General features: G+C 38.3%; 3 protein-coding genes across 6 annotated transcripts; 1 reads left to right on the forward strand and 2 right to left on the reverse strand.

Annotated features, from left to right (window-relative positions):
- Positions 1 to 9573: 9573 nt before the first annotated feature.
- On the reverse strand, positions 9574 to 60370 carry KLHDC3 (kelch domain containing 3). The gene is given in 12 exon segments (XM_032215734.1): positions 9574 to 10839; positions 12523 to 12601; positions 12765 to 12838; positions 30791 to 30803; positions 30806 to 30898; positions 35317 to 35403; positions 35667 to 35880; positions 36065 to 36136; positions 37302 to 37417; positions 46364 to 46540; positions 47433 to 47687; positions 60126 to 60370. Coding segments are annotated over 11 exon segments (1146 nt in total). The 5' UTR covers positions 47587 to 47687; positions 60126 to 60370; the 3' UTR covers positions 9574 to 10772.
- Positions 60371 to 61713: 1343 nt separating this feature from the next.
- On the forward strand, positions 61714 to 69687 carry MEA1 (male-enhanced antigen 1). 4 transcript variants are annotated; one of them, XM_032215668.1, is made up of 4 exons: positions 61714 to 61798; positions 63319 to 63633; positions 63744 to 63846; positions 69066 to 69687. In XM_032215668.1, the coding sequence occupies exons 2-4, from the start codon at positions 63361 to 63363 to the stop codon at positions 69227 to 69229; spliced, it is 540 nt and encodes a 179-aa protein (XP_032071559.1). In that variant the 5' UTR covers positions 61714 to 61798; positions 63319 to 63360; the 3' UTR covers positions 69230 to 69687. The 4 variants fall into 4 exon arrangements, with proteins under 4 accessions (XP_032071559.1, XP_032071560.1, XP_032071563.1 ...); XM_032215669.1 differs by having other exon boundaries at positions 63351 to 63633; XM_032215672.1 differs by having other exon boundaries at positions 61776 to 61859; positions 63351 to 63633.
- Positions 69599 to 120324, reverse strand: PPP2R5D (protein phosphatase 2 regulatory subunit B'delta). Its single transcript, XM_032215667.1, has 16 exons — positions 120189 to 120324; positions 116414 to 116500; positions 101466 to 101673; positions 99797 to 99996; positions 98463 to 98573; positions 96461 to 96553; positions 95322 to 95452; positions 94450 to 94509; positions 94006 to 94114; positions 90584 to 90637; positions 87102 to 87272; positions 86556 to 86683; positions 85936 to 86037; positions 77624 to 77696; positions 75166 to 75282; positions 69599 to 72670 (listed from the first exon to the last, which is right to left on the reverse strand). The coding sequence occupies exons 1-16, from the start codon at positions 120213 to 120215 to the stop codon at positions 72533 to 72535; spliced, it is 1809 nt and encodes a 602-aa protein (XP_032071558.1). The 5' UTR covers positions 120216 to 120324; the 3' UTR covers positions 69599 to 72532.
- Between the last annotated feature and the right edge of the window lie 4817 nt (positions 120325 to 125141).

Below are 125141 nucleotides of genomic sequence, written 5' to 3' on the forward strand. Positions count from 1 at the left end.
CAAACATGACTGCCTGTGCAGCTTCATTTTGAATCAGTTGTGGCTTCTGGATACTCTTCCAGGGCAATCCCGTGTAGAGCAAACTACAGAAATCCAGATGAGAGGTGACTAGAGCATGGGTAACAGTGAACATAACTCTCAATTTAGGAAAGGGCGTAACTGGTGCATATAAAGCTGGGCAAAGGACCTCCTAACCTCAATGGCCACTTGCTCTTTTAGCAGAAGTCCTAAGTTCAGAAAGACCCCTAGATTGCAAACAGGGTCTGTCTGGGCCAGTGCCATCCTATCCAGCATCAAAGGTGACAAGTACTAGAACCAGAAGGCCCCAAAACCCAGAGTCACTCAGTCTTGCTAGGGTTGAACTGAAGCCTGTTGTTCCCCATCCAGACCCTCACAGCCTCCAGACATGAGATAAGGTATTCATAACATTACTTAATTCACCAGGGCAGACATATTGTAACGGCTGATGGAGATGCAATTGTGTATTAACAGCCCACTGATACTTCATCCCACAGCAATGGATCAGCTCACCTAGCAGCCTCCTTTCAATGTTAAATAGGAAGAGGAAGAATATCAAACTCTACAACACACCACATAGCAGAGATTGAATAAAGAATCTCGCCTCACCAATCACCACCACTTGAAATTGTCCTGAAAAAAAGGAAGCAAACTAGCACAGCACCATGCCACTCAAATCCTGACTGAAAGGGAGCCCAATAATCTGCTTTAGCCAAGACCCTCTGAAGCTGCTGTGCAGTAATCTTCTCAAACATCTTTCCCAAAAAAGGGAGATTAGATGTTGGACAAAAATTGTTCAGTATAGTGGGATCTAGCAATGGCTTCTTAAAGAGGAAGTGAGCCATAAGAAGTGAAGGAACAATCCCCTCACTCACTGAAGTACCATCAATTGCTATAAGCCACTCACATGACACACACTCCATGCCACTTTCACCAGAGAGGTGGGGGTGTGGATCTAAAGATCAGGTGGCCAGGCTCACAGCCCTAAGAACCCTGACCACTTTCTCTGATCCTAGAGGTTCAAACTATTCCTAGATAGCAGGGCTAGAGTCTTCCCTAGGCAACTTCACCATATCTGCAACAAAGCCAGCATTAAACTGAGAACAAATGTGATTTTATTTGATGGATGCTGGGAAAATTCCTCCACACAGCCCTGCAAAAGGTTCTCCAAGCCATCCTTATCTAGGGAGGCTCCTGTCACCCAAACATGGCCACTGAGCAGCTTTTTATGATAAGAGTGGAGGAGTAATGATGCTTCACACTCATCCCTCATTGCCACCAGGTAGGTTTTAATAGCAGGTTTAATTCACATTCTGTCTTGTTTAACTCTCATCAAGTGCCAGTGACATTCTAGATGTCTCTTCTCTCATTTCTATCAGCTCTTCTCTCTCTTAGGTCTTCTTTCTACCACGAACAGTGCAGGGTTCTCAGTGCAGGGTTCTCAGAAGAGAAAGGTTGTATCGGCATGATCCAATCTAAAGACTCAGTTTATTCCAAATGGCCACCAAGACTTTTGATGACCTTACAGAACAATAAGAACAACCCCCAGGTCCTACTGGAACCCATCAAAGTGGTCCCCGAGAGAGGACAATCGAATGGGTCTAGTCTAGTGGATCATAGCACTAGAGATTTATGCTAAGTCTAGATTGTTTATAACTAATAAAAGATTTGAATTTGCTGCTTTACAGCTTAGAGGCTCTTGGATACTATTCAATACTGCTTCATTCAAAAGGTGGCTTTGGAACTGATGAAGCAAATGCCCATTCATTTCCATATTCAGGCAGCATTTCAGAATGATCATAACGAAAGGTTAATATCTTTGAGGAAAAGTGCACAAACTGACAGTGTGCAATTTCCTTTTTCATTTGTGATAAGCTTGTGTCATCAGTTAGACATAGTATTTACAACCTGATCATCTGCTTATATAGCAGAATAACATCCAACTTCTTGCAGTGACACGGGTACAGTATTAAAGTTTAGGTTCCAGTAAATTCTGTAGAATAAATGCCACCTTGCTTTGCTTTTGATTCCACACGATTTTGATATCCAACAACATTCAAATGCACATACATACAAACATACTTTAGGATCATGTATTAACAATATTCTGTTCCACTAAGTGTCAAATTCCATATAAAAAAGGCTCATATCTTCAAACTGTAAATAATTCCGCGGTTTTTTTTCTACTGTTTGTTACTGATATTTTGTGTTCTGAATCTTCAGCTTCGAATTTAGGTTCAATACAGAATATATAAATTGATTTATTTATAGGCTGAGGGTGGTTTTTTTTTTACTGTCCCTAACATACATTCAACCAAAGTTTCTTTTGCAGCTGAGACAGTAGGAAAGGATAAGAGAACAATAGTTGATTCATTGACTCAATAAAAATGAGAATCTGATAAAGGAAGTTTAAAATTTATTTCCTCCTGCTGAGTCCTTGCCACCTGACAGCCAACGAAAAGCAGTCATCACAGAAGAGGCAAATAGGTCCACTGCATAGACTGAGTTACCCATCACATTGTTTTGTAATGTGGCTTGTATGATTTATGTTTTATGTTAGCATTTGCAAATTGAACTATCATCATTATCCACATCTGACATAATATTCTATATAAATCAGGCATAAAGTGCAAATCCAATTAAACTTGTGATTTAAAAAATATTGCAGCTATTGAGAACCAAGTTCAGCGATCTAGGTTAAGATTAGTATACTGGCAATTCTTTTTTTTACAAAGGAAAGCTCCATCCAGATAACAACAAATAAGATGACAATTTTATTGATTGGTTCTGTGTTATTTCCTAGTGCTTGTGTCAGAAGCTTCATTTCCTTCCTTTTTATTCAGATAGCAATATTGCTGAAGTTAAATTTCACCATATATAGCAGTCATTATCAATGGTACCTTATCTACAATGTTTGCACCTCTCATGTCCCAATTCCCCTGCTCTGGTGACAAATTCTCTTTAGATTATCAGGGAAGTTTACTCTTTCCTTTACTACTTTGAGCTCTTTTGAATAAATGTGCAATGTTTGAACTTGTATTATTCAACTCCTCTCAGGAAAGTATCTGGCACCTTGATGATATAGGACAGAAATCAGTAACCTGCAGCCCAGGAGCTTAAATACTTTCAGAAGTTCATGTCTCTGATAAGTTATCTTTACCTTTCAGATAGCTTGCTTCTTCAAAGAGAAAAATCAGGAAAATATCTGATCTCTACATATTTTATGCTTTACTATTTCTAGTTTTGGAATGTATTTCCACCACTTTATCTCCAAGGGAATTCAACTGCCAGATTTTTTTTAATTGCCCCATTTTTAAGGAACACTTATACAAAACATCCAGCATTAAACTGATTTTATCATAAAATATCATTTTCAAGGCATATCTGGGAAATGCAGTTCTATAAAAGAGTATACTGTACCTTAAACTAGCAAAAGTATAATTCCCTAAGTTTTTTTGTTTTCTTTTTATTTAAAATAGTAAAACATTTGCCTCTTACCCATCTAAAACTGAGATATGAATTCCTGATGTATTTTGAATATTGTACTTAAAAATCCCTCCCTAAGTACTTCTGCTTTCTGGAAACTTTTTGTGACTCTGAATTTCCAAAACACACACACACTGCAGCCTGGAATTCTATTGTTATTTGGAGTCAAAATAAACATGGGTGAATTTCTCAGAAGACCCTTCTGAGGCATTCCATGGGGGATGCCATTGAAGACTATTTGAAAGTGTAGTAGGTGCAAAAACTGCTGCTTGCATTTTGATTAGTCAGTGGAGATTCTGCCAACAATTTTGCTGGATATCAGTATGTTTTATATACAGTGTAAGACCTCTTTTTAAATGGGAAAGGCCTAAATTTTCAAATATTTTTGGGAGTAAAAGGTAAAGGTTCCCCTTGCACATGTGCTAATTGTTCCAAACTCTAGAGGCAGAGATGGGTTCCTACCAGTTTGCACCAGTTCGGTAGAACCGGTTCGTCAAATCTACTGAACCGGTTAGAAGAGTTTCCACCAGTGGACCCAGAAAGCAGGCCACACCTACAGAAGAGGTTCCAAAATTTTTTGAAAGCCACCACTGTCTAGAGGGTGGTGCTCATCTCTGTTTCAAAGCTGAAGAGCCAGCGCTGTCCGAATACATCTTCGTGGTCATGTGGCCGGCATGACTAAACGCCGACGGTGCATGGAACGCTGTTACCTTCCCACCAAAGATGGTTCCTATTTTTCTACTTACATTTTTACATGCTTTTGAACTGCTAGATTGGCAGAAGCTGGGGTAAGTAACAGTAGCTCACCGCGTTACCTGGCACTAGGGATTCGAACCACCAAACTGCCAACCTTTCTGATTGACAAGCTCAGCGTCTTAGCCACTGAGACCAATGCGTCCCATTTTTGGGAGTACAGTTCCTCAAAGGAGTAATATGTTTTATGCTCAGATATTGGCACATTTTAACCAAGAATTTATCTTTTGATTTCCAAAGCTGAAGGTTAGCCTGGGAAGTTGAAAAACATCCTGGAAACCAGCACCGGGAACCATTTCTGTATGTTTCATAGAAAACAGCAAGGACATCTTCATGAAGTTACTAAGAACTGAGTTTGATTCAATGGAAACTCTTCCCCCTGCTGTTGAGCTATGTTTGAATCCATTAAGTTTATGGGTTTTAATGAACCATGCTGTTTTTAATGTAGTGAATGGCTTTGAAAAGTAGATAATAGTAAATTAAACACCCTAGGGAAGGGACATCTCCAAAAACAACATAAAACTATAGCAAATGCATCTCGGAATCAAGGCCTTTATCTGCAGCGTTAGTAGCATAGATAAAGATGTACTTCTTCAAAAGGTGCAGACTCAAGCAATTTAAGTGCAGACAAGATGAGCAGTAGGAAATAAATAGTGACCAGCATTTTTCTGTACACATTTGTTTTTCGTTTGGTGAGGGAAGCCTGCCCAATCTAGGCACCTTTCAGATACGTTGGGTCTAAATTTTCTAGACTTTTCATCATGTTGGGCCTGGACATTCTGCTAGAGGAGAATCATATACATGATAACCTGTCTTTTAATTCATTTAGAAGACACCTGGGTAGTGAATGATAGGATAATGCCTGTCAGTGTGTGTATGTGGGTATTAAATAATTTGCAGCTTAGTAATTTCCCCTGTGAACAAGCTGACATTGTAAAAATAAAAAATAAAAAGAAAGTGAAGTAAATGAATCAACAAAATGGTAGCATAATTGCTGTTGTGAAGGTGGTTAGCTCACCTGGAAGGTACAGTATTAGAGACAAAATATTATTTGATAATAGGTTGCCTGCTTGGTGATGCTGTTTAGGAAAAAGGAGCAATATCAAATAACATGACTGATAACATAGCTGTCAAGGAAGAAAATCAAATAACAATTGCCCCAAACAATAATGTTACACTGAATTGCAGCATGGTCTTAACAGGTCTCAGAAGTTTACTGCATTTGTCATGTTTTCTTCTGGAGCTGTTAGCAACAAGACTTTATTTCACAGCTTTAAAAATGAATCAACACTGCATGATCACATAAATGGTTATTATGTTGATCTGAAAGATGTTTCTTAGACTCTATTATGAAAAATCAGCGTAGAAAAAGCTTCACCAGCTGCTTATCCTCCAAATTTGCAGATAAGACTAAAGACGTAATTACCTGAGCTTCTCTGCTATTTACACACTGCTGGAGTTATCCTGGACCTGCTGCACTCATTTAATCTGCAAAAGCCTCCCCTTCTCTTTTAAATCCCAAGCAAGTGTTTGTCATTTGTTAAATATGTAATACCCTACAATAATGATTTTCAGGTTGCCTTCATCAGTTGTAGTTACCTAAATACTGCATGGTGCCTTAATATCTATCTATCTATCTATCTATCTATCTATCTATCTATCTATCTATCTATCTATCTATCATCTATCTATCTATCTATCTATCTATCTATCTATCTATCAAGAATTTGAAATGAATTCAGAGATGGGCATAGAATATGAAAAACAGGCCTTTTAAGGAGAGGCTGGAGGATCTTAGACTTGACTACTTCGGATGGCAAACCCAAATCTAGTGGGCTTAATTGATAACTTTTGAGTGAATATTTAGATAAGATTCTTCACAGTGAGATAAATTGACAAATGTTCCAAAGGTTGAGGCGAGAGAAAGTCTATCCAATTTTCTGATGGGAGAAATTTATGTATGGTTCAGGATTTCCTTCATAAAATGTGGGCGCAGGTTTAATGCCATTTTCACCCTATGGTTTATAAAAAAAATTATCTTAATAGAATGCCACTTAAAACAAGAATTACTACTGTAGATACAGATATGGATAATATTCATATCCGCCAACAGACATTTCCCTAATGTTCTAATTTTCAAAAACTCAATGATGCTTTGCTTAGTTAGAATGTGATCTAAGGGGAAAAGAAAGTAATGGAGGTGTAAGAAATTAATATTGAGGCAGCAAGGTGAAAGTGCAAGCTTTCTCCCCCTTTTTGTGTCAGAATTTTAGTACTTGAAGTTGGTACTTGCAGTAAGCTCAGTCAAAACAATTTTTCTTCCAAAGGAATACAGTGTTGTTTTTTTAAAATTCTGCAATGTATTTAAAAATTCTCATATTGTCTTTTTTCTTGATCTTCCGATTGCATTCCCCTCACCCCTGGTCATTTGTTCTTCTCTCAAGTATCCATGGCTCATTCTGTTTATTCCTCAAAGATTATGAGATTTCCTCTCTTTTAGGCTTCCCTCTCTAAAGATGTCTATTACGACATAAAACTTGACCTTCTGTAGGCACCCTCTGGCAGAACATGGAATATAAATCAAATGAACAACTGTGGGATTTCCTGTGCTTGTTGCTATCTCCTTATATATGAAGGTGTTTAGGCTCCCAGGAAGTTCCATGCCTGGATAAGTTTGCTATTTGTGTCAGAGCAATGGACTGGATACCCTGATAGAGCATTTCTTCATTCAATGGGCTATTCTAAGTGGTGCTTCTATAGGAATAAAAGTTCAGCTCTTTCTCATAATCTTTCCATTAACTCTATACTCAAGCTGACACTGAAATGTGGGTTGGGTGCCAGTTTTCACCAGCAATTGTATTTATTATTTAGAATTATAATTTGTGATAAATCTCATATGGCCTGAATCTCAATGCTATGGGTTCTGTATCTTGACCAGACAATATTCTAGTCAAGCCTCCTCCATCCTGATTGAGTTATCTACTTAAAAAAATGTGTTTTAGGTTGGGATGTTTTAATCAGAGAACTCTGAGGAGCATATATTGAAAATGTCAATTTTAGAAATGTGATCTTTAAAATTGCATGGATTGGAAGGACCGCTAATTAAAATGTGCACAAACCTTCCTGATTATTAGGAGTATGTTGAGTAGCTTCCTCTTAAACTTTCCCAAGAAGGATGAAGGGTTCAGACTTCTCCAGTATTACCTATTTTTAAAAATGTATTTTTTTTGTGAGAAAAGGGAAGGAACAAAATGTCTGCCCACTTACAAAAGCAACTAAATTGGCAAATGATTTTGTTTCACTATTGATATATCATTGTTCTGCACTGCACAAAGCTGAGGCAGGTTATGATGCATGCATCTTTGTGCAAGAATGTGCAGTGGGCCAGGACTCAGGAAAAATGCCCTTAACTTGAAGCATTGGTCTCATGGAAGAAGCATTCTGATGCTCATTCCATTTTCATCTCTGGCAAGCAAGTTTTGTAAGTTTTTATTTCTTTTCTTTTTTCAATAAATACATGATACATTTGTTTTAGCAGAGCCAACAATTGTAACTGTCTCCCCCAAGCCATTTTCATAAGTCTCCAAAGTTGTTCTATTTTTAAAGTTGTGAAAACTTTATTCCAGAACACGTTATGAGTGTGTGCACTGTTTCCCAAACTCCACTGATAATTTTCCTTATGACTTTTCCCACTTTTCAATAAATACTGGTTGTATTTTATTTTGCATTGGTTTTCAAATGAGTTTGGCCTTTTTCTTTTTCTGGTAAGAACTTCATTTTCAACATAAATATTATGTGATCTGAAGTAGAAGTGCATACTACACAGAGCCCCTCCTTCTTTTTGAAGCAAAAGTTGAAATTTGTAGTTTGATAATGCAATTAAACATTCTAGTCTTCTCTAATCTCACACTTTCCAGATGTATTGATACTACAAGGATTCCCAGAAAACATGTTCTATTATGCTATTTTGGAATTTGGGAAGTTATAATCCCAAATACATTTGCAGAGTATCAAGTGGACTAAAAAATAAACAGGAATTTGTCCACTACCATAAATTCAGGTAATCAATATTAAATTCATCTGAAACTAATATTCCTTGCATGAATTGGAGGCATAGTTACTTGAGCCACAGTTGTAACTGTGTTGGCACAGAGCCAAATAATCTGTTTAGTGAAGCTAGCCAGGGTTTCTAAACAAGCATTTCACTCGGTTATATTCTAATTTCAATTTAAAATCGCTCCAATGAAAAGATCTATGTTTTTAAATTGACAACCGAAAGTAAAAACAAAACTGAAAAACTGATGGCTGACAAAAGCATAGTATGTGCATAACTGGAGATAAAAATACTGAAAATAAATAAAAGGCACCCAGTTTATTTACTATAATAAAAATATTCTTAACCTAACTCAACTGTCCGCTGTTGGGCAAATACAGGGGGGAAAAAAACCTCTTCTTGGTTTGGAAAAAACTGTAAAGAGCATCTCCAGAGGTTGCCTTGCAGACCAGGTTTGTGAGTCTCCATATACTAAATCATACTTTTTTTCCTACTAAATAAATCTGAAACAATTGATAATACTTTTTAAGAATTGTGTGAGACACCGAATGATTAATCCAGGGCGGTGGTGGAATCAGCCTACAAATATTCTGCTTTCATTTAACCAAAGTTCATTCAAGAATGAAAGATATATGATAAAAGAAAACTGAAAAAAAACAGACAGGGTACCTGGATCAGTCCTTCTTTATCATGATGTAAGAAACATTGCCTAGTTCTGACATAAATTCAGGGGTAGTTGGGCAAATGAAGTGCATTATGTTTTAAACTATAAACATTATCCTGAGGTGCCTAGCTCTATGACAGCTTATTCTTTTACCAAGTGATAAACTTGTATACTTTTTAAGGAAGTAAAAACTGAGGAACAAGCTGCATGTGCACCAGAAAGCCTCTATCATATGGTTTTGTGTTGGCCTCATTCATATCCATGTTTAATGTAATATACATGCATTTGTAAGAAATCTAATCTATGCATACATGTATATAAGTTTACTGCACTGGCTATATTAACTTTTATTTTTCTTATACTGCTGTTTATAAGGCCATCTTTTTCATGCATCACAACACAAATGTTAATTTGTGAATGGATGAAATTAATCTTGCAGTAAATAACTCCCCCCCCTCAAAGATTAACATAAATGCTGTGCTGTTTTGATACTAGGTTAAATAATCTCATGGAGCAATTGAATTAGGGAATTTTAAGGCACTTGGATTACCCTGACTGGTTAAAAACCTTGTTTAATAAGAGTAATGAAGAAACCCAATTTTAATAAATATGCAGCATTTATATAGCACTTTTGAATATTCAAAACATTTCACTTATTGTATATTGTAATTGTTACAATATTCCCATATGGCAAGAAAGTGTTACTCCTATATTTCTGATGTGAGGCTGAAACCAAGTGTGGCTTGCCCGGCAGTGTTTAGCAAGTCCATGGCCCCACCAAGATTTGAACTGATAACACTCCAGCTCACCTCCTTTAGCCACTAATGTATGCATTTGTTTTCAATTAAGAGTCTTAATTTGTGGATTACAGACCCTAAATCCTCATACCCTCTGCATTAGTCCATCACTTGTCCTCTAGCCATATAGTTTGTCTAACCCCACCCTGGTATTTATAAATTCAGAGCTTTTGCTTGTACATATTAAACTGGGTGATAGCATTTCAGATCTTGTGATGAATACTCCCATAACACGCAGGAAAAAAAATTGATTCAGTCTTACAGAATGTTGGATGCCACTCCTTTCTTGGCCAGATAGTACTCATCCTATCTTCTTCCACTGAAGACTCTGATCTGTACCACTGTAAAGGTGGCAAGTGCTTAAGTATTTTATGGAGATCGTCCGGGTGCCTATTGCAGAAAACAAGTTGGTCAACCCCCAAAATGTGTAAGACTAGGCAATTTTTTTTCTGTGCTCAGAGAAGCAAAGAAAATGGCTTAAGATAGTTCAGTTCAGTTTAGTTCAGTCCTTACATTAATACTGAGAGCTAGGCACTCAAAATTGCTGAGACATAGAGAAGCTGAATTCTGATGAGTCCTTGCTTTGTTCACCTTTGATTCTGTAGCGCATATGAAACATATGCTGGTCTTGTAACAGTCCTGAGATTTATATTTCTTTGACTCTATTACATGAAAAGATATTATACCAGTAGATGGCTGTCAGATGTAACCTTCAACTATGAGAGCAAAAACACATCTGGCGTCCTTTTTTGTAGTATGCATTATCTGATTCTGCGTGCATGCTACCTTTAAATCAAGGTTTTGGCAAAGTTATAGCTGCAACTAGTGTGTCGGTGGGATAGGCAAAAAGAACCTTCCCATTATTGGTCAGTAAAGAGATCTTTGTATTGAAATAGTGCTCCTTTTTTTGAATAAGCTGAACGTTCATGCACAGGGAGGAAGACAGAAGGTGACATTTGCAAGGCAAGGAGTTGAAGGCAGCTAGGAGCACGACACCAAATTATCCATGGGAAGAGAGAATTGGGCGGCTGATGTTGCTATTAGTTGTCATTGCTGAAAGCTCCCATCTGAAAAGACAACAGAACAGATCTATTTTATTTCATTTATATAAGATTTATAGAGCCCTCCCCGCCCTGTCTTCTGTAGCATTTTTCTTGGTGCTCAGGTGCAATAGGAAAGCAATAAAAATCAAATAAAAAAGTCACTCCTGATGTCTTCAAGCATAACACATTCTCATATACTGTATTCAGAAAAAAAAAAGCTAGGCACTTAGTGACCTCCAATCTCATACTACCCAAAGGCTGGTGGGAAAAGCCAGAACTTGATGGCTTTTTTGAAGATCAAAATGCCTGATTTCAGATGAAAGGGTATTCCAAAAGGCAGGGCCATTACTCATCACACTACGTAGGTTCTACTCGATGGCAACATTTAAGGGAAGGGATTTGAGGGTCTATCAAACCTAGTGGAATAGACAGATACCCTCAGGAAGAAGTGGTCCCTCAATGAACCTGATCCTGTACCATTCAGAATTTTAAAGGTGATTATACACCTATGTCCAATTGAATTATCTTTTTAGAGATAATTCCTTACTCAGATTCTTCAATGTCTTCAACAATGTCTTCTTCAATGTCTTCAACAGTAACAGAGCTTCTAGAATCCTGCCTTCACTGGGAGAATAGCTCACGTTGAACTGTATAGAACAGTCAAACATCAGCATAGGAAATGTTTTATGACATTTTATGTTTATATCATAAAATGTTTTATAAAGTTTATCAAATTTCAATTCCCTAGGAGTTATAGGTCTTGCATTTTGCACATATTTTGTAAGCTAGCCCATGTAAGGTACCTTGGTTCAAAAATATTTTGCATTGTTTCACCAAGTTAAAGATTACAAGAATCAGATTTTGAGAAGCATATAGATCAGAAGTGTCAACTTGCAGTCTGTGGGCCGGATGTGTCACACGCAGACCACTCTGACCTTGGCTCCACAAAGGCAAAATATGTTGCAATACATCACGGTATGTCACATGACGCAATCAACTTTGACACCTGTGCTATAGACGATCAGTACCTTGAATTGTACCTGGGGAAAAACTGGAAGCCAGCACAGCTCCTACAGCACCGTTACATGGGCAAACCATGGAGTACTCAAAACTGGACCAGCTATAATTTGTGGATGGTCTTTAAGGGTAGTCCATTATAGAGCATGTTGCAACTCATTAGCTAGGATTACAGGGTGAATGCCATGAGCAAGTATTCCCAATCCAGGAATAGACGCAATTCGCTCACACACTGAATCTGTGCAAAGCTTCCCCTAGTCATGGCTACCGACAAGGAACTATGACTTGGGCACAAGCATAGTAACAGTAGAGCAACAGACAAGATTGTCCAACAATCTCTGAATAATGGAGAAATGATAACACTAAAAACATCCATGCTCACTGCACAGAGATCTGCTATAAACCACGATGGCAAAAAAGTGATGAAATGTGTCAAGATGGAAGTAAGTGTATAAGCTATGGAATTTTTGTCATAATGTCACAATGAAAGCAAGTTGCTCCTCTCTTTCATAAATATCTGCAGGCAGAGAGCATAAGTTGCAGAGTATGTGCCTTATATGTGAAGTCTCAAATTGGATCTGTCAGAACATCTGTAGTGAGCACACAATATTATGCTAGGACAGCTACTTACACTGTTAAGGCTCTGTGATCAAAGATACTGAAATATCTCCATAAGGACAAATATTTTACCTTATATCATGAGGGAGACAAGACTGGTCCAGATTGTACTGGATCACTGCCAGTTTACACAGCGTTTTTAAGCTGGGACCTGAAAAAAGAGTAATATATAATACATGATATCCAATAAAGGAAAAACTAAAACATCTACAAGAGATAGATTTTTCAATGAGCCAGCTCTACCTCAGACATGTTTTTAAAGCAAGAGGTTTTAACAAGGTAAAGTAATTAAAGAGGAGAAAATATTCACATACTGAAGTCTAAGATGTACAAGTCTGAGTGATCCATTAGGTCAAATTCATCTCCCATGCCTTCTTCTGGAGATGGGCTGTAGAAATAAAAAAGAACCTTGTTAATCATTGAAAAAGTTTTGTTAATGGGGATATAAAAAGCTAGTGCTTTTATTAAGACAACCAAAGTCTTTAAATAATTGCAAGATTCTGAATTCCCAAGGAGTCTTTGCCAGAACTGTTAAAAATCCAAAGAAAAAACAAAGGTGGAATAAGAAATTGTACTGATCAAGCCATAGTATCAAATGTGGTATTGAAGAATTTCCAAACATAGAAAAGCAATTTTGGAAAGAATTTACCTGAGCTTTATATCCTATCTGTATCTCTTCCTTCAAAAAAAAATTTGTAACACTTCTTTGGTGTAATTATAGCATGCAGACACTTGGGAGTTCTATATGTTTATAGTAACAGAATATTAAGTGTTTGATAATATTTATTTATGGAAGTCTGAAATCAACTAAATCTGATTGAAATCAAATTATTTTACAAAATTGGCTTGTAAAATTAATTAGAGAATAGAAAATTCCCCAAGAGAAGAATGGGAGAAGTTGCACCAATTTCTGTTCTCCCAAGGGATCAATATAGGCAAGAATAAATACAGGAGGGGATTAAGGATTTAATTTTCAGCACATTTAGACAATGGGCTAAAAAATTTCTAAATGTGAAACAACTACTGGATCTTCACTGCTTTGCTTTTAGTTACCCACATAACATTGCCTTCCCCACACCTCCTGCTTCTTCTGCAAGCCTGGCATTTGTGTCGCATGTTTTTTCTTAAATACAGTGGATATTGAGGCTGCACAGCTGCAGAATCCTGGGGGGGAAGGGAATTGCTTCATAATATTGCAGACAGATGATATGTTGTCCTCCTGCACACTCTGAAGTACCTTTTAAAGACTGAATCTGAAGCACTGCATAACCCAAGTAGATATTGCACTTTACTCTCTGCCATGTGCCTACCGCCTGCTATTTCCCACCAGCATTTTGGAAAGCTATCAGCAATATGTGTTTCCTCATATACAGATTGATCTTTCCCTAAAAAACCTTTGTTCGCACTATTTATATGTGAACTTCCCATTGATATCTATTCTAGTCTAACTTTAGAGATATATTTGAATGATTCTGTTCTTTGTTAATATTACTAGACTTAATTGTAATATTAAGATGAAAGGTTTATCTTAATTATCCAATTTAAAAATGATTATTATATAATACGTTTTCATAAGTTTCTAAATGGACACAAAAGAATGCCCAGAATAAGTAAGGGCAGAGGATCCAGCAACCATAGCTTAAGAGAGAAGAAGCATAAACAATGTCAGAAAAAGGAAATATATTGCTTGATCTGTTTATAGAATCACTTACACTGTTACTTTGATTTCTCTAGCCTTTCTGGTACCCTAGCAAACAAACAAAACTTTCGTCACTGCCCCCACAACAGGCAGGACCGGATGTTCTGGCACCATCTGGAGATTTCATTATCACAGAAGGTCGTAGAGACTCCTAGCAGGCTCCCCACTTGGGGGTGTGGGGTGTGTGTGGAATCATATTAGATTACTCCCAGGCATCAGGAACATCTACTTTCTTCTCTGAAGTTGAAATAATTCATTCATGTATAAGAATATTGTTTCTTTAAAAAAATCAAATAAGATCTAAAGCAAGAGACTTTAATATGTAAGGCACACTTTTTAAAATATATGTATTTTAAAGAGTTAAGTAATTAAGAAAACAGGATTGCAGGCAAAGCAAGCAGCAGATTTTTTTCTTGTTGCTTTGTACTACGTTCAAGGTAGAGGAACAGCCAGACTGAATTAAATTACAGTTAATCAACTTTTAAGGCTTTTAGGAAAAATACACATTTGATATTCTCTGGATCCAGTTGAGTTTAGTAAATATCACTTCAACCTTCTCTAAAATGTTGCTGACAATCTGGTAGGGATTCAGCCACAAAATACCCTATGAAATAGATCATCTAGATAATGTTCAGTCTAGTTTCAGGCCTGGGCATAGACCCAAGACTGAGTTGCTCTACTTGGTAATCTTTGCTAGGGATAGAATACTCCTCCTAGTTATCATTGGTCATGGTATCTTTCTACATCGCCTGCAGGAAGTTTACAGATCCAAAGCAAAAGCTCCTTCCTCAATATATGGTTCCAGCTGGGAGATGCTATTTTATGGGATGCCAAAGAGATTGGTGTCATCCATAAGCTGATACTCAGTTATACATTATCACTCCTGGCCTGATGTAGAGAGTAATGAAGATGAACTTGAAGAGATATGTATATGCAAGCCCCACTGCCAAAGTGATAAGGGGTAAAGAAACTTCCCTAATTCACTGAACTATAAGAGGACAAAGTACAGCATAATAAGACTTATGGAATTCTGTTTATTTGTTTATTTATATCCCACCTTTATTTTATTTTTTTTACTAATAACTCAAGGCAGCTAACATATCTGATGCATTTTATTCCTTCTCCCCCCCCCCCCAACCACCCTGTGAGGTGGGTTGGTGGGCTGAGACAGTGTGACTAGTCCAAAGTCACCCAGTTAGCTTTCATGACTAAGGCAGGACTTGAACCTAAGATCTCCAGCTTTCTAGCCTGGTGCCTTAACCTCTGGATCAAACTGGCTCTGTCTCAATAAAAATAGTTTTAATGTTCCTGTGGAGTTGATTGCTTAGACTGGTTACCTAGAGGAGCTGACACATGGCTAGATTGTGCTGTGAGTCTGGATAAATGAACATTATAAGAAGACTTTTATAACCTTCAGAGTAACAGCAGCAATTACCTAGTGTATAACGTTATTTGCTTACTAGACAATCCATTACCCTTTGGGTCATCCTTTCAGAGATGTTCCTTCTTTACCAGTTTCCTCAAAGCTTTCAACAATAATAGAAGTCCTAATGTACTGCCTTCACTGGAAAAGATGTATCTACCTATGTAGCAGAGTCAAACATCAATGCAGGAAATATTTTATGACATTTTGAATTGAGTCCTGGATCCTGAATGTTGGAGACATTTTATAAATTAGCCCATTTGAGGTACATAGATACAAAAGGGTTTACTCTGTACTGCACTGTTTCACGCAGTTAAAGATTACAGGAATCAAGAGTTTTAGTAGTATATAGATACCTTCTAGAGTTTCTGATTAAGAAGTGCAACTACAGTAGCAATGACTAGATTTGGCTCCTAAACAATTTTATTTTGTATCTGGCATACAACATTTTAATCAAGGCACAGTGAAAAGTTTTCCTTGCTTTCATCAAAAAAATGCTTTCAAGCTGTGTATAATGCTGCATAAAATTGAACAAATTTACACTTTCATCTTACATCTTGGAAGTATAAGAAAATGAAAACAATTGATAAGATGGATGGATGGGATCAAAAGTATCACTGGAATGCAGTAACTGTGGGTTGTTGCCCAGGTCGGTTGAAATTGAAAATAATGGTCCACACAGGAATTGAATCAGTCTGACTCAATAGCATCTAACATCCTCATTAAGCCAATGCAAACATACTCTGATTTATTAAAATTATTATTATTAAATTTTATTGGCTGCCCAACTTCAATGTACTTGTTTAAAATTTAAAAACAGATCATTAAAAATACAATTAGTTTAGTTTAGTTTTATTAAACTTGTACGCCGCCCTATTCCCCGAGGGGACTCAGGGCGGCTAACAAACTAAATAGGGAAAGGGGAAGTACAAAAAACAAGAAGACAAGACAAATACAAAAAACAAATTAAAAACTCGTCAACAGCCACAACAATTCGAGTGGGGCTGGGAACTCATCAGCCCCAGGCCTGCCGGAACAGCCAGGTCTTACGGCTTTGCGGAAAGCCTGAAGGGTGGCGAGGGTCCGAATCTCCACGGGGAGATCGTTCCAGAGGGCCGGAGCAGCCACAGAGAAGGCCCTCCCCCCGGGGGGTCGACAGTCAACACTGGCTAGTTGATGGAATCCGGAGGAGGCCTAATCTGTGAGATCTAATTGGTCGTAGGGAGGTAATTGAAGGCAGAAGGCGGTCTCTCAAGTACCCAGGTCCGATACCATGTAGGGCTTTAAAAGTAACGACTAGCACCTTGAAGCGTGTCCGGAGTCCAATAGGCAGCCAGTGCAGCTCGCGGAGGATAGGTGTAACGTGGGTGTACCGAGGTGCACCCACAATCGCTCGCGCGGCTGCATTCTGGACAAGATGAAGTCTCCGAATGCTCTTCAAGGGCTGCCCCATGTAGAGGCCATTACAGTAGTCCAGTCTTGAGGTCACAAGGGCGTGAGTGACTGTTCTGAGTGCCTCCCGGTTCAGGTAGGGACGCAATTGGTGCACCAGGCGAACCTGGGCAAATGTCCCCCTGGTCATAGCTGACAAATGATGCTCTAAAGTCAGCTGTGGATCCAGGAGGATTCCCAAATTGCGAACCCTGTCTGAGGGGCGTATAATTTCACCCCCCAGCCTGAGAGTTGGAATACAAGGCCAATTATTGGGAGGGAAAAACACAAGCCAGTCAGTCAATTGACAATATAAAATGGCACTTTCTGAAAATTTGTGCACATATGAAATTTTGAAAGTGGTGTAGGAACAGGTCACTAAATAGTGGCTTTGTGGAAAGTGGCATATTTCAAAATAGCTTCTAAGTAAAAAATAAAATGAAAGCACAAGATTTCGTCTATCCGCACAAAAAAGACGGAGACCTCTTAATCCAGTACTACTGGATTGAAAGAAACTTAACACAACACTACACCTCACACAGAGTAAGAAAGAGGGATCACTTTATCTATTGCCATTTGTTTGGTAGCAAACAATTATTTTGTTTGTTTGGTCTTACCTAGAGCCATGCTCTGTTGCATAGCTGTTCAGTTTCTGTTTTTCCTCCTCCCATGCTCTTGCTCTCCTTCCATCTCAATGTAACCTTATATTTCATAAGCTAGTATCTTGAAGTGAAAATTTCCTTTACTTTATATCCAGTAAAAAGGGATTGATGGTATTTGTAAAAGGCCACAGGAAGAATATCTCCTCTGAAGAACAGAGAATGGGGGTAACAACCTTCCATAACAATTTTTTAAATTAATTAGCTCATACTCTTTTACAAGGACACCAAATAAAGTGTTGGTAGTATATGTATGCTTATAGGCATTGCGTTTAGGAACTTGAAACAACTCTGGAGAACACTGATCTAAACTATGGTAACTTTATTGCACCTTCTGACTTCTTTCTAGGACATTGAATTCTGCTGTTAAGTATACCATTGTTCCAGATAACAATGTTGAATAAAATGTCTTTAGAGAATATGAATTTATTGTACCTATTGTTTTCAGATAATTACACTATGTATCTAATAGGATCTAATAGTGTACACAGTATTTAACATGTCACTAGTAACCTCTAACATCAAACAGTGTACTACACATTTTTACTCATTAGTTCCTATTTTTAACAACTTTTAAATACAAAACAGCAATGTGATACCAGATAAATTATAATGTTAGCTTGTTCAGCAAACAGCAACTCCTTTAGACTTCTTAATGAATATTTTCACATAAATCCAGTAACATTAGAAAAATATTCACATTTTCAGTTCTCTAGAGGCCCTTGGAACCACTCTCAGAAGAAATAGATCCTGCTACCATTCAATCACCAACTCTTAATTAAATCAAGACAGGATTCAAGGCAGAAAAAAGAAAGACCATTGATGCATGAGCAACACAGGCCCATGCTAGAGGATGAATGGAAAAGAAAGCAACGAGGTTAATCATAGGAGAAGCTTAATAATTAGCAAAGTAGGGGGAGTAAGAGAAAAGTAAGACAGTAAAAAGTAAACACTTTTACTCAAAATCTTCCAACAACTATTGAACAACATGACTTGAATTAAATTAGTGTGATTAAACAAGAATTTGAAGAAAAGGGGCCACAGAACTAAATTAATTGTAGAAATAGTCTGCCTGCACTGATCTTAGCATAGCTTAGCAAATGATGCTTTGGATCACAAATTATATTATAGATTGTTTAACCAATTTAGAAACTGCACTGCAGGACTGAACGTTAAATTTAAATTTAAGGTAGATAAAGGTTTACTTTAATAGCAGGACTACTCAGTTTTAGGTCTTGGTAAGAGAGATGCATCAGTGAAAATTTCATTATTTCATCAGAAAATGAAAGCACAGAGAAGCTTTAAATCATTCCTAGTATGAGAAGCAAAAACACAGTACTGTAATAATACCAACATATTTCCATTTTCCTTATAGCTTCAGCTTTGACAAAATTGATACTTCTTGCAAAGGTCTGTCATATACTTGTGCATTTAAAAAAACCTTTGCAAAGACTACCACAATTTTGAAGCTTTCTAGGCAGAATAATCTAATCTTATTTTGTAACCACAAATCAGGAAACCATGAGTTTCCTATCTTTGTTGGGGGGAAAAGGGCAATTTGTAACATAGAGGTAATCCCCACGTTATGACCACAATTGAGACCAATATTTTGGTTGCCAAACATAGCAGTTGTTAAATAAGTCATGCCCAATTTTATGACCTTTTTTGCTATAGTTATTAAGCGAATCATTGCAGTTAAGAGAATCATGGGGGTATTAAGTAAATCTGGCTTCCCTTGTTGATTTTGTTTGCTGGAAAAGAGTTAGGAAGGTCTCAAATGACGATCAGGTGACTCCAGGATGCTGCAACCATTGTAAATATATGCTGGTTGCCAAGTCCCCAAATTTTAAACACCTGATTGTGGGAATGCTGGGACACTCATACGTGTGAGGAATGGTTGTAAGTCACATTTTTGAGTGCCATTGTAACTCATTGAATGATCGCTAAACAAATGACTGTAAGACAACCTCTATTTTACAGACATGTTTTCAGGGCTAGGAGATATTAGGGTTTAAGACCAAATTGACTACTGAAGAGCAAGACCAGGCTTCCTGGGTGAGTGGCCCTCAATAAGGAATATCTTAGGGTAGCAGCCTCCAAACTTTCCAACTACAGCATGGAAGGGGGGGGAACGTGTGAGTGACAGGAGCACACATATATGCACAGCTCCACTTGTGCGAGCGGCATGTGTGCGCCCTTCACTCACATGAATGGAGTGTTGTGCACAAGCACCCTCTGATCACACAACTGCAGCTTCACGTACACAGGTGTGCCCATTTCTCCACGGCCTGGTTTTGAACAGGCCACAGCTGGGGAATTGGGGGTGGGAGGCTGTATTAGGGTACCTATTTTTATCAGCCATACACTAAGGCAAGCTTCACACTGCTTGTTCTGAGTGAGTTTGTAAGACTGTCAGCAAGAGAAACAGCAAAATATTTTACAGACAGTAAATTCAAGAATGAAACATTAATTGGAATCCAGCTTTGTTTTTTGTTCAGTATTATTAACTACAATTCTTTTTTTCCGCAATTAACTTATAGCATTCTATAATGGAAAGATTTTGGCCACTTTCTGAACTCAATCATACTCAGAATTTACCATGTACGTCAAATGTTTTTGCTGTTTAATATTCCATATGTTGTAAAACTGATATCCTGAAAATGAAATTCCCACTATCTCTATGGAAACTTATTTTCTGTTTAAGAAGTGAATGCACAATCCATTTCATAGGGATACTGTAAACCTTTACAGTGATATTGAGTTTTTCTTTCACTGGCAAATGGAAAGATGAGAGATAGCGATGATTAACTTTTCTAATTTTTTTCCAGCTAGAAATTCAACCATGGCAAGGTTTCAATAAAAGTTTCTACACAAATATAAACGTATTTTTCAAGACTCATGGAAGTTACATTATACATACAACTCATTTCTAATAGTTTTTTACTCTTTGGATAATATGATATGCATATCAGTTTGAAGCAGACTTTGAAATTATGAGTTCTATTTTCTTTTTGTTTTGTTTTTCATTAGAACCATGGGTATATTAATCAGAACAAAGTATAGAAAAGGGAGCTGTGAAATAATTTATTGCACTAAAGGGGTCTATACAGCACATATATTGTATCTATATCAGCAATCATTCTAGATCTGACAAAACTTTCAAAGTTACTACCAAAGCTACAAAGAGATTCAATAAAAGTATTCAATTAATTAATATTAATGATCAGTGTTGATCGCTGATTTTAACAATGAAAGCCAAAACATTTTCTTTAAATCAATTTACTTGCTATGATTAAAATATTTTGACTAGGAGATATACAATACTGGAAGATTCTACTATACTTTGGATCTGTCTGTCCCTGTGGTAATCCAATAAAAACACTGCAAAGCATTTCCCCCACCCTGAGATGAAGATGATAAATTCCTAAAACCATTTACCATTTTTATTCCACTATTATTTCTTATAAACAGATTTTTAATGTTTTTATTCTGCTTTAAAATCCCCACGTTTTATTTGATTTACTCTAGCTGAACAAAAGAAATGTGTGGGCATATAGGGCTGTAAACTATATCTGAAATGCAGGTGAAGAGAAATAAGGATTTCTTTAAATCTGAATAAAACTGAGAGAGGTCCCTCCCTATGTCCATGCTATTGTTCCATTTTATAAGGGAACCAAATATTAATTGGATGTAACTTTTCCATCAGTATTTTAATCCTTACACCATGCTGAGGTTTTATCTACAGCTTTGCTCTTGTCCTCACTTCCTGGTGACCTGTCACTTTCAGGACAATACAATACACAGGAACCTCTTCTTTTACAACAACTTCCTGGAAAACATCTTATCAGTCTAGCCAGCTCCACTTGATAGCTATTCAGAGGAAGTGAGTCCAGCTCCCCTACCCCCTTCTTCTAAGCCACTTATCCGACACTGCATGATAAACAGTCCTATCAAATCAACAAATGATATGGAAAATTGCAGCATGCAATGAAAAATAGTAAGAGACATTTCATATGCATTAATATTCTGAGAAACAAAAGTGGTAATCAAAATAAACTCTTCAAATTAGTATTCTAATATTCCATCTGTTTGATATAGTATTTTATCTGTTCACTTTTTCTAGTTATCTTATTTCCCATTTCTTTGTTTTTTAAAATCAATATTATAATTATTATTAATAACTATCATTATTTTGTTAGGAAGCTGAAATACAGATACAAGAAGTCTTTTCTTTTTTATAACAATAATATACAAACCTTAATTATCTAGTTCATTAAGTGATTGTTTATGAATAATCATATGAAGAAATATATACTTTAAAGAAAAATATATTTACTATAACTGTACTTCATATTTGATTAGCCTTTACAACAATGAAGGTACTTCTCAAGACTATACATGTAAATTAATATAAGTGATACAATTAATATTGTACTTATTACATAGATCTACTTCTCAGAAACATTTTTCCTTTGTGAGAAACTTTTTCAAGGTCTACAAATTTGCAGCAGCTCTTCTCTAATTTAATATACTATTAATAATTAATAATACACTAGTATTAATTACAGTAACCCATATACATAAATGTGAATTAGTGTGCATCAGCAAGGCATATTAAGAGCTAATCCAGTCATATGTAGAAAACTGTGCTTCAGGAATAGATATTTGACTAGATAACTTTCCTGTTCTTTTTGATCTTATGATTTAACAAGGTCTAAATAACATGAACAATCAATTTTAAAAGAATCATTACCAATGGATCATTTCATCAAATCAGATATTGCTTCCAACCCTGGATAGTAGAGTATGGTCACGGAAGAAGGAAACAGCTGAGAGAAGTTAAGAATAAATTAAGATAATAAAATTAGTTGACTAATTTTAAGTTTCTGGCAATCTGTTTTTATGAACATCTTGAACCTAATAATAATAAACATTGTACTAGAGGTGGGATTCAATTTTCTTTACTACTGGTTCTGTCGGTGTGGCTTGGTGGGCATGGTGTGGCTTGGTGGGCATGGCAGGGGAAGGATACTGTAAAATCTCCATTCCCTTCCCACTCCAGGGGAAGGTTACTGCAAAATCCCCATTTCCTCCTGATCAGCTGGGACTCAGGAGGCAGGGAATATATGGGGGTGGGGCCAGTCAGAGGTGGTATTTACCGGTTCTCCAAACTACTCAAAATTTCTGCTACTGGTTCTCCAGAACTGGTCAGAATCTGCTGAATGCCACCTCTGATTTGTACTAATAACATTGATGTTTGTATCTGAGCTCTATGATTCCTGTTAGAATACTTGGTAGTGTGTCATAGCAACATACTTCTACTTAACACCCCCTTCCCCAGCTTTCTTACATACTTTCGATATACATTCTCTTGTAGAAGGGTTTTCAGGCAGTACTATATCAAAAGAATTGTCCAAATCTACTTGCTTAGTGCCAGAAATCCTGCATCTCAGATGATCCCAAAGAGAGGTGGGTTGCTGCCGGATCGGCCAAACCGGTAGTGGAATTTAGGCCTGGGTCACAGAACTGGCAGTGACCCAAGTCTGTCATGCCCCAAAACTGGTTCCCTTGCCACTGCTGGGAGCCGCCATTTTGTTTTTTAGTGACTGTTCATGCGCAATTCACTGTAAATTGTTCTGCGCATATGCAAAAAACAATTTACACTGAACAGCGCACATAGTGCGCGGGATGCAAATTGGTAGTAAGACCGGCAGCAACCTACACCTGGTCCCAAACTATTTGCTTGTATCTATCTGTTTGGAAAAGTAATCAGGGATATTATTGTGTTAAGTGTTATTTAGTCAAATCTTCTATATAAATAAAAATGTAAATGTTCGTTTGTTCAAAATCTTAAATCTCCATAAGTTCTTCACTGATTGCTTTGAAATTTTGACACAACGTTGCATTCAAATACGTGTGTTTATATATACCTATATTATATAGATGTCACACCTGTGACAGGTAAAAACATGCTTTTTAAAAACCAGCACCATCTGTTGGAAGTAAAAGCAACACACGCTATACTAAATATTTCACGATTCTATTTCAATGTTTCCAATTGCATTGTTATATTTTCATAGACTTGATTTATTTTCATTTTGATTTAATTATTTCGTGTGACATTGTGCTGGAATTGAGCTGTGTCATTACCATAGCGTTCATTTCATGAGTATAGTATATTCGGAACAGTCGGCCTCTCTCCAGCTTCATCCCGACGGTCCCTTTATATGTGTGGCTGGGCTGCGGCCACACCCTTTCCCTTTCCGCTCCTCCTCCAACGAGCTTCGGCCATTTCCGCCAAGGGGAGCCAAAGTCCTTCGGCCTTCCCCTCTCCTCTCTCCCCTTTCCGCCTGCCGGGCATTTGCTATCTGCGGCGGGGCGGCGCCTGCGCCATCCCTCAGCCACCTTCCCCCACTCTTAAGCCAGCCTCTCCCACCCAGCCCAGCGGAGTTCCAGAGAAGGCGGAGGCAGAGCGTCTCCTCAGCCTGGCTGGCTGCGCACGCTCTCACCCCCCTCACAGCGAGCTAGCTACGGCCTCGCCAAGGCGGCTCCGATAGGGTGGCGGCGGTGGGCAGTGTCAGCCTGAGGCGCAGCGAGCTGGGGTGGCCGCTGAGTGCCCCCGTGAGGCAGTGGCTGCAGCGGGCGGCAGCGTCTCTGGATGGGGCCGTGGCTGGTGGAGGCTGCCTTGCGGTCGCGTCACCAGAGGCGGCTTTTTTCCTCCTCCTGGTCCAACGTCTTTCCAGCATGGACAATTATATGTTGCTTGTTCTAGCGTCGGCAAACCAGACAATCTCTATATATTCACAGACAATGGAACACACAAAAATATTGTATACCCACAAGCATTGTGAAATTAAACATATTAGAAACTTGCGCTTTCTCTTTCTTTCTTTTTCCTTTTAACCAGACAGGGCCACAGCAACGCGTGGTCGGATACAGCTAGTGATATAATATAGTAAGAATGAAAGACATCATGCTGATGTTAGAGTTTCATAAATCAGTCTAAAAAGCTTGAAATATTAACCAAACTGAGGGGTCTATAGTTTGTAATGAATTAGTGGACATATTTTGGTTTCAATTTCTAAAATTTTATTAAATTTAGCATTCATATGCTAACTGTTAGGCAACAAATGTTTTATTAATTTAATTGCTTAAAATATTTTTAAAGTTTCAGGTAACAGATTATTTTAGAAAACTTAATTTCTAATGAATACATCTGTTACATTCGTCTCTTAGAATATAGGTTAAATGCACTGGTCAGTAACTTATGCAAGAAAGGTATTGTTGCATTCACAAATTTTCCAGTTGAAGCAGCTGATAACTATCTTGACCACTTCAGCTGACTTATATCTTGCTGAAGTCACCACTAATAATCTTCTAATTCTACATTTTATCAAGTTAGATGCTTGAAAAAAAAATTGTTCTAAAAATTTGGTTCTAAAGACAAAAGTAATTCTGTCTTTCAGGTACATTCTGTTTTTATAGTTGCAGATTACAATTATTGTTATACAGCCTAAAGTGTTTCTTTATTGTGCCTTTCTAAATTGTTTATAATATAGTAGATAGCGGTATGTATGTAATTCTAGAATCAGAAATAGTTGTCTGTTCAAAGCCTCAATATTTTGTTTTTGGAAAATATTGTTCTCCAGTGTTGCTTTATGGAACGCTATCATGACGGCAACAGGTACTTATATCCTGTGTTTCCCCGAAACGAAGACAGGGTCTTATTTTCTTTTGACTCCCGAAATGAGAACTTGGCCTTATTTTCGGGGAGGACTTATTATTTTGAGGTGCAGGAGGCGGCGAGTGGTCACCTTATGGCTTCTGCTATGTTGCAATATTTTTGGTGGAGGACTTATTTTTGTGGAGGGATTATTTTAGCACATGCGCTCAAAAGCCCAATTGGGCTTATTATTCGGGGAGGTTTTATTTTCAGGGAAACAGTATAGCAATGTAATACAGTGGTGGGTTTCAAAACATTTTTAGAACCTCTTCTGTAGGTGTGGCCTGCTTTGTGAGAGTGGCTTGCCGGCCATGTGACTGGGTGGGCATGGCCAACTTGTAAAATGTGGTGAAATTCACTTAACAACGCTCTTGCTTAGCAACCAAAATGTTGGCTCAGAAACTCTGGCATTTGAAGCACACAAGTCTTAAAGCTATCAAGTTACAAGATCCTTGCACCCCTTAACCCTTTAGAAAAAAAAACCAGGGGTGTTCAAACTTGACAGCTTTAAGACTTGTGGACTTCAGCTCCCAGAATTCCTCCTCCAGTCATGTTGGCTCAGGAACTCTGGCATTGAAGTGTGCAAGTCTTAAAGCTGTCAAGTTACAAGACCCTTGCACCCCTAAACCTTTAGAAAAAAAAACCAGGGGTGTTCAAACTTGACAGCTTTAAGACTTTAAGCTTTAGATAGGACTCTTAGAGGTGGGTGGGGCGATTGGTAAGTCAGCCAATCAGTGAGCAGAGGGCAGGGCAAGTGTGGTGTGGAGGGGCGGGGGGAGGGAGCTGGAACCGGTTCTAAACGGCACGGTAGATTTGTGGAACCTCTTCTATAGAAGAGGTTAGAACTGACAGGAACCCACCCCTGATGTAATATATGCAAAGTACTGTACAACTGTTGCTGTCTTAGCTTAGCTTCTTCTGCTTTTTGTTTTGGCATCCTTATATAAAATCGGAGGTGAGAGTAAAACTTCCCTTTGTGACCCAATGATATTTCCTAGATTAGATAATACTGCCAGATGTAAGTGTGGAAATAACTGTTCATCGTTTCTTTAGAAAAGAATAAATACATCATTCTTCTCACAAATTCTGGGAAATGAGATTAAAATTTGCAGCAATAAATAATAAATCTTGTCAGATCCTGCTATAGGTAGACTGTTAATTTGTTTCCTTAGGATTTTTAAAAAAATGTGTATACAGGTAGTCCTCAACTTACAACCACAATTGAGCCCAAAATTTATGTTGTTAAGTGAGACATGTTTTACCTAATTTTACAACTTTTCTTGCCATAGTTGTTTAAGTGAATCACTGCAATTGGTAAGTAGTAACCTGGTTGTTAAGTGAATCTGACTTCCCCATTGACTTTGCTTGTCAGAAGGTTGCAAAAATGAGATCATGTGACCTTGGGACACAGCAAGTCATAAATATGAACCAGTTGTTAAGCATCTGAAATCTGATCACATGATCATGGGGATGCTGTAAAGGTCATAACTGGGGAAAAACAGTCATAAGTTCCATTTTTCAGTTGTTATGTAATTTTGAACGGTGACTAAATGAACTGTTGTAAGTTGAGGATTACCTGTATTTGAAAAAGCAGTACCTTAAAACCACTACCACACATGCATATCATATAATAAGGGTGAATGAGACCTCATTGGTTTATTAGAGCTGGAATGAAACCTATTCCTTAAAGTATGGGAAATGTGAAGTTGTATGAAAAGCCCCAGGCAGTCAATAGCATTCACCAAAAAGAGAAAAATGTCAAAACAGGAAATAAGACAAGAATACAGATATCTACTGTTTATATTACCTATGAGTACCCTGCAGCCCACATAGCTTTTTTAGCATTTAACACCACCTTCCCTTCCCACATATCTTTATCTTCATTGCCCATTTGGACTTTGAAAATGGTCCTTTCTGTTTTCAGGAGTTAATGTTTTCTTCCTGCCAGATTAGAATGAAGTACTAAGAGGTACTCTAAAGAAAGGAGTAAAAGAAAATATATGAAGTGAGTGAAAAAAAACCTTAAACTGAATTTTGCATTTCACTTTTATGAAGTGGAATTTTCCCAATCTGTGTAGGTGTGTCTTAAGTATGATTCAGAGCATCATATTTATCTCCTAGTGGATGAGTGTTGGCAACGTTACACTGGATTGCAAGACACTTTTAGATTGAGATCCTAGATTGTATAAAATAGCATGAATGTATACGGCATAGAAGTGGATTCAAGGTATGATTATGGCATACTAGCCAAAATTTTCAAAAGTACACTGCTATTAATCTATTAATAGGAAATACTCCATGAAATATAGGTATGATTAACATTTATGAAATTAAGTCCAAGTACAAGGAGGTTGAAAAATAGCTAGTTTTGACTAGTTTGCCAACTGCAATTTCTGGCAACAGAAATTATAAGCTGCTCAGCGTTATCCTGAGGTAAGATGGGCAGCCAATAAAAATTTATAAATAAATCACCACTAGTGAAGACTACCACAATGCCCTTGACATGGAATTGCTGCTGGCATATTACTTATAAGCTGCAAATGGTGCAGAATATAGTTCCCATATGCTGACAGTAAGAACCATTATAGCCATGAGACAGATATACTGCAGTGCTGCATTGGCTAATAATTTCTGAGTGGATTCCAAATGCTTTTTTTGGCATTTAGAGCCTTTCTCCTTACTTAGATATTTGGCCAATTTTTATATTTGCCAATTACACTTGTGTGACTCTGGTGGTTTACGAAGTATACCAAATTGGCTTAGAAATGAGATAGGAATGACTCATCCTGTATATTTTCCCTGGTAAAGGATGCTGAATGTTCTCCAGATACAAAAGAAATGTAAGAAAGGAAAGAAATGTAAGAAATGAAAAAAATGAGTGGGGGATAGAGAGAGAGAAGGAGCTTCTCTTTGGTGAACTTGACCTTGTTTGAATAGCCTTCCCCTTGAACAACGGGTTGGGCGAATCCCTTTCCAAAGTTGCCAACAAACTTTCCACAGGGTGTAATCAACAATTAGTGTTGCGTGATAGCTGCAGCAATGTACAGTATTGTATTTGCTTATTCTTTAAGAATAAGCATACATTTTATGTTATTATTTATGTTTTTAATTATATTCTATTATTTAAATGGCTTAGTGTAAACCATGATGAGTTGCAAGTATTAACAATGTACAAGCACGATTAAATTTTTTTTTTTAAATGAAGATGGGAAAGAAAAACCACTGTACCAGAATAGTTCACAGTACTGGATATAACTGAAAATGGTATATCTCATTTTGCAACTAAATATTATGAAATATCTTCATGTCTAAATTTGCAAAAGCAAATTTCAGAAGCTAATAATTCAGAAAATGGCAGTATAATATTTTTAACTTTGATTGGGAGCTGCTCAGTCAGCAAACGGGCAGCTGTATATTTATTTTAAATAACATAAATAAAAAGTTACAAAAAAATAGAAAAGCAAAATGAATTTCATTTGAAAGGATCATTGTTTTTTTGAAAAACAAAGAAAAAACGGGGTAAAATAATTCTGCCCCACATCCTAGGTTCTTCCATACAGCATCATTTTCATTCCATTTCCATCTTTTAATGCACATGCACCACCAACCTGAAATTGACATTCTGTCAACTCAAAACTCTAAAATAGTATTAGAAAACTATAAGCCTATCAATTCTCTCTCTAACTGAACAAGATATGTTACAAAAAGAACCATGTCTTGCCTCTTGAAGTACATCTCTTAGAACGATACCATCCACTGAATTCCATAACATAAAAAACCAAATAAATTGCTAGCATCCATTTCAACATGTAGTGTAGGAATGTTTTCAAAAATATGAAAAGCATTACAGGAGGGAACCAATATACTAATGGTGCCATTTTTAGAACCAGGTGATTTCACAATAATTCCAGCCATACACTTATGTATATACACATGCAAACAGAAACACATATTCACTTAGGTTTCTTGGTATGAGAGACAGAATGATGAATCCAGAAACTGGACAGTTTGAGTGAAGAATTTAGAGCACGCTGCTTATATAAATTGGAAAAAATCAAGATCTTTAGTTTGTTTTTAAACAGGTATCATGCAATAACCAGAAACTCACTAAATTGGATTAAGACTGGGTTTGTCAAAGATTGCTTGATTTTTTTTTCTACTAGTCTCATTTATTCAGATGGGCAGCTATAGAAATCAAAAACACAGCTTGAAACAGTTCTAAGCAAGGATTTATCTGAATTCAGGATCTGGGATTTGTGATAAGGTAAGGAGGGGAAAAAGTAATAGAAAAACAGAGTAGTCACAAACCCCAGTTTTGCAAATAACAGTTATTTGCTTTAGTATAAATACTCTAGCACAGAACCAGAAATGCTAACCCAATTTTCAAAATCAGTCCACAATGTAGGAAAGAAGATGTTTGCTGATACAGGAGCAGCATCAAGCATGTACTCTATATGAGAGTCCCATTATCTTATTCAGAGCATGTTGAATGACTTGAATCACTTGACCTTTTCAGTAAAATTCAAGAATGAAAGACATTTAAAAGGTTAAGTTGTGAGCTCAAACACAGGAAGACCATCTTGAAGAAATTGCCTATTTGCCTAAGAAATGACTCAAGACAAGTTATGGACACTATTCACAACAGAAGATAACCAAATTATTTTAAATACATCCCTAGTGTGACATTCATATTAGTTCTGATAAGTAGGATGACTAAAATATTGCGCTCCGATGTACAGTACATTGATAAGCTGCATTTAGGGGGGAGCCCCCCCATATTGCCTCAAATAAAAGGAAGACAGTGTATGCTATAGGATCGCTGTGTAAAAAGCAAATTATGCCAAAGAATTTGATTCACAGAATGAAGCTATAGCTGAATAAATTTAAAAATGTTCAGTTTGTCTATAAATCTTGGCATTTCAGGATAGGTAGCTATTCTACCACTCAATCACAATGACATTTTAATACTGTCTGATATACTGTATCCCAGAGGTATTTGAACAATTATTATTTCACAAAGTATTAGCTACTGAAAATGACATCTAGGGGGTTCCTGAAAACAGCCTTCTTAAATGCAATGTTCTCTTGATCCTCACAACTACTGTTTCCATCCAACTCAGCTATTTCAAGATGGGAAATACAGTGTAAAATATCTGGAGGATATGAAATTAGGAACAACTGATTCATATATATGAATATATATAGGCTTAGAAGTTTGCATGCATTAGGATATCTAGGATTTAGAAACCATTGTATGATAGAGACTCCATAGATGCTTTACAATGATTAATAATGTGTATATGATTCACATACACAAATTTTACATTATTTAAGACTAGGAAACATTTTATTCAAATTTACAGATTAAACAGAACATTAATAAAGGCAATATAAATATTATTTACCTGGTGCCCCCAAGAGGATGATCTTGTCCCCTACCCTACAGCAGCACTGTCTACGGCGAGGACATGGCCCTTTCCCTTTGGGTTCAATTTTCTTCCAGGTAAAAGAGACTGGAGAAAACATAGACCATGAAATACAAATATTGCAAGGTATTTTATTATAGATAAGTCAAAGGGACAAACTCAAGTTGAAGGGAGTTTTTGTCTCATATAGAACCTAAACCAATGGCTTAAGCATCTTATCTTTCCTTCCACTGTTTCCTTACTAATTTCTTAACCAGAATAAATTATTTTAGGTTAGATAGATTCCAGATCCCTTGTTTCACAGAAAACAGAGTCTTGTAGTATTTTATGTTTGTGAGCTTTAGTTCTCTGATGATAGTTTATTGATAGATGCACAACTCAATTAGGAGTTGTGTTTCAACAATATACAAACCCTCCAATTATATAGTCTTGGTATGGGTTAAACATCTTAGAAAATGTATTCAGATTTCATACCTTCAATTTCTTAGAAGCTGGGTGTAAACTAACACTGTATTACATATCTTCAAATAAAGTACTGCAAGCTCTTATAAATTTCCTTGGGAAGTCATAGATAGCACAGTTCAAAATTCCAGATCATTTAGCCCCAAATTCATTTAGATAGATCTTTACAACATAAGGATCCTTGAAACATAAATTGCTTTGGAGGGTAAAAGAGAATTTGTAAATAAGAATCCATAAGCTTCTTCGAAAATGTTCAAAAAATAGGCTTATAATATATAGTTTCTTGAAGAATACATGTAGATACAGTGCCACCTCTTGGTAAATACATGAAGTATAGAAGCCAGAGAAGCCTGTTACTCTTCATTTGAGGGAAGAAATGTGCAAATTCAGAAGACAAAGAGTTGTATAGATGTTACTCTTGAAAAAAATCTTTTGGGATTGATTTGGGTTATAACACTGAAATAAATTGGAGGGAGGGAGGAAGGAAGAGCTGTGCAGAATACTAAACTGTTCCTATTCAATCTTCCAGGTAGCCAGCCCTATATATCAGGTGTTACGTTTCTGATCTCCCCCCCCCCCCCCCCCGCAAAAACGCAGTATTCAGTTATCATTAAGCAGTCTTCCTTGGGCTGCAGTTTATTTTGATACTTTTTCAAATGTTGGGGCCGCTCTACTGTGCTGATGTTAGTACTTTATTTTGCCTCCAATTCCCAAATGATTTCATTATCAAAAAGAAAATAACTTTTTTCTTGATTTCTTGAATATAGCATGGGAAGGAGAACAAAGTAAACAGAAAAATGTATTTGTTCCAATAATTTATTCCAAGAAACAACTGACATATGAAAGATTTTGGCTATGGGGTTTCAGGATAATGGATCAGACAGACCTTAACTAAATCCAACAAAATTATTTTATTGATTTTAATGTCTTAAAGCTAAGCGTTCGGTTCATGCAATTGTTATTACTCTACTTTAAGGACACCAAATCACCTAAGGTTATGCCTAATTAAAAAACAGATAATGAAAAAAATATTAACCCTACCATTGTTGTATTTCTTCTAATATATATAATCAAAAAGTAAATAATAACTATATTTTACATAGTCGGTCCTTCATTATAAAATTCTCAGTTCAGCAATATTTGCTTGGTGTTTACTATGTTAAATAAGCTAAAGTTTTATTTTCCTAATTTTTGGCAGTTAATTGTCCTCTTTGATGCAATTATTTAAAGTGGGTTTAATATACAGTACTGAGATTGTTATGAACTTAAAATATCTGAAAAAATAGAACATTATGATATAATTAAGTTATATATTTGAGATTTTAAATTGTGAGCTTTTTTACTGATACTAATCAGTTTTCTATATTATGTCTCCCTGGCTCAGCTGTAATTAGAAATTATTGGCTCAATCCCTAAATAGTAACATTCATTGTTTTTAGGATAATAACATTAACCTATCACGTAGAACATATTTCCTGAATAAATTTAGAATCCTCCTTCTCCCATTTTCAAACCCATGAATGGATGATATCTCTCTGCCATCACAGAACAATCACATATAATAATATAGAGCTAGAATCGAATAATTCATAGAGTTAATTTATTCATTGAAAGTACACTGCAGACAAGACTGTTGCCTTATCATGCCTAAACCTCCACAATTTTAATCCCCATTCAGAAATATCCTTGATGCAGTCACGTGATCTGCAAGTTGACATTGCTGTTACTGGAGTAGAATCTATAAAAATTTACAGCCAGTAAGTTCAATATGGCCTAGATTCCTATCAGTCATAGCAATGTATACTGACATTGCACACTTGACTTTGATTGTGATGCTGTGACTTTCATCTTACCTATTTTGTCCAACCTGTAGACAATAACCAGCAATAAGTAATCTTGTTCACTGCACAATCTGTGTGCCATTGTAATACATAATTGGGATCTGCACATTTATATTGATCCAGTTTTAACACTCCCCAAATCACAACAATTGTCATACAAATTTTCTCTTGTGTATATATATGTGTATATGTGTGTGTATGTATGTATGTATGTATGTATATATGTGGTGTGTGTATATATATATATATATATATATATATATATATATATATATATATATTCCTACATTTTCTCAAACATGAATTTTTACAAGTAATTTTGAGTTAATTACAGACTGAAGTTGTAGGAGCTGTGAATCATATTACCATCTGTGCAAATTCCATTTTAACAGATCACATCATTTAACCAAAAAAAAAACCCCACTCTAATATTTTTAAACATCCCTTCTGCACATTCAAAGAATCCTTAGGGCATGCTGCAGATGGTTATTCCCTGTGCCGTATTTCACTACAGTAGTGCAATGGGAACACTGTGGACTAAGACCCATATATACAATACAATACAACAGCAGAGTTGGAAGGGACCTTGGAGGTCTTTAGTCCAACCCCTGCCTAGACAGGAGACCCTATACCGTTCAGACAAATGGCTATCAACATCTTCTTAAAGACTTCCAGTGTTGGGGCATTCACAACTTCTGGAGGCAAGCTGTTCCACTGATTAACTGTTCTGTCAGGAAATTTCTCCTCAGTTCTAAGTTGCTTCTCTCCTTGATTAGTTTTCACCCATTGCTTCTTGTTCTACCCTAAAGTACTTTTGAGAATATTTTGACTCCCTCTTCTTTGTGGCAACCCCTGAGATATTGGAACACTGCTATCATGTCTCCCCTAGTCCTTCTTTTCGTTAAACGAAACATACCCAGTTCCTGCAACCGTTCTTCATATGTTTTAGTTTCCAGTCCCCTAATCATCTTTGTTGCTCTTCTCTGCACTCTTTCTAGAGTCTCCACATCTTTTCTACATCGTGGCGACCAAACTGAATGCAGTATTCCAAGTGTGGCCTTACCAAGGCATTATAAAGTGGTATTAACACTTCACGTCATCTTGATTCTATCCCTCTGTTTATATAGCATAGAACTGTGTTGGCCTTTTTGGCAGCTGCTGCACACTGCTGGCTCATATTTAAATGGTTGTCCACTAGGACTCCAAGATCCCTCTCACAGTTACTATCATTGAGGAAGGTACCACCTATACTGTACCTGTGCATTTCATTTTTCTTGCCTAATTGTAGAACCTTACACTTTTCACCATTGAATTTCATTTTATTAGATAGTGCCCAATGTTCAAGTTTCTGGTGTGTTGGCTATTCCTGCCAGCTTGGTGTCATCTGCAAATTTAATGAGTTCCCCATTTATTCCCTCATCCAAATCATTGATGAAGATGTTGAAGAGTACTGGGCCTAAAACAGAGACTTGGGGTACTCCACTGCATACTTCCCTCCATGAAGATGCAGTTCCATTGAGGACTATACGTTGAGTGCGGTTGGTCAGCCAGTTATGAATCCATCAGGGGGGTGATGCTGTCCAACCCACATTCTTCTTCTAGTAGGTTATGGTAGAAGAATGTGGGTAAATAAAACAAAGCTAATAATTTGAATTGGTCCCCAGATACTCATAAACAGCTGATACTGATGGAATCTCTAGCTACATTTATGTGCCCCCATTTATTTTATACAACATGTACAGGTAGTCTTTGACGTATGGCCATTTAACAATGGTTCAAAGTATTAATGGTTTTGGGCTTATCAGCTGCACTTGAACCTATGACCATGGCACCATTTTGACAGTTACAAGTTGCAATTTGTGTTTTTGGCAACCATCTTGCATTTACAACTGGCTGCAGAGGCCTGCAGTCATGTGATCACAAATTTGCAAATTTTTTTGCTGATTTCTGATTTTAAAAAAAACCATTGAGGAAATAGGAATTTTTTAATTATTTGTATGAGATTTGTTTAAGCACCATGTCATTTGCTTAATGACCACCATAAAAATTGTCATAAAAATAGGTGAGACTCAAGTTACAAGGACTTACGAAAAAAATTCTGATACCAATTGTGGTAGTAAGCCATGGACTACCTGTAATCAGCTCAGTACATCATTATAATTCTGAACATAAAATTACCAATGAAAGGAGCAAGTTTAATACCTGGATCAAATTTCCAAAGATCATGGAAATGTCTGTTCAGGCGTGCATTATAGCCACCAAATATGTATAATTCTCCATTGTAGCCAACTGTAAAATCAGAGAAAAGACAGGTCAGAATAACTCCAAAAGCCGGAATGATAGACAGAAAGATAAGCAATTGATTTTTTGTTCTTGTTCACTGTTCTTTCAACTCAGTTGAGCTTTTGGCATTTTCCTCATAACAGATGCACATGACTAATTATAGAAAGACAGAAAATATAGACAGAAAAAACACAGAACAGTATATGACCTTCTGAAGACATTTGTTTGAGCTACCATTTAGATATAGTCTATGGAGTGTTATAGCTTACATGCTGAATGACTTCGTCTGCCTTCAGGGAGAAGAGGAGTGGGAGGAGAATCCAGCCAAGAGTTTGTGTCTGTGTCAAATACTTTGATTCGGTTACAATAAATCTCATTGTTGGAATGGAATGGCCCAAAGCGATCTGCTCTTCCCCCAAACACATACATCTTTGTCCCAATTATTGTGGCTGAATGGAAATCTCTCCATCGAGCTGGTGTGCCCTGAAAAAAAAAAATCCTGTTAGAGGCACTCAAAGGAAAGTTAAATTTTGGAATAAAAGAAGTGGAAGGGTATGGAGTTTGAGTATTCATAATCCAGATGATTTTAACCCACAGCATACAGATGTTAAACTAGAAATTGGATCATTTAATGAGCAAAAGATACACTTTTTGCATATATACTGACCTTAGTGCAGATCAAACTCCATATCATGTTGCTACTGTCAAGTTTGTGGATGTCATTTGAAAAACAATCAGCCTGAAAGAAAAAAGCTGTGATTAAATTACTTGACATGTCAAAACAAAATTGCCAACTGAAACTAGGATTCCTAAAGAGATATTGGTTACCTTGTTCCCAGACAAGAAAACTCTTGAATTTAATTCTTCAAGATTTCCCTGTGGAATTAGAATATATTCAGGGAACTATAAGAAGTGGGTAAAAAGCAAGCACCTGTTCAGAGGTTAGATTATCCAAATCTCAAAATGAATACAGAATTGCAAGCTGCATGGGCTTTACCTTTGTTGTCATCATAAAACTATCTCCATTCTACAGCCATCAAAAGTAAGCAATGACTATTAAATCCATTGTCAGTAATATCCATGGCTCTGAATACTTTCTCTAAATCAACTGCCTTTTAAAATAATAAAACTGAATCTAATTTGTTCCCAGCAATGCAAGTTTAATGGAACTCACTAGGTTACCCCCACCCCCAAACCTCAAGCCAAATATTCTGACAGGAATTAGTACTAACTTTAAAAGATACCAATTTGGCTGTCCTTGTCAAGGATTTGGGAATTTAGAGTTACCATAAAAGAAGACAAAGTATTTGGGGTTATAGATTAGTATCCTAAATTACTACTTTGTTTCTGCAGTTTCCTTCAGAGGGCATCACAGCATTCTGCATGTTAATTCTGCAGATTCACTGAAAATGCTATTGCTAAACCTAGCTATAATTATGATCCACATACAGTCATCAGAAACACCAGAAAGTTCCAACAGATTATTTGATAGATATGGGCTTAATATTTGATAAGCCCCAGGACCTAATAAGTCTGACCAATAAAGACAAAATGCCTAAATGTTTCTAGACAACTCAATTATCTGTTATCCGTTATTACTGTTACTCATCTGTTTCTCAGTAGTACAATCAGCTTGCAAAAATATTAACAAACAGATTTTAGCTCAAAGCCAAGTTATTTTATTGCGAGTTGCATGTTTTGAAACAAATCTTACTATATTTAGTGAGTCTTATTTCTAACTTCAATAGCAATTTAGCATTATTTTCAGACTGGAAACATTAGGCTATCATCAGTAACTGACCAAAAAAATAATAATAATGCTGACTTTACTTTTCACAGATGTATTTAAATATTGAACGCAAGTAGATCTGCATATAAATGGTACAAACTTTAGAACAACTCACCAGTTGCTCATATCCTCCAAAAATATACATGCTCTTTCCCAAAACACATGCTGAATGTCCATCCCTTGCTCCTGGAACCATTCCAGAAACTTTTGGAGTGAACCACTTGTGTGTGCCTAAAACATAAAAATAAAAAATGGAGATACATCAACTGTATTTAGTGGACAAAAATTCATAACTCTTGCATTTAAAGGCTGTATAAGACACATCAAACAATGTATGTGCCAAAGCTATACAGTAGTTCATTAAAAATTCTCTAAACCCATTAGTTATCTGACTTTATTATGTTATCATTACAAACTATGTCACAGAGAGGCTTGAATCCTTTGGGAAAATGACTAAATGAAGAAGAGATATTTTTCACAAATGAAAAGTATCCTGTGCATATAATTCTGAGAACATCAGCAATGAAAAGTGTGTAAATTTTAAGGCAACATCTGTCCTGAAAAGTCCCATTTCCCTCCCCCCAAAAGCACAGATAATCCTTGGAGATTCCTTGAGCAAAGTTGGCAGTCAGTTTTTAGCCTTGGTCCAGGAAGCAGCAACAGACTGTCCTATAAAAACTCTATCCCACAAAGGTCTCTCATAACTTGGCTTTCAATCATAGCCATAACCAGACTAGCTAGGCTTGTCCTCCACTCCAATGAAAGTTCATAATGTGAAGCCAAATCTTGTTCTATGTGAGTATATGCAGGTAGTCTGCAACTTACAACCATACCTTTAGTGACTGTTCGAAGTTGCAACGCAGTGGAAAAAATGACTTACAACTGATTCTTGCATTTAGAAGAAACCTAACATTCTGATCAAAATTTGGTTGCTTGGCAGCCAGCATGTATTTATAAGAACTGCAGCATCTCGGATCATGTGATTTTCATTTGCAACAGTGACAGCCATTTTCTGACATCCAAAGTCAATGAGGAAAGCCAAATTTGCTTAATGACTGCATGACTGACTTAACCACTGCAATCATTTGCTTAACAATTGTGGCAAAAAGTCATAAAATTAGGAAACACTCACTTACAATCGCCTTGCTTAGTAGTAAAAATTCTGGTCCCAATTGTTGTCATAAGTTGACCATATTTAGATCTCTAAATTCAGTTGTGTATTATCCCTAAGGACCTTTACCAAGTGCAACAGATGAAATTAGAGCTGTGACATCTAATCTAGATGGCATTTGTAAGCCAGCAAAGGACAGTGCCCTGCATAATAGGTTCAGGGCTTTGTCTAGCCTGAAGTGACTCATATGGGATTTTATTTTATTTTCCCTCAAGAACATTTGCTTTCCAGGGATGATAGGAAATGGTAGGTAGAAGGCTGCCTAGGATTTTGAACTGTGACAGTTCCTATGTTGCTTTGAAATACTCCTTGTGAACATTATCTCAGGTCTAATGTGATATATAGTGAAATGATTTCTGGTACTTACAAAAAACATAGAAGTATTAGCACTCTCAATATTACTATTATTATTTATTAAATTTGTTATGGGAGCCCATTACAGTAAACTCAATACCACAGTCATTTTCAAAGAAGCTACCCACAAATTTTCTAACTGGATTCTTTTCTTTTTAATACATTGTTTATGTAGTTTCCTTAAAAAATAAAAATATGGAAGAAATTAAAAGTTAGAAAAATGAGAAAAATAAACAAAGAGGAGAAAGAATGATTTCCAATTTTCTTTAGTGCAATAGAATGCAAAAAAAAACCCCTCACCTTAACCTTTTGCTTTACATTTCACAACATTTTGAGCCATTTTTAAAATTATAAAATTACAAAGCCGTCCAGAGTCACTTCGTAGGAGAAACAAGTAGCATTAAAAATTAATAAATTAAAATAAATTAAAAATAAAAACCAACAAAATCATCTTTATCATCCACTTTTCCATAGTGGGAACTAATGTGTCTTTCCAGTTTTCTAATTGAGTTCTACTTATATTTATTTCTCCATGTTTCCCCTCTTTCACATTAGACAATGAACCCAACTGCTAAGATCAACTTGGTACACATTTTCTTGTTTGTTTCTTAAGACAATTTGCTTAGATAATTTGTTAACTTACATCTTTAGGAAGATATTTGCTATATTTGGATTTTTTCTGAACTTTTATATTATCGGTGCTTCATTTGAATCTTATTGATACAAACGAGTAGTCCAAGTGAAAAAAAATAGCCCCAAAGTTTGAAGCTTGTTTTATTTCATAAAGTCATCCAATATGTGACAGTGTGAAAAAAATGCTTCCCCTTAGATTCAGTAACTTACTGCACCACTTTTTTAGCAGCAAAAATTGCACTCAAATGTTCCTTACACTTGATTATCAGGCTCCCACTTCACCATGTAAGAATTCTGTTTCATTCCTCTATGACAAACGTCTTCAACTCAGTAACGTTTGAATTTTCAACATGAACTGCTCATTTCAGATCCTGTGATAATAATTCTGCAAATTAAATCTGGAGTTTGACCTCACCATTCCAAAATATTCATCTTATTTATCTTCATCTGTTCTGTTCTGGACTTGTTTGTATGTTTGGGATCACTGTCTTTCTGCATGACCCATTTGCACTTCAGATTCATCTGTCAGTGTTTCTCAACCTTGGTGACTGTAAGTCCTGTGGACTTCAACTCCCAGAATCCCCCAACCAGTTGGCTGGGGAATTCTGGGAGTTGAAGTCCACAGGACTTAAAGTCACCAAGGTTGAGAAACACGGATCTAAGTGATGACTAAATGTTTTCCTATAGAATTTTCTTATACCAAACATCATTCATGCTCCTGCCAATAATGAAAAATTGACTAGCTCCCGCCCGAGGCAGCCAAATACTCCAAAACCATTACATTTCTATGTCTATGCTTGCCCATTGGTATATGTTTTTATTAGGAATTCAGTGTTTGGGTTCCATCAAACAAAACAATACCTATATGCTCCCAACTTCCACTTTTGATTCATCTATACATACAACATTTTTATAGAAATCTGAAGAATCATTTACCATATTTTTCAGACTATAAAACGCACTGGAGTATAAGACGCACCAAGATTTTGAAGATGTAATTTTTTTAAAAAAGTTTTTGCACTCTGCAGGCCTCCCAAACCCTCTGCATGCCCCGTTTTTGCAAAAAAAACAGGGCATACATAGGCTTTGGGAGACATGTAAAGTGCTCCTGGGGGGACAGAAAACGGCCTGTTTTCACTTGTTTTTGCCATCCCCAGCCCCCAGGAGCATTTTGCAGACCTCCCAAACCTCTGCACATTCACTTTTGTGAAGGGTATGGGGTTTCTGGAGGCATAAAATGCTGTATTCAGTGTATAAGATGCACCCAGATTTTCACCCTCTTTTTTGGTTGAAAATACGGTAAATGCATTTTTTGCAAACTTGAGATGAACATGAATGTTCCTCTTAAGGCTATGGTTTCTACCTTCCTGTTCTCTTATGAATCCCACTTTGAACCAGTGATTTTCTAATAATGGAATCATGTCTGCAAACTCTAATCAAGTTAGCATGAGAGTAATTATGATAGGAAAGCACTCTTGGATAAATGCATTCACAACTGTTCACAATGCTTTTGTTTTCTGAACCAATGGCACTGCAGAGCTTTAGAAATGGATTTGTAATGTTTCCATATTTTTAGCATTAAGATTTATAAAAATTTTCGGAAATTTCTTCATAATCTCTGTGGTGAGAACTCTATTGTCGTGGTAGGTCAAAGTCTGTCATATTTAGAGCAGTATGTCCTAAAACAGCCCCAATTATTTAATGAAGAACTTATATAACTGTCTCTAATTAACCATTTAAGCAAGGAGATCTTTGGATCATTTTCCACAATAAATGAATGAACAAGTATAATGTTTTGACTCACTTGTTTAATTAAGTTGTCTTTATCTAGCTTTAAGATTTGGGTAGAGAACAGATCATAATTTAAGTCATATTTATGCAGATATATTTAAAATTCAAAAGGGTTCACCAACTTTTAATCACTACTGTATATTAACATATCTTATTTGCTCATTTTATCTATTCTCTTTTTGATACTAGGGTATTTACACCTTAATACAAATAATGCATTAGCTACTGCATCATGTGCATTTCCTCCACAAACTCATGCTACTCCATTTGTACCAGTGTACTTGAGGCTGTCTTCACAAAAAGCTTGTTAGGTTTCCAAAAACAGGCATTTAACATTTTGGAGGCATAGAATTCTACTGTGCCAAGGTAAAGAGACTACTATGTAGTCAATAGAAAAACACAGAGAACATTGGTTTCAAATGAGTTTAAGCACAAATAGTTTCAATCTCATTAGTTTATAATCATCATCATCATTATTACTATTAGCATCACTGTCAAAGAAGCTGATTTTAACTTGAAAGGAAAGACCGTTGGCTTACCTGAACGGTCGTTCTCGGGGCACTGCGAAGAGAGCCCAAATGCTGGGTTAACACAGCCTATCTGCCCTTGGACTGAGTGATGTTTTTTCTTGACCACGCCTCCCTTTGCCTGCACATGCTCAATTCGAAAACGAAGGAACCGTCCTGTAATCAATTACAGTCAATACAGCCACATCGTTCAAAATACAAACACCCGGGTGGGTTTGGGCTCTCTTCGCAGTGCCCCGAGAACGACCGTTCAGGTAAGCCAACGGTCTTTCTCCAGTGCACTGCTCAGAGAGCCCAAATGCTGGGACATGCCCAAGCTATTGAGCCCCAGGGTGGGGAAGCGCCGAAGCCTCTGGCATTTCAGCCACTCTTTGTAATACTCTTCTGCCAAAGGAGGCTTCGGCTGAGGCAAAGGTGTCAATCTTATAGTTTCTAATAAAGGCTGTGGGGGAAGCCCAGGTGGCCGCTCTACAAATGTCTAGGATAGAGGCCTGGGTTGCCCAGGCTGCAGACGTTGCAGCGCTCCTGGTGGAGTGAGCGGTGATTCGTCTCGGAGCCGTCTTGCCCTGGTGCTCATATGCCAGTTTGATGCAAGCACGTAGCCAACGTCCCACAGTGTGAGAGGAGACCTTGCGGCCCAGGGACGCAGGGAGGAAGGAGACAAAGAAAGCCTCTGACCGGCGGTAGTCCTTTGTTCTCTTTACATATGTGCGCACGGCCCGTCTCACGTCCAGCTTGTGCCACTCACGCTCCTTAGGGTGAGAAGGATGGGGACAGAAGTTGGGCAAAATAAGTTCTTGAGTCCTGTGAAACAGGGAGTTAATTTTCGGAGCAAATGACGGATCAAGTCTCAATATTACTCTGTCCGGGTGAACTACGCACAAATCCTCCCTGACAGAGAGCGCAGCAAGCTCGGCTACCCTGCGAGCGGATGTAATGGCCACCAGGAAAGCGGTTTTGATGGTGAGGTAGCGCAGACTGGTCTTTTTCAAAGGCTCAAATGGGGCTTTGGTCAGGGCCTTAAGCACAAATGGAAGATCCCATGACGGATACCGGTGAACAGTTGGAGGGCTGATGTTCGCTGCTCCCTTGAGAAAGCTCTTGATCTGGGGGAGCTGACTCAGCGAGCGAGAGGAGCCCTTTGCCAGGATGGTAGACAACGCTGCAACCTGGCGTCTGAGGGTGCTGACTGCAAGGCCCTTATCCAGACCCTCTTGCAAAAAGTCTAGGGTCTGGGGGATCGAGGCTGAGGAGGCCTCTATGTTCCTAGTCTTGCACCACCGTGAGAAGGCGGCCCAGGTGGCATCGTAGATTCTAGTCGTAGAGGGCTTCCTGGATGCTTGGATTGTTCGAATGACCTGGTCAGAGAATTTTTGCTTTCTCAGGAGCTCCCCTTCAAGTGCCAAACGGCTAGCTGCAGCCACTGGGGCTCCGGATGGGTGATGGCCCCCTGGCTGAGGGCAATCTTGTCCCGGGGGATTCTCCAAGGTCTTTGAACTGAGAGGCTGACCAGGTCTGCGTACCAGGGCCTTCTGGGCCAGAAGGGAGCCACCAGAATGAGGTCTGCCTTTTCGGTCAGGAGCTTGTTCACCACTTGAGGGATGAGCGGAAGTGGAGGGAAGGCATACAGAAGTCCCTGAGGCCACGCTGACCTCAGAGCATTGGTTCCCTCCGCCTGGGGCGAGTGGTAGCGACTGAAGAAGCGTGGGAGCTGTGTGTTGTTGTGTGTGGCAAACAGGTCTACCTGTGGCTTGCCGAACCTCCTCACGATCTGCTGGAACAGGTCCGGGTGCAGGCGCCACTCCGAGTGGTCGATGCGTTGGCGGCTCAGCCAGTCTGCTTCCCGGTTGCTTACGCCGGAGATGTGATCTGCACTGAGAGAAGCCAGATGACGTTCCGCCCACCTGCCCAGCGCTTCTGCCTCGAGCATGAGGGCCTTTGATCGAGTGCCCCCTTGCCGGTTTATGTGCGCTTTTGTCGCCACATTGTCTGTCATCAACAGTACATGAGCCCCTCTTACTAGAGATGCGAACTTTCTCAGCGCTAGGCGAGCTGCCCTCAGTTCCAGCCAATTGATGCTGTGGGCGGCCTCCCTCTGAGTCCATCGGCCTTGGGCTAGGTGGCCCTGACAGTGGGCGCCCCACCCCAGGAGGCTGGCATCCGTGGTGACAACTAGTCTCTCCGGCTCCTTGAACAGGCAGCCCTTCCTGACTGCCTTGGACCTCCACCATGCCAGAGACCGGATCACCTTTCGTGGGAGCCGAACCCGCCTGAGTGAGTTGCTGTTCCTGGCCCTCTGCACTGGCAGCAGAAACCACTGCAGCTCCCTGGCGTGAAGGTGAGCCCAGGGAACCACCCCCAGGCACGAGATCATTATCCCTAGGAGCTGGGACAGCTGAATGATGGGTACCGACCTGGCAAGGCTGCAGTGCTTCACTCTGCGTCTCAGGTTCGACAGCCGGTCTGGCGAAAGAAATACCTGGCAGGAGGTGGAGTTGATGACCGCACCCAGGTGCTGTATACAGGTGGATGGTCGGAACTGGCTCTTCTCCATGTTGACAGAGAAGCCATGGTACTGCAGGGTCTGCACAGTTAGAGAAACATCGCGGTGTGCCTGCTTGGTGGTGAGAGGGGTTTTCGTCTTCGGAAAGGGCGAAAATCTCCCCTTCTTCCTGCTCAGAACTTGATAACCCAGAGTGAGAGGGGCTTGAAGATGGGGAGGAGGATACAGGCTCCTTAGAGGTGGAGGCCCGAGGTTTGCGTTTCTCCTTTGGGGCCTTGCCCTTGCGAGAGCCCTTGCGCTTAATGCCTTCAGCTATCCCTTGGGAGATGGCTAAGGCAATTACCTCCCTCATTTCATCCGAGAGAGCAGGACTTTTCCCCCTTTTTTTCTTTTGCTTACTGGTCCTGCGCTGGCTAGGCCTGCCTGAGCTGGATCCACCCTTCCCAAAGGGGGAATTCTGGACAGAATCTCGTTCCTCTCCGATGGAGGAGCTAGGGGAGTCGGGGTACCCCCAAGATGCTTCAGGAGATGGATCCCTGGATGCATAGTTATCCCCAGACAAGAATTCACTGTCCCCGGGGGATTGGGCCTCACGATCAGGGGAAGCTGACTCCCTGCTGCGACGGTCTGGGCTAGGTTCTGGCTGAAGGGGCCTTGAAACCTCCCTGGGATCCACTGTGGCTCTTGGAGAAGACCTTTCAAGTGAGCCTTTGTGCCCTTTGCCTTTATTTACAGAGGGATCCAGCTTGCAGCGCTTGCTGGAGGGCCCCACCTGATCCCCTAAGGCCTCCCTGCATTCCTCAGCCATTTCAGGTCCCCACGAGGCCTGGGAGATAGCTGGAGTTGGGATGGGCACGCGCTGGCCTTTGCAGTCCAAAAGCGCTGGCAGAATCTCCAGGAGGGAAGGGCCACCTTGGGGTCGGATTTCCTTCCTCCCACCGCCCTCGGTTCCCCGAGACTTAGCTTATTTTCCGGAGGGAGAGACTAGCTGGCTTCCCAGACTAGCCCCCAGCCTCCCCGCGGCGTTCTGCAGTCGTTGAGGGCTCGCTGAGGCTCCGTTGGCTGGCTGGGCTCTTCTTGCTGCCTTGTTCCTAGCACGCTCTGAGCTCTGCCGCTCTGCCCAGTGAGTCGGAGCGATCCAAAATGGCGGGGGGTGCGCACGCAGCCGCTTCCCGCTCTTTCCAGCCCTGAAAGGCGCGCGAAGGCTCCAGCCGTCGCTGCTGTTGCCGGGCAAAATGGAGCAGGCGAGGGAATCCTAGCAATCCGGCTCACCTGCTTTAGAGCCTTCTCAGAGCCTTGCTGGACTTTTCCTCCCCCTGGGACGCCCCTGTTCCAACAGGGAACTTGGTTTATCCCACTAATTGCTCCCTTGCTAGCCAGCCCCCGCTGTGCAAGCCTTTTCAACCCCCTGCAGTGCTTGCAATTAGCAACAGCAGGGAAAACCCGGCAGCCCTTCTCTTAAAGCAACGGAAGCCTCACTGGAGGCAAATAGACAGACCTGATGTAGAAGCGTGATTTCCTCTATCTGAGAATTTAAACGTGGTCCAAATTGGGAAACTTTTTCCAGCCTTTCTGCTCTTAGACTGGAGCTCTCCCAAAACAGCCCTAACTCGGGCGGACTGAGTTTTCGAATTGAGCATGTGCAGGCAAAGGGAGGCGTGGTCAAGAAAAACATCACTCAGTCCAAGGGCAGATAGGCTGTGTTAACCCAGCATTTGGGCTCTCTGAGCAGTGCACTGGAGAAAAGTAATTTCAGTAATGATAAGATTAATGAAGCTTATTTTATAGTAAGAACAAAAATGAAATAAAATGGAGAGCAATTACATTAATAAATACTTCCTAAATGCTTAATTTAAAAATACCGGTAATAAATGTAATATTTATTATTAATGGGCAACACATTGAGATAAATTGGGTATATAATTTAGAAGTGTTTACATGTAAAAATATAAATATTTAAAATATATAATTAAAGTTAAAAAGCATAATAAATGTAGTAATTATTAACAATAATTCTTCATTTATAGTTAACACACTCGGCTTATTCAGTTTAATATCATGGCCATTGCTATTGTGCCATCACTGCTCCATCAATATCATCTCAATAAGAGATAAATGGCTTAAAGGTTTGTCTTCCCTGCCTATTCACCTTTATAAGCATGTGATAGTGAAAGTTATGGAAGCAGGACACCACTTACTGACGTCAAAGGCATATAATACATTGCAGGCTCCCTCAGTATCATTACGGCCTCCCCAGATGTAGATAGTGTCATCAATCAGCACCGCAGAATGCCCATATCTCATATAAGGAACTTCTCTCACATGGTCCCTGCTGTTCGTCCACACTGGTGGTAGTTTGGTCCAACGCAGAGAGACTATTAGAAAAAAGATCAGAAAGTTTTATCAACTGATCGATCAAAAATAAAAATCACAATTAAGATAAAAAAGATAAACATGTAGCATTCTAAAGGATGTAAGAAAAAATGGAAGTAATTCCATAATTATAGTATAATTGTACTATAATAGTATGTCAGAATATCCAGACTGGTTAATGGAAAGGAGTGATAAAAATTCCTTGTGACCATCTGGGTAGAACGAACAATACAAAATAACATGTTCCATCATTTCAGTTTAGGGTTAGGGCGGACTAAGTTACTATCCAGAGTCATTAGATATGAGATGGGCTGCAAATAAATTTCATAAAAAACTAAAATGTATATGCCGAGTACTGTCACTTCAGGATTATATAGATAATGGGAAGCTACATAGGATTCTCTTCTGAAGTTATCAAACATTTCTTACTAAATAAACAATAAGGAGAGCTTTGACTTTCTTGAGATACAATCTGATGTATTACACAATTTAAAATTGGCAAATAAACAATTAATAATATTAAAAATAAGTAAATGATTTCCTGAAATATACTAATAGCCTGGCACCTCCATTTTTTCTCCAAAACATGGTATTATTTTACATATGCTTCCCCAAATATATAATTTTACTAAAAAAGAATAATGTAATATTTTAATATGAAAAATTCCTTTCTTTATCCCCATAATTGAATATTTTTACATTTTCAGTAGCCTCATTTATGTTTGATGGCTGACATATTAATTAAAATTAATTAACATTAAATATATATATATATATATATATATATATATATATATATATATATATATATGTGTGTGTGTGTGTGTGTGTGTTTTAAAAAAATAAAGCATAATTAAGTCCCATTTCTCTAAACCTTAACATTCAACAACTTACCTGCATTAAATACATGAACATCAATCTGTCGTAGAGTTTCATAATCTTCACCAGAACAGTAACCACCAAAAGAGTAGACTTTATGTCCAACAGCCACAGCAGCGTGGTTTACTCTTCGAGGCCCACCTTCTAAATGAACTGTCCACCGTAACATTCCCTTTTGTGAGTGTTCAATCCTTGCAAGTTATTGGTGGGGGCATTAGATTTTAGTGCCAATAAGGCTAACCAATCATATTAGCTCATAACCACAGAAATCTGCAAATAAAAAAAATAAACAGAGAGTTTAAAATTCAGTCTGAATCTGAATACAGCACTTGTCACACAAGGTAAGGTTTTAAACAATTGCTTTGAATATTATGTATTTCTTTCATTAGTACTGAAGTCAGTTCAAAACAATTTACACTCCAAGGTAAGTACCAGACATTAGAATGACACCAAAATGGTAACATACATATAATACCATAATCACAAATGAATCTAAGATAACTTTTATTGTCACTTTTTTCTGTAAACATACTGGCACATGTTAAAAAATGAAATTCTGATGCCCGCTCTCAATATGTATGTATGTATGTATGTATGTATGTGTATGTATGTATGTATGTGTATATATATATGTGTGTGTGTGTGTGTGTATAGCATATGTATGTATATATATACAGGTATGGGTATGGGTATGGATATGGATGGAGATATATATATATATATATATATATATATATATATATATATATATATATATATATATATATATATAAAATCCATATCCATACCTGTATATATATACATACATATGCCATACACACACACATACACACACAAACACAACTAATTGCAATCCATTTTGAATACATAGTATCTTGAGAGTTAACAAGGTTGATACCATATGTACAAAGCTATTACAGTATCTAGCTCTTCTGTTTTGAATACTGCGAAGACTCCTCCCAGAAGGTAACAAAGAAAACCTGGTCATGGAGATGATGTGTAGTATCCCTGACAATACTGCAGACTCTGGCCAGGCATCGCTTATATGTTATGTCTTGGATACCTGTACAAGAAAGTAAACTTCCAATAAATCTTTATGCCATCCTCACCACTCTCTGCACAATCTTCCTGTCCAAAACATTACTGCTTTCAAACCACACAGTAATACAATATGACAGGATGGTTTCAATCATCCCCCTATAAAAGTAATAGGAATAGGGGAATGAAGATGTGCTCTTCTTATCTGACACAGAAAATGCAGGTGTTGTGCCTGTTTCACCAGTGTCTCACTAGTGAGCCACCAAGCCAACCTCAGCAGCTGCACACACAAAAACCCGATAGTACTAACCACCTCCACAGGTGAATTGTTAATACACAGAGATGTATGGGTATGCCTGCCTTTTCTGAAATTGGCAATGATTTATTTTGTTTTTCATACATTTAAAACCAGGCTGTTTTTATTATACTAGTTCATCAAACCCTCAACCTCCTCCTAGTAATCACCCTCATTGCCATCCGGTATAAGGAAAACCCACCACTGTTGTATCATCCACATACTTCACAATATGGTTGGTCGCAAAACTAGCACAACAGTTATGGGTCAGCAGTGTGAACAACAGCGAACTTAAAACAAAGCCCTGAGGAAAACTTGTGCTCAAGAATATGGTGTTAGAAATATTAGTTACAGCTCGTACAAAATGGGGCCTATCAGTGAGAAAATCAAAAATCCAGCACAAAGGAGTATTGAAGCCTAAAAGGCCCAGTATATCTACTAAATGCTGAGGAATGATTGTATAAAATGCTGAACTAAAGTCGACAAACAGCATTCGTACATGAGTACTTTCCTCTAAGTGTGCCAAGCTCAGATGGAGAAAAGAGGAAATAGCATTCTCTGTGGAACAATTTGGGCAATAAGCAAACTGAAGTGAGTCAAACGCTGGAGGGAGCCTGGATACAATAAAGTTCTTTATCATCCTTTCAAAACAATTCATAATGATGGTCATAAGTGTAACCGGACAATCATTAAGATCCGTAATGATATATCAAGATGCATGTGTCACCCTTTTCCTGTTCTTTCCTGACATCACGCTAGCAGGCTAATCAACATGAAGAAAATGTGGTTTTCAACTTGATGGCACATAAACAATCAAGTTGAATACAGGTAGTCCTCGACTTATGACCACAATTGAGCCCAAAATTTATGTTGCTAATTGGGACCATAGTAAACTGAATTTTGCTCAATTTTACAATCTTTCTTGCTATAGTTGTTAAGTGAATCACTGCAGTTGTTAAGTTAGTAACCCAGTTGTTAAGTGAATTGGGCTTCCCCCTTGAATTTGCTTGTCAAAAGAGCACAAAAGATGACCACACGACCTTAGGACACTGCAACTGTCATTAATATGAACCAGTTGCCAAGCATCCAAATTATGCGACCATGTGGATTTGCAATGATCATGTGAAACACAATCATAAGTCACGGTTTTCAGCGCCGTTTGTAACTTTGAACTGTTAGTAAATAAATGGTTGTAAGTCAAGGACTACCTGTAGTCAATCAGAAAATGTGCAATATATTATTATAACAGGTAATTATATAAATATTTTATCTTTTATGATTGTAAGATACCCAAAGTTACCCTGTGGTAAGGATAGTCTATCAATTTTATAAATAATTAAAATGAAACTATCAATATTTGATATGTGATATTTGCTCTCTGTTTATATACCGCAGCATGTCTTGCCAGTATTGTTGCGGGTGTTATTTTCTCCATAGTAGTTTTTTGATTAGGCTATTTTCTTGATCGTTTGTCTGATATTAATCTCTACTTGTCTGGATGTTGGCTGCTGAAGAAGATGTGTTGTGGCCTTTTTGTTTCTCTCCTAACTTTTTTATTGTCTTTTTTGAATGGTGGCTAAATAACTCTGTTGATGGCTAACATATCTAAGCCCCAAGCTTCCAGGAATTTCCTACTGTTTTTAGATTTAGCTTGGTCTAGGATGTTCAAAGTTTTCCAGTTGAAATTATGTTTGAGTCTGTCCATGTGTCTAAGCAGTTTTTATCATGTTTTCTGACTGTAATTGATGTTCATGGCTGCCCTCTGCTAGTCTTATGCTTCCTACCTAGTGGCTGTTACAGTTCTTATACTGCCGTGATGGCGCACCTATGGCACACGTGCTGGAAGTGGCATGTAGAGCCATCTCTCCGGGCAAACCAGCTATCGCCTGTTGCTCTTCTGGGTTCCGTTGGTCTTCATGCGTGCGAGTGCCGCAAACCAGCAGACAAGTTCCCCGGCGCACATGTGTGCCCCAGGAAACTGAGCTGAGCACCAGCTTGCCGGTGCACACGCACATATGTGCACCGGGAAGTTGAGCTTCCAGTTTCTGCCGTGTGCATGCACACCAACCAGCTGGTGCATCACAAACCAGAAGACTAAGTGAACGGCGCGCATGCGCATACTGGAAACCAGAAACTCAGCTTCCTGTGCACGCATGCATGCCAGAGAACTACTATTCCGGTTTCTGGCGCTCCCATGCATGTTCATCGGGGAACTGCTCTTACAGTTTCCGGCACTCCCCCACACATGTGCTCCTGTTTTGGCAGTCAGTGCCAAAAACATTCACCAACACTGTTATACTGTAACCTTGGAACACAAATATTATGCTCAATTACATGGTTAATTGAGAGACAGCCCATGCTCAATTACATGTTCAACTGAGAGAAAGTGACGTTACAAATAAATCAATTTTGGTTACATAGTAAGTTTCAAAAATTAATTTATAAATTCTATTTAGGATTAAGTATGAAAAGTTTTCAAAACTGCTTTCAGCTACGCAAATCATAATGACACACAAAAACATAATTTAGTTGTTGCAACATTTAGAAATGTTATTCAAGCCTAAAGTGCTCAGCATATTTCTCTGGTCATATAGGAACAACAATATTCTTGATGTTTTAAAAAGTATAACATAGTAGGAACTTTTTTCAATGACCTTAAAATCTAAATTTTGTATATAGGAGATATAGATAATAAAAGTTATAACCCAAAAAAAACCCCACAACCCAGTTCTAAAATAAGTCAAACCAAACAAAATGAACTTGATATTACATTTTATAATTGATTTTTCAACTCCAAGAAGATACAGAAAAAAATCAAAATAAAAGTAATGCATAGAAAAGTACAAGTGTACCCAGACTTGTAGTTTAATTTAAACAGTCTGGGATCTTCTGCATAATTTAAACAGTCTGGCTGTAAATATTCAGTCCTAGTGATTAATATTAACTCAGCTTCATTTTAGACCAGGGTTTAAACTATTTTGATATTATTAATCATTTGCAGGAGTAACAAACCTCTACTTTTCTAAAACCTTAATATCTCAAATATATTCAATAATATATATAAATTCCCTACCATGCTGTGACTTTAGTTCTTCCAGATATAAAATGCGAAAGGTTGTGGTTTTACCACATGGTTTAGAGTATTAAAAATAGATCCAGACAGGTTGAAGCAGTCTATGCTGACTGTTCTATTTTAGGCACAATCTAACACACTATTACATTCATAAGTAAAACTATCCAGTTCCTTTTTTCACGCCTGACTCCTGATTTATTCTTTTGGCTAATTATTCCAAGAGAGCAGGATAGAAGCCAGTATCTACAGAAGCCTAGGTAGTGACTATCTATGATAAGGTTCAGTACTAAAAATTCTGGACCGATAGCTAGCTAATATGAGTCACTTATAAAGTAAGGCAGAAAATTTGTAAACATCTAGAAAACTCATGAGGTTCAACAAACCAGAGCTTGCTTTTATGCTACCACTCTCATAAAATCAGAGCAGTCTTCCTGGGTTAGGCTATAGGCAGATCTAATCCTGCTTTGTGGCACACAATGGTTAAGTATCCACGTAAGGCTAGCGATTCAGGAGACATTAATAGTTTTCCACTTATTAGCTGACATTAATACTGTAGTCTGCTGAATTGCTAACAATAAATTCTAAACTTTTATTATTAGTAGAAAAAGTTATTTCTCCTCCTCTTACCTGTGGTATACCAGATGATTCTTCTCTTATTTCTTCTTCTCTTAGTATAACCAATAATGCTGAAGCTATGACACATATGTCAAAGGTGACAAGGCACAATGTTTTGGATGACAAGCATTAATCATCCCTTGACAAAAGTATACGCCATTCATGAGTCATTATTAGAGGCTGTGGAGGCCACTTGAGAATGGCGTGTGTTCTCGTGCAACCTCTAGAAGTTGCACAAGCAGGTGGTGCTCTCGCATTCCCTCCAAACCTTCTGAAAATTGTGCAAGAATGGAGCATGCTTTTGCATGATTTTTGGAAGCTGCAAAGGCTGCATTCTCTGAAACCACTTCAAGAATGAAGGCCTCATGTGACCCAGAGCTGCTTTGGTTAAGCCACAGAGGCCGGTTAAAAGAAAGGGAACACTGCCTGAAGGTAAGTGACGCAGAGCAGATCCCGGGAATTACACATGATTGGACTGTATTTAAAAAATAAATAAATAAATGGATTTATAAAAGGTTTTATTTTGTTCAGGTGGAGGGGGTTACATGCCAGCAAAATCAGGAATTTTCTGAACTTTCGACATGCTGAACCCAAAAGGTTCACCAGCACTAGCCTAAGCCACGTATGATTTTGCATCTCACGTTTTGCTATTTTCAGATAAAAGCTCCAACTACTGTAATATACCTCATAAGAAGCTACTCCAAACCATTAACAAACCCTAAAGGTTTTCTTGTTTTATTTTTATCTCCAATATCCTTTTTAGTGCAATAACCACAAATGTAGACAGCATAGGATCAACATATATTTGAATTAGAGTACCATAATAAGAGTTCTAAGAATGGGATACTTCTTTTTTATTTCCATTAAGTTTTAAGATGACTTATGAAAATCATTTGCATGTTGTGAAATATGCTACGGAACAATTATTGCAATATTTTAGCATATCCATATAGAACAAGAGCGATTTGTTCCCTTTAGCACCACATTTGTAGTTTTCTCAGAGATAGTGTTCCAAAATTCAGCAGCAAAATGACTGCATTTTTTTCTTTTTAAGAAAAATATGAGGGTAATTGTGAGTAGAAGACTTTTGAGAATTTTTTGGTATTGTTTTGGATCATTATGGAAGGAGTTAGATGATTTTCAAGTAAGAATGAAAATAGTTTGCTTTCTTGAGGTCTTCTAGTCCCATTCTCACAGTTTAAAATACAAACAACAAAATAAAGCTTCTTTCAGTGAAATCCTGGTTTGCAGAAGGCCTCTTGCAAACTTCAAAGCATTGTATGGTTGCAGTATGGTCTCTGATCCCTCAACAGTTTTTCTTTTTTAAATATACTAATTAAGCTAATTCCTTTTACAAAACATTATATTAAGTCAATTTTCTCAATTCCACATTGGAAATGCATCTGAAAGTTTGCACAACCTGACTTGTGACTGTTTGGCTATTATATCCTATTCATACTGTAAAGTGAAACCCATCACAAAACTGTCAATGTAAAGTCATCTACCCTTCACGTCCCCCAAAGTACTGCCAATTTTGCATTCAAAGTAAGATCTAAGATCAGCTCCTGTCATGTGGCATCTCTGTAACTACTGATGTTCTATCCTTGCAAATTTGCCACTGGTTGAAAACTGACAGATTTTATGGCAACAGATCACAGGTGTTTGAATCCTCTTTTCTTATTCAATGTCTCCCTTTAGTGAAATGTCATTAAAATGGCATATCACAAGAAACAGAAACTGATAAAGCCCAATAAGAATGCCAGATACAGAAAGGCAAACAAAAGGAAAGTTCCTACACTACAACTTATATAAGCTGAGTTAACAACAACAAAAAGTTTACAACAAACTAAGCCCACAGGCTGCCTTCACAAAATCAACCACTTCTTATCTCATAAGTTATTCTAGCTTCCAATGAGAAAAGACAGTTAGTTTGATGTATTAGTTAAGGTACTAGTCTAGAAACCAGATGAATTCTAAACCTCAGGCATGAAAGCTGGTTGGGTGACTTTGGGCCAGTCAGTGTCTCTGATCCTAACCAACCTCACAGGTTGTTGTTGTTGTTTTTAGGAAAACAGGCAGGGTTTTTTAGAGGTTGCCATCAAACAATCAAATATATTTTTAAAAGACAGGATAAAATATAATAGTAATAACTGCCAGTCAAATACTTATTATCTTTAAACAATACTAACATGTGCCTTGGCACTATAGGTTTTATCCCTTCTTGGTCTCTTATCTGTTTGTTATGTGGCTACTCTATCATTAGAAGTAAGTGAATGCTCTAAAATGGTTTTTTAAACTTGGTAACTTTAAGATGTGAGGAATTCAATTCCCCAACCAAACAATGGGAATTAAAATCAACCTATCTTAAATTTCCCAAGTTTGACAAATATTGCTCTAGAACTTCCTAGGAATTTTAAAAGCTATGAGAATATAAAGTTTTAATTAAAACGATCTACTGTATATCAGACTGCTCTAAAAGATTACAGAAAAACTTCAATTGGTTCTCAAATAATAATCACATAACTTATTAGAATTAGCTGCCACCAATATCCTTTTGATAAAATGAAAGTATCTTCATTGACTTTTAGATATTATTTCATTATAGTATGCTAACATATATAGGTAGCCCTCATTTAACTATTGCAATTGGTACTGGCAACTTTGTAACTCAGTAATGTAGTCATTAACTGAAATATCAAAAGACTGAAACAGAGTTTTTGACAATTCTACTGTGGTGGTTAAATGCAACATCATACGACCACAACTTACAATTGACTACTGACTTCTCTACTGATTTTGCTTGTCGAAAGCTAGCTATGAAGCTTGCAAATGGTGATCAAAGTGACTGTTGTAACTTTGAGAAACAACTGCAAAGCTACATTTTCAGTGCCATCGTAGGTTCAAATGGTCACTAAACAAAGGAGTTGTTAACCTAAACACATAGTTGTTAACTATGTGATGGAAAGTACTAAGGAGGTGGATCCCCAGGAGGGAAGGGGTGCATTCCAGAGGAGTAATAACATCAACAACTCAGCCCAGATATCATGTGAGAGAGAAAGACAGCCTCCTTGTAATAATTGACAGACTAAATTGTAGTTGCAGCAGGTAATAGAGTTTTCAGTCTGGCAAGATTTTGTCTATAGGTGCGAAACAGTAAAAAAATTCAGCTTGGAAGTACTGCCAAGTGTCATTCAATCAGAATATCAAGTTTCTATTTTAAAAACCCTCAAATTCTATTATTATTTTATATTCAGTGCTGTTTCTCCTTAAAGATCCTAGGTATCTTAAATAGATCTATATTTATATATGTATTCATTTATTGAACTCATATGTCACACATTTGCTCAATTAAAAGCAAGATATATACAAATTTTCCTCAAAATGTTTAATAAAGTTAGAAATTCTACAAACATCGCTTTTTGAACAACTGTGTAAAAAAGCAACTATTGCCTGTTTTTTTTCTGCTAAACACAGAAGCAGTTGTTTAAATTCAATTAGCCATTGCCTCACCCCATAAAATAGCTCTCAAGCTCACTTTGGTCCTACCAATATAACCATGATCTTGTTTAACCAGGCAATAGGTTGCAAAACTTTAAGAGATAGCTTTAGATTGTGCTGCCCATGTGTACATAATGTACAAATTATCTATAATTATTCCTTCTGGCATAACATTTTAAAATATAGGTTTTTTTTCAGAATACCATAATCTTTATAAAATTTAGTCAAGGACAACATACTGATGTCTCAAATTACTGACTTGATTTTTCTTCAGTAAGTATGACTGACTCTAATACTGTAGATCAAAAATCAATATTTCTGAGACCCATCCAACCTTTCATAGAAACCAGCATTAACATTCCCAATATTTCAGAGATTGCTGTATATTATTACAGGCAGTCTTTGCTTACCAATGATAGCTAAGATAGGGAATATCATCGCTAAGCCACATGGTTGGAAAAGGCAGTTCAATATTCTCAGTTGCTGTCATTAGGTGAATCCCACATGGTTGTGGCATCCTGAGGTCACCATTGGTCACCATTTGCAATGCCCTGCCAGCTTCCCCATTAAATTGACTTCTCAGAAGCTGGCAGTGAAGGTTACAAATGGTGACCATGTGACTGCAGAATGTTGGAATATTGTGATTGTAAGCCAGTTGCTAAGCACCTGAATCAAGGTCACATGACTGTGGGGACCCTGCAGTGGCCCAAACTATAAGGACCAGTTGTAAATCTCTTTTGCTCAGACTCAAAAATTCAAATGGTTGCTGAATGAATGATTATTAAATGAGAACTACTTATATATTAGACATGTACAGTCAACTGATTTATTAATTTTGAGTATGACATATTGTTCATGGACTTGCAGTATAAACATTTTATTTAGATTTTTAAAAAGCATAATAAAATATATGTTAACTGGTACTATATTTCTCTACTGAAATTTCTTAATGAAAAATTCTTGACTACTTTGTACAACAATTCTTAATGGAAGTGTGTGTGTGTGGATGTGGATATATATACACACACATATACCAATATATGGTTTCTTATTAAAGAAACATTATTTTTATTCTAAGAGTCCTTTTAGTCCCAAATTTTCATTCAAATCCAACTCAGCAAAGCATTCTGATCTGATGAATAGCTTGGCATTTCAACTATATTGCAGTTTTTCTTAACAATGTATCATATAAGCTCACAATAAGACCAAACAACAGGGAAAACCAGATACAAATAAACTATAATCAACATTTCCAGTTAGAATCAAACTAGTACACAGCATGAAATAAAAATATATTAATGTTGTTATTAGTTCCACAGCAATTATAAGAAACAAAAGAAATTTCAGGGGAAAATGGAAATTAATGAAAGTAATGTATTTTCTAGAAGAACGTCTTTCAAAAAATTCTACTTTCAGTAAAACAAACTAAGATATCCAAAATACTGTTCTTGGATTTTGATTTCCAGAGGTAATAGAAATAAATTTATGCTTTGATTTAAATAAAAAAATAGAGAAGTGCAAATATTCATATTAGATATGTTATTTGCCGTCAGCTAGAAATATAACTATAATTCACACATGCATCATTTGGTTTTTCTTAAACTGTGAACCAATTTTTATATTTGTTCAACTGCACTTGCAGTTATATGGAGATTACATATATATTGCTTTACGATTGTAGCCCATTCCCAAATTTCAGAAAAATAATAATACTTAAACATCAAGGTTTGCAGACCTGTTTTGTCTGAGATTGTACAAACATATGTACACATGTACACATAAAAGAGCAGATTTTCTCATAATTATATATCTCAGAAAGGCAAGAGAGACTAATCCATAAGTAACAAATGATGTAAGCGTACATATTTATAGGCAAAGGAACTCAAATTACTATAGATAATGCATCCATACGCATAGATAACGAATTTCTACTATAGGTAATGGAGCTCAGGTTACTTCCTGTGCCTGTCCTCTTTTGGAATCAAAGAGAGGACTAAGGTGGGGGGGGGGGATAAAACAGGGAAGAAAACATCTCCCATAAATCACGAAGCAGCGGCAGTTTGGGAATGTCAGGTGCCAAAAAGAAAACAATTTCTACTGTAAATCTATGGAATTGTTGTAATAAGATAAAAAAAAGCCCTGGTCTTATCAACTTGATTTAATTGATTCCATTCATCTAAGAACAGATTTTCCCCACAACAGGCATCTACTATTGCTGACATCACTGGCCAATAAATCGTGATTTCTTTCTTTTTTATTATCTCTTTTATTTATTAAACATGAAACTTAGTCAACTGAACATTTAAAAATGTGTCACAAATATCATTGACTGATACTGATAGCAATAGCAATAGCAGTTAGACTTATATACCGCTTCATAGGGCTTTCAGCCCTCTCTAAGCGGTTTACAGAGTTCAGCATATTGCCCCCAACAACAATCCGGGTCCTCATTTTACCCACCTCGGAAGGATGGAAGGCTGAGTCAACCCTGAGCCTGGTGGGATTTGAACAGCCGAACTGCTGAATTGCAGTCAGCTGAAGTAGCCTGCAGTGCTGCATTTAACCACTGCGCCACCTCGGCTCTGATGGTTGATATGGGTTGCTGCCAGCATCCTAGGTATCAAATCAAGTATCTTCTTAAAATATATAATATTCTGAGTAGAGCAGGTTTTTGCAGTTCCGCTGGTGTTACTGCGGGAAGCTGCAATGTCTTGATGTGTTTTATAAAATTCTTGGACATAGTACCAAGTGCCCGGATGACAATGAGTATTATTGTTACATGTTTCATCCATAGCTGTGTAGTTTCGATGCCCAGGATATGATATTTCATTTTTTTTTCAGTTCTTTTTGACTCTGACGTCTCCTGGTACCGCAATATCAATAAATTGTACGTTTCAGTTTTCGACAACTGTGATATCTGGTGTGTTGTATTCCAAATGACAATCCATCTGTATTCAAAAGTCCCACAAGAGCTTCACCTTCTCATTTTCGATAACTTTTTCCACTTTATGTTCCCATGACTTTTGGGATACAGGTAAGTCATATTTTTTTACATAACTACTAGTGGATTAATTCAGCAACTCGGTTGTCTCTAGCTTTTTAATCAGTTTGTGCAATTTTGCTGCATTCACATATTAAATGTGAAACAGTTTTGACTTTGTTGTTGCAAAGTCAGGAGTTTGGATTGTCAGTGGGTTTTTGTATCTTTGCTTTCATGGCATTAGTTTGTAGTGCTTGTTCTTGAGCAGCCAGTGTAAAACTTCAATTTCTTTCTTGATGGTTCCCATCTTAAGCCATGCCCAAGTAGTTGTCATCACATTTTCCTTCAATGTGTTTCAAGTGCTGTCCATGGAAAGCTTTGTTTTTCTATCTATTTAATCTGTCATCCAGCTGTTTTTCCTTATATTCTGTCTTTACTTCTGTTGTTTTTATAACGTTCTCTGTTTTCACAGCCTGCAGCAATTTTTCTATACTTTGGGTCACACAATCATTCAAACTTCATTTTTCTTCTACAATTTGATGGATTTGCAATAGCCCTCTGCCCCCTATTTTTCTTGGCAGGTACAACCTGTCGATGTCATAGGTTATTATTATCTCTTGTATTCATTAAACATGAAACTCAGTCAACTGAACATTTAAAAATGTGTCACAAATACCATTGACTGGTGCTAATATTATAAATATTATAAATAAATATTATTATTATTGTTGTAGTTGTTGTTATATTCGGGTATTTGTGTTTGCGTGCATGAAGTATTTCCTAGATATTCTAACTCGTAAAAGAATTCCGACGTTGGATATTTCATACCTTGATTTATGAGGGGATGTTTGTTACTCCGCCTCAGTCAGGACACGTGACCCTCGAGGACACATGCTGGGAGCTCCTGTTCGGGCTACCTGGAAGGGGCCAGGGAAAAACAAGGCCAAGATGCCTCGAACTAATTAAGACTCTAGCGAAGGATTCTCAGTGCTCACAAAAGGTGCCTGTCCTGTCACACCCCTCAGTGGTCTGATCTCCCTTTCATATCGGCATGCGCTATAATTATTCTTTTTCCCTGGAGGCGGACCTCCACCGCCATCCCAGTACCTGACGGCGAGGATTCGGCCGTCCTCACATCCTGCCGAGCGGAGCCACGATCTCTGGTTGCACCTCCAATACCCAGCGCCCCCCAACGCGCATCTTGCCCACCTGCCCCGCGGCAGAACCCTGGTGGACCCGCGTCCTTCTCGGCAGCGGCTCGGAAGGAGCTCCTTCTCGCTCATTACCTGCCCGGGAGAGAGGGAAGCGGGGCCGACCTGCGGCCCCGAAGGGTCATACCCGCTCTAACGGCCCGGCTAAGTCCAGTTTTCTCCTCAGGCGACTCAATCTCTCTCTTTCCCTCTCCCTCATCCAGGCCCAGCCTGAGTTCAGCATCGGCGCGTAAGCGCGGGGGTTGTCCCACCCACTAAGGGAGCTTGGGAAATGTAGTGTTCGCCTTTTGCGCGTCGTTTGAAGTGTAAGGTTGCGCGAGAAAAGATCTCAAGCGCGTTTGTGGGGGAGCTCTTTTCTCCTCACACATGCGCTTTGGAAAGATGGGAGGCCCACCCATTTATCGCTCTTTAACTGTCATAATTGAATGATCTTTAACCACCAATGAAACTGTTGAGTAAAAGAACAATTAAGATTAGAAAGTGTTGGACCCTTCCTCTTTCCTTGATTTTTTAAAGAGGGGGAGGCGATAGCCAACCGTTTTGTCTGAGAAGTTTTAATAGATTGCTATGTAGCAATTACTGGATTATATTACTCAGAATATCCCTTCCCATTTATATAATTGTATACATTTATAGTTTAGGCATTTGGTATGGATTAGTCACACAAAATTAGGCAGTGGATGTGTTGTACAAATATAATGGTTAAGAACTGATGAAAGAAGCTGACTTTTTAGCCCCATTTAATTTTGTTTTAAATGAGAGAAGAAACGTGAGGTGAGGGGGGGGGGGTATTTGTCCTTATTGACAAATCTATAACAATAATATGCATATGTTGTTGAACATGGGCTCAAGCCTTAACCTTTAGCAGCTTTGCATTAATTTTACTATCAACTGGACTGGATGTTATTAACTAGGATTTTTTAAATTTTATTTTTGTTTGTTGTGTCACTATTGCATCGAAGTGTTTCTACTATGTAACTATTTTGAGAGATATATAATTTTAAGGTAACTGAAAAATAAACAACTTTTACTTTTTTTTCTGTGGCAAAGAAGACAGTAATACCTAATAATAGTGTTCCAAATCAAATAAACTTTGAAAGTTATGTAGCCTATTGAAATGATTATAAGCCAACAACCATGTCTTGTGCTCTGATCTGAAGCACAACTTCTGCCCACAAAGCTCGCAGCTGAATCATAAAGCTTCCCCTCTGTTGCCTTTTAAGAGACCGGTATGATTTGCAGCACAAGGCTTACGTTTTTCATCAGGGAAAAGAAAAGCTAATAGTTGACTTTTTCAGTGTGATCTCGAGAAATAGTTTGCCATGGATTTCTAATACAGATTAACTGCGCCCCGTTCACGGGGATGTTTTCCCTGCCTTTTCTTTTCTGCAGAACTGATAACATGTAAAGCACTTATCAGAGCATTTTTGCAGGCTACAGAAAAGGGGGAAAAGGACTTAATCGTAAGAAGGGCGCAGCTAGACATGGTGAACGACGTTGTCAAGTCTCCTCAGAGTACGGCGTTGGCTCGCGTCGTCATAGTTACGAATCCTCCAGCCGCGCTTAGCTATGACGATTTTCTCAATGGCCGGATGTGCTTTGCTTCCGGGAATTGAGGCCGTGGAAGATTTCTTAGTTCGGTCTTATAGCAAGAGAGCGCAATTTGTCTTGGTGAGGATAGAAGATTTTTGTAGCGGTGGTAATGGTGATTGCTGACAGCACTTCCTAGCAGGTGCAAGGGAGTACTTATGTCGCCAGGTCCTACAGCGTGAAATGGGATGAGCAGGCGCTGTTGGAAATGGAGGTTATCATAGGGGTAATATGGGAATATAGTAGGCAATTTTCAGCATCAGAAATATCTCATGAATGACCTTGTTTTAATATCTAGAGCAACCCTGAAAGGTAGACTAGACTCTTCAATTAAGATAAAAAGAGCTAGCCAAGAGGTATAAAGCAACGTATCATAGAATCGACTCGTGGCTTCCTCTCTTTGCCCAATTAATTGGGAGTAATTAGATAAGCTAAATTCGAAGAGATTAAAAAAAAAAAGGCTACACACTATAGTTAAACTAAAGAAACCACCATAAGCTGCAATAATTGCCATCAATTTGAATGGTATTAAAACGGAATAAGAGTTGTGGGAAAGGAGACAGTCGATGGTAAAATGTTGGTCCAGCATCTTTATTCTGAGGGTGGGCAGGGTAGTTATTATTATTTTTATATGGTGCTTGTTGATGTCCATTGGCTGCCAGAAATAAACTTTGGTCTAATTCTACCCTTGTAGGCTAGATTGCTGGGTACATGTATAAGGGGAGAAGTATTAATATATTGAAAAGTTAATTATGTCTTATAGTGCGTTAAAATATTGAATGAAGCCTATTTTATAATTACATGGTACCTAGGAATTTTATTGCTTTGAATTTGCAGGATATTTAATGCAAAATTTTATATAGATGTATTTTAAAATTGTTTGGGCTTTGCTGTCTACTGCTGAGGTTCTTAAAAAAATTATACATATCTGTCTTTTATCTGGGATTTTCACCATTTTTCTATAGGATGAGTTGTACCTATTTTCTAATGTCGAATAGGAAAATAAAATATATTGAGAGGTTTTGACATAGATTCTACTCCAATTATCATAGTAAATAAGACAGGTTTTATTCTGTCCCTATTCATGTGCACTTATTTTCCCAGAGTAAAATTTGAAACATTAAGATGAATTATCTGTAATGGTTACATAACTTTATGTAACCATTACATAATTTATCATTTATTAATGTTATTAATGATAAATTAACTTTTGACTGATACTCTGATCAAGAGTTCGCTTAGAATGGTATCACAGATTTGGCAGGACTATTGATTTTATTAGAGGCTGCAATCATATGTGGTGGTTTATTTGGTTTTGCACTGGCATATTATGTGAACCTTGCCTGTTGTGATTTATTAAATAGATAATGATTAACTACTATAGTATTGCAGGTGTAAAATAGGTAACAAAGTAAAAGTTTCACCAGTGACAGAAACAAAGTTTCTGAAAATGCTAAATACCTACTGTACCATGCAGTACTTAAGCATAATTATAATTGTGTGTGCTAATTTAGAATGGAATCTGCTGGGACATTTGATATTTCTTGGTTCCCTAGACTCTTTCCTAAGTTTCTTTACATTCATTACTTTTGTGATTCCAGGTGCTGAGATCAAGTTTCTTTTTCCTGTACAGATCCAATTGCATGGCCGTAGAGACAGTAGTTACACAGAGAATGGGTCCAGAGAGGATCTGTCCAAATGAGCATGAGCAGCTGGGGCTCCAAGAACCATCTGATGCAATCCTTGATCCCGTTGGCGAATGGAGTAGTGAAGAACCAGAAGACGAGGAGGACGAGAATATTAATAATGGCTATGTATATCAGCCACTGAACCAAGAACTGGATCAGGGATCAACAACACATGAATCATCAGCAACTAGCACAGAGCCAGCTCTTGACATCAATCAGCGACTTCAGGTGGCAGTTTTGTTTCAAACACCCTATATGGGAAGTAATGCTACCAGAAGAAAAATAATGCATGTATCTTTACATTTTGATTAATTAATGGCCCTGTGTATCATATGCAGGCAATGAGACTACATCTGCCTGATCCACCTATCGAAAGTGATAACGAGGATGAAGAGAGACTGGTAGCTCAAAGCAGCCACAGTTCAATCCCCATGGATCCAGGTAATATATCAAAACTTCCAACTTTGTGTCCTGATATATTGTATAAGGATATTTATAACTTTATTTTAGACATTTGATGCAGATAGTCTGACACACTATACTATTTCATCACTATACATATAAAAAGCTGCAGTCCTTACTTCTTCAGGATCACCTAGCATTTTTTCCTCTCTAGCCAAGATTATTACTCCATTTGTCTCTACAATTCTCTGAATTAAATTTAGATTTTATCAATCTAGAACTAGTCCATGTGTAAACCTGCTTTCTTCTTTCTTAATCTTGGTATTGGTATGTTTGTGTAGATATACATTTCACGTTAAGCTATAGTGTGGTTTTAGCTTAGGATGATCTAAGAACTCTGCCATGTGCTTTGTAGGATTATATGTTAACATAGTTAATTGTAGTTGTCCAGTAATAAAAATAAACTATGTCTTAGTGAAATATGTGAAGCCACTATGCAGTGTATATTATCACATCTACTTTTGTAGTGGTTTGTCATATATTATTATTTGTTTGATTTGGAAATAAAACTACAGGCATGATGGCCTAATGGAAACCATAGCCATTAGCAGGATTCCTTTTCCTTCCTTTAGTCAGGCATAGAATAGGTTTGTCTGTCATCCTAATCCAACTGTATTGAGGTTTAACATGAGCAAATAGTCTTGTATCCTACTATTATGCCACTTCATCTCCAGTTGTTCAAATTAGTCTTTGGCAATTGCCTGATTATTTTAAATAGCAGAATGAACATTATTTATCAGAACAGCATGTAAATACTGTGTTTCCCTGAAAATAGACCAAACTGGAAATAAGCTCTAGCATGATTTTTCTGGATGCTCATAATTCCCCCCAGTTAATTTTGATCTCCTTTTATATGATCACTAGCCCTTCATACTAGTTTATTTATGTTGAATGGCAGAATATACACAATACAATACAATAGCAGAGTTGGAAGGGACCTTGGAGGTCTTCTAGTCCAACCCCCTGCCTAGGCAGGAAACCTTATACTGTTCCAGACAAATGGCTATCCAACATCTTCTTAAAGACTTCCCGTGTTGGGGCATTCACAACTTCTGGAGGCAAGCTGTTCCACTGATTAATTGTTCTAACTGTCAGGAAATTTCTCCTCAGTTCTAAGTTGTTTCTCTCCTTGATTAGTTCTACCCTCAGGTGCCCTGGAAAATAGTTTGACTCCCTCTTCTTTGTGGCAACCCCTGAGATATTGGAACACTGCTATCATATCTCCCCTAGTCCTTCTTTTCATTAAACTAGACATACCCAATTCCTGCATGTTTTACGTTCTTCATGTTTTAGTCTCCAGTCCCCTAATCAACTTTGTTGTTCTTCTCTGCACTCTTTCTAGAGTCTCCACATCTTTTCTACATCGTTGCAACCAAAACTGAATGCAGTATTCCAAGTGTGGCCTTACCAAGGCATTATAAAGTGGTATTAACACTTCATGTGATCTTGATTCTGTCCCTCTGTCTATGTAGCCTAGACGTGTGTTGGCTTTTTTGGCAGCTGCTGCACACTGCTGGTTCATATTTAAATGGTTGTCTACTAGGACTGCAAGATCCCTCTCACAGTTACTACTATTAAGGAAGATACCACCTATACCTGTGCATTTCATTTTTCTTGCCTAAATGTAGAACCTTACTCTTCACCATTGAATTTCATTTTATTAGATAGTGCCCAAGGTTCAAGTTTGTCAAGATCCTTCTGTATCTTAAGCCTGTCTTCTGGAGTGTTGGCTATTCCTGCCAGCTTGGTGTCATCTACAAATTTGATGAGTTCCCCATTTATTCCCTTATCCAAATCATTGATGAAGATGTTGAAGAGTAATGGACCTAAAACAGACCCTTGGGGTACTCCACTGCATACTTCCGTCCATGTAGATGCAGTTCCATTGAGGACTACACGTTGAGTGTGGTTGGTCAGCCAGTTACAAATCCATCTGGTGGTGATGCTGTCCAACCCACATTCTTCTACTTTATCTAGTAGTAGGTTATGGTCTACCTTATCAAATGCCTTACTGAAGTCCAAGTAAACTATATTGATGGCATTCCTCTGGTCCACTAATTTTGTCACTTTGTCAAAGAATGCGATAAGATTAGTCTAGAATGATCTGTTTTTAACAAACCCATGTTGGCTTTTGGCTATTAATTTTTTACTTCTAGGTGTTCACAAGTTCGTTGCTTGATTATCTTTTCCAGAATCTTTCCTGGTATTGAGGTCAGGCTAATAGGTTTCCTGGATCTATTTTCCCCCTTTTTTGAAGATGGGAACCACATCAGCTCTTTTCCAATCCTCTGGCAGTTCCCCGGTACTCCAGGATCTCTGAAAGATATAGTTCAGTGGTTCTGAGATCTCGTCTGCCAGTTCCTTCAGAACCCTGGGGTGTAATCCGTCTGGTCCTGGTGATTTGAACTTGTCTAAGATAGACAGGTGCTCACTTACCATTTTTCCCTATTTCAATTTCTGTTCCTAATCTTATTTTTGATAGGTTGGACTGTTTTATCCCTTTGTGTAAAGACAGATGCAAAAAGAGTTAAAATAGTTCTGCTTTCCCCCTGTTGCTTGTCACCTTCTTGCCACTTTCTCCCAGCAATGGACCAATTGCTTCCTTAACCTTTTTCTTGTTTTTAACATGTTGGAAAATGCTTTTTTTCCCTATTTTTGTGGCAAGCCTTTTTCATTGTGAGCCTTAGCTTTCCTTACTTCATCTTTACAGACTCGGGCTATTTGCTGATATTCTGCCTTAGTTATGTTCCCCCTCTTTCCACTTTTTATACTTAACTTTTTTGTCTTTCAATTTGTCAGAGAATTCTTTATGCAGCCATGCTGGTTTCTTTTGGGAGCTGTTATTTTTCTTCTTCATTGGTATTGTGCTAGACTGAGCTTTTGTAATCTCATTTTTCAAAATTTCTCAAGCTTCTTGAGTTGTTTTCCTTTTGAGGATTCTCATCCATGGAATTCTTCCCAAGCTCTAAGTTTATCGAAATTAGCTCTCTTAAAATCCAAGAGTCTAGTTTGACTTTGTTCTACTACTTGTGTTTGCATAATGTTGAATTCCAATATTGCATGGTCACTTGCCCCCAGAGTTCCAATGGCTTCAACACCTATCTTTTCCTCTCTGCTAGTGAGAATTAAGTCTAATATGGCTGAGCCCCTTGTTCCCTTCTCTACTTTTTGGGAAACAAAGTTGTCTGCTAGGTTCGTTAGGAATATGTTGGATCTTCCACTTGGTGCAGTTTGTTTCCCAATTGATGTCAGGATAGTTAAAATCCCCCATTACTATTGTGGTGTGCTTCCTACATACTTTAGTTAGCTGACTAGCAAAAAGTTCATCTACTTCCTCTGCTTGGTTGGGTGGCCTGTATTATAGACCTATGGCAATGTCGTTTCCCCCCAACCTTTAATATTGACCCAAATGCATTCAAGATAGTTCTCATCATTGTTGTGCTCTATTTCTGTAGAGATGCAGTTATTTCTTATATATAGTGCAACTCCACCTCCTCTTTTATTTGTTCTATTTCTTTTAAATAATTTAAATGCTTCTAGCTGTATGTTCCATTTGTGGGTTTCATCCCACCAAGTTTCTGTAATGGCAACAATATTGTATCTGCCCTCATTTACTTGAATTTCTAATTCACCCTGTTTATTCCTCATACTCTGTGCATTGGTGTATAGACATTTGAGTCCATTTTGATTGACCCTGTGTTTACTGTCTACATAACCTGTGGTATGCCTGATTGCCCCTATTTTCTTGCCACGAGTATGATTCATGCACATGGTATGGCACTATTAAATGCTTAGTTTTGCTTGACAGCAGGAATGATAAACTTACCCACACAAACATCTATATTACATGCGCTGATAACCCTATGAATTTTAGATTTCTGGGGACAGAAATGTTCTGTATCAATTGATTCTCTGTCCCTGCTGTTCAGTTTAAATGTTTATACAGAAAATCTGTGAATTTAATGCCATGTAACTCAGTCCCTTTCTTGGATGGGTGCAAACCATCTCTTTTGTACAGTTTTTCATTGGACCAGCTGCAGACATCATGACTAATAAAACCAAAGCCTTCCCTTTTACACCACTCCTTTAGCCACACATTAAACTCTGCTACACAGGCCCTTCCCTTTTTGTTCCTTATATACTGATAAAACCTCTGAAAAGATAAGCCTATAACCTACACTACTAAGTTCATACCCCAAGCTCTGGAAATCATTCTTCACATAAAATACATCTTTTTGGGACAGATCATTTGTGCCAAGATGTATAATAGCATCAACATCACAGTCCTCACTTGCATTCTTGACTATTTTAAGAATACGCCTCTTGTCTCTGCTGGCAGTAACACCTGGCAGACACCTGACCTCTTTTAAAACCTCCATATCCTTTCCTAAATTTGCATCCCTCACGATTGAATCACCAACCAGAAGGTGACTTCTCTTTTTACATACCTTGATCTTCTTGTGCTACTGATGTGTGATACCTGGGTCCCCATTTCGCCTTTCCAAAGAAAGTTCTTCAGTTTGGACCACGATCTCTTGCTTATTTGAGTCATTATCACAACTACCTTGAGCTGTCCCATTAAAGTCAGCAAGAGCGCTACATCTGTTATGCTGGGTTACAGCAAAAGCTGCGTGTTTATGGTTCACAGCTCTCACCGTGACAGATCCCATGGCATCTCCATAGTGTGGAATGGCCAAATTGGGCACCTAATTTCTGCTTGGAGAGCAGAGATTAGAGATTCTAGATAGGTAATCTGTCTATGTAGACTAGTAATTTGTTTACAAAGGGGACAGTATCCAAATTTGAAAAGAGTACTGCGAAAGACAGGTGCAAAACAGCTATTACATTGAACTAAGCTGGTCATTTTGAAATAAAATAAAATCACAATCTCAAGCGCACTAATTCAGAATGTATTATTGCTATTTTGGTTTATAGATATATGATTTGTGTGCCATTGGGCACGCAGGCTACTACCTAGTCCTCTTTGTCTCTCTAACTCCCCGCTTGTAGCCAGCAGCTCCAATCACCAGCGTCAGGAAAGTTCAAATGAAATGGAGTTAAAGGGCCACTACCTAGTCCTCTTTGTCTCTCTGACTCTCCCTTTGTAGCCAGCAGCTCCAATTACCAGCCTCAGGAAAGTTCAAATCATTCATATATATATATAAGTTCTCATCCTTTGCCCTTTTTTTAAATTCTAGAACATGTGGAATTAGTGAAAAGGACCATGGCTGGAGTCAAGCTCCCTACACTGAGCATTCCTGCATGGGCCAATGAGATATCGGATGAGCAGTGGCAGGATATGGTGCAACGAACACTGCAAGACAGACAAAGTCAGAATGGATTTAAGCCAGAATGGAAATGAAGAGCTTCTTGTCTACAAAGAAAACATCTAAACTGGAGTTAATCTACTTTAAACTATCTTGTTCTAAAGTGATTAGGTAGTTATCTCACTTTTATTCAGCACTGAACCTGTCAATTCATCTGGTAAAACTGCAAATAATTCACTAGTTGTCTATAGTACTTAGTTATAAATGCTTAGTGGTGGTGACTGTAAGGCTGTTTTCTTAATCCTGAAAAGAAAAAAATGTTTTGGATATGTGTTTAGTCTGTTCTTTCTCCTCTTCCCCACTACCTATTGTGACACATGGGCTAAAGAGCTAAACGTGGCCATGAGGTGCAGTCCAGTGTATCATCTTTTCAAGAGATCCATTTTATTTAGTTCTGTACATACAGGGACATCTGTACAAAATCCAACACTGTCATACTATGTAATACTCTACTGAAAATAAAGTACACCATATGTACATAATGAATTGAAAAGCAGCTTAATACTTGTGTCCAGGCAGTGAATGCATCATTTAGTTGCTTCCCCCCCCCGCCCCTCTTGGGAAGGGCTGTATAAGACACGAAAGAGGCAGCTCCATCCCTATCCATGTAAAAGTAAGGAAAGATAAAAGCTGAAATAGGGACAAACGCAAGAGTTTTAAGTAGAGCTAGATTAAGGTACAGCATAACTGGAAGTTGTGTATAGCTGAGGTGCTCATTTGGCTTGAAGTGTGATTTTTATTTTTTTACCTCTTTACATACAGCTTTTCTGATAGTTAGATATATAGGACACTCAAATGAATTGGGAGCAAACTAAAATTTAATATTAGATCCCAAACACAAGTTCCCTGATCCCAAAGAAAAATTAGACAAAGCCTATATTTACATCTAAGTGTACAGCATATGATGCTCAATTACAGCCCTGCTCCACCTATGCAAAACTGTAACAGGCATAGAAGTGGTGTGTAGCATACATGTGGATAATGAAGGATACTTTCCTATGGTCCTTCTCATTTACAGAGCCCAACCTTGAGGGGGAATATATAAGCAGACAACCACATTGGTGTTAAGGAGTTCCAAGTTTTCTTTTGTTCCTCCCACAGCTAACCACACTTTGAAAAACCAGTAGCTGAATGTGCAAGCTACTCAGTGAACCTTCATTTTGTTTGATTCTGTCACTGAACCAAGGAACATCTTGCAAATCAATTATAAGTTCCCATTTAACTTCCTTCCACATATGCTTCAACTGGAACCTTGCAAGAAGATTAAAAGACATCCATAGTATGAGGAACTATAGCCAGACAGAGCATCTTGAACAACAGATATTGAAAGTGTTTTGACAGCAGACAGTGGAGGTTAGCATCATCATATATTCTAACGTCAGTCTCAATTCTAAGTGCCTGTCCTCGTGTAGTTAAAATACTACCATGCGCAAAATATGGGTTGCCAAAGTAATAATGTTCTGGGGGAAGGAAAAAAGCTTTTCAGAACTCCAGAAATAGGCCAGTGAAGCTTGAGCATGTTTAATGATCACGGAATGCTGATGGACTATTAGTAAAGGGACAAAAATGGTGGAAAAATGAAGAATTCCACAGAGAAAAATACCAAAGAGGAATGTATCAGACTGAAATTTGTTTGGCTTGAATGATGGGTAAGCCCAGGCACTGTGATTTATTCAATAATTCATGGTTTAAAAGAGAATAGCATGATATAGGTACCCAGCCTGTGGCTTGAGTATCAGTATGGAAAATTGGCAAATGTCCACTCTTTAATTGCAGTTTTTTAAGAGTTAAAAGATATATCTGAAGAGGTAAATTCGGTGAATATTGAAATGAAATATGCTACAAATCAACTTCAGTCAAGTCATTAAAGGTACAATGGAACAGAATGGTATAAGTAAGCAGACAAGACAAAATTACAGCATATGGAGATTTAAATAACATGAAAAAAAGTCTTACAGTCCAACATTATTACTTTTCTGATATTCCACTTTTTCCCAATAAGCCCCCCTGCCTAAATGAGCAATAAATGAGTAAACCCTAAATGTGGAGGGGGGGCGGAGACAACGACTCACTAAAAACATTTTTTCTAAAGCTAGAGCATAGTATACCGTAGGCTTCCCCTTCTGTGATTACCATGATCCAAATTCAGTCAGCAGCTTTTCAACTATGAGAAGCTGTTAAATAAATGTAACTATTATATTCTGGCTACCCATACTTCAAAGAAATCTGTATACCCCAAATTATATATTCCCTAAGGTGAATTTCTGCTACTTCTTGATATTTGGTTTCCTGAACTGACGAATGGTGCTAGAACAGCTGGAATCCACATAAACACTGAAAATAAAACCATGCTAGCTGAGAGACAATGGGAGCATAAATTTAGCAACAGGGTGAGGAATTAACTGGGAAAGACTAGCTCAGTTGATAAATGGAAATTGGAGTTTCCTGCATTCTTTATTTAATTTTTCCTATGATTTTCAATATGCAAAATGCATAAAGCTATTTAAGATTTGCTGGCGCTTAAAACCCAAAAGCTGAAAGGAAAGTTGGCATTATTAGTAGAGAATGTGCTTAACAGCTACTCTCCCTCCAGTACTAACAAAGATAGACAGAAAGCAAGACTCAAGTAACACATTCATGCAGCAACTGCACAATAGCTGCCAGGCACATAGATCAACTGCAAGCCTCTATTTGGAAGGTGAAAATTCATTGAAAGCATTATCTAAATCACTGGATTTGGAATTATGCATGACTGCTAATGCAAACACAATTTCAGGGAAGGGGGGGATGTACGATATCACCCTTACTCATAACAACCAAACGCAGCTGCAATCTCCATCAGATTAGTTATTTATTCTAAGTCTTATGGGAGTTTTCTCAAGAGAAAATTGCCTATACCGACTTGTTTAGTCAATATAACATAACATTTCCATTATGCAGACCACCCAGTTGTGTGATAGGTGGAAAGAGAATGAGAATATCAGTCAAGGGCTCTGGATGACTGATAAACAGATAAATTCCCAATGCCCTGGTCCTGGGACTTTAGAATTATTATTTTTTTTGTACAAATTCGGGAATTGGGATGTTCCTTTCAATGGAATGATATTCTCACAGGTTCCTAGGCTCCCATCACACGTGCACACAAAACACAGCCTTAAAAAGATTTAAAGCAGGAGTAAGTGAAAGTGTGGTGGGATATGAGGTACAATGTAAAATCAAACTGAACCTGAAAGAATGAGAATGGAGTGGAGGACAGGCACAGGTCACCATGTTCATTCCCTAGCTATACGTTAGAACAAAGTGCATTTCTGTGTACCCTCCAGGGTCTCCCTAGCCCGTCAGAGTGCCTCCTGGCTTGAGGTGAGAAATTCTTCTGCTCTCTTGTGTGCTTCCAAAGCCTTTATGGTGTAGACATCCTGAGGAAGCTCTGATTTCCGACGCAGCAAAACCTTCTCCTTCTTTATATCTTTCAACATCTAAACACAAACACATAACAGATTAAAGATAGTTTGTAGAATCTGCAAATTTCTCCCAAGAGCTAACTTGCTCTCTTCTCTCTGGTATTATATACAGATTACTAAATCATGGCCAAATTGGGTTTAATTAGGGCCATCTCCCAAGTCCATATAATACCTAATTGCTCACTGTACCCAATCTCTGTTTTCAAATGATGACACAGATAGATGCCACTACGTCTATGATGCCACTAAATTCTAGAACTCTTACAATAAAAATCAATGTAGAAATTGCTAAGCAAGCAGGACAGGGCAGTCTGTAATTTTTCATATGATGCTGGATTTAAAACCTATCAACCTTGGCAACAGTTATCAGAGATGATGGGAAACTACGCTCTAGCAATTTTTGGAAGGTGACCAATTAAATCCCTGACTAAGATACATAACTGTTTCATTTTCCTTTAAGGCATCAGCTTTCAAGTAATAATAATCAGGCACAATGTCACACAAGCAAGAGAACAACAGAATTACTACAGTCAGAAATTAAGTATTAACAAAGTGTGCAGCAAGCGAATAATTGAAGTACCATATTTTCTGGAGTATAAGACGCACCATGATTTTGAAGAGGTAAATTAAAAAAAAAAATCCTGCACTTTGCAGGCCTCAAACCCTCTGCATATCTCGGTTTTTGAAGAAGAAAAAAAGGAGGGGGGCATGCAGAGCTTTGGGAGGCTTGTAGAGTGCTCCTGAGGGCTGGGGCAGGGCAAAAATGAGCAAAATGCCCCCCCCCCCTTTTTTTTGCACAAATGAGCCTTTTTTGCAAAAAAAAAAAAAAAAAAAGTCATGCAGAGGCTTTGGGAGGTTTGTAGAATGCTCCTGGGGGCAGGGATGAGCAAAAACAGCCTGTTTTTCTGCTCGATTTTACTCTCCCTAGCCCCCAGGAGCACTTTGCAAGCCTCCCAAACCCTCTGCACATCCATTTTTGTAAGGGGGGCGGGGTTTTGGTAGGCCAAAAATGCTGTATTCAGTGTATAAGATGCACCCAGATTTTCACCCTTTTGGGGAGGGGGAAGGTGTGTATTATATGCCAAAAAATACAGTAGGGTAAGCTGAGTCAATGATTATAGATCAATATACACATACTACAATGATAATGAAATTCAACATGAAAGAAACAATCTAGACAACACTCTAGTTTACAAATCAGCAACATAGAAACTAAGAAGCAATACCAGTCAAAGTATCTTAAAGAAATACAACCATATATTGTGTGGTTGTTTTATCTTTTACAAAATAGGACCATTTGTTTCATAAGAAACAAAGGGAACTCCGCCTCTGACTCATATTATTAGAGATTGCTCTTTTTCAACTCTACTTCGGTTTGATTTATGCAACAACAGAAGCCTGTGGGCATAGTTTCTTTTATCCCACTGTAATCTATTTTATTGCATTTTACTGTGTCTTATTTATTGTACCTTGCTGTTGTTGATGTTCATGCTTTGTTATGGTCAATTGACTAAACAATAAAATATACTATACTTAATCTGTGGGCACCCAATTTTTAAAAACTATTTCATGACAGAAAAGATATGATACAAACTCTTTCAAAGAGCTTTCAAATTTGGTGTTTCAAATTCAGATTGGAAAAAAAAATAGCTAATAGTATGCTAGCAAGAGGCAAAATTAAGAGGAAACAGAGGAAGTACAGAAGGTAGGAGCAAAGGAGTAAAAAGTTATACTCTCCTGCTGTACAAAATACAATGGATATCCCAACTGTGCCCATTCCAAAGCCAAGTCTAATTATGACATGAAGCGTATGAATACTGGAGTTGTGTCATGGACCTACATAATTCAAGGAGAATCACCACAAGGAAGGACAAATGCTTTTGTTGCAATGTTAAGAATGTAACTTAACCATCCCAAATACTATGGGATTGATTCCCTTATGCCTCCTCTTGAACTGTTGATTTTGTCCTTTCATGCAAAATGTAATTAAGTTACGAAGTAGTCAGTGTTCCAGCTACCCATAGGTATTTATTTAGTCCTAAGTGCATCCAAGTGACTGTTAGCTCATTTCACAGTTACTAGAATAATTGTATATTTGTTTCCAAAAAGCCATGTAAAGCAAACAAACTATTAAGAGGAATGAACTGGAAAGGTTCTGTGACTTGGTGTTTTGTTTTCGGAACTCAGAAACTGTGGGTTAGTTTATAAATCTGCAGTAGTCAGAAATACATCCAGTATGTTGTTTTAAAAACCACTGTCCCTCTATTTTAAGTTGTGGTAGCCGACGAATCCTTGCACACATTTCCTAAGCTATTTGAGAATTAAGGATTATTTTCCACCCATTCTGCCTTTCCACAGAGAAACCATGTGCCAATCGTTTATGACTAGCTTGCCTTTGAGCCAAGTAAGGGTCTGTCAAAATTTGCTTGCTTGCTTAAGAGAAACTAATTACCAGGAGCTACACGCTACAGATAGGCTCTGGAACAATTGGGTTTATATAATTAAGTCACCTGTACAGCCTCTGTTTCCATCGTTTTCTTCAGTAGCTGTATGTCCTCTGCAGTGGGGGTCTCCGTCTCCATGCAATAAACAGGAGGCAAAGGTGGGGGTGCGCAATACGTGGGGTACTGCAGGAACACAGCACACAGAAAAATGGGAATGCAAGCTCAGCAACTCAAGTACTAGAACGTCAAATGTTTAGACATATACACAGATCCCAAAAAGAAAAAAAAAGGATATAATGTGAATGTTTTCAATTACAATTCATCATCCCTTTGTGAAATAGGTTTGGGGATATAAAAGTTACCAAAAACTTTCATTCTTAATTCAGATATTCTCTTATAATAGCAATAGCAGTAGACTTATATACCGCTTCATAGGGCTTTCAGCCCTCTCTAAGCGGTTTACAGAGAGTCAGCATATTGCCCCCAACAATCTGGGTCCTCATTTTACCCACCTCGGAAGGATGGAAGGCTGAGTCAACCCTGAGCCGGTGAGATTTGAACCGCTGAACTGCTGATCTAGCAGTAGCCTGCAGTGCTGCATTTAACCACTGCGCCACCTTGGCTCTTGGCCAATAAAGGGGGTTGATTCATTTTTTTTGTTGCAATGGTGAAAATCCCAATTAAAATAATGAAAGTATCAAGACATAAGATCCAATCTTAACTAAAACCTAACAACACAATTGCTCCTATGCAGCTATTACCTATTCAAAACTAGAAATTTATTCAATATTCAAAAAGGTTTTGAGTTAAAGGAATCAGTGCCTGAAAAAGTCTGAATTTCTACAAGAATTAATACTGGGGGTTGCATTATATTTCACATAAAATGGTACAATGATATAGGAGTAATACTATAACATTATCCTTTAAACAATTCTATGTCTCTTAAAATTAAGTTGGATGAAAAAAAAATTAAACAGATTCATTTGAAATGTGGTACTCCATGACTATATATAAAGTTTTCCTATAAAGTTAGCTATTCTTGTCTTTCAGGTAATACCGTGTTTCCCTGAAAATAAGACCTGTCCTGAAACTAAGGCCTTGCCATATTTTTCGGCTGGGCAAAAATATACGACCCCCTGAAAATAAGCCCCCTGGACAACCCCCCCCTCCAGCCAGGCAGAGCACCACTCACCAACCTAGCAATATCCTGAAGGCGCCAAGCCGCAGGAGCTGGGGGGGGAGGGGAGCAAAGGCGCTGTCTTTGGGATACTGCTAGGTTGGTGAGTCGCGCTGAACCCAGCTGGAGTGAGGGGTTGCTGGGTGGCTGCTCTCATGAGTAGCCCCCTGGCAATCCCCCTTTCCAGCCGGGCATAACGCCACTCACCGACCCACTAATATCCCAAAGGATATGGTTGTGGGCCGGTTGCCGGAAGACTGGTGGGACAGAGAGTCTTCCGGCAGCCGACCCACAACCATAGAGTGTAGTCCCAGAGCGGCCGCTGCTGGAAGACTCGGCAGCGGATCTCCAGAATTTGGAAGCCGGTTATGCTCGGAGCTTGGGCCAGGGCATAGTGACGCTGGGAGGCACACGAGCTGGGGCAGAACAGGTGCTTGTTCAACCTCCCTTTCCAGCTGGGCAGAGCGCGAGTTGACCCATTACTGGGTCGATGAATGGCGTTCTGTCCGGCTGGAAAGGGGGGTTGCCGGGCGGCTGCTCGTGAGAGCAGTTGCCCAGCAAACCCCCACTCCAGCTGGGTACAGCGCCACTCACCAACCTAGCGGTATCCTGAAGACAGCAAGCAATGTGAGCGCCTTTGCTCCCCCTCCCCCCAGCTCCTGTGGCTTGGCGCCTTCAGGATATTGCTTGGTTGGTGAGTGGTGCTCTGCCTGGCCAGAGGTGGGAGGTTGTCCAGGGAGCTTATTTGCGGGGGTGGGCTTATATTTTTGCCCACGAAAAAAATGTGGCATGGCCTTATTACCAGGACATGTCATATTTTCGGGGAAACACGGTACTGTCCATGCTATATGTAGAAATTCAGATTTTGTCCCTAGAAACTCCAACTAAGAAATCTTACAAGCCCTGCTGTTAGCAGAAACAGTAATCAGCTGGTGGACTACAAAGGCAGTTTCTGACATTTATTCCTTTAATGTAATGACTTACCAAACTTATGAAGCACTCATCTAGTGCCAGACTAAGGCAATAAACAGAGCTATGATAGGTACTTGGGTCTCCCAGAAAAACTAGAGTAGTTTATTTTATTTTAGCAACTGCTTAGATGCATGCTTATCAGTACCAGAATACCATCAGATAAAGCATGTGACCGCATTTGGTCTTTACACTTCAATTTTATACATTGGAAACAAAAGCTGAGAGTAACATTTATTGCACCACACACTTAAGTCACAATCAATTTTAAACACAAGTTTTAGTTCAGCATTCCTAAGAGTGTTTGGCAATATTACCTAAAAATAGAAGAAAGTGAGGATATTTCAGAACCTTTCATCTGATCATAATAATAATTACCTGAGGATTCTGCCGAGCTAACTCCTCAATCTTGTGCCACACCTCTTCTCTTTCCTTCAATCTGAACCGCCCTCTGAAGATGGAGAGAAATTTATTTTTTGTATTAAAACTTCTAGTTTATCGTTTCTCTAGAGGTCAGATCATGTTACACCATTCTAAATACAAAGCCTGAAAAGCATTAAGACTATCCCATGCTACACAGATTCAAATATAAGTACTTCTTTCCCTCCCCCCCCTTTATAAATAGCTTAGAAAAATGTAAAATCCTTCCCACGTATGTCATAAAGTAATACCTTTTCTACTTTCATCCCAGGTTCTAGAGTGACCATAATCATTTCCATCCTCCCCCCAAAAAAGCAGTTCACTCATTTCACCCAATCCTATTAACTAAATTCTTCAGCAGGTAACAGACATTAACCCCCATCTGTCCATTTAGGCAGGGGTGTCAAACTGGCGGTCCATGGTCTGGATGCATCACGTGCAGGCCACCCCACCCCAGCTCCGTGAATGGGAAAAATATTGCGAAATGTCAGGTGACAGCAATGTGACGCAGCGAGTTTGATTTAGTGTGTTATGGAACTGAGCAGACCATGAAGCTACTAATCCAGAAATTTAAATGTTTACTTGGAAGTAAAAATAATTTACCCTGCAATAAATATTAAAAACTTTGAAACTGTTTTTAAAGTGCTGACTGAAGATCATTTATATTTCTTATTCTCAAGAAACATTTACAGATTTGCAGTTTATGCTTCTTAGTATGGGTAGTACTCAGAATAAGGGATGCACAGAATTGCTTGCTTTCTACCTATTGGTGACATTATAATACTGCAGTGGTGGGATTCAAATAATTTAACAACCGGTTCTCTGCCCTAATGATTTCTTCCAACAACCAGTTCACCAAATTGCTCAGAAGGTTAACAACCGATTCACCCGAAGTGGTGCAAACTGCCTGAATCCCACCACTGTAATACTGGTATACATTTCCAATATGCAAAGTGAAAAACCCATTCTTTCCCTATTCCTCTTATTTGGGTTGAGGAACTCTGCCAAAACATGCACAATATAAAGCACCAATGAAAACTGGCACATTTTATGTGTGTAAGATTTTCATGTTAGCAAAGCCACCATGGGGTACAACCTAGGTCACTCAGAAAGCAGGTAATATTCAAATTGACTTCATACAATTTCCAGCCTGTTCTTATATGGAGATCATCAAGATAATAGTACAATATGATTTATACTGACATTAGATTCCTAAAATGTAGAAGTTCAAACTAATATTTGAGATCACCTATTCCAATCTCATCTCTGGTGAATGTATTTACTACCATACCATCCCCAACAAATGGCCATCAAGTTTTTGTTCAGTACTTCCAATGAACTCTACTGCAATTTCACTGCTGAAGAGCTATTACCCTGAAGGAATTTTCCTGATGTTTAAGTGACATCAGGAAATGTTATGACACCTAGAGTCACTTTTTAGAAGAGATGGGCAGAATAGAAATGTAATAAAATAAATGTGCTTCATCACAAGTTAAGACCACTGTTTCTTAACTTGATTTCTAGACTATATTAAACAACCCCTCCCTGGTAGTTCTTCAAATATTGGAGGGCAGCTTGTTTTCTCACAATGTTTCCCCCCTGTAGCTCCTTATTATCAACTTGGCTGTTTTGCTCTTGCTACACTTCAATATATCAATGTCCTTTCCTAATATGTGGCATTCCCAACTAAATGAAATAGTCCAAATGTGGATTTTGACTAACAAAAAACAATTAGTCTTGAATCCCGATATTGTTTTCTATCTGCTGTGGCCTTAGCATTGTGTTATCCACATATTTGATCCAAGTCATTTATAAATACACTGAATCATATAAAGCCTAGAAAAAAATCCCTTCAGTTTGCCACTCAACATTTTCTTCCAGTGTGTGGAGACCCAGAGGACCTCTCACTGAGTATGATTATTCAACCATTTTTGTACCCACACAATAACAATAACAACATGGTCTTGTCCATATTTGGCTATTTTCCTCCACATGAAAGACCCTGAAGCTAAGATACACTGCGTCTGCTTCATTCTTATGGTCTACTCGTTACACTATTTAAAAAAGGAGAACAGATTGGTTTGGCATTGTTCTTAGTAGATCCATAGTGGCCACAGCAAAACAATACAGTTTTTGCCAAATACTTACAAACCTTTCTAGAATTTGCTAGGTAACAATGACAAGCTAATTGGACTCATGTTCTTTTTATTCTTCTCCAGTCCACTGGCACTGTACTCATTTTATATGATGTCTCAAACATCATAAAAAGGACTTCCAAGATAACATCCACAAGCTCTTTTAAGAGTCTCATGTGGAATTAATTGGGCTCTGGAAACAAATTCATTCATGTTAGTCAGGTGCTCCCTAACTATCTCTACTTACCTTGGGTTGCCACTCCCTTCTTGTGTCAACTGTTCTGTTTAGGTCCATTTGAATACAGTTCCCCTTTGAGAAAAAGACCAAAGCAAAGGAGGAATTGAGGAGCTCTGCCCTCTCCCCATAGTTTCTTACCATCCTGCCATCTTATCCAAGCAACGGGCCCACCCTTTCCTTTTTCTACTAACATAGCCAAAATAGTTACATTGTCACTTGCAACTTGCAAATCTAAGTTCCTTTTGAGGTTTAGCTTTTCTATAGACACCAGCTACTTGCTGGTGTGCTTTCTTGGTCCTCTGCCAGTCTTGCAAGATAGTCCAGACAGGAAGCACACCCAGAGGAACTAATTCTACTTTATTGTAAGGTTACAGAAAGAGACTCTTGCAAGTTAAATGCATTTCTTCCCTGTTGCCTTGACAGCCCAAGAAACTAGAAGGGGACCCTTCCTAAACATTTATCATGCCCATATTCCTTCTGCAAGTTGAGCTGCCTCTTATCCAACTGTCCCTCTGCTGTAGCTTTTCCAAGGCCATTCTCACATACCTTCATCCTTATATCTATATTTTATTTCCTAAACCTGTCCTTCTTAATTTTTGGTTCAATCAAAAGCTCCCTATACATCAACATGTTTTGTCTCACGTGTAATAGTGTACAGTTATATTTTAATATTTTCTTTTTGAGACATCCCAAACATTCCTTTTGCCTGCCTAATAATTGTCCAAGATTAATGAAACTGGCCAATGTTCCCTTTTTCCTCTTCATGGCATTTGGAAATTAAGATGATTCATTACTTCCACCTAAGGGCTTGGGGTACCACTGCTTTCAGCTCTTCAACCAGGTTTTCCTTTGGTTGGTTCTGAACTCAGAAGACTCACTGGAGAAGAGCCTAATGCTGGGGCAAACGAAGAAGGGCACGACAGAATGAGGTGGCTGGAAGAAGTCACTGAAGCAGTTGGCGTGAGTTTAAATGGACTCCGGGGGATGGTAGAGGACAGGAAGGCCTGGAGGAATGTTGTCCGTGGGGTCGCGATGGGTTGGATACAATTTCATGAATAACAACAACAAGGTTCTGAACTGGGAAATAATGGGATATCACAATTTTGGCTGTGTTGGTTTTTTAACTTATATGAGCAGTTTCTTATTATTAGCTCTTCCCTGAAAGTTCAGTAATATGGCTCACAAAAATATTATGCACATCATTCATCTGGTTTGGTGAACTACAGCATATTCCAACAGGTTAAATACTTTTGAGTTAGATTTATAAGACATTTTGCAAACATGTTCTTCCCAGCTCTGATGAGGCATAGCCCATCTCATAGCAGAAATCTATCCTATGATCAAAGCCATTCCTGTTGAAACCAACCATTCCTGTTGAATCCATCTGCACATCCTGCTTCTAAAATTCTTGTCTTTCTTCCAGAGCCATTTCCTTTGCTAGGAAGGAGTAAACAAAACCCCATCTGTGGGTCCAGCTCTTCCATTCTCCTGCTTGTTCACAGGATCTGACTGTGTCATTTTCCCCACAAAAGGGATCTTGGAAGTCTTTCCATACCATGCCAAATATAAACCCGGGGAGGGAGGGGAGAACATTTCTGGACAGACAACTGGACTACTGCTTTGGTTCCTCTTAGCAAGGAGTCACTAGTCCTCCTCCTCTGCCCCCCACCAAACACATCTTTAAGGTAGAGACAGGAATCCTTCCCTTTGAAGAGCCTATAAAGTTCTTTTCCTGTCTCTGAGGCTTGTGGCAGCTGCTCTTCATTCATGGTCCTGAAACTGCAACAACAGAGACTGTGGAATCTACTCTGAAATTCCAAAAGAAAAAAGATATTTCTAAATAAAGTTGGTTTCCTTGAGTTACATTCACTCATCTCTCTATCCTCTTGCAAGCACTTACTTTGTTTAATCCAATAATTTTCCTCTTTCCTGATAATTGAATGGGGTCTCTAGACTGTTCACTTTTTCTTACACGAAAGCAACACGTCTGCACGCATGTGCAACAAATAAAGCACAGTCCCTGCAGAACACAGTTATCTCCATCTCCCATATTTCTCAGATGAACAAAAGGAGAAAAAACTTTAGCTTTACAGAATTCTCTGCACAATGATCCATAAAATGGCCATATACTGTCCCTAGTTGCTAGATTACCAGAGAAAACATGGGTTTTTTTTTTTATGCTCTCACCACCAAATTCCTATTTGCCTGATCAAATAAAGTTCACTCTCTGGAAACTGGCTTTTTTGTATGTTCCCTGAAATTGCCTCAGCTAGTTTAAGCAATGAGAATAGAATAAGAACGGAATGGCATGGGGGACGGGGAATGGAATGGAACAGAACAGAATATGGGAATGGGAATAGCATAGCATAGAATAGAATAAAGAAATAGAATAGAATTTCTTTATTTCTTTATTGAATAGAATTTCTTTATTCTTTAAAGGGTGAGCAAATATCAAATGCTCTATTTAGCTCTTCCTGCTTTTTTCCTAAACTGAACTCCCACACCAAAGTCCTTAATTGTTTGTTTGTTCTCCTTGATTGCTCACTCAGATAGATTATAATCCTATAGGTCCATGATGGCAAACCTATGGCACGTGTGCCAGAGGCGGCATGCAAAGCCCTCTCTGTGGGCACCTGCACCATCACCAGCTGGTCTTTGTGGGCACCGGAAAACAGCCAAAAAATGGCCAAAAAACCAGGCCATTTTCAGGGCTGTTTTTGGCCCTAAAAGCCCCCCCCCCCCCCCCCCATGGCCTGAAATACGGCCTGAAAATGGCAAACAAACAGGCAGATGCGTGCCGGACAGCTGATCTTTGGGTTTCCGGTGCTCTGGCGCACGCACTTGCACAGACGTTTCAGTTTGGGCACTCAGTTCTGAAAAGGTTGGCCATCACTGCTATAAATTATTCTCACTGCTTTCCATACTATCCATAATGCCTTCTGTACTATCAAGCAGGCTCAGCTGAAAAAGCAGGCTTTCTGTCCTTTCAGGAGAAATAGTCATAAAAGGTAACGCTGCAAAATGTTCTATTTCCATAATCTTCTGCCTATGGCAGAGGTAATACACCTTTTTATTTAATCAAAAGCTTTACTTGAACTCTGAATTATGTGGAAGGAAATGCTCTTTCCTGCTACACAGAGGAAAAACTAAAACTAGGTTTTACTTAATTTTCAGTTACGTTTAAAATGAAATTAAATATAGTAAATATGACTGGGCTCCAGTCATACCACTTATAATTTTCACTATATATCACATTATAAAATCTTGATAATAATTTCTGAAGATTTAAAGACCTGCTTCTAGTTTTCTTTGAGCACATGTGTGGATGTGCTCTGATTCATGGGGTGTCGCAAGATTCCATTTCTCTTTTTTAAAACATTTATATGCTATTTTTGCAGCTGCAAAATTGCTATCTGATATTTGTTCAAAGGTTTCAAGGAAAACAGGTATGGAGGTTGTTTGAGACCGAGAGGTAGAACATACTGTAAATCATCCCAAAAATTCATGGTACTACCAGATAGGAAAATATCAGTTATGCCTGTTCCCGGATCAGGAGGCCGCGCTTAAGTCACTCATGCCCTAGTCATTTCCAGATTGGACTACTGTACATGGAGCTGCCCTTGAAGAGTATCTGGAAGTTTTAGCTGGTACAGAATGCAGCTGCACGGGCAATTATGTGTGCTCCTAGAGCATCACATGTAACAACTCTGCTGTACAAATTGCAATGGTTGCCAGTTTGCTTCCAGGTCCAATTCGAGATGTTGGTTTTAACTTTTAAAGCCCTTCACAGCATGGAATGGAGCTATCTGAGGGACTGCTTCTCCCCAATTACTTCAGCCTGTGCTATTAGATCTCAAAGAGAAGGCATGCTGTGGTGACCATTATCGGGAACCTATATTTGGTGGGTCCCTGCCATGGCGCCCAGCTTACGGGACATCCTTCCCCCTGAATTTAGACTAGTCCATCCCTTTGATTATTCTGAAAGACTCTAAAGACTTGATCACATGACCAGGCCTGGAGTTTCCACAGAACCAGAGACTTGCCTAGATGGCTATATTTTGCATTTTTGCATTATTTTTAATGATATTTATGATTATGGTTTTTATATCTTAATTTGCAGTTTTTTTATCTTCACTTTTTCCCATCTATTGTTGTGTACCACCCAGAGTTGCCTCAGACAAGATGGGTGACTACATAAATTGGGTAAATAAATAAATATTAATTATCTAAACTAAGATAGGAAACTATTATTACCCAAAGGGCAGGAGGTTACAAATTTATGTCCTACAAACAATGCTTTAGAAGTACAGATGGTATTGTTACAAAGTTACCTTTTACTGCCTTCAATCAGTAAGCCAACTGCAACTATATCTAGATAAACTAAATCAAACCTCCATTACTTACGCACTGCTTATCTGCAAACTAGGCCACCGTAATGTGGTTTACATGGGGTTGCTTTTGAAGAGAATTAGAAAAGTTCAACTGGGGGAAAATGCAGCTGTTCAACTTTTGAAAGGATATAGGAATGTTTCCAAGTCTACCTGAGATAGCTAATGATTATTTTTTAAAAGCCCCAGATAATTTGGGATATTATTTGAAAATGGCTTTCATCTCTATATAAATATAAATATATTGAATGTTTAATCAATCTTCCATCTACATATTTAATATTGAAGCTATGTGTGAAGGCTTGTTATAAAGATTAACTAGGATAGCAGTTATGAAAGAGAAGGCCATCTCAATCACAGTTCTGTGGAATCCCTTTCTTATTGATTTCAAAGGGATTTTCATTTTACAGGGGTTTTTTAGGGGACCAATTTTTTTTCTGGACAGCACTTTTTAAATAATATTTTCATTTAAAATAAAATGACAGCCAGTTTGGTCTAATGGATAAGGCACCACCAGGCTAGAAACTGTGAGAGCATGAGTTCTAGTTCTGCTATAGGCATGAAAGCCAGGTGGGTGACTCTGGGCCAGTCACTTCCTCTCAGCCCAATACCCTCACAGGGTTGTTGTTGTGGGGAAAATAAGAGAAGGAGTGTATTGGATATATTTGCCACCTTGCGTTAGTTGTATAAATAATAAAGGGGGAATATAAACAATCAAACATTTTGGTAGTACAAATTTGAAATTGATTTTATGTATTATTAATATGGACACCTTCAACTGGAATTACAGCCATTATAAGGAGGTACACTCTCCGGAGGTGGCTACCCGATTAAAAGAAGTCCCCACCTCTCCATATGTACATCTAACGCCCTTCCTCCCTGTCTTTAAATTATCAATTATTATTATGGTTTGTCGCACAATCAGCCAGATGTGGCTTTTTTATGTATCCATTGACTCTTTCCCAAGGACCTCTGATAGGCAAATGTTGATGTTTGATTGTACTAGAGGTATCGCCACAGGGTATAAGCTGTTATTTTAATGTTTGCAAGCTGCCCAGAATCACCTCTAGCAAGATGGTGGAATATAAGTCAAATAAATAAATAAACAAACAAATAAATAAAATTATGCTGTTGTTTAACAATATTTGGGGAGATTTTTAGTTTTACAGATAAGATCTACATTAAAAAAATTTATTGTTATTTTTTAAACTCTTTAGTAGCTTCTTTTACTTCCAAAAATCCATGTTTACACAATTTTTTACAGCTGATTAAATTTATCAGGTATTTTAATTATTGGCTTCTTGATCTGTATTTTGTTTCAGCCCATCTTTTTTCCTGTTCCATAAGAATAACTGGCCTGTCTTATTTGCAGAGAGTTTTAAGCAGATCACTACAGATTTTTCATTCATCTCAAGATAGTTGTTAATAACCAGAATGAAAAATCTGCAGGAGAATCTCAGCAATCACAGATTACTTACTATCAATCTACTTCTCAACGAAAACACTTACTTTTGCTTCTCTGCCTTGTACTGTTGCGTGCAATCATCAAATAGCTTTTGGTTCATCTCCATAAACAGCTTCAGTGCATTGTAGATCAATCCATGGATTGTCCTGCAGAAAACAGAAATTATTATATATTATATAAATGTCTCCCAAAAACTTTGGCAGAAATTAAAAACACACCCTGAAGAAAACAGGATGTTTCACGCTCTAAATTGCTAGCACACGAGAGTACACATTTATTTATTAGTCAAACAGGTGTTCCAAAAACATCTAAAAACAATAATTTACAATTCTTAGTACTGAATGAAAAAAATATTACCTCCAAAGTTAGTGTGCATGCATAAAACTTATATTCCATTAAACACACCCCACCCACCCAAAAAAAGATGAAGTTAAGCAAATAGGGCATAGGCAACATATTAATTTCTCTTTTGGGAATTTAACTTGCATATCTCTAACTACTGCTATTGATACTCTTTTCCTTTTACTCCCATGATGAAAACGTAGGAACCTAAACTAAATATAGCAATATTATCACCCTATTATCAATAATTCTTGACAGAAAAGCAAGCTGAAGATCCTTTATTTGAAATTTCACTCATCCCAAGCCACACTGATATACCTACTTGTTCCAATGACTTTTGGAATTTTTGTATAGTGCTGGAAACATGATAGGGAGTATTTTGGCTGCATTATCACTGATCAAACTCATGATATATTCATTATTCCAATAATACAATGCCCTCTCTGCCACCTGTATAAATAATGAAAATGAGACTCAGTCAAAAATAGAAAAAAGTAGGGATTCTTAAAATTCTTAATGTTGCCCATCATAAGATGGACACCTGAATTTGACAATAAATTTTAAATAGATGAAAAGCTACGGTAGTAAATGCTTATCAAAATTAAAATTCAATCTGTTTATATGAGTATTTGTTAGCTTGGTTTATAACTGAAATTCCATTCTTTTTAATAAATCAGAATAGGAAACTATGGTGAGTGGAAAACAGTTTTATTTCTCTGAAAAGAAATGCCTTTTGTAATACCAGTTAAGTATATAGCAGTCAATACGTTTTTTGTTATTTGCCAATGTCCTACGAAAAATTGAAAATGTCTACTGCCCAAGTACCGATACTAAAATCTGCTATCATCTCTCCTAGCTTTTAACTCACCTGGAAGTGTGGACTAGAGACACATTTGGCCAACTGTCTGAACAGAGGTTCCATAACTTTCACAAACTCAGAAGGCTCAATGACATCCAATATTTCTTCCAGCTCATTCAGAAACATAACTTCCTTGGGGCTGTGGGTTTTTGGCCAAAATTTTAGCAACCCCACTATCACCTGAAAGAAAAAAAGCAGGAAGATTAAATATATTATATGCAACTAATTTTGTAATCTAGAAACCTTTAATTTACAACATTTTTACATATCCCATGAAACATATTAGATACATTTATAGAACATTTCTAACTCTTGTATATCTCTTTCTGTATGTAACAGAACAGGATTTTTAACCTCTTTGTTTCCCATGTTATTTTAAAAGCTATTAATATTAATTGCCATTCAGAACCAGTTCAGTGTAATAGTTAAGGTGCTGGCCTACAAAAAAGGAGATCTTGAGTTCTAGGCCTGCCTTAAGCATGAAATCCAGTTGGAGAACTCAGCTCAGCCCATCTCACAGAATTGTCTATAGGAGGCAGCAATATGAAGCATATTAACTTTTTTGAGACAGACAAAACAGATAGATACAAAAGGTGGGATAAAAATCTAAATAATAACATCTTCATTTCCCAGATTGTTGGGGAAAATTTGATCTGACTGACTGTGTGATCAACCATAATACTGTAATAATAATAAGCATTTATATTACCAGATTTATAAGATGCATCGGAGTATAAGATGTACCAAGATTTTGAAGAGGTAAATTTTTAAAAAAGGGGGTTTTTTGTTTTTTTTTAAAGGCAACAGTAAAAAATATTGGGTTTCTGTCTGGATGGTCTCTTGTGACGAGCCAAAGGACAGAGAATGGAAGTAGTGATCTTCCTCCCATATTTAGGCATACCAGGGGTTGTGACTTTAAATATATGTGTGTGTGTGTGTGTGTGTGTGTTGTATTTGTGCTGATAAATAAATAAAGGGAGACTAGTATAGATCTATTTCAAGCTATTTAGCTCTCATCAGCTAGTTTGATTCCCAGTAAGTGTATGGCTAGCTGATGAGAGCTAAATAGCTTGAAATAGATCTATACTAGTCTCCCTTTATTTATTTATCAGCACAAATACAACATACATACATGCATACATACATACATACATATATATGCCATGATTGAAATAATGTATCTGTCACTTTAAATGCTCAAGTGAGATGTGATTGGATGCTGTTGCTTTAATCAGCCATAAGAGGGAATAGGAACTACTACTGTTTGTTCCTGTATGTTCTCCGTGCTTGTTATTGGAGTTGAATACTGTATATTGGATGGTGGCTACACTGTATGTTAGTTACCTGTCTACGCGGTGAAACGTGAGTTGAGCATCTGTATACCAACATGTTGTATCATACACTGTGTATATAATTCAAAACTACTTATCACTTGTTTAGGAGAATATTTATCCTACTTTATTTTTGTTAACGCAAGTAAAGTTATCCTTGTTTTAACTTAGGCGACTGTGATTGATAAATGTGACTATTCAGCGGCACATTCCTTTCTACCTTTTGCTACTCAACTCTAGTCTCCAAAAGGAGATACAGTTGCAAGAAAAAGTATGTGAACCCCTTGGGATTACATGGAGTTTTGCATGAATTGGTCATAAAATGTGCTCTGAACTTCATTTAAGGCACAACAATAGAAAACACAGTCTGCTGAAAATAATACTACACAAACATTAGATGTTGCCATGGTTTAATTGCACATAACATGTAAACATTCACAGTGTAGGGAGGAAAAAGTATGTGAACCGTTGGACTTAATAACTGGTTGACCCTCCTTTGACAGCAATAACTTCAACCAAACGTTTCCTGTAGTTGCAGATCAGACCTGCACAACGATCTGGAGTAATTTTGGACCACTCCTCTTCACAAAACTGTTTCGGTGTAGCAATATTCTTGGGATGCCTGGTGTGAATCGCTCTCTTAAGGTCATGCCACAGCATTTCAGGACTCTGACTGGACCACTCCACAGGGCATATTCTGTGCTGTTGAAGCCATTTTTGTGTTGACTTACTTGTGTGCTTTGGGTCATTGTCCTGTTGCATCACTCATCCTCTGCGGAGCTTCAGTTGGCAGACAGATGGTCATATGTTTTCCTGCAAAATGTCTTGATAAACTCTGGAATTCATTTTCCCATCAATGACAACAATCCGTCCAGGCACTGAGGCAGCAAAGCAGCCCCAAACCATGATGCTCCCTCCGCCATGTTTTAGGGTGGGGATGAGGTTTTTATATTGGTGTGCTGTGCCTTTTTTTCTCCACACATGGTGTTGTGTGTTTTTCCCAAACAACACAATTTTGGTTTCATCTGTTCATGGTATATTTTGCCAGTAGTGCTATGGAACATCCAGGTGCTCTTTTGCAAACTTCAAACGTGCTGTAATATTTTTTTGGACAGCAATGGCTTCCTCCGTGGTGTCCTCCCATGTCCTCCATTCTTGTTTAATGTTTCCCTTATTGTAGATATGTGAACAAAAATGTTAGCATGTGCCAGAGATTTCTGTAGATCTTTAGCTGACACTCTAGGATTCTTCTTTACCTGATGAAGCATTCTGCACTGTGCTCTTGCAGTCATTTTTACAGGATGACCACACCTAAGGAGAGTAGCAACAGTGCTAAACTTTCTCCATTTGTAGACAGTCTGTCTTACCATGGACACATGAACATCAAGGCTTTTGGAGATACTTTTGTAACCCTTTCCAGCTTCATGCAAGTCAACAATTTGTGATCGTAGGTCTTCTGAGAGTTCTTTTCTGTGAGGCATGGTTCACATCAGACAGTGCTTCTTGAAACCAGTAAACCCAAAACATGTGTGTGTTTTTAAAGGGCAGAACAGCTCTCAGCAACACATCCAATATCATCACACTGATTGGAGTCAAGGTTGGCTCACTCCTGGCTCCAATTAGCTCTTGGAGAAGTCATTAGGCTAGGGGCTCACATATTTTTTCCTCCCTGCACTGTGAATGTTTACATGTTATGTGCAATTAAACCATGGCAACATCTAATGTTTGTGTAGTATTATTTTCAGCAGACTGTGTTTTTCTATTGTTGTAACTTAGATGAAGTTCAGAGCACATTTTATGACCAATTCATGCAAAACTCCATGTAATCCCAAGGGGTTCACATACTTTTTCTTGCAACTGTATACTTAACAGTAGCACCTACAGAGAACCAGTTCAGGAACGTGGCAGGCTGGGGCGCTGCCAGTTCCAGCAACCCAGGCCATCGAACCAGTCCAAACCGGTCCGAACCAGTAGTCCACCAACGGATAGCACCATCATGCCCGTTCCCAAAGTGCTCCATTCTATTATTCATTAACTGAAAATGAAAATTTTAATATATTAATTTATATAAACTGTTCTAAATTGTATTTTCCTGAATAGCCATGAAAATCTACAAAAAATAATATTACAACAATCTCAGCTTCACAAAGAAAAGCTTACCGGTTCAGTCAGACTGCTGTCTTTTTCCAAGAACTGCACAACACAATATGCCAACTGTAGAAAGAACACAGAGTTCAAGTATTATGAAAATGACTGGCCAGAAACAACTTCTAAGTATTAGTATTTATAATTTTTGATATTAAACTGCAAATTAAATCTGTCCCTAGGCATCCTATGTCTCCTAACCGACTAAGGCTGCAATTCTATATACCCACAAGCTCAGAGAATAAACTTCCTCCCTAATTCTATATACATTGATGTTTTCTGCATAAAACATCTAGCAGAAGAAAGGAGGAGGTGCAATGGGAAACACCAGCAAAGCAACTAAAAGAAATTTCTCTATTTTTTATCTCTGCTCCTTCTTCCGAACCACCTGGATTGCAGCCTATTTGGCCTTAAGGTAAAAACCTCATTGCTTGGAAACAGTTGAGGATGCTCTGGGTTAGTTATCCAGCCACTGACTGTTTTTGAGAAGGCCTGCATTTATAGCCAGATGGATAAGCAATTGGAGAGTTGACGGTTTTGTACTAAGAATGATTTTGGCATTTAATCTGAGAACTAATTAAATGTTTGGCTAATGAGGTGGCCAGTGTTCCAAGGATGATATGGTGGGTGGGTGGGTTTGGAGGAGAAAAGGGACACAGTAATTTAGGAACATACATATTGCAGATTACCAGAAAAGAGTTTAATCAAACAGGGTCAATTAGACTGCCCACCTCTGGCAACTTAACAGATATTGTTGGGTTGCATAGGGAACTTTGGGTTTTCCCAGAGGACTTGATAGAAAATTTGGCCAAGGCTTTAAGTCACAGTCTCGAACACGCTGATGACGGAGGCCTTGGACTGCATTGCTTTATTGCAGTCCCTCCCTGTAAGCTGATTCCATAATGCCCTTATTTTTCTGAGACGCTCCAAACACTCAAAAAAATACCTGGAGTTCCACTAGAGGAAGACAAAGAATAAATGTGATCAAGAGCCTATATTCAGGATTACATTATGGCAATAAGGCCAGTAAAATATCATTATTCATTGCCTTTCTTGCCTTTGCCCAATTCAAGGCAACTCAATCTTTGTCAGAAAAGGCCAGATCACTACAAGGCCACTGTAAAAATATTCTACCCATAAGGTAGATAAAGTCACTGGGATCCAGTGATTCTGACTGGGTAAGACCAGTTTAAGATATGGTACCTGAATTTGAGACTGCAACTTTGAAGAGTCTTGAAAACTGTGGGCTCAGCCACCTGTTTATTTCCTGGATTATTAAACTGTCTGAGAAATGCCATGTGGTTTTGGTTCCACATGACGATGTCAGCCTTTTTGAGGAAAGGGAGTGCTTCCTGCAGTCTTAAAAGGAATGGTGGTATGCTCAAAACATTGTCTTTGGACCCAACAATCCTGGACAAAATCCCACTGGTCCAGAGATATTCAATTGTACATTCCAGGCCACCCAGGTGATGCTGTGGATGCCCTATTCCATTCTTTAGATGCTATGCAAGTCTGGCTATGGAAGCACAAACACGAGCTTAATCCTAACAGGATCAAATGGTTATGAGTATTTGGGTTCCTGATCTGGGAGACTTTCCATTTCTAGTCTTGGAGGGGGTAGCAATTACCCATTTAAAGTCCCTGAAGCCTCCAGAGGGCTTCCGGGTCGGGGGGGGGACTGTTTTCGGCCTCCCCAGGCTCCTATAAAGCCTTTGGAGCCTGGGGAGGGCAAAAAAAGCATGCAAAAAATGGGGGGGGCTCTCATGCATGCATGCACACTGGGGGGGTCGCACGTTGCATTATAAGTGCGGCATGCCCATGCATAACCCACCCTGCGCTCCCCCACTTATGGCCCGTGAGCCAAAAAAGGTTTGCCATCGCTGGTAGGATGTCACTGCTCCTGAAGCTGTGCTGATTGCCATTTGGTTTCAGCTGTAAAAGCCCTTCATAGCAGAGGGACTAGTCATTTAAAAAATTAAATCTCCAACAGTTTCCACCTGTTCTGTAAAATTGGATACTGTGGGCATCCTCCAGGTCTCTTTGATTAAACCATAAAATCTAGTAGGACTTTTGAAATGTGCATTAGAGCACCTACTTTCTAGAACAGCAAACTCCCAAAGATCTATATTATTCCCATCCTGATGATATTCAGGAAATTGCTGAAAACCAAGTAATTCTCCCAGGCCCTGAGGTAGGTAAATGCTGACCTCTTATAGAATATATTATCTGTAATGTTTTCCCCCTGATGTCTATGATCTACGTTCTCTTATTACTGGTTTTTTGTTTTAAAGTTGTAAACTGCCCAGAATTTTGTGGAATTGCGCAGCCTCTAAATTGTTAAATTAAATTTTACTGTCATAGTATTCTCAACAATAAGGTTCTGGATATGGTTCCAGCCATAAAGAATCTGGTCTTGCTTCTCTGTTAAGGCAGGGTAATCCAAAATAAAACAGAGATTATACAATAAGAACTTGGCCGGGAACAACTAGATCTATTAATCATATATATTGTTTGTATACAATGTATATGATTAATAGATTCCATATCTGATATAGATCAACCTCCACAATTGCCAATAGAAAGTTGTCTCAGATCCTCTAGCTTAGAACAACTAAGAAGTAACAAATATTAAACATTAAAAGAAAATCACTGCCTTCCACCTTCAGGGGAGATACAATATCACCGTGACCCGACAAAAGCGCGCTGACAACAGCGCGCCGACAGAAGCACGATTTAAGTTAAGGTAAGGTTTAGGGTTAGGGTTAGGTTTAGGGTTAGGTTACAGCGCGCTTCTGTCGGCGCGCTGTTGTCGGCGCGCTTCAGCGCTCATTCGTCAGCGCGGTTTTATTGGCGCGGTTTTGTCACCGCGGTTTAGTCAGGCGCACTTTTGTCGTTCGCGCATTTGTGGTGGAACCCAATATCACTGGATCATGGTCATTTTTTAAAGACAGTCTTTGTGTTTAAAGATTAGATCTGTATCCAAAGAACAGAATCCAGCATCAGGGTAACAGACATTGATTTACATCTCTAAAAAAAAAAAAATCCATGAAGTGCAAAGATAAAAAATAACTACCAGTTATCAAGGTTATATGGCATCTTTAGAACAAATGCATACTTTTTCTACTGGGAAAGCAAGATAGCCCATTAGATAGGCGTTTAGTCTAATCTGTTGTGGTCTTATCTTACAGTTCTAATATAATCACATTAGTTGAAATAATATTAGGAGTTGAGAAGCCAACTGGAAAACCTGAGGGAGTGTACCGGAAAAACAAAAGCAGGAGTTCTGGACAAAGTTGCAAACTGCTTCCCTACAGAAAGTCCAAAAAGTTTAGAAGCAATGCTTCTAAAATTTAAAGACAGGCAAACAGGAGCAAATCTACCTGTCATTTCAGAGCACTTACAGAATGTACTGCATATTACCAGAATGAATGCCTTACCTGAGGGTGATAGACACTCAAAGATTTCACTTTGTGTAATGGTAACAAGACCCGGATGAGGAACATTTTGTGCTCTTCTTTCAAGGGCAAAGCAAATCCATTGATTATACTGAGAAAGGAAAGAATCATGAATACCAAGGACTTGTGTTTATCTGTGTATACACATATATAAAACAACTGTTCCCAACTCCCTCCATGCTGTTGCCTCATCATCAGGATATCCTATAGAATATTGTTACACAATTCCCCAAGAGTCCTTCGGGATTGGGCGGCATATAAATTTTGATAATAAATAACTCCATGGCATTATTCATGGTGTGCAGGAGGGAAAGCCTCTTGCAACATGACAAATGGAAACTCACCTAACTGCCTGGCAGTAATCATAAAATTACAAAAAAAAACACCTGCTGATAAAAAAAATAGAATAATGCAGAATTATCTTACCTTCCTAAAATCTCTAGCAATTCTGCAATCCCATTGTGATGCTCTGTCTCATAAATAAACCTGGAATATAGAGAAGGCATATGTTAGGCTATTAAGAAGCAGGTTTCAGGGAGATAGGTGATATGATTCTCATTTTCTAGTGCAGAAAACCCAAATAAACACATCTGCTGACTTCCTTCTGTTTCCAAAGCAGATATATATATAAGGACATGATAATGTTTAAGCAAGGAATTAAGACTAGAAGACCCAGAGACAGAATGTTAGAAGGGGCAAAAAGAACCAAGTGGAGTGATGGAAAATGCGCTGAACTTTGAAAAGAGGAACTCTAACTAATAAGAATATAGCTCTGCTCTTCACTCTTCTGTCAAGTTCTGCCCAGCTATTTGAAGATTTTCATTTGAAGCTCTGATTTAGAGATTTTTCTAAGAAGATGCTTCATACAGAAGGCCATCTTTTGAACAGATAGGCAATATATAAATGGACAATAAAGGTGAATGTTACCTCAAGATGAAAGATTTATTTGGTATATGATTCTGTATCCAATTTAAAATGACTCTGTCCAAACCAATGCCCACAAACTAGACTATGCCATTCCTGGCTGCTATCAGTAGATTTTTAAAAAAATCCAATTTAAAAATTATATTGTCACATTTCTCTAAGTAACTTATCTCTTCATCTCCCAGGTACAGCCAGAATAACCAATGGCAAAGGGCTATGGGTATTTCAGCTTACTTATCCCTACCAAACATCATCTTATTCAACAGGTTTTTACCTTCTCATTTAACTTAGGGAGCTAATTCAACTCACCTCCTCATTCAAGATAGTTCAACTACTTAGTAAGTAAATATTTACCTATTATGACTACTACTTACCTATAAAATATGTTGTTTATTTGCCTCCTTATATATGCTCGGAGTCCCAAAAACTTCCCATAAATCCTATGCAAAATTGTTTTCAGAAAGTCTCGTTCTCTGGGATCTTCACTATCAAATAAGTCCAGCAGCTGCAAAAGGAGGATTGAGTAAAATCCATAATCCCAACCTACTCCAGATTTCTTATCGTGTGCTAGGTTAACAATCTGGAGATAAGCACAGCTGAAAAGTGTTAGCGCAAGGAGGCAACAACATCTTTAGCCATGAAGATTTCTAAACTACCCAGAAAACAAACTGTGAAGTTTTTCATAAGACTCCAAAAGTGCACAAACTGCAATTCTTATGAAGTGACTTTACTTAAAACTCGGATGGATCACAAATAGAAAAATACTACATCAACAAGTACAGTATCTTGTATCTCTAGCCTCCTTTGCCCTTTTCATATGACAAGGTATTGATCTATTTTTTATTATTTATTTATTATTAGACTTCTATGCCAGCCATCTCACCGAGACGACTCAAAGTGGCTTACAGTCATAATTTTTAAAAAAACATATAAAACAGTAAAATGTTAAAACAATAAATAAGAAGCTTATCATTATCAAGAAAAATTATACACTTTTTAATGATTTTGGTTTTATTGTAATTTTTTGTCATAAACAACCTAGACTCATTAAAAATTAGGCAGCATACAAATTTTATTAAGTAATAATTATAATTAGAATATCAAGCAACATCTGCCTATCCCAGTTCTTTGGGAATGACTCAATAGGTGGATAAAATTAGAGGTCCAGTCTAAACATCTAACTGATTGTACAACAACAAAAATCATTAGGAAACAATACATATTACTATCAGGGTAAATTATCTGTAAAACTAAATACAAAAGAAAATAATCATGGATGGCCTACATTTCTTTTTATGTCAATTATTGCTAAAATGAAAAATAAGCAACTCAGCAGCATAATCCAAAAATTATCTTCTATAGGATCTGTAGCTACAGAATTATCTACTACAGAATTTCCAAGAGAGATTTCTACCTGCTTCTCTGCACTCTCCTCATCACTTCTTTTTAACTGAGGTGCAAAATAAACTGGGGCTAAAAGGAAGGCGGGGGGAAGGAAATGATGATTACTTACCGACAATACAAATTTCTGGTCAATATATTTCTTGGCTATGTTTGGTTGAAAGTCTGGAGACTCCAAGAACCTCAGAAAAAATTCATATACCAGCTAAAAAAAGAATGACACAAAAAACCCATTATTTACAAAATTATTATAGAAAAATTATATATATATTTTTCAAGTCAAGTATGACTAGTGAGTTTGACTCAGGCATATTTCAGGGAAGTATTTGTTTTTTCCTGCCAACAATGGTGAAAAGATTAGCTGTCTTCTAGAATATTTTCTCAACTACACAGACTAGGCTTAGGGCCTTCAGATTTCCCGGTGGTCTCCCATCCAAGTATTAACCCCTTTGGATTTTTTAAAATTCAGTATAGCAGACCAGGTGTAGGTGGCTCAGTGGCTAAGACACTGAGCTTGTAGATCAGAAAGGTCAGCAGTTTGAATCCCTAGTACAGGTCTTGTGCATGAGCAGGAGGTTGGACTAGATGACCTCCAAGGTCCCTTCCAACTCTGTTACTGTTTACTTATTCTACTTCATACCAATGGCTGTTCATTTTCTCTAGTAGAAACTCTGAGGGCTGTGTTTCTATAGTACAAAAATAACTGAGTCTGCAAATGGAAACCCTTCCCTGAACAAATGCCAAAGCAGAAGTGGTATGTAGACTAAGACGGTCTGTTGATTTAGACTGAAGATGTAAATATAAAACATTAATCCATTATGGAGTCACACACTTTCCAATCTGAATTACACCCTAGAAAAACTTTATATTTTTAGCAGAAACAAAACTATGTACTGCTTGACCAGTTTTGTGACAATCACAATTTTACCCACCTCCCCACACGGTGAAAAGTACAGGACAAAGTATTGAGTAAATAGCTCTTATGGGAATCATTAAAGCATTTCCTCCACTCCCCTCAAGCAGGGCTGGGGAATTTTGGGTGGGAAGGGAACTGTAGTGGGTTGGGTGATTTAGTAAAGCTGAATCACATCCATGGGCGGGGCATCCCTTCTTTCCCCCAAGTTTGTCTGAGTGAATTCAGTTGATTTAGTATTAAGCACTAAAAATAACACCACTAATTTTCAACAATTATTATTAGAATGTACTTCCAAGGGCTGTAAAAAAAGAGGCAGGAGCATTCTTACAATCTGTATTATAACCTGTATTTTCTTTAACATATTTATAATTTGTGATCCTGGCCGGTGGATGATGGGGGTTTGGATTTATCTGTGTTTTTCTTCCAATGCATTGTATAATATCAATTGGATTTTATAGTTGCATTTTTATACAGTGTTTTATAAGGGTCTGGTTGTCTTTAACAAACATATTGAAGGATTTTTATTCTTTAAAATATACTTTTAATAGGCAAATACACAGTTTTAATTCTGTATGCTTTCCAGATTGTCTCGATTTGGCAGCTTTATATATCCAACAAATAATATTGATTGTGCCAAACTCTATCCTCCATGAACATTTTTAGTCCCCTTTTAGAACTAAATTGATGCCACACCACAGCTGATGAAAGAAAATTGCATAGTTTCTTATCTAAGCTAGTTTTCAACTGATCCAAGAAGCAGTAGGTCATGATCTAAAGCAGGGTAAATAACTTTTTGCAAACTAACAGCTGAACTCAAATAAATGGGCATAATCATATTGGAAAAAGTTGGCTATTCCTGGGCAAAAAGGCCAAAACATTTGAATAAAAGACCAGCAATATGATGCAATCTTCACATTGACCACTATGTTTAAATTCATATGAGCTAGCAACATTTCTAAACATCAAATTTCTAGAATAGAACAGAACAACAGAGATGGAAGGGACCTTGGAGGTCTTCTAGCCCAACCCCTGCTCAAGCAGGAGACCCTATACAATTTCAGAGAAATGGTTGTCCAATTTCTTCTTTAAAAAAAAAATCTCTTAAAAAACCTTAAATAACTACTAACTCAAGTGTTGCTTAAACATTTCCATAAGGAGAAAAAAGGGATTGTAACATGGCAAAATACTGTTTTATTACCTGGAGATGTGGCCAAGCAGCTTCTAGTGTAGGTTCATCTTCCTCGGGATCAAATTCTGCTCCTGTAGGATTAGATGATGGTGGAAGTGTCCGGAAGAGATTCACTGAAAACTGAGAAATGTGACAATAAAATTGAGGTGTCTGTGCGGATTGACTCAATGACTCAGTGCAATTCATCCTTATTAAAAAACTGCTAACCAAATATTAACTGTCTCTAGAGTCATACACGCTCCCCAATTCCAGAAAGGAAAGATCTTCATTAAAAATAAAAAACTTTCTAAGTCTGCAATGAGAAACATTCTCAATATTCCATGACTTACTGGTGTCTATTTCTATGCATTACTGTGTACCCATCTCTCATGCTATTAACACACATCAACTTCAGCTTATCAAGAAATGATTAATATCATCTAGTCAGTACATTTAGGTGTTTGCTTTTGCTAATTCCCCCTTTAGAATGTTATTCATAAGCTTCTTTAACTATTGTCAAATTCTAAATATGGAATCAGAGACATTGGTTCTACCTGTAGCTATTCACCAGTTTGTCTCAACAAAAATGTATGAAGTGGAACTACAACAGCTTTATGTAACTAGGTACACAAGCTTTGTGATTCACTATAACTTCATTCAACCAAAGATGGCTTCAATACCATTTCATATCGCTCTGCCAGAAGTCTGAAGTGGAAAGGGGGAGCTAGAGCTTACTTTGTTATCTCTTTTCCACACTTTAAAAAGCTGGATAAAAAGAGCTTAAGTGAGCCACCAGAACACAAGATTTGGGACCTCATAGAACTAAAACAGGAGAGGGCCATTATGCCATCTATATCTCCCTCTTCAACATAGGAATCCAAATTAAAGCATTCCAACAAAAGGGATTGGTTTCCAACCAGCTGTTTAGCTTCTCCTCAAGAAAAGGGCAGCTCATCACTTCTCACTGTTGAATTGGTATTATTGTTAAGAATTTATTCTTTTTCAACTGATAACCAACTCCCTGTAATTCAAGATCAGTGTCCTATGGTTTGGGATGACAGAGAACAGGTTTGGCCTCTTTTTGGGTAACATCCCTTCAAGAACTGGGAAAGTATTTTTATATTCCTAAATTATTATTGCACGCTATTATATTTGTTCTCAAATTCAAACATATCCAATTCCCTTAGCCTGCTCTTATAAGTCTTAGTTTTTGGTCCCTTATCATCTTTTAATTCCACCTGTTTCTGTTTTTAAGTGTCATAAGCCAGAAGGTACAGTGGTATCCTGAAGTTGAAAAAAAGTTGCACGTCCCTCTTTTAAGATGCTTTACTGGGAGCAGCAGCAAGAAGTAGATCAATACTTACCATGATAACTGCTTCAGGATAAATAGCTTCTGTGACAACATCCCGATTATGAGTAATATATTCCACCATTTCATTGAGTCCTGCTCGTTTGACCTCCTTGAATTTCAAGTCACTGAGTGGGTCAGAAACAAAGTCAAAGAGGACACAGCATTGTCGTAACTTCTGTATGAAGAGGTCTTCCCGTTCATGAGGAGGAGCATCTGAGGGAGAAGATAAAAGACAAAATATTTCCTTTCTTCTCTAAGTATTTTGATCTTCCAAAATCCAAAAAGACCACATAGCAGCTTTTCTTCTCCTTCCTTGTACCATTATAAGGTCTCTTCTGCTTTCCCTAGGCTCACAGGCAATATTGTTGTGATAGATAAGATGTTCATATTGCTCTCCAGTTATCAACCATGTGGGAATTTAAGTTTTCTCTCCTACACCCAGCCTCTCTCTTATCCAACAGGGAAACAAATAGTCTTGCAAAATAGGTTAAACAGCCATGGAATATAAGTTAATAGTAGCAAGAGAAAATAAAACAATTGTAGTACTTCAAGTAATAAATGTATCACTTATCTGTACTATTTATCATCAAAAGAAGTTCTCCTAAGTCAGTTAATTGTCCATCTGTTTAGTCAACAATTCTGTTCTCAACAGGTCTCTTTCAATTCATTTCCCTATCCTCCATGCATTTCCTTCAGAACCACACCTTAAATATTCCATGTTTCCTTCAGAACCACACCTTAAATCTTAGTAAATAATTAAAGCAGTACTACTTGTGATTTCTTTCACAACCATCAGGTAACACTGGCAGGGCCTCAGTATTTTGGTTGTGAAGATGATCTTTATGATAAACCAAATGAGCTCATGGCAAGGAAATACTACTTGCCGAAGACACAGAACTTCTGCATGGAGAGCTCACACAAAATACTATATGGTTCAACACAATCAATACATGTATTACCTTTTAAAAGTATTTAGTCAGTTTTATGCAATGAGGCGTTACAGTCTGTCTCCTGCATGGGAACGATGGCATGCAAATACAAAACCCATATGACATCCCAGGCACAAGACAGATCCATCCAAGGTCCTAGTATCTTCTACATAGAGATTTCCAGGGACTTCGCAAGGCAAAATGCCCTTGACAGCCAAATCTTTCATACACTTTACTACCTTACTTCTCAGCAAATATATGGAAGCAACTTGTGCTGAGTATGGAATTTGGCTAATCCATAATATAGTTTATTTATGACCATCTCTAGGAGCTTGAAGTGATCCATAAAGGAAATTCCTCTCATTTTATCCTAACTTTGTGAAAAAAATGGACTAAGAATGTTTGACCCCCAAATCATGCAATGAGCTGCATCATTATTTAGTGGGTACTTAAACCTTAAACCTTAACAACTACACATCATCACTTTTCTGACTGATTAATTGTCTCAGCCATGCTCTCCTTGTAAATTCCTTAACCACATGAGAGAATAAGTACAATTATTTATATCTTCTAAATGACAAATCTCTGGAAAATTTAATACAATGCAATGCAGCGTGATATCTTGTCAGACTCAAGAGGTATTTCTTTTCTGTACTACAGCCACTCAAATTAGCATGGCTGTTAAAGCCATCTGTTCCTCTGCTGAAATCTTCCTAACAACCCGTTGCCCCTGCCCAGAAAATCTGTTCTCACCTTTAAGGGCAGGAAGCTTCTGAAGCTCCCGGTTCTTGCTTAAGTTGAAACGAGAGGAACTTTGCCGTCGTTCTTTCTTTACAATCTGGGGTCCCCCTGAGTACTTGATCTTATTCAGCTGAGTTGGTGGAGGGGTACTGTTACTGGGACGCTTATTTGAGGTCTGCTGCTGTTGCTGCTGCTGTTGTTGTTGCTGCTGCTGCTGGATCTGAAGAAAAATACAGAATGTAGGCTTTTGTTAATATGTACATTTTTAAAAAAATCAAATTATATTTAAATTATCTATTTAAATTAAGAGCCGAGATGGCGCAGTGTTTAGAGTACAGTACTGCAGGCTACTTCTGCTGACTGCTAGCTGCAGTTTAGCAGTTCAAATCTCACCAGTTCAAGGTTGACTCAGCCTTCTATCCTTCCGAGGTGGGTAAAATGAGTACCCAGATTGTTGGGTACAATAGGCTGACTCTGTAAACTGCTTAGAGGGGACTGTAAAAGCACTGTGAAGAGTACATGTCTAAGTGCTATTGCTATTACTATATATCTAGGATTTCAAAAATATTTACTTTGTGGAACGTGCAGTAGTAGCCATTTGGGGTTCAAAGCCTGGAATTAAATCTCCTAGGGAATGATCCATTGGATGACCCTCACACAGTATTGAGGAATCAGTGCTGATAAATAAATCTGAAAGGTCCCTCTAAAAAAGCATTAACATCTGCAAACATGAAGAAATGTCTTTCAGTTACTATCTCCTTCTGCGTAACAGCACACCCTAGGATTACATCAGCACCAACCCTGTTGGCATTCAGAAAAGCTATTAAGATCTGGTTTCCACAGCGAACCACTTTGAGTCTGATTTGAGAGCTGGGATTCCAGCTCAGAAACGGATAGTTAAGCTATCATTCCCTGGTGCAGTATATTTGATTTGTGTTATTGTTATATTTTGTTACTGAATTGCAGCATATAGATAACTACGTTTAATTAGCAGCAGTTTTTTTGCCCTAGCACTGCCAGTTTTTAGTGTGGCATCGCTAGCAGATACATAGAAAAAAATACATTTATGAACACATATATAACTGTGTCTCTCTCACACACAGTTACTAAAAGGTGGCAATTTGGAGTTTAATTTTAGATATATACAATACAGTACTAATTTTACCAACACCCAAAAAGACTTGGTATTATTTCTATCTAGATGGCAACACTGCTCCAGGAGGCCCAGTCTAGACAGTATTGGTATTCTTAAATACGTTTTGTGTATGTATGTATTCATTCCTCCTTTCATAGTTCAAGAAATCATACTAGAAAGACTCTAAATCAAAGACAAATTTCCCAGCCTACTTGTTTTATACTGCAATTGTGAGTGGTACAGCTCAGGTAGATAGACATACCATATTTTTGGAGTATAAGACGCACCTTTTTCCCTCAAAAAAGAGGCAGATAATCTGGGTGCGTCTTATATACTGAATACAACATTTTTGCCTCCTGAAGCCCCGCCTCTTCACTAAAATGGCCATGCATAGCCGTATTAAGGCTTTCAGAGAGCTCCTGGGGGTTGGGGAGGGCAGAAATGAGCAAAAGATGGGCCGCTTTTTGCTCGTTTTTGACCCTCCACACACACCTCCCAGGAGCACTCTGCAAGCCCCTCAAAGGCTATTCATGCCTTTAAAAAAAACAGGCCATTTTTGGGAGGTTTGCAGAGTGCAAAAACTGCAGCTAGCAGTCAGCAGAAGTAGCCTGCAGTACTGTACTCTAACCACTGCGCCATCTCGGCTCTTTTTTTTTCCTTTTGGAAAGCTCTTTAGTTAGAGTGATTGATGAGAATTACATTGATCAAGTGCTGTGCCAGCAGAAACAAAGTCTTAGGTGCTGCAGATTGTCAGCGATTTCCTTCTCCAGCACATGGATAAATACACCTGAAATATCTAACTACCTACCTACCTACTCTCTCTCTCCCCCTACCTACCTACTGTATTTCTATCTCTCTGTCTCTCTCTCTCTCCTGTATTTCTTTCTCTCTATTTTTCTCTCTCTATCCCTTTACCTACCAACCTACCTACTCTCTCTCTTCCTACCTATTGTATTTCTCTTTATTTCTCTCTCTCTTCCTACCTACCTACTGTATTTCTCTCTCTCTCTCTCTAGTTCTCTCTCTATATATCCCTTTATCTACAGTACCTACCTACCTACCTACCTAACTAACTACTCTATCTCTCTCCCTACCTACATACTGTATTTCTCTTTCTCTCTTTCTAACCCTCTATCTACCTACCTACTTTTTTTAAAAAAAATTGCCTCTTCAAAACCTTGGTGCATCTTATACTCCAAAAAATACGGTAAGTGAAAAATGTAGGAACAGTGCAAGGTTAATCAAAGACTGTAATTTTTAGTAAAATCTCACTCATCAGTGCTCTTCACAGAAAAATCATTCTTCTATTCAGGTAAGTTCTCAGTTAACAACAGTGATTAGGACAAGAATTTCAGTTGCTAAGCAATGTGGTTATAAAGCACAACATCACGTGATCACGTCACATAGCAAGGACAATCCTGGCAGTCCCTATTGCCATCATTAACCAAATTCCAGCAGTTATTAGGTAAGGACCGACCCCAATCCAAGCCATTTTTAGCTTCGTCAATCCCTGCCCTGAGCCTTAGGTAGGAGACTGCCTTCTCTTGAACTCCCCCCTCATCTTGTCCCTCATCTCTCCCCTTTTGACCACCCTACATAGCAGCACTCCGTGGTGGTAATAACAGCAGCACTGGGCTGAAGAAAAGACCTTGCTGCCACCCTGAGGCCTCTATTTCAGCCCAAATACTACCAAGGTGTGCCACCTCAAGCCAGCCACCCCAGAAAAAAGCTTAGCCATTCTTGCTACCCTGTGCTCCAATGGCTCTGCCCAACATATCTTTAACAAGGCGGTGTGTGCTCTTCTCCAAATTGCATGTACTCCAAATTGTGCACAGCCTCTTTGTGTTGCTTCACAAGGTTTCTGAGGGTTTCCAAAGTATCATAAGAAGGTTGCACATGTGTGTAATATGGGGAAGAGCAGAAGGCCTGGTGTGGCCAGAAATTGCCTTTCACAGGGCACCTTATTAACAATGGGAAGAACGAGTAGTTGAAGGTCATTTGGGACTGGAAGGGCTAGCAGAGGTGATTGAGGCTGGCACTGGGTTTGAGGTGGCACCCCCTAAATGGCAACTGTAGCAGAACCAGCACTGGGGCTGAAGCACTGGCCCAAATTCTTACATGTGACTAGTATGACTGCCAGGAGAGCTGCAAAACCTAACTTTACAGGCACTAGACTTTAAATACCATTTCTTCAGTGTTGCAGAAACTTTGACTGTCACTGAACAGATGGTCATTAACCAAAGACTACCTCTTTGTGCTTTAATTAAGCACTGATTTTTATCCTGCCCAAACCAAAACATATATAGTTATACTACCAGCTTTGGAACAAGGGAAGGTTAATTCACATAATTTGAAGTTGGTTTAATAAATTGGTATGATCTAATGCTAATAATCACAGCCTTATGGTTTCGATAAAATGGGAAACAATAATTTTCTAGTTTCATTGGTATCTTTAATAAGACAACAGGCACTTATTAACAAATAGTTTTTTATTTTGTTACTTGACCTATTAATCTCTTAAAAGTAAAATAGATATAGATTCTGAAATATATTAGGGAACAAATTGAAAAAAATGGCACTAAGACAATTCATAATGCCTTTTCTTATCTTGCACAGCAAAGGGCTATTTATACAAACAGGAAGCGTATTACATTCTCAAAACAATACTTCTATAAAAATGACCATTGAAATTATATTTATAATATGTAGTTCCATTATATGATGTATTCATCAAGGTATGCCCACAACAGATGAGAAAAGTGCTAATTAATTTGGGATTTTAGTTATATTCAGTCATGTTACATTTAATAAGGTTTGATTTCTTGCCACTACAGACAATAAAAATAAAATTATTTCAAAGCACGCTCTGAATTTTATTTATTTAATCAACTTACACCCTCTTTTCTTGTGCAGCAAACATACAAGGTATACATTTGAACTTCTAAATTAGTGATACAAATCTAGTACCTTCCAGATGTTTTGAACTACAATTTCTATACCATATGGCCAACATTCAGGTATTTTGTAATCCAGAATTGCCTGCTCTACATTACCTTACTTATTCAAAACTAAGAAACCCCCCACCTTAAAAGAAGCTCACATGGTGCTACCTATTAGGGAAGAAAAGGAAATCAGAAAACACATTACCTACTTGACTTGCCTTTGGTTTCATGTTATAATGTTGAAATATGCATGGAAAGGTAATTTTAAGATAAGCTCATCTTTCTGCCCTCTCTTTTAAAAGTGTATTTCACTTTGTAATTATGTATTTCTTTTTAAAATCTTACAAAATCAATCTGCTAAAAAGAGTTTTTAAATGCACCCGTATTTTTGGAAAAGGTTAGGCAAGAATAACACCCTTCACCAATGATCAAAATGTTCAGTATTTTTTCTTCACAGTTGATTCAAATTTGCATATTCCCTATTTCTTATCTAAAACAACACATCATTATCCGATGCATGTACGAATGATCAGATTGTTATAGAAAGAATACTTGTACTGCTCCAGATAAATTCAAATAACAGTGCTTCAAAAGGCAACAATTCATGCATCCAACTAAAAGTCATCAAAACAACAGAAATGTAATGGCAAGCATCCCATGCATGACTCAGCCATGACGTGTTAAGTTCATCCTTGCTGATTATTAATAAGCAGTCTCTTATCTGAGAGATTAATTTCATATCAAATAACACCAAAAGCAGAAAAGATATAGTAGAAAAAAAGAGAACTAAATTGCACAGACAATATAAATTTTGAAGTTCTATTTGCTTTAAGAATTGTCAGCTGTGAGAAGTGTGAATAAAAACCCTACTACCTACACAGAGGATAAGAAAATTTTTCCTGTTGAAGCTCCAAGGAATTATAAAGGTCAAATTGCAAAACCAGTGTCATCATAGTAAGAACAGAGTTCATACTAAAGCTATATTATACTATACAAGATCACTAATCTATCTAGCATCTCTAAACTGACTGATATTAGGTTTCCTGAGTCCAGAAATGAATCCAGGACCCTGGACAATAAAGCTCCTGCTCTACTCCTAACATAGCAGTTTACACTGAATTTTGGAAAAGTTTGAATCCAGGGCCTTCAACTGAATAGTAAAGTGTGTTTATTATGTTAACAATTCTTCTTATAAATTTCTATTGTTTTTCTCTGTGAAAATTCAGTTGGGATTTCATAAAGAACTAATTAAAAGTCTCCCAAGACAGATGCTTCTGAAAATGTAATACAAACCAAACAAAAACAGAAACTTGGCATTCTAGTTATAGAATGTTGAGTAGTCTTTCACTTGTGATCCTTGTGAACCAATGAACATTTCACCATGCTTTGTTGTTGCTGCTAATTGTGAAGTTGTGTCCAACCCATCACGACCCCATGGAGAATGTTCTTCCAGGCCTTCCTATCCTCTACAATCCTCTGGAGTCCATTTAAGTTCACGCCTACTGCTTCGGTGACTCCATCCAGCCACCTCATTCTCTGTCGTCCCATTCTTCTTTTCCCTCAATCTTTCCCAGCATTAGGCTCTTCTCTAGTGAGTCCTCATTAGGTGGCCAAAGTATTTGAGTTTCATCTTCAGGATTTGGCCTTCTAAAGAGCAATGCTTACCCATCAGTAACTACTTATTTAAGTTCCTCTAAATTCAAGTTTGTGATATCACTGAAAATATCTAGCCATCTTGTCTTCTGCAAGCCTTTTTATTCTATTGTCTTCAAATTTTCTAAGCATCAGGAGCATCTCTAAAGGCTTCCTTCTGCATTATTTGTCACTGTTAGTGCTTCTAATTAGTTGTCTGGTTTTACTGTATTCAGTATTGGTTTGTTCTTATTATTATACAAAATATGTTTTCTTCAGCATCATAGTTCAAAGTTCATTTAACCTTTCTGAAGACCATGCACAGGTAGTCTTCCACTTACGACCAAAACTGAGCCCAAAATTTCTGTTATTAAATAAGACATTTGTTAAGTGAGTTTTGCTCCATTTTATGACTTTTCTTGCCACAGTTGTTAAGTGAATCATAACAGGTGTTAAGTTAATAACACAGTTGTTAAGTGAATCGGGCTTCCTCATTGACTTTGCTTGTCAGAAGTTCCCAAAAGGGGATGACATGATCCTGGGTCACTGCAGCCGTCATAAATATTAGTCAGTTGCCAAGTGCCTGAATGTTGACTATGTGACTATGGGATGCTGCAATGGTCATAAGTGTGAAAAACGATCATAAATCACTTTTGTCACTGCTGTTATAACTTCAAATGGTCATTAAAAGAACTGTTGTAAGTCGAGGACTACCTATAATTAATAGTAACTTTGTTGGTACTATAATCTCCCTACAATTCAATATTTTGTCTTGATTTGTCATAATCCTTAGCTATCTAGTCCAAGTAGCAGGTACCTTTATTTCATGGTTAAAGTTACCACCTCCATAGATTTTTGAGTATTGGTTTCCCTACAGTATTTCTTCACTAATTTGCATGGCATTGGCACTTATAGTTGTTAGTTGCGAAGTCGTGTCCAACCCATCGCGACCACATGGACAACGTTCCTCCAAGCCTTCCTGTCCTCTACCATCCTCTAGAGCAGTGCTTCTCAACCTTGGCCCACCTGGAGATGGGTGGGCCAAGCTAAATACCGGTAGACAGGATGACACTGTGTTTTCCATTCTTCCTTACAAACTGCAAGCAGCATCTCAAGAGCAGTATCTAGAGTTGTCCAAAGTCATTGACAGAGATGGGCAGCCATAGAAATTGAATGAATGAATGCACGAATGAATGAACAAACAAACAAGCAAAATCTTGTTCTGCTGGAATTTCATAAAACTCTTCCAAATTGCCCAATATTTTCTGGGGCTCACTTAATTTCATATTAAGTTGCCCAGAGCCACCTCGATAGTGAGATGGGCAGCCTATAAATCTAATAAATAAATATATATTCTAAAATATTTGGTTCCAGCTCAGTCAAGATACTGAAACAGAGATCTTTGGGCTGAATAGGGTCAGAAAATAAATAGAAACAGATAAAACATTGGTTAGATATAGCATCATCGACACAATGAACATGAATTTGGGCAAATTAGGGAGGTCCCTGGGGTCACAAAAAGTTTAGTCTTTGTGACTATACAACACCATAGCGACTAAACAACAATAAAATACATTACTAAAGACAAACAAATAGAAGTTTCAGTGTCTTATTTGGGAAAAGGATGGTTAGTCCTTCCGTCTCATATTCTGGGGAAAACAGTTCAAACTGCTTTCAAATTCTTAATTCATTCCCTATGAAATGAATGCCAGAATCTGGGCATATGATCGCATTTTGGGTGCTTGACAACTGGCTCAACTTTATGACTATTTGTAGTGTTCTGCAGTCACATGACTGCAATTTTTTACTTTTTTGCCAGTTTCCTCACTTACCTCCAGTTCCGGGCAAAAAAAAAATGCCCATTAGGTATAACGGATTTGTTTAACTACCATCATGTTTGCTTAACAATTTCTGAAACAAAAATGCCAAAACATTTATCCAGTCATGTGATACCTCAACTTATGACTGCAATTTTAGGTTCAATTATGGTCAGAAATCAAGCACTACTTATGTTTTCTTTTGATGCTGTTGGAAGAAATACAATACAATAGCACAGTTGGAAGGGACCTTGGAGGTCTTCTAGTCCAACCCCCTACTTAGGCAGGAAATCCTATACCATTCCAGACAAATAGCTATACAACATCTTCTTAAAGACTTCCAGTGTTGGGGCATTCACAACTTCTGCAGGCAAGCTGTTCCACTGATTAATTGTTCTGTCAGGAAATTTCTCCTCAGTTCTAAGTTGCTTCTCTCCTTGATTAGTTTCCATCCATTGCTTCTTGTTCTACCCTCAGATACTTTGGAGAATAGTTTGACTCCCTCTTCTTTGTGGTAACCCCTGAGATATTGGAACACTGCTATCATGTCTCCCCTAGTCCTTCTTTTCATTAAACTAGACATACCCAGTTCCTGCAACCGTTCTTCATGTTTTAGTCTCCAATCCCCTAATCATCTTTGTACATCTGGTTCAGTTCCAAGCAGGGAGAAAGACACTGGAACCATGGAGGCTGATTGGAAAGATGGTTTATTGATAAACAGGAGCACATATGTTTGAGGTCCTGGACAGCTGACCACATGGAGTGGAGTAAGGGTTATTTATACCCTCTCTTGGGCCTTGTCCTTGAGCTTCCTGTTCCTGTGCAAGAAATGTATTCTATTGGCTGTAGTCAGACTCCCATGGGGTCATGTTTGTCTGAATCAAGTTTGGTTGAAGCCTGGAGGGTGATGCAATGTCCTCAGGTGATTTTGCAACGCAGTGAGTCCTGCTGCTAGATAATCCTATTATGTCCTGGAGGGTCATCTCTTAATCCCATCACCCTAGAGCTGAAGGCCTTTTGTTTTGTAGATAGGCTGGCCCAGTCCTTCTCAATGGGCACCAAATATCTGCTGGGGGCAGGAAGTAGAAGCTCTGAGTTTCTGTCTTCTTTAATATTTCTCTTTCTCTTTTAGGGGAAATATAATATTTCCTAGAATATTTCATTCTTCTAAGAGGGGTGGGTGCTAACTTTCTATAGGTAGGTACTACTTTCTATTATGCCACAAAGGAGCATAGAACTGTTGGGCATCAGTTTCATCTGCAGTTATACCACAGATCTGGATCACTATAATTTCAAAAGAATTACCATGACTCAAACCAAGATTATTTTGTCATTGAGTCTAGCACTTCTTTATTAATCATGACATCTACTGTTGCTTCCACAATTTTAATGTCCACAGTAGATGCTCCTCTTATGTTAAGTGAACCATTGGAGTTCACTGAATGCCAGAATTTCAGCGTTCAGTCTTGACATTTTTGCGCTGATATGGTTCTGACTTTCAATGTATCAATACCCTGTTTCCCTGAAAATAAGACCTCATCAGATAATAAGCCCAATCGGGCTTTTGAGCACATGCGCTAAAATAAGCCTTCCCAAAAAATATTGCAACACAGCAGCAGCCATGAAGTGACCACACTTGTCACCTCTAAAATATTAAGACCTTCCAGAAAATAAGGCCAAGCACGGTAACACGGTAGCAAGTATATATTTCAGCAGCATATTTCCTTTTGCCTTTGGACACATCAACCCAATCACAGCAATCACACACATTCTCACACACACACACAGTGCCTTATAACTATCCTCAGTTCTTCCATAGCAGATTTGTTGGATACATTCTCACCAATGGAACTCACATTCCAGTATCCTATCCTCATTGTCCAGGTTGTGAGTATTTATTTGGTTTTCTTGGAACAATATTAGAAAGATTGCTATTTCTTTTTCATTTCACACCAAGAACAATGATGGGTCCTTGATAGTCTCTGAGCTTGTTTGTTTCCTGCAGATGTTTCATTATCCTAACTAGGTAATATCATCAGTGCTGTTTTCTGTCAGTTTATATTCTGATGTCTTGCCTGTCTGTGTGGGTGGGGGTGGTCTTATCTTTTTTGCATATGCAAAAGAGATAATCAACCAGCCCAAAAGAGAAAAAGACTCCAGCACCTCTCCACCAGTAATCAGCACTCAGATCAGCATAGATTAATTCCATACCAGCAATCAAATAAGCAATACCCCAATCAAGAAACTGCCAAAGAATCATCAGTAAACAGCCCAACCAAAGATTCTCTAAGACCTCCCCCGCCCACCCAGACAGGCAAGGCACCAGAATACAAAACAACAACAAACAGTCCTCCTTGCTAGACAACTAATGATGTTACCTAGTTCGGGTAAGGAAACATTTGCAAGAAAACAAACAAGCCCAGAGAGCATCAAGAACCCCTCATTTCAACCCTGAGCTACAAATATTCTCCTTTGTTGGTTCCCAGAACAATGCATATATTAATAAAATAACACAAGAGAATTATCAACCCAAAATTCTATGCAGAAATGGGTATTGCTGCCACACATCTTTTTCAAAATTCTGCCAAATCAAGGGAATGAAAGAGGACTTGGCATAACAATTACAGGTAGTCCTCGACTTGCAACCATTCATTTAGTGAGCATTCAAAATTACAACAGCATTGAAAAAAATTACTTATGACCCTTGTTCACACTTTTTTTCAACTGTTTTTTTCAACTGTTGCAGCATCCCCCTGGTCATGTGACCAAAGTCCGGGTACTTGGCAGTGGTGGGTTCCAGATCCCGTCGCAACTGGTACGCTGCGACGAGGCCGGGCATCCACCTCGGGCACGCACCCTGTGCATGCATGCGCACCCACCGCCCTGCGACACTCCAGCTGCTCGGCTAAGGTCGCACAGGCACCATATGCTGCGCGCATATGTGCAAATGGCACGGTTGGCTTAAAAGCAGGTAAGAAACACGCGAGGGGGCAACAAAACACCATTCTGGTACGGTGGCCACTGCTCCCAGCTGCCACCGGTACGCCTGTACCAGGACGTACCGGCTGAAACCCACCACTGGTACTTGACAACTGGCATGTATTTATGATAGTTGCAGTGTCTGATCACCTTTTGTGACCTTCAGACAAAGTCAACAGGGGGAGCTATTAATGTTACTAACTTAACAACTGCAGGAATTCACTTAATCATTGTGGCAGGAAAGGTCATAAACTGGGGCAAAACTCACTTATCAACTGTTTGGCTTAGCAACAGAAATGTCAGGCTCAATTGTGGTTATAACTCAAGGACTACCCGTACATTAATAAAAGAAAAGGCTGAAACTGACAGGCACATGGAAACTAAGAAGACAAAAAATACTAGCACCAAATGAAAAAGAATTCAGCTGGATCTATTTCCAAATGCTGCCCTCATTTTGCAACAGAGGCTCAGTGACCAACGCTGACAAAACATCTACTGGAATTATACCAATGGCTCTGACTTCATTTTTTTCCCCTCACAAATCTATCCCTTAGCAACTTGCTGGCTAATTCAAAGCAGTACAATAAAGAAATTTCAAATGGAAGCAGCTGTCCCTATAAGCTTGTAAACACTCCCACAATGGATCGCAGATAAGTCATCATAGGTTAGGAACTAGAATGAAAAATAGATAATAAGAAAAAGTGGGAGAAACATATTGATTCCCTGGACTAGAAAATAATGTGTGATACAAAATGATGCTTTCCAGTGACATTAGGAAATGGATGGCATATACCCTCTTTTTTTCCCTGCATAATACTTGCTCTCCTCTTTTTTTCCAAGGACAATAGGGCAGCTTGCCAGTCTACAGGGCTGCCCACTGCATATTAACGAGATTCACCACAGCCAATTCATTATAAATCCAAAGAGGTCTTGTGCCACTTTTCAATTCCAGAAACTTGAACAAAGTGCCTTAAAAAGGGAGAGAAACACTGTATTGGTTTAAGCAGTCAAAATGTCAAACAGTTAACATCCGGAATATTATTACTAATATGGCCTCACTAGAGAATTTCTGATAGAGTCAGCCCATCTATTGGATATATTATTTTTAAGAGATGTTCAGAATATTTTGAAGTGTTTTCATGTAAATTATTGTAGTTCGCTCAGCAATACATTTTTTCAAAGTTTGTTGGCTAAATACTCCCTGTCCTATTTTGAGAACAAGAAGAAATAGAAAGGATGGCCTCTTTTGAACCAAAGATACAGGTACTGTTAAAAACTGTAGAGACTCCTACCACTTTCTCTTTTTAAAAAAAAAGCAGCACACACTAACAGACAGATAAGAGAATAACAGAGTTGGGAGGGACCTTGGAGGTCTTCTAGTCTAACCCCCTGCCCAGGCAGGAAGCCCTATAGCATTTTAGACAAATGTCGTCCAATCTCTTTTTAAAAACTGCTAGTGTTGAAACATTCACAATTTCTGGAGGAAAGTTGTTCCACTGATCAACTGTTCTAATCAGGATAAGTTGCATGTGGGAAATAGTTCATTTTTTATGTCATTAATTATTAGATTTATTTCCCATATTTCATCTGCAAGGATAGGGTGAAATACAGTAAACAGCACTCTCTCTTCCAATTTCTGAAAAAGTCTGGGAAAACACCTTGCACTGAACGGAGGACTAGACTAGATGAGTTCTGAGATGTTTTTCAATTCTATGATTCTATAATGATGCAGCCGGAAGGAATTAAGATAACTATGGGATTTCAAGATAAAATAACTGGCAAATAGCCTCTTTAATGATCTCTTACAGAAACCATTGGAAATTAGACAGAAGATTACGAGTACCTTTTGGGTGACAAGCTGCCCAATTTAAACAGGTAAAGAGGATAGAGTATCCTTCACTCCTTTTTATATGAAAGGGTATTTCCTATGCCGTCTTCATACCTAACGTATGAAAAAGGAACTATTTCTTTTTAACAAAAAGAAAAGAAAAATCAAAAAACATAATCAGCACTCCTGTTTGAGTATATTCTTTGTTGTACACTGCTAGGGAAAGGAGGTACAACGCAATGTTGAAGATTTCTAGTTCCACATAAAAGAACTAAATAAAAACTGCACTGTGAATGCAGAAGTTGACAGAATCAGTAAGAAATGGTTGTTTTCTGGCAGAGACTGGATTCCTTCTTCTAACTCTTTACATTTTACCAGCATCCTGCTCTCACTAACGGGGTCCAGGACAAACAAGGGCTTGTTATCAATGTTGGCTCTGAAGTTGCCTTTGCTCTCTTGACTTTCTTTTCAATATTCGCCCTTACTTGTGCGTTTGGGCCTTTATCCACTGTTCTTTTTATACCTGTTTTTAAAAGCCAAGCTTTCTTTTCTGCTGTGAAGAACTTTCCTTAGCTGTACTTACTCTAAAAACAAATGAGTATCCAAGGGTTGATCTACCCAGAAGTCAGTGCAAAGCAGTCAACAATTATTTGATCGACAGAAAGGTCATGGCAAAGAAATAAGGCCTAGCCTAGCCTTCCCCACCACATGCTTTGAAAGTGCAGGGAAGTATTTTGTTTTATTTTAAATATAAGGTAGTAGCTGCTTTGTTTTTGGTTTAATATGTTCTTCAATCCCATACACTTACTGTAGCTTGTGCACAATGACTTAAAAATTTAGAATGCAGCACGAACATAACAAATTTCAGATTAATGAACAAATTATGAATAAGCAAACTACACCATGTACTGATGTAATGAAATGCATGAATGACCTCGGGGAGTGAAGGAAATATTCTGTTGCGAGAGGCAGGAGCCTGCAGTCACTTAACAGTAAGAGAAAAAAAAAATAGGAAATATACACTCTAATGGTTCAAATAGTAAAAAGTGAAGGCAGGAAGTTTGTGCCTTCAGACTTGCAATGTAGCCTTACAAGAAAGAATTAGCGCATATTGTCCTGTTTCCTGTATAGTTTACTTATAAGGGCTGATAACTACATAAAGCTAGCATGTATTAGTGTCCAACAAAAGCCTCCTCAAACCACACAGAGCTAATTGCATTTTTCATCTCTACCTCAACTACTGCTCTGCTTTGACTGCTTTCCTTACCACTTCTCAGAACCAGCAGCCATGCTGGCTGGGAATTCTAGAGCAGTGTTTCTCAACCTTGGCAACTTGAAGATGTCCGGACTTCAACTCCCAGAATTCCCCAGCCAGCATTCGCTGGCTGGGGAATTCTGGGAGTTGAAGTCCGGACATCTTCAAGTTGCCAAGGTTGAGAAACACTGTTCTAGAGTCTTCAAACATATCTGAGGAAGCAAGTTGGGGAAGGCTCCACTAGAATTACTTGAAGTTTTCAGTCTTTCTTTACTTGCTTGTGCTATTTTCGGCAGTCAAAGAAAATTATTCCAAACTTTTTCAAACATTGGTTGCTGTTTATCAGCAGGATATATTTCATGCACTAACAAGTAATACATTTATTCTGCCACATGTACCTTTCTGAACTTATCATTAATTATCTTCAAAAAAGCACTAAAACTCAAAACATTCTGAGATTACCATTGTACTGATACACCTTTTATGACTCTATGAACAGTTGTAGGGTTTTTTCCTTGAATAATTTTCATTTTGGAAAAAAATGTGTCTTGTTTACACACAAGACACACACATACACACACACACACACACTCACCATCTGGTGAGTGCCGAAGCCACAGTCACAGATGAGACCCAGAGCACGCACGACTACATCAGTAAGATGGCACCTAAAGATGAGCTGCTGAGAGAATGCCTGAGGCAGCAGCAGATGTGGGAGGAAGATCAAGCAGAGGAAGTGTCATGGCAAGATAAGACCCTGCATGGGATATACCATCCACAGATAGCTGAGGTAACAGACATTGGGAAATCCTACCAGTGGCTGGAAAAGGCTGAACTAAAAGACAGCACTGAGGCACTGATCATAGCAGCACAAGAATAGCACTAAGCACCAGGTCCATAGAAGCAGAGGCCCACAAGCCCCAAAGTGCAGGATGCACAGACAAGCCCCAGAGATTGTTACAAGAGAAAAAGATCATACTTGGTAGGGGTCTGAACTATCTGCTTGTGAACCACTCTGTAATTTAGGTCAAAGGCTACAAGTTATCCAAATCTTGATTCTATAACTAGAAGAGAATTTAGGATAGTTGTTTATTACAAGTCTCTTTGTTGGCTTTCTTTTCTCCATACCATGTACTCCAGCTGTAATGGACCCCAATTCTTGTAATACCCAGCAAACTGGGGATTACGGAAATTGTAATCAAGAATTTCTAAACAGCATTAATGTAGGGAGAGGTAGGTTAGAACTTTATCAAGGCATAAGAAAAAGAATAGTCGTCGTTTTCTCTCTCTGAATCAATTTGTCACCCTAATCAGAGGCTCAGAAAATAAATCTAGAAAAGTAAAAAAAAAAGATATTAATTCAATCCATTACCTCTTCTGAATTCTCTGTTGCATTACCTCCATCCTTTCCACTGCTGCTGCTGGCCTTTGTAGTGCTTTTAGTAGATTTTGGAGGCTCCTAGAAGAAAGGCAGAAGAAATGAAAGATACAAATGCAGAACCAGCCAAACATATTTAGATGCAGTGATCCACAAAACTGTCCTCAAGATAGGTACCATGCAAGTGAAAAACAGGCACTTTCCTATAAACAAAACTGCTATACTGTACCATATTGCACAAACTCATGCAAATAGAAATCCTTTTCCCAGCATAGGATAGATCTGGGCAAAGCAAATCACTCTTGAGGCAGTTCCCCAGAATGATTTATTCTTCTCCTTTTAGAATGGTCACCCAATTTTGTTAAGCCCTTCCCTCTACCCCACCCTGCAAAAGTGCCTTTTGACTGTAGTTTTAAACTAAACTGTTGAGTCTCTGCTGGGCTCTGCCAAGACAAGTGAATCTAACTGATATTTCCTGTGGGATAGTTGTATTTTCCTAGACAGTAAAAATTGAGAGAGATCTGTGGTGGTTTAAACATCAACATTATTTATCAAGTTTGGTCACCTCTAAACATCACAAGGTACATAACAGTTGCATATTCTGAAGTAAATTACAATCTACAAAAATATAGTCCACAATAAATCTGTTAGACTTATTGCCAGAAGAGATTTGATAGGTTTTGCTACCAAAGAGAGCAAGGCAATGAAAATAATATTAGCTGAATTGATACTACTGGTTGTTGTGGAGATAGAGAAACTAGAACTGACATAATTCTACTTTTATGACAAGAAAAAAGAAAGTATAACTATCATCATTCCAAGCAAAGGCAAAAAAGTTCCCACCTACCCTCTAAGTTTTCAAAACACATTGTCAGATGTACAGTAGTTTTTTAAATGACTTTTTAAAAAAATTGTCATTTATGGCAACAGCACAATTCTAATAATGTATGTTATTGTATTTTGTTCAAAAAATTTGAATATTGTGTTTCACCTTACAGACTACAACATAGCCTGCTAGTGGATTAAACTGTATGTATGTTATTTAGGTGCTATGAATTGTGTCTTTTTTTCTTAGTTTAATTAAGACTTGTATCATTCTTCTTAACTAATAGGATGCACCCAAATTATGTTAAGACTGTGCAAAAGTTTACAAAGTTGACATTTAGAAACATATTTAAAAGAGGAAAAATATAAAATGTAGAAGAAAACTCTAGAACACACACAATATAGTAGCAGAAGACGTCCTACAAATGTCTTCTAAGACAAAAGCCTTGCTGAAATCAACTGAGCATAGTTGTAAAAATGTGTAAAGACTAAAAGTAAATGTGTCAAGACTAAGTACATGAAAAATGTATTAAGCTCGAAATACCTGTTTCAAGTTTGAAACAAGCTTTTCCAATCCTACCAGAACTGTTCCAACCTACTTTAAAGTTAAAATGGCCATTTAGCACTGAAAGCACTTTCAATGATGTTTGAATTTAAAATGTTTTATATACAAAGTCAAATAAAGGTATCAAGCCATTTGTTGCCAGCTCAAACTGTTGACACCTGTAGTCTCTTTTACACTGCTAAGATGCAGTTTTCCAGGTTTTAAACAGCTATCTTTCTCAGTTGGATTACAAAAACACAGCCGACCTCAAATAATACAAAGACATATTTGTTGCTATCTAGGACACATCCAGATTTTTACAACTTAGACAGCACTATTGCTAGTTCTAGACAGAACTATTGTACTTTAGACATAAACTTGAAATCTCCAAGGAAAGCATGATCATTTTCCATTACTGGACATGCCATATTTCTCAATCTTAGACTTAGCATGACTATGTACTCTACAAGGGGTACCTCTTCTCTGCAACTGATCAATGCATTTCTGCCATGTACTATATATGCATTCATGAACTTTACACAGATATTAACTTGCATTCCACTAATGTTCTTTATTGGTGTGCCCTTTTATTATTTGATCAGATCTGTGCTTATACTCATCTTCCTGATGTACCTTTTGTAGATTTCTGCCACCTAGGGAAACAAAGCCTACCATCTACTTGCAACTGTACACAACTGCATAAGTAATGTCCATTACATGATTTTGTAATGTCCATTACATGTGCCCATTTAAAATCTACAGGTACTCCTCAACTTACAACCATTTATTTAACGACCATTCCAAATTATGAAAAACACTGAAAAAAGTGAGTTACATTAATGATCATTGGAGTGTCCTTGTGGTCATATAACAAAATTCAAGCACTTGGCAATCAGCATATGTTTATGACAGTTGCAGCATTCTGGGGTCACATGATCGTTATCTGCAACCTTCCCAGGGGTTTTCAACAAGCAAAGTTAGGAAGGCTGACAGATTCGCTTAATGACCACATTGCTTTGTGATGGAAGTTCAGGTCCTAACTGTGACCATAAATCAAGGTCCACTTATACCAGTATTCTCAGCATCTGCACAATGTATTTTGCATCTATCTGCACATATGGCATACAAAATATTTGCTGACACAAAATACTATCAATACTATTTGTTCAAAGTGCTCCTTTCTCAAACATACCAACTTAAGCATGCCCACACACTTGTATTGTTGTATGCTATTCAAGTACATGCACCATTGGAGCATTATGTCAGCCTGCACATGCACAGTCCTTGAATTTGCTTAATCTCTAGCTCCTTAGCAATGTTTTTGGAACAAGTACACAGTTTTGTCTATATCAATCTTAGGTACTGCACAATCTAGTAAGAATGGCAACAATGGCTCTGATGTGTTCTACAACTTCCTAAGTGTGCAATGTTGGATAAGAGGGCAGAGTCTCTCTAAGACTACCAATGGTACCTTCCATAAAGATGAATGTAAGGCCTATCTATGCCATAGTGTCTATCTCATGCAAAAACCTGCATGAACGTGGAAGGCCAGTAAATACACGCCTAACAAAGAGAACAGCGCTTTTGCAACTACTCGCCTATTAAAAATCTCTACTACCAAAGTGAGAATGTGCATTTTGTTTTCACTCTTTGTAGCATGATCTTCTGTATTGCAAAACCGGGCCAATCTCTACTAAATCCTCTCTCATGTTTCCTCAACCAACCCTCCTCCTCTGTTCCCCACCTCCGCAATTGTCTATGCATCGTGCAGTTGTCTCCCCCCCCCCCCCCCCCACCCCGCGGCTTTTGCACATCTTAATCTTGAGCTGTAATCGTACGAGCCCCCGGCATTTTCCATTCCGCGATGCAGGTACATCCACGGTCCTTTTATTTATGAACAGGCCACTGAAACGCACAACTTCGATCCGCCTTTCCTCTTTGGAGGTTCCTGCGGGAGCGGCGCCCGTAAGCCGGCTTTTTCTCCAAGCGCCTCGCTCTACACAACCCCACCGCCAAAGGCCTTCGCCAGAGGTAATCTAAACTGCATTGTCTGCACCGTGCGTGTCAGTATAAGCGCGCCGGGCGACGTTTGTATGTGTGGCAAACCTAGGTCTGCTTGCACGCAGGTATGCCTTGATCGCTTCCTGGAACTGTTGCACGACGCGGATCCTGCCTGCGTCGCCCGAAAAGGGCTGCCGTGACTCTTGCAAATAAAAGTGCTGCAGCAGCCCCCGTACCCGCCCTGCCAGCCTGCGGCTTGAGACGCGCGGGTGGGGAGGCTCCTCTCCCGGCGGAGGCCCCGGAGTCGGTCTTTGCCAGGCCTGGGCATGTTTTTTGCACTAGGGCATTTCCGTCCTCCTAACATAGCATCCTCCTGACCTACCCGTTTGCCCCCCTCACCTTCTCTTTTTTCAGCTTGTAGGGCATCCCGGATCTTGAAAGAACTACGAGCTGACCCGCTCGGCCTCTCCCGCCGGCTCGGCCTCCTTCTCTCGGTTGTGCTCACTGTCGCTGCCTCCCTCTGCGCAGGAGTGGCAGATCGTGGCGATTGGGCCTACTGCCCCAAAACCGCCTGACGACTGATTCGTCACTTTTACTTCATTGGCCAGAGGTCATCGCCGTGAATTTTCTCATTGGCTGCTTATCTCAAGAGGCTTTTGAAGGACAGGAGAGAGGCGGGAGAGACTGGGAGAGGTTTTGCCAGTTTGCAAAGCAATTGTGATTGCGGGAGGGGGGGGCACAAAATGCTCGGCGGCTTTGGGCAGTGCTGGGATTGGCAGGATGTGCATCGGGGTCGCCATTCCTGCTTTAAAGAAGTTGGAAGGGGCGCGTAAAATGTGTATAGTACACGGGAGTCATTTGTGAAATAGCGGACTATCGGTACAATGTAACACAGGTTTTCTGTGTCATTGTCAAGGAGAAACAGCCCAATAGACAAAATTCCTCGGAGAAATTTGTCAGGAAGCTACTGGGAAGAATGACAACTGCATTGCAGTTAATTTTGCTAGCATTTTTTTTACAAATTTGATATGAATATATGTTCTTCATTATCTCGTGATGTTTTGGTATTGCTGATTTGTTGACACTGTGCCAATTCGGTACAATCATTTCTTACAAATATGAAAATAAAAGTATCCTATAGCTATTCTCTGATACAATGCAAATTAAAATTTATGCAGAGTAATTTTAGTGAGTTTAAATTTCATGGAAATTTATAAGAAAAAAAACTAGATTATTCCATATCCACTGGAAATGATTTCCCCCCACTTTTTTGGTATAGGGTTCAATAAACGTCATCCAGGCTGGATTTACACAGTTTGGTTGCATTAGGCCTTGGTTTTCATTGGGCCGAAAATGAAAACAAGGCTGGAATTTAAAGCACCTTTGCTGGGCTTATGGATCTCATACTCATTGGAGAAAAGCAATATAAAATTAAATAGAATTCAAATGTTATGGAAAAAGTATATCTACACTTAAAATAATTATTCACACATCATGAAAATGTGTTCTATTATGTGCTATTATTTACCATATAAACTTCAGTTGCTGTGATAAAACATGTTAAGCAAACAGAATCAAATCATAAATGTTACAGATTAATACAATTTTGCCAAGCTATTCAGTGACTTTTTCATAAACATGATTAGGTCAGTTAGAAATCTAGTCTTTAGATGGGCTGTATAGAAATTATAATGAAAAACAATAGATCGAAATATTAGAAGTAGTTTGAGAAGAAATTGTGAAGATTTATAAATATTACAATCTTGGAAACCTATTTTCCCTTCTGAAATTAAATGAGCATGTGCAGTTTATAATAACTCTATTGAGTTCAGCTAAATTTATTTTTAACTAAAAATAAAAGGACTAGATCAACAACATATGTGGCAAATATATGCATTCTATAATATTTAATAGAATTTATTCCCCAAAACGTAAGTATACAATGCCAGTTTAAAAGGATTCGTAGCAATAGCTATATGATTAGATAAACCCACAAAAATGTTATGATCAACAGTAATATTCCTGTGGTATTATAACAAATATTGTACACTTGCACAGATTCTGAACATCACAAAGATACTAAAATGGATGGTGTAAGAATGGGCAGAAAGATCAGTCCTTGAGCATTATTTTTAAGCATACTTAGTAGAAATAAGTGGTTGAACAGAATAATCTACGTAGGGGTGTCAAACTCAAGGCCTGCGGGGCGAATTCAGATACTTAGATCTGGCTTGTGAGGCCGCTCTAGGAACAGGGAAGGACCAGCCCGAGGTGCCTCTGCCAGTGCAAATGGAGCCTGGGAGGGTTGTGCATGGCCCTCCCAGGCTCTGTTTTTGGCCATGATGGCCTCCAGCCCTCTGCCAGCGAAAATGGAGCTCGGGGGCCATGCATGTTCCCCCCCCCAAGGGTCCGTTTTTGGTCACAATGCCTACAGCCCTCTGCCAGTCAAAACAGAGCCCAGAGAGTTGCAGGAGGCTGTTGCGGTGAAAAATGGGGCCCAGGGAGGCGTGTGTGGCCCCTGAGCTCCATTTTCACTGACAAAGGGCTACAGAAGGCTGTAGTAGCTGAAAATGGAGCCTGGGAGGGCCATGTGTAGCCCTCTCAGGCTCCATTTTCACTGGCAGAGGAACCTCATTTTCACTGCAAAGGGCATCCAAGAAGGGAAAGGAGAAAGGGGAAAAGGAAAGACAAAGAAAAAGAAGGGAAGATGGGAAGAAAGCAAGGAAGGAAAAAGAAGGAAAGGGGAAGGAAGAAGAAAGGAAAACGAAGAGGGAGGGAGGAAAGGAAGGAAGGAAGGAGATTATAACGAAAGTGAGGGAGTGTCTGAGGGAAGTCCTACCTTAGCACTTGGCCACCACTGGTGCCCCCGACATGACTGATGTTGAGCTGGCCACACACCCCCAGCAACACCACATTCCGAGGTCAAACACAACTCTAATGCAGCCCTCAATGAGTTTGATACCTCTCATCTACAGTATTTAAATATGGTTCTGTAGGAAGTTATAACCCACCCCTCTCCTAGAAAAATGAAATATCCTGGGAAATATTGAAAAGGCAGAATATTATATTTCCCTGGATAATAAATGGAGAAACTTATTTTTAGGCAGGAAACAGACTCACTCTTAATAGCTCCCAACTTAGTCAATGGGTCATTACAGGCCTGAGTCAGTCTAGTCTACATAACAAAGATCTCCCCACTTCATCTCCAGGGTGATGGGATTAAGGCATGATAGTATTAGACCTTTACTCATCTCATCACAGGGCACATGGGAAGAAGCAATGCTCAACCAAACGTGGACTCAAAGCAGTATATAGAGTTGCCCCTGCATGGCCCCATGGGAGTCTGACAACCAATCAGAATACAAGCTCCAGATCAAAGGCCAGAGAGGGCATAAAACCAGGGACTTTCTGCATCTCAGTCCCTCTTTTCTTCTTCACCCAACATCTTGAAGCATGTGATCACCTTTTCTGTTCAGGACTCAAGCCATGTGATCCTGTCCACCATTAAACCATCTTTCCAAGCAGCCTCCATGTTTCCAGTGTCTTTTCCCCCACTTGGAACTGAGCCCAGAAGGACATTTCTTCCAACAGTTCTAAAATGGAACCAGCCAAAGAATTCTCAGATCCTCTCGGACTGAAGGGACGAAGGGGAGAAGGCTTTTTCTTGCTTGATATCTGAGACTTTAATCCTGATATGTCATTGCAATTGAAAGTAGAATTTTATGTGTCAGTAGTGACAGACTCTTAAGAAGCTTATCTCTACTGAATTTTTCCTCTTTTCCTCCAATTTGGCATAAGTATTATAGCCTTTTCTGCCAACTTAAAATCACTGTCCTTGGGAAGCAAAATTGACAAATGTTGCTTCTTGCCAAGACTGAACATGATGTACAGAGTAGCAATAATAAATGGACCAGAGAGTGCGATCAACCCAGTGTGCATAGACTAGCAAGCCACAGAATACCTACATGGCTCTGGCTGAGGTCCACAGTTCTTTCAAGAACAATTGTGTCTAAGTAGTCTTCATTCTCTAGATAGCTGTTCGGCTTACTCTTTGAAATCCTAGTAAGAGCTGATGGTAACTCTTTTGTTTTATTTATTTTGGGGAAATTACACCTCTGGAAAAGTAGGTGGTTGGATTTTCTTAGAAAAGAAGAATAGAGCACTGAAAAGTAAGAATGACACTGAGATATGATAGCATGTTAATGAGATAAAAATATATATTCTTACATTGACTCTAATTATCCATTCATGCCCAGAAGATCCAAGCTAAAACATTGTCCTGCTCCAGTGGAACACACAAAAACTGTAAAGAAAGTGTCCATGTTGCTATGACTTGGATTCACTAGCCATCTAATAGACTGCAGTGTCAGGGATGCCATCAATTTCTGAGCACTGAGGACAAAGCTGAGGAAGAGTGAACCCTTCTGGAAGTGTCTTAGATTACCAGCCATAGGATAAGACTCCCCACTTATTTAATATATATTCCTGTGGTTTTACACATTACTTGACTACCAGGAAGCAATATATGACCAGTTACTTCTTTATTGGGACTTAGCATTTATAATTATTAGATCTCAGATGTTTCAAATTGTATTCTGGAAATTAAATTCTTATTCTTATAAAATGCACCTAGGTTTATCATCTACAACAGCCCTATTTTTCAGAATTTGTAGAAAGGAAATTACAGTATATGGACAATCAATAAATGAGATACAACCACCTTACTTGATCTCTCTGAATAAAAAAAAATAGAACTATTATTTATGTCATATCCTCATGCTAGAAATTCCATGACTTCATCATCCAGGGGGGAACTTATTTCAGTATATATTGCTGAAATGACTTGACCACAACAGAGTTTGAAAATAAGGGCTGTCAAAAGTTATAAAGCTAGACACTTTATAAGGCACAATGCGCCCAAGAATTCAATTCGCAATAGAGAGATTTGAAGCATATAGAATCTAAGGTTAACAATATGTTTGTCAGATAAGTCCCAATAAGAACAAACCAGTCATACTCTGCCTTCTGGTGATCAGGAAATGAGTAAAACCATAGGAATATATATTAATAGTCTCCCCTGTGAGGCAGAACTTCTAATATGAGGGCATGACAAAGATAGCAGCTCTATCTCTGAAGGCTGAAAGCTCAGACAAGGAAGGTATATGCCACCCATGGATTGTCCAGATACTGCAGGGCAGCATAAGAATAGACAAAACAGATCAAACTCTGTGACCCGGGCTTAAGTAAGGAAATTACTAAGGATAGCATGATTAAAAAGGTACTGCATCCTCAGAGATGTAGAGAAAGAAGTTCACAACTGGGTGATATACATTGGGTTATCATGATTTTGCC

This window comes from Thamnophis elegans, chromosome 4 (genome assembly GCF_009769535.1).
Source record: "Thamnophis elegans isolate rThaEle1 chromosome 4, rThaEle1.pri, whole genome shotgun sequence".
Lineage (NCBI taxonomy): Eukaryota > Metazoa > Chordata > Lepidosauria > Squamata > Colubridae > Thamnophis > Thamnophis elegans.

Bases quoted from the DNA above. Each gene is read 5' to 3' on its own strand.
- MEA1 (XM_032215668.1), top strand. From the start codon at position 63,361: ATGGCCGTAGAGACAGTAGTTACACAGAGAATGGGTCCAGAGAGGATC. The intron at 63,634-63,743 runs GTGGCAGTTTTG...TATCATATGCAG, and splicing joins ACATCAATCAGCGACTTCAG to GCAATGAGACTACATCTGCC. The intron at 63,847-69,065 runs GTAATATATCAA...TTTAAATTCTAG, and splicing joins TTCAATCCCCATGGATCCAG to AACATGTGGAATTAGTGAAA.
- PPP2R5D (XM_032215667.1), bottom strand. From the start codon at position 120,215: ATGCCCTACAAGCTGAAAAAAGAGAAG. The intron at 101,674-116,413 runs GTAATGGATTGA...ATTTTTCTTCAG, and splicing joins CAACAGAGAATTCAGAAGAG to ATCCAGCAGCAGCAGCAACA. The intron at 94,510-95,321 runs GTAAGTAGTAGT...TCTATATTCCAG, and splicing joins ATAAACAACATATTTTATAG to GTTTATTTATGAGACAGAGC.